The sequence below is a fragment of the Scardinius erythrophthalmus genome, assembly GCF_964197995.2.
Source record: "Scardinius erythrophthalmus genome assembly, chromosome: 15".
NCBI lineage: Eukaryota > Metazoa > Chordata > Actinopteri > Cypriniformes > Leuciscidae > Scardinius > Scardinius erythrophthalmus.
Window position 1 is genome coordinate 24,837,975 of NC_138235.1, and position 116,048 is coordinate 24,954,022.

The window sequence follows — 116,048 nt, forward strand, 5'->3', positions numbered from 1 at the left end:
TCAAATAAAGACATGAACAACATGGTTGGTGAGTGATGACAGAATTTTCCTTTCAAATCGATGTCTGGAAAGTTACAGCTTTGGTGTTCGGTTCAGACCACAGAACCCAAGTATTGATTTCAGCGCCCTCTGGAGGCCGCTTGAGGACCTATGTCACGTGTTAAAATTGATCTCTTCCTGTTTAATGCGCTTAACGACTGCGAGGAATGTGAATTGACACTTCTTTTGTCTGCCGAAATATGAGCGCGTAAGCCTACCACACAATATCCCTGACAGGAAACTTAACATATTAGAGTAGCAGTACTCATTTAATCTACAAAGTGGCATAAATGCTGCCATTTGGTTTATGCCCCCCTTTTTAAATATAAGAATCAAGAGTCTCCTGTAATGTGTTTGTAACGTGATATGACTCCATTCTTTAGACACGTCACGTGACTGGATTGAAATTGGGCTGAGTACGCCCTCTAGTGGATAACAATACAACTGACATCTGGTCACCCAATAAAATTGTATTTTATTTAATTAAAATCTTATTTAATTTAGCTATTTTGAATTGTATTTATTTTCATTTAACTTTTTTCATTTTTTAAAATTATATTATGTTTTATTCAATTTCATTTGATATTTTTTAATCTAACAATTTTTATCTTTTACATTTTATTTTATTTCAAAAAAATGTTTATTGATGTTTTGTTTTATCATCTTATTGCACAGCAGTGATGATGTAAAGCACTTTCATATATGTGTTTTTGGAAGGACCTGGTTCAGAATGTGCCTTTCAGGATTTTGTGTGGATGTTAGCACTGTGTAAACAGTGTTAATCCAACTTACTCACATTACATGTAGTCTTTGAAGACAGGTGTGTCAATATTGAATGAACAAGGGCTGCAGAGGAATTTGCTTTAGCTGTTTTCTCCCTGTACCACAGGAACTGCAGACAATAGTTTTCCACTCAAAAGAATACCAAATTGTTCTGCAACAAACAAACACGTGTCATTTGCTAACAAAAATACTATGCATTCACAAACACATTAAACCTCTATAGAAACATAAGAGATGAAACTCATGTTGCTGAATCAGACCGTTTAAAGCTGCTTGTGTAAACACTGATAATGGCTTCTCGGTCGACTAGACATTGAGCAAACAGAGTGGCGATGTGTGTACTCTGTGGTCAGTCATCATTTACCACTGCTCAGCACATCTCTATGTGGGAGGTTAAGGGAAACAGTCCTCCATTTTGAATGAGACGTTCTTACCGGAAGAAAAAAAGATGCACATGCACATTTACCCGCTTTCCATAAGGTTTAATATATTTATCTTTGTGTTATACTGTATATGTGGTATGATTTTGTTTATGTGCATATCTCTGTGCCACTCTGTGTGTTTACATTGAGTCTCAGCCAGGGAAAAGAAGATAGGACGTGCTTCACATGCTCTATGTCCCCGTGTGTGTCTGTGTGTGTGTGTGTGTGTTTGTGTGTCAGTGGGAGTGTGTGAATGTGTGACGTGAGTGTGTTTTTACTGGGTTATTTCCCTGGCTGGCTGATTTGATTTGATATTGGAGGGTTTGTGCTGTGTGAGCAGAGTGCTTGGGGGAGGATAGGGTTTGTAATGAGAAAGTGGTATGGGTCGGCTCTGTAAAACTGCTCCTGATGGGTCTCTTCAGCACATTTAATGAGGCCTGTGCTCCCTGCGTTCCCTAGACGACACGACTCCCTGCAAAACCCGGAGAGGAACCGATTCCTGCTGTGCCACAATCCTCCCTGCCTCACTGTCTCTCCGTGTGTATTACAGCCCTGGTCATCCGTATGTGCTGTGATGATGACTCTAGCTTTGGGGTGGAGGGGACATGGGCTTTATGTTTTTATGGTCGACATATAAGGCTGTTTCATTTAGATAGGCTATATAGATATATATGCTGGAGGAGATTCTGCTTGACTGTGTTCTCTCTGTATAAATAGAGGCAGTGAGGATTTTGGGCCTTTGGCTGAAGGCATATATTTGTTTTCAAACTTTTTAATGCCACAGACCCCCAATGATCTCCTGAATATGAAAGAAAATGTGTGTGTGTGTGTGTGTGTGTGTGTGTGTGTGTGTGTGTGTGTGTGTGTGTGTGTGTGTGTGTGTGTGTGTGTGTGTGTGTGTGTGTGTGTGTGTGTGTGTGTATAGTACTACTAATAATAATCAGGATATTTATTACATTATTAAAGGTAGGCTACACTATGCAACTTTTTATTAAAAATTAACTAAATTTAATTAATGAGTTAATATATCATCAATCCTTCATTAAAATCGTTTTATTTATAGTCTTACCCTGGTAATAAGTGTTCATATTATTATATTATGTTTTTCGGGGGAAATTGCGTATATACAAACCATAGACAGATACAAACCCACTACACATAGGTCACTCGCCCGCGCGTTTCTCGACGTCATATCCGTAAATAGAGAAAAGTTGCTCCAGCTGCTTTGGCGCATGTAGGCTATGTCACACATACACTCACCTAAAGGATTATTAGGAACACCTGTTAAATTTCTCATTAATGCAATTATCTAATCAACCAATCACATGGCAGTTGCTTCAATGCATTTAGGGCTGTGGTTCTGGTCAAGACAATCTCTTGAACTGAATGTCAGAATGGGAAAGAAAGCAATTTTGGGCGTGGCATGGTTGTTGGTGCCAGACAAGCCGGTCTGAGTATTTCACAATCTGCTCAGTTACTGGGATTTTCACGCACAACCATTTCTAGGGTTTACAAAGAATGGTGTGAAAAGGGGAAAACATCCAGTATGCGGCAGTCCTGTGGGCGAAAATGCCTTGTTGATGCTAGAGGTCAGAGGAGAATGGGCCGACTGATTCAAGCTGATAGAAGAGCAACTTTGACTCAAATAACCACTCGTTACAACCGAGGTATACAGCAAAGCATTTGTGAAGCCACAACACGCACAACCTTGAGGCAGATGGGCTACAACAGCAGAAGACCCCACCGGGTACCACTCATCTCCACTACAAATAGTAGAAAAAGAGGCTACAATTTGCACAAGCTCACCAAAATTGGACAGTTGAAGACTGGAAAAATGTTGCCTGGTCTGATGAGTCTCGATTTCTGTTGAGACATTCAGATGGTAGAGTCAGAATTTGGCGTAAACAGAATGAGAACATGGATCCATCATGCCTTGTTACCACTGTGCAGGCTGGTGGTGGTGGTGTAATGGTGTGGGGGATGTTTTCTTGGCACACTTTAGGCCCCTTAGTGCCAATTGGGCATCGTTTAAATGCCACGGCCTACCTGAGCATTGTTTCTGACCATGCCCATCCCTTTATGACCACCATGTACCCATCCTCTGATGGCTACTTCCAGCAGGATAATGCACCATGTCACAAAGCTTGAATCATTTCAAATTGGTTTTTCGAACATGACAATGAGTTCACTGTACTAAAATGGCCCCCACAGTCACCAGATCTCAACCCAATAAAGCATCTTTGGGATGTGGTGGAACGGGAGTTTCGTGCCCTGGATGTGCATCCCACAAATCTCCATCAACTGCAAGATGCTATCCTATCAATATGGGCCAACATTCTAAAGAATGCTTTCAGCACCTTGTTGAATCAATGCCACGTAGAATTAAGGCAGTTCTGAAGGCGAAAGGGGATCAAACACTGTATTAGTATGGTGTTCCTAATAATCCTTTAGGTGAGTGTATGTCACACACAACGAGCATGAATGGTTGACATTAGGGATGGGCAAATGAAGCCTCATGAAGCACTCCTGAGGCTTTCCCATGGGCTTTCCCCTAATTGTTCTGGTGTGGTGAAGATTCGAAGCATTAAGAGTATTGAAAACAGCGCCATCTTGTGGCAGGTCAAATTTACAGCAGCCAGCACCTTTGTTTTATCTATATTATCAGCCTCATCTAAATAAAAGCTTGACAACGCTAAGTGTTCAGTTTTCTGATAATATAATTCACATATTAAAGTGTGTTTCTGATAATATAATTCACATATTAAAGTGTGCCAATAAATTACATGTAACAATTATATTAATACTAATTATAACAATACCAACAGAGTTGCTTGATGCAAGTAAATGGTGGTCTAATTATTTTACAGTTTTGTTGCTGTTTTCATGGCAGAATATATGATCATGTAGCATAGGCTTATTTATAATTTTTTTTTTTTTTTTTGTAAATTGACTCAAACTTACAAAAACCGGTAGAGTAGTGGTCTGGATCATAGACTGTGGTCTGGATTCAAACATTCCAACATGCAAAGTGAAGCATTCACGTGACTGGAAAGAAAGCGAGGCGATCTTTTTTCTTTGATCACGTGTTTCTCTGAAAACCATACACACAAGGCACTAAGAAATTGCGCTGCGAACTTGAAGTTTCAGTGTATCTAACATCTCTAGTTGACATGAAGCACGCGAGAACCTTCGGGGAATCACTCGTTAAAAAAACGCTGAACAGAGGAGAGTCTGCTGGCAGGAAGCGAGCGCAACATTCACAGCTCAAAATAAAACGAGAATCAACATCGGCTGAGATAGCGAGAACTGGGTGATTTGAAATGTTTTAATGGCAAAGCAGAGATGGCGTTTTTATTACTCAATAGGTGAGTAAGATATTTTATTGAACAGAAAAATTGCCATATGCTGGCTTAGCTCTCTAACAGAGTTCTTTGTAAAGCATTATCTATTGTGAAGGCCAAGGGTCATTTCATTATGGGTTGTTGAAGAGCTGTGCTGGAATTTATTTTCAAGGAAGTACAGTGTCTGTTAATGGGTGTAACGTCTTCAGCTAGTATATCCTTTCCATCTAAACTGGTTGAATATCTTAAGCCTATAGTGAATGTTTTATAAGCAGTAGGATAATCTCTCTTCTTGAGAAAGAACCATGTTCATCTGCACAGACACACAGAGCCAAAGCACAACCAAAACAATGTTCTTCCACAAAATGCACGCAGTTTGGTTTTTAACCGCTAGAGGGCCAGAAGTTACATAGTCATCCAGTGTATTAACTATTATTGCTTTTGCTGTTGTTGTTTATATTATTATTATTGTTAATAATATCAATGATAATAATTTTAACTTTTATAATACTAATATATTTTTAAATTTAATATTGTTGCTGTACTAAAGCTAAAACTATTTAAAATATGGTCTGGAAGATATTTACTTTATAATGGGAGTTTTTTTTTCCGTAGTATTTCTATATTTTTTAAACATTTAAAATAACCATATTTGATTTTTATTTCTTACTGTTAAAATGGCTCTAAATCGAAAATTATTATGATTTTAATTTCCCGTCGCAAATAATGAAAAAAGTAGGCTATTAACTATCAAATATAGTAAATTACGTGAAACCATTACAGTTTGTTATTGTTTTTTTCACTGACCTGCCCAACAAATGAATTACACAATGTTGTAATATATTTGATAAGTAGTAGGCCTATTTCTAACATAATTCCCTATCTCAGCTGATTTAAATATAAACTAGCTGAATAATATTTTTTATGAGCTAGATCCTCTATTGGCCAGATTATTATTATTATTTTTTTTTTTGTGGAATTGTTGGCCATAGTTTAAAAAAACCTGAACTTAGGAAGTGGAAGATAAAATTTCAAAATTTAGTTTCCAATCGCCTTTGTTGATTATAGAAGTGAATGGAGCGTGAAATCAACTGTGTTTTGGATTTCATTTGTATACCTATACAGTTCTGTTTATATTATGAAAAAGAAAATGTTCATCTTTTCATAGCAACTTCCTTTCTCTCTCATAAAGTCGTTATTGCTGGTTTTGCATGTTCTGTACAGTAAGTAGGGAGCTGGTTTTGTTTGTCTGTTATGCCCGAGTACGACCACCAGAATGCAACATATCCAAAGAGTAGCAGAGGAAATATCTGTCAGAGGTGTTCACCCCACCTCACCTCACCTCAGAGACAACTTCTGTTGACCGCAAATGTGCTGCTGTCCTCATCTGCACTCTGACCTGCACTCACTCTCCACTTCCTCTTACTTTTCTTACCAAGAGTCTTGTGCAATTGGAGTATAATGTTGTCCCCAGTACTTATTACTTATTATTATCACTTTAGGCCTGGTTTAACAGACAGGGCTTAGATTAAACCTGGATTAGGCCTTAGTTTAATTAGGAAATCTAGGTAGCTTTAATCAATGTGCCTTAATAAAAAATATTACTGGTGTGCATCTTGAGACAAAACAATCGAACTGACTTAACATATTTTAAGATATCTCAGTTGCTTTCAGTTAAAACAGCTCAAACATGCATTTTAGTCTAGGACTAGGCTTAAGCCTGGTCTGTGAAACCGGGGGATAGTTTAATATATATATATATATATATATATATATATATATATATATATATATATATATATATATATATATATATATATATATATATTTTTTTTTTTTTTTTTTTTTTATGTGACCATTCAGGACACAGTTCTTTTTATTCCTAGTTTAATAAAAAATATATTTTTTAGTTATACAAATGTGATTTTTTTTTTTTTTTTTACATTTGTATGTCTGTATAAAGACTTGTTATTCTGTCAGTCAAAGCCCCAAAGGCCTTTCTTAACCATAAAATGACTTTAAACTTTTATCGCTAGGTGGTGCTAAAGATGCATGCAATGTCTCCCAGTCTACAAAGAGCTTCATCAATGTGACATCATTATGAATGACACACATCAGTGTCTAAATGATGCTGGCTCTCTTTTCTCTGATTACAACACTTAGTGTTCATTTAACTCATTACAGCTGATAATTTGCCAGACATCAGTACAGTAATGACGGTCCTTGACATTAATTGGTATGTTCATGCAGGAAATGGTTGTAGTAGTGCTGAGGTGAGGACCTTGTGAAGTGTGTTTCCTGGACTATACAATATCTAACAAGTGCAGTCCTTTGCCATATATCTACAAGATGACAAGCTGTTACCAGTTTGGTTCTGATATACAGTAGTGAACTTTTCTACTTACAACTGTTCAATCCATAGTGTTTCTCAAATTGGGGTCTGTGGAAAGTGCGGGAGACATACTCCTGTTTTCATGGGCATGATTCTTCAGGATTATGGGTAGTGTAGTGTTTTATTGTAAAATCCAAAATTTCTATCTATCTATCTATCTATCTATCTATCTATCTGATTAGTACTACTACTAATGATAAAAGTTCATTTTTTATTAAAGGTTAATTTACTCATCTTAATCAAAATACAAATTTAATTATTATATATTACTAATAATAATATTGTTAATACCCTATATCAGGGCTATTCAATTAGATTCATTCGAGGGCCGCATTATCAAATCGAAAAGTTGAGGTGGGCCGGTGGCTTGGTTTGGGGGTTTATCTTATTTATTGAAACATAACAGTTTCAATAAATAAGTTAAAGTAACCCTAAAGACGTGTGGTATTTACTTGGAAATGTGGTACCCAACAGTATGCAAATATATAAAACCATAATAAATAAAAACTTGATAATTTACAGCGGTGTACAACTATTTTCCTTGGAACAAATAAATTATTTATACAAACTTATAGCTGTTGGTGAGAAATAATAATTATTTTATTTATAAATTGTTATGCTTAAATGAAAATATTCTGACAGTGAGACTTAACCACAGGCTCCCACTGTATAAAAAATGCCTAAACACAAGTTAAAAACTAAGCACCTTTACAAAGAAACTGACATAATTATGACCGCCGCTAGCGTAGCTAGCGAAAGCGGTCATATAGGGATTGTCAAAGTTTTTTTTTTTTTTTTTTTTTCGTCACCTTACTGAATTTTTCGTCAACGATACCAGGGACACCGAAGCACCGGGGAACATGAAATTTGGTGGGCATGTAGCCCCACTAGACTTCTACGGAAAAATTTCGTTTGGTCCCCGGGGGCCACTCCCCCCCCGCGCTGGGCCCCCCCAAACCCCAAAAAATGCAGTTTTTCCTAAATAACTACCTGAACCGTGGCACCGAGGATGAAGAAATTTTTATGGTATGTTGGTCTACTAGACTTTTACGGAAAAATTTCGTTTGGTCCCCGGGGGCCACTTCCCCCCCCGCGCTGGGGCCCCCTTAAATTTTTCGTCAACGATACCAGGGACACCGAAACACCGGGGAACATGAAATTTGATGGGCATGTAGCCCCATTTGACTTCTAAGGAAAAATTTCGTTTGGGCCCCGGGGGCCACTCCCCCCCCGCGCTGGGCCCCCCCAAACCCCAAAAAATGCAGTTTTTCCTAAATAACTACCTGAACCGTGGCACCGAGGATGAAGAAATTTTTATGGTATGTTGGTCTACTAGACTTTTACGGAAAAATTTCGTTTGGTCCCCGGGGGCCACTTCCCCCCCCGCGCTGGGGCCCCCGTAAATTTTTCGTCAACGATACCAGGGACACCGAAGCACCGGGGAACATGAAATTTGGTGGGCATGTAGCCCCACTAGACTTCTACGGAAAAATTTCGTTTGGTCCCCGGGGGCCACTCCCCCCCCGCGCTGGGCCCCCCCAAACCCCCAAAAATTCAGTTTTTCCTAAATAACTACCTGAACCGTGGCACCGAGGATGAAGAAATTTTTATGGTATGTTGGTCTACTAGACTTTTACGGAAAAATTTCGTTTGGTCCCCGGAGGCCACTTCCCCCCCCGCGCTGGGGCCCCTGTAAATTTTTCGTCAACGATACCAGGGACACCGAAACACCGGGGAACATGAAATTTGGTGGGCATGTAGCCCCACTAGACTTCTACGGATTTATTTCGTTTGGTCCCCGGGGGCCACTCCCCCCCCCGCGCTGGGCCCCCCTTAACCCCAAAAAAATGCAGTTTTTCCTAAATAACTACCTGAACCGTGGCACCGAGGATGAAGAAATTTTTATGGTATGTTTGTCTACTAGACTTTTACAGAAAAATTTCGTTTGGTCCCCGGGGGCCACTCCCCCCCCCCCCCGCGCTGGGGCCCCCGTAAATTTTTCGTCAACGATACCAGGGACACCGAAGCACCGGGGAACATGAAATTTGGTGGGCATGTAGCCCCACTAGACTTCTACGGAAAAATTTCGTTTGGTCCCCGGGGGCCACTCCCCCCCCCCCGCGCTGCCCCCCCCCCAAAACCAAAAAAATGCAGTTTTTCCTAAATAACTACCTGAACCGTGGCACCGAGGATGAAGAAATTTTTATGGTATGTTGGTCTACTAGACTTTTACGGAAAAATTTCGTTTGGTCCCCGGAGGCCACTTCCCCCCCCGCGCTGGGGCCCCCGTAAATTTTTCGTCAACGATACCAGGGACACCGAAACACCGGGGAACATGAAATTTGGTGGGCATGTAGCCCCATTAGACTTCTACGGAAAAATTTCGTTTGGTCCCCGGGGGCCACTCCCCCCCCCCACGCTGGGCCCCCCTTAACCCAAAAAAATGCAGTTTTTCCTAAATAACTACCTGAACCGTGGCACCGAGGATGAAGAAATTTTTATGGTATGTTCGTCTACTAGACTTTTACGGAAAAATTTCGTTTGGTCCCCGGGGGCCACTCCCCCCCCCCGCGCTGGGGCCCCCATAAATTTTTCGTCAACGATACCAGGGACACCGAAGCACCGGGGAACATGAAATTTGGTGGGCATGTAGCCCCACTAGACTTCTACGGAAAAATTTCGTTTGGTCCCCGGGGGCCACTCCCCCCCCGCGCTGGGCCCCCCCAAAACCAAAAAAATGCAGTTTTTCCTAAATAACTACCTGAACCGTGGCACCGAGGATGAAGAAATTTTTATGGTATGTTGGTCTACTAGACTTTTACGGAAAATTTTTGTTTGGTCCCCGGGGGCCACTTCCCCCCCCCCCCCGCGCTGGGGCCCCCGTAAATTTTTCGTCAACGATACCAGGGACACCGAAGCACCGGGGAATATGAAATTTGGTGGGCATGTAGCCCCACTACACTTCTACGGAAAAATTTCGTTTGGTCCCCGGGGGCCACTCCCCCCCCGCGCCCCCCCAAACCCCAAAAAATTCAGTTTTTCCTAAATAACTACCTGAACCGTGGCACCGAGGATGAAGAAATTTTTATGGTATGTTGGTCTACTAGACTTTTATGGAAAAATTTCGTTTGGTCCCCGGGGGCCACTTCCCCCCCCCCTGCGCTGGGGCCCCCGTAAATTTTTCGTCAACGATACGAGGGACACCGAAACACCGGGGAACATGAAATTTGGTGAGCATGTAGCCCCACTAGACTTCTACGGAAAAATTTCGTTTGGTCCCCGGGGGCCACTACATCCCCCCCCCCCCGCGCTGGGCCCCCCCAAACCCAAAAAAATGCATTTGTTATTGCTTTGTAATTTGTAATTGTAAACATTTGTAATTGTTATGGTATGTTGCTCTTAAGGGCCCACATCAACCTAGCCCATAATCACTCATTTGTGATTTGCGCCCCTCCCATAAAAAATGAAAATGCAATATTATTCTGCTTTAATCGCCCCTATCTTCAGTGGAGATGTTCAGAACTGCACCATATTTCATGTGTATGATTAACTTGACATCCTCTGGGGGTATCCTCTGCTAAGTTTTGTAGAATTTCATCCATGGGGGGGTATAAAATAAATTCATTTATGTGCACATTTAGTGACTGTACACTCATCGGCCTGTAGATGGTGCTGTTGAGCGAAGGGTTGCTGGTTTAGGATGATACTGTCACACACACACATGCAGGAATACAAACAAACGCAAGCATGCACACACACTGACATCCACACGCACAGACACACACCCATACACACACATACAAATCCACATGCACAGACACACACACACAAACACACACGCGCACACATGTACGCACACATACATACACGCACAGACACACACACACACACACACAGACACACACATACACACACACACACACACACACACACACACACAGACAGACATGCACATACTATTACTTTTTTTAGGTATATACATAAACACGCAATACAGCCAAATTACTCCACATCATTTATTTTTGTGGAAAGCCAGTGCAGGCCTGAGCGGCGGTCATATTTTGTACCGCGATGCGGTACATCTAGTTTCATAACAAGCATTAAATATATATTCCTCTACCCACCTAATAAAACTAATACAATATAAATCACTATATTTACTATTATACTATATAATATTATAGTATATATTTACTATATTTATTTATTACTACATAGTATTCAATATAAATATTGCACATTTCTGCCCAACCATGGTAAATTACTACAGTAAATGTTTGTAAGGGTGATTAGGGGATTTAAAGTCTTCTAATTTCGTTCATGCCACAGTGTTTCTCCTGCTTTCCTCATCAGTCTTGTTGGGAATGTTGAGGCTGTTTCATCCGATTTAATAGGGCCTACTAATTAAATCATCGAGTGATTTGTGGTTTGTAACAGAAATGTTTCTGTCGAACTGAAACGCTTCCACTGGTTGTCGCAACGCTGTTTAATATTAGTGTGTCCGGGACCGGGAGTAAACGCAACTCCGCGCTGGGCCGTGTTTAAACAACTAGTGAAACAACTGAAAACATCGCTATTTGTTGTAACTGTACTGAACGAGAAACTGCTTCAGATGATTCAGTTACGGAGCGGTCCGAATGAATCCGAATAGTTTTAGACCGTTATGCAAGCGCGTTTAGAAAGAATCGAACCAAAAGAATGATTCATTCACGAATGATTGGTAGCCTATCGCTGGTTCAGTCGACATAAATTCGGGACAAATATAATAACTGCTGAAATATTCACACGTAAAACGTTTCTCAGGTCAATCGGAGCGAAAAGAGAAGGAGGGAGGTTGTGTCACGATCGCTTGTGAACAAAAAGGTGTGAGGACTCAAACGCTGGAGAAATCAAATATTTATTAACAAAAGACACTAAACACAAAACAAAACCCACGAGGGGGGAAAAACAGATCTAAATAAATACCATAACCATAACCGACTAGAATACTCAGGAGAATCACAGGGAACAGGAAACATTAAACAACGTACCGACACAGACTGCAAACAAGAGGGAACTAATAAAGGGAAACTAATCAGGAGGGAACAGGTGGATGAACTCAAACAATAATCAGATAACAAGGGGGAGGGATCAGACAATAACACGAGCACATGGCCCAAAATAACAAAACACCCATGTGCAGCACAAGACAGGACAGGCATGTGACATTACCCCCTCCCTACGGAACGGCTACCAGACGCTCCATAAGACCCGGACGACAGACCAGGGCGGGACGGGAGGGACAGACCAGGGCGGGACGGGAGAAACAAAATGTTTGTGACACCGGAGTGGCCCACAGGATTCGGGAGGCCAGGACGGAGCAGGCTGTGCCGACGGCCAGAGTGGAGACAACAGTTCATCTGGCGGCCAGGGCGGAGACCTCTCCTCGGGCGGCCAGGGCGGAGACGACCCTTCGGGTGGCCAGGGCGGAGACTCTCCCTCGGGCGGCCACGGCGGAGACGACCCTTCGGGTGGCCAGGGCGGAGACTCTCCCTCGGGCGGCCAGGGCGGAGACGACCCTTCGGGCGGCCAGGGCGGAGACCTCTCCTCGGGCGGCCAGGGCGGAGACGACCCTTCGGGTGGCCAGGGCGGAGACTTTCCCTCGGGCGGCCAGGGCGGAGACAATCCCTCGGGCGGCCACGGCGGAGACGACCCTTCGGGTGGCCAGGGCGGAGACTCTCCCTCGGGTGGCCAGGGCGGAGACGATCCTTCGGGCGGCCAAGGTACAGGAACCACCGACTCAGGAACAGACACCACCGGCTCAGGAACAGGAACAGACACCACCGGCTCAGGAACTGGAACAGACACCACCGGCTCAGGAACTGGAACAGACACCACCGGCTCAGGAACTGGAACAGACACCACCGGCTCAGGAACTGGAACAGACACCACCGGCTCAGGAACTGGAACTGGAACTGGCACCACCGGCTCAGGCACTGGAACTGGCACCACCAGCTCAGGCACTGGAACTGGCACCAACGGCTCAGGCACTGGAACCACTGACTCAGAAACAGGAACTGGCACCACTGGAACTGGCACCACCGGCTCAGGCACTGGAACTGGCACCAACGGCTCAGGCACTGGAACTGGCACCAACGGCTCAGGCACTGGAACTGGCACCACCGGCTCAGGCACTGGAACTGGCACCACCGGCTCAGGCACTGGAACTGGCACCACCGGCTCAGGCACTGGAACTGGCACCACCGGCTCAGGCACTGGAACTGGCACCACCGGCTCAGGCACTGGAACTGGCACCACCGGCTCAGGCACTGGAACTGGCACCACTGGCTCAGGCACTGGAACTGGCACCACCGGCTCAGGCACTGGAATTGGCACCACCGGCTCAGGCACTGGAACAGACATCACCGGCTCAGGCTCAGGAACAGACACCACCGGCTCAGGCTCAGGAACAGACACCACCTGCTCAGGCTCAGGAACAGACACCACCTGCTCAGGCTCAGGAACAGACACCACCGGCTCAGGCTCAGGAACAGACACCGGCTCGACGGCAGCCATCTTGTCAGGGGACACAGGCTCGGCAGGCGTGACGTGAACAGGCTCGGCGGCGGCCATCTTGTCCGAAGACACAGGCTCGGCAGGCGTGACGTGAACAGGCTCGGCGGCGACCATCTTGTCCGAAGACACAGGCTCGACAGGCGTGACGTGAACAGGCTCGGCGGCGGCCATCTTGTCCGAAGACACAGGCTCGGCAGGCGTGACGTGAACAGGCTCGGCATCGGCCATCTTGTCCGAAGACACAGGCTCAGCAGACGTGACGTGAACAGTCTCGGCGGCGGCCATCTTGTCCGAAGACACAGGCTCAGCAGACGTGACGTGAACAGTCTCGGCGGCGGCCATCTTGTCCGAAGACACAGGTTCGGCGTCGGCCATCTTGTCCGAAGACACAGGCTCAGGAACAGTCTCTGGCTGGGCAGACATGACGTGAACAGTCTCTGGCTGGGCAGACGTGACGTGAACAGTCTCTGGCTGGGCAGACGTGACGTGAACAGTCTCTGGCTGGGCAGACGTGACGGATCGCTGGGGTGGCGCAGGCAGTGCGAGCAGCTCGGGCGGGGCCGGCAGAGCAGGAAGCCTGGGCAGTGCGGGTAGAGCAGGACACCTGGGCGGCGCGGGCAGAGCAAGACGCCTGGGCGGCGCAGGCAAAGCAAGACGCTTGGGTGGTGCGGGCAGAGCAAGACGCCTGGGCGGTGCATCAAGGATGGCAGTCACCACCGGGATGGTCTCCATGTTAGGAGCCACCAGACTCGGGACCACCGGAACAGGGACCACCGGAACAGGGACCACCGGAACAGGGACCGAGGGAGCCTTTCTCCTCCTCCTGCGCCTTGGAGCCACCGGAACTGGGACCGCCGGAACTGGGACCGCCGGAACTGGGACCGCCGGACTCGGGACCGCCGGACTCGGGACCACCGGACCCGGGACTACACCCCTGGCAATTCTCCCCTGATGGCGAATAAGACCCTCTACCATCGCCACAAAACTGACCCGATCAAATGCTCTTCGGATCAGCCAGTCCATCGGTTCGTCAAGTGCATGATTGAATAAATCCTTAAGTGCCTCCTCGCCAAGGTTCAGCCCCTCAGCTGCACTACAGAACCTCTGGCTGAACTCTCTTACCTCCGTCCCCTGCTGACGGAGGGAGACTAGCTCATTAAATTGAAGAATCCGATCCCATTGCGGACAGGAGACTGGTTGCGCCTCTCTTCTCCGCTGAGTCCTCATTTGGTCGGTACGTTCTGTCACGATCGCTTGTGAACAAAAAGGTGTGAGGACTCAAACGCTGGAGAAATCAAATATTTATTAACAAAAGACACTAAACACAAAACAAAACCCACGAGGGGGGAAAAACAGATCTAAATAAATACCATAACCATAACCGACTAGAATACTCAGGAGAATCACAGGGAACAGGAAACATTAAACAACGTACCGACACAGACTGCAAACAAGAGGGAACTAATAAAGGGAAACTAATCAGGAGGGAACAGGTGGATGAACTCAAACAATAATCAGATAACAAGGGGGAGGGATCAGACAATAACACGAGCACATGGCCCAAAATAACAAAACACCCATGTGCAGCACAAGACAGGACAGGCATGTGACAGGTTGGTGCCGTCGGGCCGCATGGAGATGATTGGCGGGCCGCATGTGGCCCGCGGGCCGCCAATTGAATAGCCCTGCCCTATATATATATAATGAATAAATATTATTTATTTAGGACCACCTGCTCCTGCATTCAGAATTTATTTAACCCCTTGTTTGCATTGATTTCCAATGTCATTTTTGCAGCCTTTTCGTTCATTTTGGGTGATATCATGAAAGAAGTCTTTAACTCCAAAAATTGTGAAACGCTTTAATGCAACTCAATCACCCAAACATCATATCATTAGTAAATTGTTATTAAATGTGTTCTTCTGATGAGCATCGATGAATATTTGGACTGTAGGCTACTAAACTTTAAGTTGATATTGATGAACCTGGTCAACTCTGCAGATGATCTGATTTCCTGAAGTTTAGTGTTGAAGGCCTAATGAAGATGAGTAAAAAACACAGGAAGGGATGACAGAGGTCGGAAAATAAACGAGTGTTTTAGTTGGTGTGTGTGGGAAGGCTGGATAAATGAGGGCTGGAACACAGGTGTGGGGGTGTGATTAGGCTCTCAGGGCAAATTCTCTCTCTCTCGCTCTCTCTCTCGCTCTCTCTCTCTCTCTCTCTCTCTCTCTCTCTCTCTCTCTCTCTCTCTCTCTCTCTCTCTCTCTCTCTCTCTCTCTCTCTCTCTCTCTCTCGCTCGAACGGGCTCATGTTGTTCTTCTTCTTGCTTGTGGAAGTTGTGAGGGCACCCTCTGGATTGCCTCACTGCCGGAGCATGCCGGACCCTGTTATCCGGCTATCCATCTGTGCTATTGATTTTTCTTTTTTTCATCTTTCCCCTCCCTTGGCTGGTGTTTGAGCGTCGAGATAGGGAGCTGGAGGAGGCGGGGGGAGATCTGAGCATGTTTGCAGGGGATCGGGGGGGCTGAGGCTGGCAAGGTCTGCCTAGCCTGGACCAATCTCTCCGAGCAAATGTGTGTGTGTGTGTGTGTGCGTACAGGCCAATATATGTATCTATTCTCTTTCTCTCTCTCTGTTTCTTACTCCCTCTCCCTCAAGGGATCGCTTCCCCCCCCCCTCGCCTTTCAGAGGCGCCCACACCGCACACGCTCCTGGCGGCGCTTCCCTCCTCCCCCTCGCCCCTCGCTCTCTCCCGCCCGCCTGCCTGCCGTCTCCTCTCCCGGGGGGCATCAGCAGCGCTGCCGGCTCGCCCCGTGATTTGCAGAGATTTGTCTAAGTGAGAAGCAATTAGTGTGGAAGGCCATTAATGTATGTGCACTCTGGCCGACCTCCGGCTGGCTTGAGGAGAACCGGGGTGGTGTGACTGCAGGGCTCCGCGATCCTCACCCCTTCATTTCGTTGGCAGGAACATACCGAGACACCGGCGTTCCCCACTGCCACCTGACCGATTTGATTTCTATTCATGAGATAAACGCAGCATCTCATGCTCATAACTGTCATGTTTCTTTATGCATTTGCAGGGGTCTTTTTGTTTAAGCGTTGACTAATTGCTTTGTGCAGTTTTTAATGTGTGTGTTTCAGGTTTAGGCTACCTGGCACAGTAGTTGAAGGGTTTCCTGCAAGCCCCCACACACTTTCCATTGCAGATGATTATCAGCAGTTTGCAAAAGCATGGAAAAGCAGTAGGTGTGGACTGTGTTTGGGCCGTGGGAGGGTTCCCTCTGAGATTTGCCGTGGTGGGTTTGGGCCTGGGGCATTTTCTCAGAGGAGGCGGTGCTTGTTTCAGTGCAGTAGAATGAGGAATCATCGACAGTGCAAAAATAAAACAAAACAAAACAAATATTACAAAATATGAGATCAAATATTTTTTTCCTGAAATAGAACACTCCAATAGCGAAACCAAAATATAAAGCTTCAAAGGGAGTCTTTTGCCCACATTGAGCTCATTGTTTTCTAAGGTTCTAAGGTGTGGCATGAATGTGAAGGTGGTCAAATAAATACAGGTGAAAAGTCACATTAAAGGAGAGACAGTGCCTTCACATCATTCTGATTGGCTTATTAAACTAAAGTTTTCATTTAGCCAAAAACCGAATATAAGATTTTTTTAATTAAATGTAGTAGGTATATTGGCCAATCAAACTCTGAATGCTGTTCAGGGTGTTGTGTTCACAGGTGATAAACCAGTCATGATGGTTTACAAATTTTGCTACACTGTTGACATGTTTACCTGTTTTAGCTTATGTTGTGCGCACAAAATCAATGCTTACATGGTCAAAATGATGCATAGTCAGAGAAGCGTTAACTGTTTCCAGGCTCCAAAATGGTTCTGACCAAGTAAACTTTTTTTTTGCCTGTTACAGACAAATTTTCGACATGTCTAAATATTTATTAAATCACTTATGGTAACCAAAACTGTTTGGCTACCAACATTCTTCAAAATATATTTTGTGTTCTGAAGAAATTCATACGGGTTTGTAATGACATGAGCGTAATTCTTTTGGTGAACTATCCCTTCAAAACATGAAATGAAACTTAAAGGTGCTGTATGTAGGATCCAGCGGCCTCTAGCGGTGATGTTTCAGATTGCAACAACAGTGCTAGTGCGCGTGCTCAAACTCAAGAGCGCGAACTCACTACCGGCGGCCACACTTTTCAACACAACGGAGAAAGCATCACACAACATGCTGGAAACTCATGTAAACTCCGACTGCAACATTACCATAATAGGCTACTTTTATCAGCTTGACGTAGAACTAATGCTCCATGCTCGTACCATGATAACGTTACATTGACTGTATTTTGCCGACATGTGGTGTTATCTAGCATTATTTTACTAACTATTTGTGTATCTTTCACAATCAGCAATGTCAATATAAGGTCAATGAATGAAAACGAAAACGGTTAGTCAACTAGACTGGACAATTTCAGTGTAACAATAAGACAGTAAGTAATATTACTGTACTGAACATGTCTGGAAATGTGTATTATAAACAATATGATAGTAGTGGGATGAGTGACGTTAGACAGTAGATCTAGAACATAAAATAAAAGTTACATCCTAAAGCACCTGCTTTTTGTTATCATGGAACAGTCTTTTGTATTCATTTCATGTCTTATGTATGTTATATTTTACCTTGCTATTTCAAAACGGAGGTCTCTCCACAATTCAAACGCTCTGCCGATGTTGATCCGTGTTTTCGTCCTGAGTCGATCCGTTGACGTTTGGCCTGACGAGCTTCAGCAGATATATATATATATATATTTTTTTTTTTTGGAGTTTGTGTTGGAGTCTGTGTTGTGCTGGAGGCAGGTCGTTTTTTGGTGTTATCAGACTCCATGTCGTTAGCTGCAGTGCAGTTGCAATAGACTGTAGGCTCGGGAGCGCGCATGCACGTCACATCCGGTGGATTTCGCAGAAAATCCGACCCGGAGACATACAGCACCTTTAAATAAGCAGGTTTTTAGTGACCACCTTTATATCTGTGACTGTGATCTATGATTATTGTATTATTATATTTGAAGCAATGTAAAACAATGCATAAACTTAATGAGAGGTTTTGATTTACAGTATAGTTTGTAATAAACAATAGACTAAAAAATGCAGAGCTTTTCCTCTTCAATTCAGAAGCCCAGTTAGTCTGGTCTTGGTAACTTACCTTTGCAGCATTAGAGGCCTGAATAAATACAGAAATTACACACTTTCTATTATAACAGGTGAATTGAAGGCAGGCACTGTATCGGTGAGGAGCCGACAGCTCCTGGGTGGCTGGGCTGACGTGTTGGTTAATTAAAGATAGGGTAATTAGAGACAGTCCTTACAGCAGCTTTTAGGAGCTTGATAAGAGGCTAATCCTCTGAAGTAAGGCTGAGATCGAACTGTTCTCCATACGCTCAGCTGGAAGTACATTCTCTCCTCCAAAAGAGTAGGATTTAGAGAAATGGCACAGAGGCAGTCTTTACCAGCCTGAGCTAATATGAGGGCGGCTGGATCCTTTAAGGTTTACTCTGTATTGTTTGTCTGTGTTAACAAGAAGTTTTACACAAAATAATTATTCCTTTTTAAAAATATGTTCAAAATCATGTACGCTCACATGAGATTAAGACTCCAGTCATATCAGTATTAACTAAATGTAACTAATAAAATATTCTGATCGCCATAACTAGATTCGGCCAATATTCCAGTTTCTAGAAATGTAAATAAGACTAGTCAGAATGTTGGGTCATATTTGGAATATCCACTGTAACAGAACATTCTTTCTTTGACCATTTTCTGACTCTCATGTCATTCCAAACCTGTTTGACTGGCTTTTTTCTGTGTCTATATTGAAAGTCAATGGGATTCTGTGTTGTTGACTTGTGTTGTATGCAAGACACATTCTTTAAAATATATTACTTGGTGTTCTTCAAATGAAAAAGTCATACAGGTCTAGAATGACATGAGGATGAATAATGAATAAATAATGAGTGAACTAAAAGAAACATGATCTTTAAGTAAGAGTTTCATGACCTACTGGACATGTTTTAATTCATGGCACCCTTTCAGATTAAAGCCTTAACCAGAATATGGACCTTATTTGAAAAATGATGTGCATGTAAACATGGTCAGTGAGTTTTCAGTTAATGCCATAACAAGAAGCATTTTGTACCTCTAACACATGGGAGTCTGTGCCCATATGTTTGACTTGGGTCCATCTATAATTTAGTAGTGGCAGATGTCAATGTTAATCATTCATACATGTATGTTGTGTGCCAGTCTTTGTCACCATTTGTTGTTTTTCTGTCACCTACCTGCGGGGGCGCTCATCTGCCAATGACCCCAACTTTGACTCTACATCAAATGTAATTTGATTGGACACCCAGTAGGTTACTACAAAATAATGACTGTTAACATGAATTTAATTGTAATTTTACATCCTAATTGTTGCCCTAAAATTCAATTACAACTTTCCTCACCCCAAATCTGCTCTAGGACAGCTTATTTTCCACAAAAAGGCTAATTTTATTTGTTAAATCTGGGGTGAGGCTTCACTGTGAACTCAAACGCATAACCAGTAGTCTTTTTTTTCTCTTTTTTTGACAATTTTGTTTACACCACAAGTGGAAATACAACTTCATGGGTGAGCATAGGCCAAAGCAACACAATGTGGTGCCAGACCCATAATAACTTGTAATTGCCCTAGAGGTGTGTATCGCAGGTGGTTCTGCACCTCGCTGGGGTTTTAAATGCTGCTGTACCTGAAGTTGTTGGGAATGGTGGGGGATGAGACATTCCTCAGCATGCGGATAATGCCGACACTCCTCACCACCAGTCTGCCCCGGCACCAGCTATAAAGCAGCAGCCGCAACATGACACCTCCACTGCGAGAGAGATTTAATATAGTCCGCCACACACATGCATACACAGGAGAAACCAGAGATATAAGTATATGCTGCCAGCGTCTCGCAGTAAGAGCATCTGTGCGTGCCGTGCCTGGGCATGTTCACTCTTACATGTATCATTTAAGACAAGATATCATCGCTACAGCATGCACAGCACCAAATACACTACCGTTCCATATTTTGGGGTCTGTGATTAAAAAAAAAAATATTTTTTTTTGAAAGAAGACTTTCAAAGAAGACCAAGGCTGCATGTATCAACAAATAGAGTACCCATTACAAAAAGAGAAGGTTCAACCAGTGGATTCACTTTGGGGTCTAAGGGGAATAAAATATTGTATAACAAACGACCCTTTGAAGTAAGTCAGTTCACTCGGTGAACATCTGATCAATGCACCTTTGCAGTTTCTTTCTGTTTCTAGTAATGCTAGTGTATCTGTTGAAGTGGGAAAGGCTTGAAATGATAAAAAAAAGATAAATATTTTAATAAATAATAAATTAATTAATTAATTAAAGGTCCCGTATTATGCCCCTTTTCACAAGATGTAAAATAAGTCTCTGATGTCCCCAGAGTGTGTATGTGAAGTTTCAGCTCAAAATACCCAACAGATAATTTTTTACAGCATGTATAAATTGTAATTTTTTGGGGCTCAGAAAAACGCGCTGTTTTAGTGTGTGCCCTTTAAATGCAAATAAGCTGCTGCTGGACGACCCAGGGGGCGGAGCTTCATGAGCTCACGCACAGTCTCTCTGGACATTTTCATCTCACGGAATGATGATAATATCAGAAATTCTCAGTAACGGTGTTCATTTTATTATTGTCCGAGTCGGACAATAATGCCTACAGAGTCAGAGTCCTGTATAGAGATGGAACAGGTATAGTTTAGTAGTTTAATTACGGTTATTATAACGTATTTGTCATCTGCTTGTGTGTATCCATTATTTATTAATAGCCTACAAGTCTGCTGTCTGAATGATGATCAAACATATACTGATGAGTTTAATAAAGTTTATTGTACATCACACAAAAGATGAAGCGTCAGTTTTACTTCAGAAAATCACCGTAAGAGCTGAGTAAACACAGTAAGTTATTAGAAGTGTGCAAGTACATAAACGAATTTCGGTAGAGTTGAGGGAGCATTCCTGTGGGCGGAGGTTAGTCAAAAAACGGTTTTAATGACGTCATTAAAGAAGGAAGTAGAGGGATGTAGTCCAAACGGGCCGTTCGATGTAGGCGACTTCTGTTAAATAAAATATCTCGCTTGGCATTGAACTTTGAGCTTTATAATTTTACAGATATTATTTATACTCTAACAACAACATTACACACTAACTAAAGTTTGAAACATGGGATCACGAAGAACGGGACCTTTAAATATGTATTATTATTAATAATTAAATTACAATAACATATCTTACTGTGACAAATCTGAAAGCAATGCTATCTGATTCAATGTTCAGCACTTATGCAAGTATTTCCTGCATTAGTTTTTCTATGAGTGAACTGGTTCCTCCCTATACACGGTATCTGATTCTACAAAACATCTTATCAGACCATGAAGTGGCTAAATAAACATGATTAAAAGCATTTTAATGAATATGTATTCAGAGAATGCATTAAGCTGTGTCTCTCACACTGTGCTGAAGGTCAAGTGTGTGTGGAGCAGGATCTGCAGTGCTGTCCCAGCCAGTGAGGAGGTTAACTGATCCACTGAGGGGAGGAGAGCCGCCCTGCCACTCCGCACGATATTGACAGGTTAGAACCCGAGGGCTCCTGCAGGATATGAACATCGCTGGAGGGGGGTTACTACCTTTTGCCATTCCTGCGTGTGTGTGCGCATGTGTATTTTTCTGAGGAATAAGAGATAGAGAAGCAGCACCAAGGAAAGTAAGGCTTATGCTGTTAACTTGATGGTTGACACGTCATATTTAGGTTAGTAGATGTTAATGTGTTGGAGCAGAATGCGTGGCAGAGAGTAGTGGTACTACAGCCGGAGATCAGACAGAGCACTGGCTGCAGGTTGGGTGAGGATTGGTGCTACGAAGCTGGGGTTGACCTTTCCCTGACTACCCCACCAATCAATAACCCCAGCTTAAATTTTCATGGTTCCCTGTTTGGCTGTTTTCTGCCTTCTTTCTGGAGAAGGAGGAAAGCAAAAGTGCAGGGAGGCTTGATTTATTTTCATCATTGGAACTGATAATGGCAAAAACATGAACAAAAAACTATTTGTTGATGCTTGTACATCTGCTGTAACTTGTACTACAACAAAAAATGTTTTTGAAACAGTCTCTTGTTGCACTGGCACACAAAAGGTATATTTTTGTGTGAAACGTTTTAATAAACATTTTATATATATATATATATACCAATCTTATATATGGTATATATATATATATATATATATATATATATATATATATATATATATATATATATATATATATATATATATATATATATATACACTCACCTAAAGGATTATTAGGAAAACCTGTTCAATTTCTCATTAATGCAATTATCTAATCAACCAATCACATGTCAGTTGCTTCAATGCATTTAGGGGTGTGGTCCTGGTCAAGACAATCTCCTGAACTCCAAATTGAATGTCAGAATGGGAAAGAAAGGTGATTTAAGCAATTTTGAGCGTGGCTTGGTTGTTGGTGCCAGACGGGCCGGTCTGAACAATCTGCTCAGTTACTGGGATTTTCACGCACAACCATTTCTAGGGTTTACAAAAAATGGTGTGAAAAGGGAAAAACATCCAGTATGCGGCAGTCCTGTGGGAGAAAATGCCTTGTTGATGCTAGAGGTCAGAGGAGAATGGGCGGACTGATTCAAGCTGATAGAAGAGCAACTTTGACTCAAATAACCACTTGTTACAACCGAGGTATGCAGCAAAGCATTTGTGAAGCCACAACACGCACAACCTTGAGGCGGATGGGCTACAACAGCAGAAGACCCCACCGGGTACCACTCATCTCCACTACAAATAGGAAAAAGAGGCTACAATTTGCACAAGCTCACCAAAATTGGACAGTTGAAGACTGGAAAAATGTTGCCTGGTCTGATGAGTCTCGATTTCTGTTGAGACATTCAGATGGTAGAGTCAGAATTTGGCGTAAACAGAATGAGAACATGGATCCATCATGCCTTGTTACCACTGTGCAGGCTAGTGGTGGTGGTGTAATGGTGTGGGGGATGTTTTCTTAGCACACTTTAGGCCCCTTAGTGCCAATTGGGCATCGTTTAAATGCCACGGCCTACCTGAGCATTGTTTCTGACCATGTCCATCATTTATGACCACCATGTACCCATCCTCTGATGGCTACTTCCAGCAGGATAATGCACCATGTCACAAAGCTCGAATCATTTCAAATTGGTTTCTTGAACATGACAATGAGTTCACTGTACTAAAATGGCCCCCACAGTCACCAGATCTCAACCCAATAGGACATCTTTGGGATGTGGTGGAACGGGAGCTTCGTGCCCTGGATGTGCATCCCACAAATCTCTATCAACTGCAAGATGGTATCCTATCAATATGGGCCAACATTTCTAAAGAATGCTTTCAGCACCTTGTTGAATCAATGCCACGTAGAATTAAGGCAGTTCTGAAGGCGAAAGGGGGTCAAACACAGTATTAGTATGGTGTTCCTAATAATCCTTTAGGTGAGTGTATATCATAAATCTATATATCATAAATCTATATCTATATATGAAGAGTTCAGATGCAAAAGCCTCTAAGTGCCATCTGAAATTTTCCTCTAGAATGATAATTTTTATCAAGCTCGTATATTTACGTTCAATAATTTCACTTAAATGGCAATGCAAATTACCTATTAATTGTCATTTAAGTGAAATTACTTAACTTAAATATACAAGCTTTATAAAACTTATCATTCTAGAAGAAAATTTCAGATGGCACTTAGAGGCTTTTGCATCTGAACTCTTCATATACTTTTTCTTCCCTACGCTAACATATCCAAGGAGAAACGGCTCCTCCAACAAGAAGAAATATAGGGAGGAGCTTGATTTTGTCTATCGGGCATTGATTGGATCGTTGTGGTTTGCTATTACTCGCGCCAGTAAACACGTCATCAATTAAGAGAAGAGATGTTGCAACAAGAGTGAGGGGGAAGTTATTTTGATTAAACATTATGAGGGAACATGAATTTAAAAGAAAATGCACGGATAAATCATTTATAATAAGTACTGCAATATTCCATAAAAAATAAAAATTTTCCATTTTGATTTCATGGTGACTTTAAAATAGAAAAGTTATTTGAAATTGATATAATATTGCAGTACTACTGTTTTTTGTTTTGTTTTTTTTTTTACTGTTGTTTTGATCAAATAAATGCAGCCTTTTAAAAGAGTAAACTTAAAAAAAAAGACTTAAAAAAAATTCCTAACTGACTTTTGAACAGTAGTCTCCACCAGCAGGTGCTAACTCAGCCATGCTAAGATTTAAATGTTGTCTTTAGAAAGGTTTCTTTTGCTTTACACAACAACATCTTCATCTGAGGGAGTCTGTATAAGAGTGTGGATTGCTACTCAATTTGGATTAGGGTCACTCTATAAATTACGCTGATGAGATCAATCTGACAAATCTGTGCCAATATTCTGTAGTGTAAGCAGCATAGCAGAATCTATACCGGTTGATTCAAATGATAATACAATTTTTCTTATAAAATTGGTAAGTAGACATAATTGTGTTTATTGCAGTTTCTGGTTGCCAAGATGATGACATCATCACACGGGCCTCAGAAAAAACACGAGGGTCGTATGCGGCCCACGGAGTGCTTTTTGAATAGCGGTCTGTGGCAAATAAAATAAAAAATATTGATTGTGGAAATCATGTGGATCTGTGGGAGGAGTGGTCTGTGTGGCCATTGAGTCATTTCTGAGTGTTTGTATTCTTTGTTTTGTCCTTTACGATGTAGGTGTGGGTTGCAACCTGATTTTCCATGTACCGATGAAGATCTCTGTTTGTATGATAAAACGTCTGCTCGCTTGAGCCAGGCAGAAAACTGGCTCCTGAGCGATCAAAGCCGAGTGCAGCACATACATGGGGGCGTTTAGCGTCGCCACCGACGCAGGCAAGCCCTTCTGTGGTCGGCTCGTGTTCTATATCTACACTCCTGACATTTTCACTTTTACGCTCATCGCTCCTCCTCATTCTCACTTTCGTTACCCACAAGCCCCAGTCATGGTGCATGCATGTATGTGTGTGTGTATGCATGTTTTTGTGTCTGTAAATGCACCCACAGACTAGGGTTTCCCTCCAGAGTGTGTGTAGGTGCAGCGCACATTTTGCATTCCACGCCCCACGTTCTCGAGGGTCACACTTTTCCATTGCTTATCGCTCGGGTACCTCTTCGCACAGAAGCGTGATTGCACAATGACAACTGTAGTTGCAACATCCAGAGCAAATGCACTTGCATTCATATAAGAAGAGGGATATGACAAGTGGCTTCACATTCACTACTATTTAAACACATAATAAAAGCCATTTTACTTCAGTATAAAACATTTGAAATGCTCATAGTATGTAAAATGTATTGCCATAACATAAATGTAAGGAGATTCACTAATATATGTATATATTAAAAATGCAGCTATATTAAAAAATGTATACATATTTTTATATATAGACTATATATAATTTGATAGAAAATAAAATAAAATATGTAATAATAAAAAAGATGTAAAAATAAAATACATGTTTTTAATATAGGCTAGTTAATACATTTAATGAGAATTAACAAGATGAATCTTCACAGGTGGTTCAGGACTTCCACACACGTAGATAATATTGGAGTAACCATGCGTCTGTTTTTCTCCTTAATCTTCAGTGTGGCGTTTGACTTGTGAACCGTGGCCCAGGCGGGCAGGAAACGCGTCATGGTGCTAACTGGAACCAGATGTCAGAGGCTGTTGGGGATTCTCACAATGGAACATGCTCGTCAAAAGGAAACTTTTCTCTCCTCCTCTCTCTCTCTCGCTCTCTATTTCTTTTCTTTTTTTCTCTGCAAGCATCAAAGACCCTGCTTGTTTGGGTGCTGATTGATCACTAGAAGTTGACAGACGCTACCACATCTAGATTCAGCAGGAAGTAGAGAGATAAAGCAAGATGGGGTAAGGGAGAACCAAACCAGGAACAGACTGTTAAAGTACCTTAACTTTGTTAACTCGGAAACTAGGGAATGTGCCTGGCTCCTAATGGACCATGGGCACCAAGCACCTGACACTTGATTTTAATTATTTACTTGTATCATTTGTAGACACACCAGGCAGGAGAAGGTGAGAGGGGACAGCAGGAGAAATTCATCAGGCATGATTTATTATTTTTTAACAGGGACAGAGCAATCATTAAACTCATACCTGTACAAGTTCATCCAATCAAATATGCTATTTTAAAGTCTCCTAATTTTGTTTTGGAGGTCTCCTACAACAGGTTTTACATGCATCAAAGGTCAAAAAACAGTTTCATTTCCTCATAATATACATTGCACTGCACATCACCACATTTTTCACTGATACTCAAACAACTCGATGGATGAATCAGTCTCTGTAAATCCCTTCTTTCCGCAAGCTACTCTGCTCTGATTGGCCAGATGGCGCAGTCTGTTGTGAGGCCCAGTCTTACAGCACCTGTCAGAAACAAAAACGGCCATTACCATAATAACTTCAGCTCCATCCGGAGACTTCCTACAGCTCTGCGATTGTAAACACTGTAAGCTAAAGACAGTAACGAACAATGACATTGATTTTACCATATCAATCCGAGCGCGAAGATTAAATAACTAGTTATTCAACCCAAACCTCCATCACAAGGACGACTTGAGCAGGACATTTCTTTGTGATACACTTCTCAGTTTGAGGTACATTATGAGATGTTACAACTGTAATTTCTCACCATCAGTTTTAACAAGTGTATGTTCTTCAACATACCGATGTGTATTTCTAATTTATTGCGGTGAACTTGCGGGAACTATATCAATTAGGGATGGCGAAAACTAAAAATTTCTTGACCGACCACCGAGCCTCATTAGCCGGTTGAAACCGGTTAACCGATTAGTTTAAAATAAGCTACGCTATTTGAAATAACAGCCATTTCGAGTCACGCCTGCAATTTCGCAATTCTGTCGCATCTCTCTGCCGCTCTGCCTCCCGCTCACACACACACTGCCCCTGCACCACCCTTACACTCACGTCACTTTTTTGCGCAAATGCGGAATTCGCGCAAACGCGGCGCCGAGGAGCTTGTATCTAATCGGAGGACAAATGGCTCCTTAGTTTCGAAATGGTTTGGGTACAAGGTGATGCGTTGACAATAAAGGCGTTTGTCTAGCGTCAGAAGCTCATTTGAAACATTGCCGCAGCTCATTTAAGAAAATGACAGCTCCGAAGAGACGCCGCTTTAGTTTAGGTAACGTTAGTGCTAACAATAATAAAGAAAGATGATGATCATCATCATCACCTTATAAGTACAAACAGGCAAGTTATGAAAAATTGAGCGTGAGGGATTTGTTCACTTCACACAAAAAGATCTTGGAATGAGATGGCTAACTGTAGTAGCGTTTAGTCTACTGTCTATAATAGCCTAATTTAGAGATCACCTTTTTTTTTTTACCGACTACCGACAACTTTGATCGGTTAACGTTGATACGGTCAACAAACGGTCATCGGTTAACATCCCTAATATCAATAACTGCATATGTTAGCTGAGCACTAACGTGAATGACTGATGTAACAAACGTTTGTAAAACAAATCTTGCTCCATCCTCTATCTTTACTCAAAGTAGTAAGAACGACAGACAATCTGCATTAATAGACAGTTTTAGGTAATAGTGGCCCACAGCTGATCAGCAGAAGTATTTCAGTAAGACAGTAATAATGTGAGTTAGGCCGGAAACTTACACAATATAAAAATCTACGTATTACAATTATTATTGATGTTAACTATACTTACAGGTTGTGATTCTGAGGAGCAAGCTGGTCCAAATAAACTAGGTACTGACCCATCTTTCACGAGCAAGCGATTTGCGAATCCCACATTGAACTCCGAGATTTGAGAAGCAATACGCTCTATGCACGAACGCTGCTGACTTATTTCCGGTAGAATCTCAGCCAACGTATTTACTTCCGCATAGCGCGTTCTATAGCGAAGTGTACTAGCGGCAAAAATTTCATAAAATTTATTTTCTCCAATTCGCAAGTCGGGTTTCGCATGATATGATAGAATACTCACCCTCAAAGTTGTCGATGTAGCTCGAAATATATAATATAAAGCCCTTCTCTTTCTTACTCTTAGGTGTGACAGCTAACTCCCTCACAATATTGTTAACATCATTCACGTTAACCGGTGGAAGTTCTTGTAAACAGCGAGTGTAATTTGCCATTATCTCCACCAAATGCAAAAACGGCTTCCGATGCAGCACCGGATGTAACTGGGAACAAAACGCGGAAGCGATCTTGCATAGAGCCTATTGTCAGTAAAACGAGGTGTTTGAGGGCGGGTCAAGTTGTTCGCAGGCGGACAAAGTACAACATAGGCGGGCATTATGCAAATGTATATTATAGTGACGTATAACTGTAAAGTAGTGGGATTCGAATGAAAAACGAATCATTTCGTTTAGGCGGTTCAGAGTCGATTTTTTCTTTTGGGAGACAATAACTTTATTTATCATGCACTTTCGACTTTCCACTTACAACTTTGCAGAATGTTTACATTTACAAACAGCTATATAACACACTGCATGAATGGGAATATTTGAAAAACCATAATAAGGACACTTTAAGCATGTAATCATTATATTTAATAAATGATTTTGTGAGAGAGTGAAGAAACTAAATGTAGGGCTGTGGGCTATGCCAAACAACATTTTTAGGACCAAGCAGAAGCTTCTTCCAACCTGTCGATAGAATTCAGTTGACAGAATAACCTTATCAACCTGGCTTATGAATATTAATTAAGGAACGTAGAGTTTGTGTAATCGGCAAACGGTAATCCTAAAATGGCTACACCCACGCCTAATGCTTTTGCATCCTAATTAATATTCAAGACATGCGCTGATAAGGTTTATAGTTTGCCCCTCCCCCACTTTTGAGAGTGTTTCTGATTTTTAATGATAATTCAGTTTGCTCAACACTGCCATTTTCTTTTTGGTCATTTTTGGATGTTTCTACATATTCTTCCAGTTTTAATTTCTCTATCGCTTTCTCTCTCTGTGGGCCTGGCTAGTTGTGCAGTGAATTGGCCTCCTCTCAATGCCCCAAGGCATGGCCTGCCTCCACTCCGCCTGACTGCATGCACAGCCGAGCACAGGCATGCTGCCAACTGTGTCCTTGCTTTCAGCTTCTCCATGCTGCCAACCTCCCTTAGCTTCTCTAATGTCCTGCAATGCAGTTTCTCAGAATTAAGGCCACCAGGAAGCTTTGCATTTCAGTACAGCCATGATTAAATGTTGAGGCAATATGTAAAATTTAGACAAGAGGCAAGTTTTTATACAATATTACTATGGAATCTTAAATTACGCTAATCATTCAAGAATTTACCATGGTGACCATAGTTACCAACAAGATAGTATAGTTACTACATTTGTTAAAACATTAAAAACACTGAAAAATGTCTTTCCCACTAATACCAACTTTTATTTTTTTAATCACCTTTAAAAAAAATACATTTCAACTTTTTACAGATAGTAGCAAATCATGCTTCATGGCTGTGATATAAATAGCATGTTTGCCATTTAAAACGTCTTCTTCATTCGGGTTCGGACAGCGTGAGGGAGCACAATAATGACAGCATTTTAGCAGATTTCTTTTGGCCGTAAAGCAATTGTTTACATCGCGAGACCTGATATCACGCGAGACTTCCTGACGCGGCGGCTGGCGGCCCGCCGGCTCAAAGTTGCAAGTGCATATTTTCCGCTCAAGGGCACCAGGGGGGTGCGAAACGACCACCATTCAACCCGAAATAAGTAATATAACCATTCCAATGACTCCGAAGCTGTTCAGTTAAGGTAAAAAAAGTTACTTAGTTCACCTTTAAAGAGACGTTCATATTTTGTTCTAACTTCTTATGTAGAAATTGTAAACACAGGACATAAAATGTGATTTCATGGGGGTTTAATTATAATTTGGTGTTAGCCACCATCAAAAAAAAAAAAAAAAAAAAAAACCTTTTTGTATTATTTAAGGAAATCCAACATTATCTTTAATATAAACTGCAATAACTATTTGTATATTTTGTTGTAGAATGTGGTAATTATGTGTATTATATATATATATATATATATTATTTTTTTTAATATAATTTTTTATTATAAATATAACAAATATTTTTGTTTAATTTCTAAGGGTTTTCCTAAAGGATTATCAAAGGATATCAAAAAAAGTTTTTATAAACAGCAGTAACTATTTTGTTGTAATATGGTTCTGTATTTATTCATTTATAAAAACATTTATTTAAGTATTTTTTATATATTTCTTTTAAGGGCATTTCTAAAGACTCCTCTACTGTAAATAGAGCACTGCCCACTGACATTTGTGCATTGTGGGCGGTGTGTACAGCTTTACTGTATACTAGTTTTGGTCATCAAGTGGCTAACCCTATAGAGCTTTTTGAGGTGTTAAAAGTTCAGTGTGTATGAACTGTGCTCGCTCTAGCCCGTGACCTCTGTTTCCTCTGCCCAAGGCTGATCTGTGGGCCGCCTGCCCTGTGAACAGTCCCTGGTCCCTCTAGATCAATATTCATCTGCCTACCATGAGTTATGCTTGACCTGTAAGTGACCTTACCGTGTGTTGAAGCTGTATCGATTACATAGATGGTGCAGAACAGTATTTGTTGGCTGAGGTCAGTGTAACAATACATGTTTGTGTGGGTAAAAGTGCACTAATTCTGACTGGTGGAGTATAGTGAGTGTGCTTACCCACAGAACGCTGCATGTTATGGTGCTAAGCCAAACAACTGGGGAAAAAAATCTGTGTTTTTCTGGCAGTTCAACGACATTTATTAGGACCCGAGCACCAGTGATGTGAGCGGATGAGTGTTTTGTCATGTTTGTGTGTGTGCTGTAGGCCTCTCTAGTGTGGTGTGGTGATTTAGACTCGCCCTGTTTCCTGCTACAGGCTCATGGTGCGAGCTGCTGTCACCACTAATTGAACCCCGTAGGTGAAGTGAGGATGGAGGGAGGTAGTCGAAGGAAAGAAAAAGAGGGGGGAAAAGCTCGGTGAGGCTGTAGTGCCCCTGGGGTTTTGGTCCCTGCAAGCCTGATTCCCTTGGTCTAAATATCTGTCTTGATGCTCCGGGGCTTCCCTCCGTCTTATCTGCTGATAATTGGGTGCTGTAGCTACACAGCACACTTATGAAATATAGATTTCTTCTATATCTGTGCAAAAAGTGCACATGAAAACCTCCCGGAACTATTAGTCTGAGGTTAGAAAACAAGCGGCCCTGCATTATGCACTTTGCTTGCTCATAATTCTGCTTAACAGAAGGGCAAGATTGCTAAACCGAAACAATACAGACTTTATTGTAAAGTAGCGTCAGGGTTTTTTAAGTGGTACAATTAGCTCGTAGCCGATCCCACATTGTGTTCAGCTGTGTGTTCTTCCTGCATGGGCCCCTCCAGCCGAGATATTCCTCTGAGCCTCTCCGTAGACCTGGGAACTGAATCACCACTGGCTCTGTTCGAATTACAGTATGCCAATGTAATGTGCTGGTAAAGCAAACTCTCCAGAAGCCAACGTAGTTTGGCTACAAATGCTCCTGCATGACGCCAAACACTGTTAGTACAGTCATTGTACAAAAAAGTACAAATTATACACATCAATTTAAAGTTCTTTGAAAAAAGTGCAAAAAGTGAAAATTTCCTCTTTCCCTCCCACTTTTTATTCATATCATATCATATCATATCATATCATATCAAAGCATAGAGAAATTCCATACAATTTAAAGTGTCCCTATTATGCTTGTTCAGATATTACCTTTCATGTAGTGTGTTAAATAGCTGTTTTTGAATTTAAAATATCTGCAAAGTTTCAAAGATAAAAATTCATGATAAATGTTATTGTCTCCCAATAGAAAGAACCGATTCTGAACTGCCTGAAACGAGTCAACAGTAATTCCAGTACCTGCTCGAACCTACGTAGGTTTGTAACAAATTTGCATAAAGCTAGCCCATGGTTTTCATTGGCTGCCCTCAACAATGTCTACTATGACCCGCCCTCAACAACTCTGTAGTTGTAGCTGAGGCCTGGAAGAGTTTGGTTTGTGTTGTTTATATGTCGAGAAGACACTGTATTCTGCGCTGCAAAACCACATTGCGTGCACTTCCAAAGGATGAGGACTCGCGCTTGAAATGATACAGGAAAAGCAACATCGTTACTGTTCATATCACTGTGTATACAAATGTTGAGGAAGCCTCCGGAGCTGAATTTCATATATATGGAATTTATTATTTCGTTTCCGTCACCCGCTGTAGGTGATATACCAATCACAACAGACTGGGCCATCAGACCAATCAGAGCAACCTTTAAAATAGCATAATGGGGCAATTTACCATTTCAGCATTTTAAAAATTAAGAAAGTATTTAATGAGACTTGGCAAACAAAAAGTTTAAGGCTATTATATCTACACTAACATTGAAAAGTTTGGGGTCAGTAAGATTTCCACAAAAATATTAAGCAGCACAACGTTTTCAATATTGATAATAAGAAATGTTTCTTGATCACCAAATCAACATTGGTTCATGTGACACTGAAGACTGGAGTAATGGCTGCTTTCCCTTCACAGGAATAAATTACAATTAAAATTTTTTTACTTTTCCCGATGGTCTGGTGTTAAAAAAAAATTGCAATATATTGCAAAATCGAATCGCGATACTTGTAGAATCGCGATTCTTAAAAGAAATCGCAATACATATCGTATCGGCACCCAAGTATCGTGATAGTATCGAATTGGGAGATATAGGTGTATCGTCCCAGCCCTAGTATTTTTCATTGACATCACATTCAAGTTAATTTTATTGTGGCTCTTTTCTCATAAATCTACAACATTAGTCACCTTTGGGGATACGATGGCTCAGTAGCATCTGACACGCACACCGGGTTTAGCTTTTCTCCCTCTTCTTATTGGCCTACAGTTATTGTTTCATACTGTGATGTATAGATCTTACTGTGGATACTCTGAATACATTTTCTCAATTTCATTTTCTATGGACCACCAGGGCTTTGGTCAATATCAATTGCAATGCCTGGCTCCGGGCAGACAAATTCATTTCAATTACAATTACCATCGTCGCGACGTTGATTTATGGCGTTGTTTTCCTTCCAGCGCCTTCCCGCTCCCATTAATCACCACTTGCCTGGCCGTATGATCTGCAGTTCATCTACCTGCCAAGCGGGATTGCTCCGCCGAGCATTCCTCTGCCTCACCCCCGTCAGAGACCACAGGGAATATTAGTGTCCTTAATTCACACTCCATCTTTCCACATTTACTCTCAACAATGCTAACTTACAGGAATGCTAACGTGACGTGGTTCTTTGCTTCTCTCGTTACTCACTCAGTAGATCTTGTTGAACTCATTCTTAAAAATGAGTTAATGACATATAAGATGATAAAGTAAAGTAATCTTTTAAAAATCTAGTTTAAAACCTGTGTCAAGTTCTTAATATGTACTCTTTGTTTTCACGTTGGTTTCATATGGTTTTGAAAAACTTTTATACTATTTACAAAAGTGTAGGCTACATTTAAGACTCCAAAAATGTCACGTGGCTTGACCATCATTAAAAAATTCCTTACACCTTATGACCTTGAATACATGCGAGTCCACACATCCTAATTTTTACGTTTTGAATTATTATTTTTTATAAATATTACCACATGACATTTTACAATTGGATCTTATCTTGACAAAAAAAAAATTCTGATTATCAGATGTTTTAAGAGCCTTATTGACCTTGACATACAATCATGAGGATCTGCAAGTGTCCTTTCTATTATATAATTTCTGGTTTTATGTATGAATTGCATTTTTTAAATATCTATTTTTTAAATATGTTAATAAATAGCTCCAAAACAAATTCATTGTTATTGACACAAACAAAATGTATTGCTGCAAATGGTTGGTTGTTACATGTACATTCACTGTTACTATTCATTCACAAATGTCTCATTTCATGAGACACACACACAAAATTCCCATTCCCAATTCAACAGCCATCCAGTAAACAACCTCATTACATATATTTATGAGGTTTGGCCATTTTCGTTTCCTCATAAATATTGTATAGATCGTGTTATTTTAGAGACACAAGACTGAAAGTGTTCTGCGAAGTGCTACCCTCTCTCAATTCACCATTTGGTTACAATCAGTCTGGTAAAAGCTGTATCTATTTTGGATCGTCTGGAAATGTTAAAGACACTGTCTCTCGTTTTGTCAGTGCTTCCTCCTCTGTATTTCAGGGTGAGTCAGAGGCTCAGACGTCGTCTAAATATGTGAAAGGGTGCCATTCCAGGGCAAGCGTAGCTGGGCTGCCGCTGACATGACTGTGTTTGCACAGTTCAGATTTGTCCCCTTGGCTTGGCAGCTGCCGCCGGATCCTGCCGTGCTCTCCCGCGGTCATCTGTCTCAAACGTCACGTGAAGAGTGGAAAATACGTACACATTTGCCGGCACCCCGACAGTTTCCAGAAAAGGCTGTGATTCAGGCCTCCAATAAAACGAGATGCTGTGGTTCAGCCTGGACAGATTGAAAGTCTGTTTGGACAACATTTTGATTGTCCTGTTTTGGGTGTTGTGGGAAACGGAATGGGTTTCAACCAACACTGGAAACTACACATTAAAAGCGTAACTGGAGTAATTTGTCACAGGACAGATTTACTCCGGATAAAGTTATGAGAATCCTTAAAGGTTAATTCTAGCGTGCTAACGTTTGCCTATTTGCAGGCAGCAGAAAGAGAAGCTCATTCAATTTATGGTTACAAAGACCTTGGATCATCTTCCAAAATTAAGTTAAATGGTAAATACTCAAAAGAATGTCTTCCTGGAAGGAACTGTTAACTAACTTGCCAAACTGCCTCTTCTTTTCCGATATATTACTTCCTTGTCATCTTAAATCAACAAAATAGATTCCAGTGAACTTTTAGTTACGGACACCTGGCTTTTCTTAGTTTGGCTAAAGATGATGGAAATGTACAGTTGGATCAGGTGTCACCTGAGTGAGGGGTTTAGAAGTGAATAAGATATGTCTAAATCTGAGCTGAACGTCTCAAACAATGTTTGTCTTTCTATGTTATAAGGTAAAGATTATTATCCGGTATTTTAGGATGTTATGATCATGTCTCTTCATCCTTGATGATTGTCTCTCTCAGACTCCTCAGACAAAAAATAATGCAGGGTGAAATTATGCTTTATTTATATATTTATTTATTTGTATGTAATGCCTGATATAGATTAAATAGATTGCATTTATTAATAAGCGGATAAGCGGTAGAAGATGGATGGATGGATAGATTGCATTTATTAAAGGGTTATTAAATGATATCAATAAGCTGATAATTATTTTCATATTATTGCCAATAAAAGATAAATGGCAGATATTACAATTATATAATGTTTTGTCTAAATACATAAAAAATAAAGCCCACAGAAACTAATCAAGTGGTGTAAATGCTACAAATGTATCACAACATTATAATGTACAATATAAAAAGTGCACTTTACATATTTGTTAAATATGTTAAGTGTTATCAAATTATTAGTGTTTAAAGATTAACTAAGCATTGAAAAAATGAAGAAAATGCGCATTCACAATTAAATATTCAATACTGATCAATACCGATAAATAAATAAAAAAATCAATATAAACCAATATAGTACATAAGGAATAATTGACGACGGGCCGTTGAATTATTAGAAAAAATAATGCACACCCGAGGTGTTAATTATTTTTCAATAATTCAAGGGCCCGGCGTCAATTATTCCACTTATACTGTCGTTATGTATTTCACGACGTTTGTCATGTTTTTGTCCTTAAAAATCTCTTGTTGGACTAATTTCTTATGCATCTCATCCCATGCCTCCGTTGCTAATTCCAAAACGTCATTTTAGAGCTTGTAATGGAGGCTAGAGCCATTGATAGCAGACTAATGCAGTTATTAGAGAGAGAGAGAGAGAGAGATAGAGAGAGAGAGAGATTAGGCGTGTGTGAATTACTTGAGTTTGTGCGTCTCTGTGTTCGGCAGCAGTGTATCTACTGTAAGTTTATCTGCTTCAAGAACAGCGCCGTTATAACTTCGCTAGTGAGAAATGTCACGTAGCTTTTAAGTTGTTAAACTATTTTATTGATAAAATCGTCAGAGCATCGCTGACAACATGTTTCTGTGCAAGTGTGTGTCCGTACTGTATGTGTGTGTGTTTGACTGGGGAGAGAGAGCAGGAGAAAGAGAATATGTGCTTTTCTATAATAAAACGTAATTTTGTGGCAAAAAAAACCTGGAAATAATTTGTCGTTTTTATCCTGTTGTTTACTATATTTATTTGCTTGGTCGATGTCTCTGTGGGTTTTGGTTATTTTGCTGTTGTAAGCTGCAAAGACCTTTGAAATAACTGGAGTCATTTGGCGAAGTGATATGGAAATGAAAGCGTAAGCGTAAGTTCTACCAGAAAGACTCCACTGCCACGTCATTAATTTATAATCTTGCGCAGCCAATCACAGCTTGACATCAAATATAAAAAGACAGATCTTACCCTCCTATTTTGCTGCCTGTAGGTGTCATAGTGAAGTTCCCCTCCATCCTCCCCACCACCACCAGGATGGCTCCCGTCCACTCGTATGGGGGTAGGCCTCTATCATCAGGCAGGACCTACCAGTTAACTTCAAAACCTGGACGGGGCCTACGCCAAAGAACTTTGAGACTGAGCTTGTCGAGGGTTTACTTATTTATTTACAAAATAAAATTCATTCATACGAGAATCCTCCTGAGTCTTTTTGGTAGAACTGTACTTTAGCCATGCGTTTCCCTGAAAATTATTGGTCACCTTAGAATGTTTGTAAACCAATCAGATTCCACCATTCAACTGCCCCGTAGTATAGAGCTGGTAAGTCCCTTCCGCTAATCCCGCTGGACCTCTAGGTTGAAAAATCGTCAATGCAAGTGAATGGGAGAAAATAATTATTTTCTGGTCCCGTTTGAATTTTGCCATGAATGTGAACATGTTGTCTGAATTTTTTATATAACTTTTCGTGTAAAGAATGCTAGAATTTAGCGGGTAGAAGTTTGATACGGTTAGACTTTGTGTCAGAGCACTTTGTGGACTACAACTCATCGCTGCTTTCGACGCGTTTGAAACGTCACCACCACTCGCACACGGACACTAGCTCACGGATCCCGCTAAACATGGCTGTGTCTTTGGTGCACTTCACCGCCTTCTTTCAGGGAGAGGACAAAATCGTTGAGGTTGGTGAAAACCACGGGTAAGTCAACTTTATGGGGTGACGTCACATAGGCGACATGTAGTCTTTCTCGTTATGTCTTTTCCACAACTGCTAGCCGAAGAATCATACCATATACTGTCAAACTCGTAACATGAAAAGTTATATAAAAAATTCACAGACAACATATGTTCACATTCATGGCACAATTCAAACGGAAACAGAAAATAATTATTTTCTCCCATTCACTTGCATTGACGATTTTTCAACCTAGAGGTCCAGGGGGGTTTTACGGAAGGGGCGGGACTTACCAGCTCTATAAAGATATATAGTGCGTTTCTCAGTGATTTGTGCAGATTCTCTAACACATGGATCTGTGCTGTTCACGCAGGCAACTCAAGTTCAAATAAGTGACATTTCCTCATTTTGTGTCATTCTTTATATCTGCATCTATTAAAGCAGCCAAAAAAAGCAGACTGCCTCTTATGAGTGGAGTCTGGCGGGCAGCCGGCCTGTCTGTGAGAGATCCGTATGCAGCTCACTCAAGGCTGGATTGGTGTTTCTTCAGGAAGTGCAGCTTCTCCACAATGCTGGTCCAATGAAAGCAGAAGAGCGCTATCGATCGGGTTCTGGGGGGAGGATGACCTGCGGTGGAAGTGAGGCTGAGCTGCTGAAGAGTGCGAGGAGAACTGGAGGGGTTCTTAGGACCTCTAAGGGCAGATGAGGAGGGATTTGGGGGCATCAAACCCCCTCTTCTCTCTCTCTCTCTCTCTACCACTATAGTCTACTTCCACAGGGCTTCAGAGTGTGCAGTAGAGGGCTGCATTGGGATTGAGTCCCGCCGGGTCCCGCGGGACCCAACGCAAATCTCGCGGGAGCGGGCGGTTTGAACTTTGCTGCGGGCGGGAATGGGCGGCAAAAAAAAAAACACTGCGGGATCGGGAGGTAGCCTTGCAACATGATGGAGATGTCAATAATGGCGCTTTTCCACTACACAGTACCAGCTCGCCTCGGCTCGACTCGACTCGCCTTTGTTTGGTTTTCCACTGTGTAAAAGTTGTAACTGTATCTGCTTCCAGGTACTTTTTTTCGTACCACCTCCGGCGGGGTTCTGGGCAAGCTTAGGCGATACTAAAATGTGACGTGAAAACACGGCAGACTGCTGATTGTTCAGAGAGAAGCATCACTATTCACTGCGTCATCATTGCACGCGCAAGACAGAGTATCCTGAATAAAAAAACAGCAAAAACGAAAACAAAACCATCCAAAAACAGCACACTCGATTTCCTCCTTTATCCTGTATGTGTCCAGTAGGCTATGCCGCCCAGGGAAACGAAACAAACAACCCCATGAATCTCTTTAATAATAGCAATACAAATATGTGTTTTTTCCTGCGGGACGGGAGAAGACACAAACTCAATGCATCTCTATTATTGTGCGGGAATAAATTCTCAGAGTTTTGCGGGTGCGGGCGGGAGTGGACATACATATTGCGGGAGCGGGCGGGAGTGAAACACATACGTTGCGGGAGCGGGCGGTAATGGTCAGAAATTCGGCGGGCGCAGGCGGGAGCGGGATGAAGAAAACAGTCCCGCGCAGGGCTCTAGTGTGCAGTGTAGTGTTGCTGATGAGAACTGTTGGAGCGGAGCTTAGTGGCTGAAGGTCAGAGAAACCGCTGACTTTAAGGATGCTGTGCGCACATACTCAAAACACAGACTAGCTTGAACCCAAGTTGGGTAAAAGTCTTGAAATAGGAGTCACTTTATTTCACAAGTTCACAGGCAAGACTAGGTAAATGGTCCAAAATACGTGACGGACCATTGAGCATAAGCTAAACCGATTATCCAGAAGCGGGGCTAATGTTTGTTTTGATGAATTTCACCTCTCTTCACAGGTCAATGATACTGTCCTAGTTTTGTGAATTGTAACATAATGACTTAAATTCCCCAATCAAAAACATAACATATTTTGACATGTTCTTTTACATTTTAGAAGAATCTTTAAAGTTAGTATAGATGTTAGTTTACGTTTAAGACTATAAAGATTAGGGCTCACAGTTTTTGGACGTCAATGTACAATTAAGATAAATCGTAAAATCACTGTAAAAACAATTTAATTTTGAGAGCTTAAGATTACATTCATGCCAATTTTAATGTAAAAATAAAGGAAATTAACATGTATAATTAAATGCTGATTAATACTGCAATTCAATACTAATCAAGACCGATAAAAAACTCTAACATTGTCCAATGACTGATATAGTACTGTTATATTGTGCATCCCCTAGTTTGTGCAGATGCTCTAACACGTTGAGCATTGCATTAATATGATAGATATTCAGTTATGAAGTCACTATGTGTGATAGACCTTATGTCCAGACTCCAGACGTTAGGACTCTGTATTGTGGAGTCTGCTATTCCTCCATTACCCTCTTCAGCAATTTAATTAAAGAGGGAGAAGTGATTGAGTTGACTAGAAACCAAATTACCTCACTGTCATCTGTGTGGCAAGACCAAAACATCTCGTACACATTGTGAGTTAATGCACAGATTTACCTGCATTGCCCTTACTGATATAATAATTTCCCAATATCACGTAACTCTATGGAACATCTCTCCTGGCGTGACCAGCCTGTGGAGCCAATGTGCCCCGGGGGACAAATCGGCCTGGGCGGCGCGCTAATTGAAACGTGTCGGCGACTCATTGACGTCTTGGCTCTTGTTTCAGGGCTATTTCAAACCACAATGCTGATTGCTGGTTTCAGATCATGGAGGGAAAAATCAATATGGCCTGAGAGATCAGGAACTACTCTTTGCAGGTTTAACTCTTGCTGTATCCAGCATACAGATAGGCTAACCGGCAAAATAATAGTACTATCTGAACAATACAGAGACTTTTTAGTTCTTCATTCAAGAAATGTTTCCGTCCTGCAGAATATAAATCTTAAATATCATTATAAATCATCATGCAATTCTTTTGTGTGTTATATGAAACCACTTTTGAAACAGCAGATTTATCTTAAGTCTTATTCTACTGGTTATCTCAAAATAATCCTACACATTTCAGCTGTTGGTGTGGCCTAAACAAATGGCCTATAAATGCAATTTTGTGGAGGGCTAACTGTTAGCTTTCTTTGATGCCCTCCACATATTGTTGGACCTTTTGTAAAATGGATTGCAGATGAGATAAGGAATAATTTATGTTCCTTTCATAGCTTGCCATAAACAGTATGGCACTGTTGTCAATAACGCAAACTCTTTTTTTCTTTCTATTTACAGCATGATTATCATGGCAGGGATGTATTCAAGCTATGCAGCTGAATATTTGGCTATCACTGACAGAATCAAAGTCACGACATTATCTGTGAGTATTTACAGTTTAAATAAGTCACAAGTACAGACCATGTGCATAATGTGATGTCATGCATAGAGCAATGGTAGAATTAGACAATAATAGTCCTAGCATCCTTGAAAACAAAACTGGTGTTTACTATGTATATACAATGCCGTTCAATAGTCAGTAAGATATTTATATTTCAGCAAGGATCTATTAAATTGATTAAAAGTAACAGTAAAGACATTTATAATGCTATAAAAGATTTCTATGTAAAATTCTATTCAAAAAGCTTTTTCAGGATTCTTTGATAAATAGAAAGTTGAAAGGATCAGCATTTAATCACGATTTCCACAAAAATAAAACTGTTTTCAACATTGATCAAAATAAGAAATGCTTCTTGAGCAGAAAATCAACATATTAGAATGATTTATGAAGGATCTTGTGACACTGGACTGGAGGAATGATGCTAAAAATTCAGCTTTTTCATCCCAAGAATAAATTACATTTTAAAATAGTTATTTTAAATTGTAACAGACTTTTGTTACTGTTTTTACTGTATTTTTGATCAAATAAATACAGCGTAGGTGAGCTGAGCACATATTGACTTTTCAAAAATCTTACAGATCCCAATCTTTTGAACTGTAGTGTACGGATGCATATTTACTTTAGCCATAAGTAAAGGTAAAGTGTAGTGTTCAGGGAAGGAAAAGAGATGAGGTTTCGTTGCTTCTGATGGTGTTGACAGCTTTAGATACTGGGCTAAAATCAGTATCCTCCCTGGCCGCCCACCCACTCAGCTAGGAAATAAATCCCATGTGGTAGCTTGGGCTGCCGGCTGGGATCACAGACTGCCTCCATGGCTTCTAGATCTCCAGAGAGCAGCGGAGGGCGCCGGCACCACAGCACAAACCTGAGGAGACGCTCAGGGTTTTACATTACACAGCATCACTTTACCGGCGCTGCATGAGCTGGCAACTGTGATCCCGAAAGTCCCTCTGGAGAGTCCATTTAAAATCCAATAGAAGTTTTATGAGAACCTGTAGAAAAAGCAAATGAAGGAAAAAACATTATGCTACGGTATATACTATATAGTAGTTGACAGAATACTATTTTGACAGATGATATAACTTGGTATAATACTAATAATCTTATGTTAAAATGTGTATAACTAATAAAATGTGTAAATAATTAATCATAATAACTCACGTTCCACGTTTAGCTCTTATTTGTCTCAGTGGTACCCAGTTGTTTCAGACTTTATCCTGACACCTGTTGGCCTGGATGCATGAAATGTATTTAGTATAAAGTTTTCTCATCTCATTCTTGATTGATTGATTGATTGATTGATTGATTTGTAGTAGCTCAGCCAATTGCATGAAACATCTAGAGTGGGAAACCTGCTCCATGTAGAAAACTTCAAAAAAAAAAAAAAGTATTTAGTCTTCATCTCATGTAAACGTACATCATTTAATGATATTTCTCAAAAGCACTGTTCTTTCTTTATTTGTAAAACATTTTTAATGAGAATTACATTGAGTAAACCTTTAATTACTCTCACAGCATTTTTCACTGTTTTAATGGTGATGGGGAAGAGAGACGCTGTTTTTTCCCAATATGGGCAGTCCTATATATTTTTCTGCTCATGTCTGAAAGGCTGGCTCCAAGCATTAGGGGTGGGCTCTAGCTCTCTGATGGTTTTCCAGTGAGTATTTGTCAGGTCAGACTGTGCACCGCCCGGCGGTCTCCGCTCCTCTCCCCGGGTTATTTATTACCTCTCTCCCCCGCCGGCAGCGCTGTGGCTCCGGGGCCGCTGCCAACAACGGCGCGGAGGCGGGGACGACTGCAAGGGGGTTCTCTACATCCGACAGGATTCTGGGCATCGACATACACTGAGAGAATACGGAGAAAACAAAGTTATTGACGTGTATTACACTGAGGAATCGGTTTAATAATAAGCAGACCAACAGAAAAATCAGCATTTTACTAGAAGTAAAACAGCTTTAAATTAGTAAATAATTATAAATATTTTTTAGATATTCACATGTTCATGCTTTATTTAGTTTTTTGTTCATGTACCAAATGTCTACTGCATACTTAAGTTTCAAACAGTGTTAAGGTCAGATCTGCATTAAAGATGGCCCTACTGTGTGTATGTAGCCTATGTATGTATGTTGTCATTTATAAAATGTGAAATGATTTGAGGAAGTATTAAAAAAAATAGTCTTATAGCAATATTAAGGCCTCCTAAATATAACTTGGAGTTTATAGTTTGAAAAGCTAAAGAATAGATGAATGGAAAAGTTATTAATTACTTGTTTACCAATATTTGTAATATCAACTGGATAAACAACTCCCACCTTATTCATAACTATAGCTACTTTTGAGCATTGTTTACATATCAAGCATTGTTTACATATCACAATGCACAAAGGCCATAAACCTGAACAAAATAGTGTCACAATGATCATTTGTTGTTGAATATGTATTCATTTTACACTTTACTTTTTTCAGCTTCTACATTTTATTTATGTAGCTTTAATTTGACTCTGTAGTCATAAGCATGTGTGAGATTTTATGTAAACTTTATATAATAAAAAAACAGAAGTTGCTTGGTGCGTGTTGTGAAATGTGAAACCATTTCATGCACTGTGTGAGTGGGTGGCACTTTCATTTTGATGAGCAAGAGGAGGATGCCACAGGACTTGTTCTGCTGAACTGTCGATAATGTGGGGGCTGAAAGTTCAGGGGAAGCCGTCCTGAACCCAAACTGTGGGCAGATCCTATATAGGTTGTCATCTGTAAAGTTAGGGGAACCCCTCCTTCATAAATAGTGCACTGTGAGTCCCTCATGAGTCATCAGCGGTTATAATGAAGAAGAGAGTGGGGGTGGGGGTGAGGGGGCAGGGTATCCCCGTGGGGGATCCTCACACTTGGGGTTTCAGGGATCTCCTGAGGTCTCTGAGAACCTTTGACCTTTAGATTGTTTCCAGTTTTCTTGTGATATGTCTTTGTGCGTCTAAATAAAGTCTTAAGTCTCCCAGGCTATAGTCAAACAACAGTGTTTATGAAACACTTGGTGATTTGTAATCAAGCTTCTTTTATTCCAATAAGCTTTGTTTGTTTTCACGAAGACTGAGCAGATTTATCAGCAATAACAATAATGATGATCTTTTCCTTCAAATATTTAGGCAGTTTAAAATAAATAGAAATTACATTTTAAAATATGTTTTTATTATTATTGACCGTTTCTAACACTGAAACCAGGATCTGCTTGTGCAGCTCCGGACTGGACAGTACAGTATTCAACAACACCAAGAGAATCATTTTATTTGAGAGATTAGACTGGATTAAAAAAAAAAAATTCTTGTTTTTAACAGGTTGTTGCTGCTAAAGCATTCAGTGGCAGCTTTGTGACATTATTTATTTGTGTTAAATAACAAAGACTGCTACAGAATTTAACAGCCACCTGGACTGTATTCGAACAACACCTAGAGAATAATTTGATAGACTTGTACATATAAACTACTATCTATAACAATTAGGCCAAAAACAAATTAAATTTAAAAAAAAATTAAAAATAAAATTGTTGTAAATGTGTAAATTAACAGAAATGTTGTATGTAATAGTCAATAACTGTAAGATTAGTCTTTTTGATTTTTGTTTGTAATCTGATTATATATAATATAATGTATATTTATATATATATTCATAACTATAGCTACTTTTGAGCATTGTTTACATATCAAGCATTGTTTAGCCTACATATCACAATGCACAAAGGCCATAAACCTGGACAAAATAGTGTCACGATGATTATTAGATACTTTGTTGTTGAATATATTCATTTTAAACTTGACTTTTTTCAGCTTGTACATTTTAGTAAATAAATGGCAATGTTGGATGTAATAGCCAATAAAAGTAATTACTAGTCTTTTTGATATGTATATATCAACAATAAAAAAGTCCTTTTGATTTGTATATGTGTGTGTGTGTGTGTGTGTGTGTGTGTGTGTGTGTGTGTGTGTGTGTGTGTGTGTGTGTGTGTGTGTGTAAATTTAACAAAAATAAAGTGCCGCTGAAAGCTGAATCTATTAATCTCTCAAAGAAAATAGTATACTTCAGCTTCAGTGGCAGTTTATTTTTGTTAAATTTACATTAGAATAAAAATACACTGACTGTTCCAGCAGTACATTTTTTCAGCCACACCGTTACTTCTGTAACTTTGTCGATGTATTTTTTCTGTAGAGTTCTGGCAACCACTGCCTCAATTATTTTGCAACAAGGCCTGATGACTGAAAAGTTCAAGATTATATCAGATTAAAGACTCAAACTTGGCATTTCCATCAACTGTCACCAATAAAAACAAAATGTCACCCAGAGAAAAACAAGTTGACACACAAGACTGAAATAAAACGGTAAATAACATGCAAAACAACACTCAACAACATTAAAATTCTGTTTATTTTAAAATATATTGTATTTTTAAAGTAGGCTACTTTTTTTTACTGAACACTGCATGTTCAATAACCTACATTGATCTTTTTTTTGTTGCATATTAACATTCTTTTTCTTTGTATGTATAAGGCTATGGTAGCCTGTATTGTAGGCTATTTATAGTCAGCAAGTCGTCTTTTGGTTAATCAAAAAATCACCATAACAGATTAAAGGCAACCACATTACTGTCTGACAATGGAAAATAAAACCTAAATCAAATGATTTCTGTGAACTTTATGCAGTGACTGGAAACCGTGACGCAAACTCGGCCGTCGCGGACCCCCTTCGGTGCGCTCGCGCTGCCTCCGCTGTTTAAATGGGCCAAGTTTGAGAAGCGGCGGAGAGTGCAAATCTTGTTTGGTCTGGGTCTGTGAACTAAAGCGTGACTTCAGCGACGTATTAAGGGTTAAAAGAAAGAACGAGGGAGAGAGATAGAGAGAAAAAACCCACTAAAGTCCCATTAGCGCCAGGCATCATTTGCAATCGAAAAGGCGCGCATAGATAGCTTAATTATTTCTATCCTCGTCAGATATGAAAATGCTCCGAGCCAGTCTGGCTCACTACCCACTGTGCATGTACTACTGAACTTTTACGTGATCTGCACTACATACACACGCCTTATAATGCGTTAAAACATCGTAGGTGTATGGTGTCCTCATTACTTTCTGGACAAAAATAAACTTATCACTGGAGTTGATGCAGGAAATAAACACAGCGAAGTTGCCATAGTGATTATTTTAAAGGAAACGCGGGATAAACAATCATTAGGCATTGAGCACGCTCAGCGTTAATATCTGGCGGAGATGTCAGGCATTAGTCCGATTAGATGTGGTGGGCAGGAGCGCGGGGAGACCCGTCATGCGAGCAGTGCACTGAGGAGAAGAGTGAAGTGGTGAATGGCTGAACTTAAGCGCTCTGCTGTCAGCCAGCGACGCGGGAGTCGTGCGTAAACACACCGGTGCGCCTGGAACTCCACGAAGAGGGACACAAGTTGGGACGCATGAACTGCTAATCACACGTTACCGGCGCTCCGCTTCGGGTAACATGCCTGCCATCAAAAAGGAGAGACTGGATGGAGAAGACATGGCATTAGCCGCCTTCAACCAGCCCGAATACCTGGCCCCTTTAAATGCCACCGCTATCCCCGTGGTGACCCCTCATCCGCCGCCGTACGATCACATTTTCGCCCATCATCAGCGCGCGTACTTGGGCTTACGCGACACCGCGCTGCATCAGCAGCACCTTCACCACCACCCGGACGACTTCATGCTAGAGAGCTTCTCGTCTATCCCGGACTTTCAGCCGTTTTTCGACAACGGGGAGCCTTGTATCGAAGTGGAATGCGGGGAAAACAAAGCACTACTATACATTAACAAACTGTGCCAGGGCAGCAAAGGGCCCTCCATCAAATACCGGGCTGAGTGGCTCACCCCAAACGAGTTCCAGTTCGTGAGTGGAAGAGAGACAGCCAAAGACTGGAAACGGAGTATTAGGCACAAAGGTAAGTCAATGGCGTGTGCAGCCGAGTGGATATTACTTTTGGAATACGGGTTCATTTAGCCTCCATCGTGTTCTTGAATTAACAGAACCGCTTTTGGGGGGATAAAAATATGGGTTACTTAACAGTAACTACTTTATTGCACTGAGAAGAGCGCACTGTGCTTTGAGTCGAACGGCTTTGGATTCGCACTTTTGGGGAAAAAGGAGAAAGGTCTTTTTTACGCACGTGGATTAAACAGGTATTGAAGAAATAGATTTTTACTTGGATTTTAAAACTTTTCAAACTGAAGTGCATGTCTACATAAAGTAGAGTAGATCAGGATTATGACACCGTGGCACATTATCAAACAGTTATGGATTAAGCAACTTGTTTACTAAGATTTTAACCGGTAGACTTTTCTGAGGTATAACAAATCAGACTTAAAGATGTTATATGTGTAGTTACTCTGTACTGATATACCCGCTAATCTAAAGTGTTTTGTTTCGGTTTTTTTTTTCATTGTGTCGTAATAACATGTTTATTTGCATCCGTTCAGTTTGCCACGTTCATTTGTCATTTCTATTTAGCCTATTTTTCAGTGTTTCAACGCAATTTTTCTTTATCAGTTTGTGGTCGAAAAGTGCAATGAACTTAACTCTTTAGGTTATCACTGATTTTACTTAACTACTTTTAAGTCTGATATGAAGCTTTTCAGTTTTAATGGGTTGCTCCATTATAGTTTTTATTTTAGAATCATTGTCAATAAATTGTTCAGGTAGTGAAGTACATATTGAGTTTTTTTTTTTTTTTTTTTTTTTGATGTAAGTGCAGTACATCAGGATTAGGATACAGCGGCACATTATTATACTGTTCGCTTGTGTTTACAAAGATTTAAAGTAGAAAAACACCATATTTTGATATGTTACAGTATGTGCAATAACTTTGTGATGATGTACCTGCCCATCTGAAGTATTTTACATGGTTACTTGAGTTTATTTTCAGGTCTCCTTTCAGACAACAGTTTATTTTGGTTAACAGACTAATTTTATACATGTGCACTCTTGGTATCACTATTGGTCACTAAATAAAATGAATGTCTTTTTAAGACACTTTTGGGGCACAGTGATAGTGAGTCACAAATGAGCTTGACAGATGGATGGTATTTGATACAGTTTGACACAGTGATACGATGCAGGTCCATTTCTGAATGACGATTTAAAAAAATGATTTTGTCGAACGAACAAGTGAGTGAATTGTTTTGTACTCCATGCAGGCATATACATTTGCAGGAATCTAAAAGGTTACTGATTGGGGTTTTATTTTTTAGGGAAAAGTCTGAAGACACTTATGTCCAAAGGAATCTTACAGGTACATCCTCCAATCTGCGACTGCCCTGGCTGTAGAATTTCATCTCCTGTGGTAAGTTTGCAAATCAATTTGGTCTATTTTGGTTTTAATGTGTATTTTAAACATATTGATATAACTTGTTCTTATATATATATAAAGGTATAGTTCACTCAGAAATGAAAATTCTGTCTTTTATTCAGTCATGTTGTTCCATATCTGTATGACTTTCTCTCTTTTAAAAGGAGATGTTAGCAGCTCAGTCACCATTCACTTTCATTGCTTCATTTTTCCATACAGTGAAAGTCAGTGGTGACTGAGACTGTGCATAACGTCTAACAAGAGAGACTAAATGATAATAAAACTATCACTTTTGGATGAACTATCACTTTAAAGGTTTCATTAACATACAGGAAGACCAAGTTTGTACATTGTATGCTATCGCATATTGAAATGGTCCCGCATGCAAAGCATAAAGCAAACGTTATTCAGTGAAATGTTAAGCAGTGGATGACGCTGCTGCTGATGAATTAGCTTACACAGTTTGATGCATTTTTCTCTGAATTGCATTAGAGATGTTAAGGACAGTGACTTGCTGTTAGTGCTGTCACGGTTGTTTCTCAGAAAGTAAATAAAGACCCAGTACAAGGAAATGTGAAATGGTTGGAATTGATTGTTTTGGTTTGTTGGACTCCGAGCGGCAATGTAAGGTCACAGATTGTCTGTAGCATATGTTCGAGCAAAATATGCCACACGCTCCTTATTTCCACTTTTCTAGGATGCTTCATCGATCATGTAGACGACAAAACTAGTTCAGTGTTCATGAAGGTCAGAAAGAAATTGGGAGTAGTTGAAAGATTCATCTCTCTAGAAGGCATTTTTACAGATTTTTTCTTTTTTGCTCTGTTTCTGTGACATGGCAATGTCACGGACAGCGATCATATCTTGAAGTTAATCAGTAATATTAATAGCTGATGTATGGACTTTCATATCTCTTTATTCTCACTCCGTGATATCTCCCACCTCTGTTAGAACAATCAGCTTTGTGCATTGTGTGTGTGAGCGTGTGTGTGCATGCACCAAGCTGGCTAGTGATTGGCTGCTTGCAGTATTTGTCCACACAGGTGCTGTGTTTTATCTGAACTGAGCGCGTCTGTTGCCGCCTCTAACGGTTAATCTGGAGGGGAAGGGCGTAAGAAGCTTACTGAGCTACTGAACGTAGCTACCGGTGATTACTGAGGCTGCGGCACGCAAAGCGAAGGCGCTTCAGATAAGCTGGAGGTGTTTGAGTGATGCAGGTAAACTACTGAGGAGGGCCTGAGCCAGAGCCAGAGTCAGAGCCAGAGGAGATAAAAACTTAATGGCTTAGTTGTTTTGGGCCCTTATATTACCTCTCACTGAGGGCGTTAGAATCTCATGGAGGCTGATTTTGAAGATGAAGTCGAGTAGGCTTGTGACTGGCAATATCTGATTGTTGTCTTATCATTCCCCAAGTGGAAGGGTTCTATGGTGCTGTATCATCTGATAGTGTTCAGATGAATCAGACCCTGACTAAAATGGTCTTGCTTTTTAATTGGTTTAACCAGCTTCCATCTGATTGTTTTGAATCACACATATACTTCTTTTGAAGTTTGAACATTTACTTTTACTTTTACATTTTCTTTTAAGTGATGTGATTTCATCTGAAGATTTTTGGAAGATGACTGTTATACTTGATCTTTGGTGTGCACTATTTTTTGATACACCATGGATGTGATGAAGAACTGTCACAGTTATCTTCAAATCTGGTCACCCACTTTTGTATGCTGTTTGAGTAATATCCGGGGTTGCAGTTCATTCATTCATTTATTGTTGAAGTTGTTGAAATGTGCCATGTCGATTCATTCCTCATTTTGATGCTACTGCTTTTTGAAGATGTGGACATTCTGTGTATTTGGCCTCTCTTCTGTTTTTCAGAAGGTGAAATGTGCAAGTTTAGCACCAACAGTGGCAACAAACAGAATTGCAAAATTCTGTTTAGCAGCACCAAATTCATTTTGGTGCATTAGTGGTGCAAAAATTACACACTTCAGCTTATAAGGAAAAAGCTTTCCCAAACACTTTACTCGTCTGCCATCGGTCTGTCAAATAGGTAGCCATGCCCCAAACTCACCCCACTGGTTGGAGTCAATGCTGCTGTGTTGAATCGCTCAAATAAACAGAACAACATTAAAAGAACCAGAGCATTTACACTTTTCAGGGAAATCAAACTACAGATTGTGTAGTAGTTGGGAAATGAGAAAGTAGCCAAGACAACTCCTTCACTCTACAACCAGTCAAATAGTGACACAGTACATACACACTTTATCTTAAAACAGTCACTTTCACACATGATATAAATCTTCACACGTTAATGCTTTCATATGAAAGAAATACTAAATGTTGAGAGTACAATTAACACCTCTATATTAGTTTTGTTCACTCTCGCTTTTGAATGTGCACGCACTTTCCCTTTCACTCTACCCAAAGACTGTCAAGAACTCGTCATGTTTTCTAACAGCAGTTGGATTACTTCTAAAGTGCTCTCAAATGGTTGACCTGCTTATTATATCTTATGTTTCTCATGTTGTTGTTTTATTTCAACAAATAAGTACAGTAGTATATTGGTTTTTAGTGTCTTTACATACGTTTTTGAGATTGTCAACTATATGCTAACATGATGGCTTTTAGTTGACAGAAAAGAACAAGTTTTGTGAAGTGCATGCCTCATGCCATACATATATCAATGATTGATGACATGGCTGCTGTTGCACGCATCAACCAAATTTGCTCTCAATTCAGCTGTAAGCCCTGAAGATGGACAATCACTTTGGTTATAGAATACAGTCACTTTCATAACTGAACTGTGTATGAACCGTGTTTAGCACATGCGTGCTTCTGTTTGAAAGAAGCTTTTGTGAATTGGCATCCACAGCTCCCGCACGATTAAATGTAAAGACAAGAACATGTACAAAACAACAGGATCTGTCAAGCTTGATGCAAATGAATATGGCAACATGCTCTGTGCTGGCGTTCATGGTCTCTGAGAGGATGACAGTTTTCTTCATTACATTGTTTTATGACTGATCCTTTGAATCATGGTGGAGTCATTCTAAACAGCTCAGTTCCATTCATTACTTTAATTACTCGGTAACCGCATATTTAACCGTTTTTTTTCTACCCTCAATGGCCATATCAGAGGCAAGACCTGCACTGCGGTGAAAAGATTTCTCTTCAAGTTCATAAGTTCATCATAACAGTTAGCTTAGGTGCGATATGTAGGTCGTAGACCTTTGAGTTGTTGTGGTTTATTGTCCTCCTGCTAATAAATTATGTGTAGATATGTCCTAATGAAGTGTGCTCGCTGACATAGAACCATTGTTTGCATGTTTCTGTGCAGACGGATGGATGGTCACGTGTTGTTGTTGCTTTAAGAGACAGAGTCATTCAGTTGGCCTGGCTGTTGTCTCCCAGGAGAAATGTGCTTCCTTTCCCCTGTTTTGTCAGCGGAACTAGTGGATGCTGGCAGGAAATTACACTCCGCTCCGTCTCGTAAATATCTCTTAGAATCTGAGCTTCTCCCGGCTGCGTCCCGGGTCAAGAAAAAGTTGTCACTGGGGGGTTGGGAACAAGGCTGGTTAAAAAAACATGGAGGACGGTGATGTCGCAGTCTAAACCTTTCAGAGCTGGTTCTTCAAAGAGAACAATCTTAGCAGTTATTGATGCATTTATTGCACTCCTAGTACACAGCCTTCTGAGGCAAGAAGTACTGTAACTGAACATGAAAGGAATAGTCCACCCAAAATTTTTAATTATGTCATATTTAGGCCGCGTGTTCGCCAAAGCATTTTTAGGCAGCTGAAAACACTAGTCGCTCTGCAGAAAACGCCTAGCTGTGGGCGCTTGAGAGCGTTTTTGGTAGCACAACTTTTTTTTTTGTTGAGACGCTTTGCTTGCTATGATATGGAATATCCATGGAATGGTTACTAGTATCTAATTTCACCGATTGTTTTTTCTTTATTGTTTCTATATAAAAGTGTTATAAACATGGAAAATCCTATAGTTTTATGTGAAACTGAACAGACTGAAACAGACTGAAATTTAAGTCGTTATTCGTGGATAATCTTCCTGTCTGATGAGACTTGTATTGTATATTAACATTTTTGGAGCGTTGTACTGAAAAAAACTGCTTAAAGTCGAAATGAAACGAGAGTAGTGACAGACCTTTTCCTCTGCATTTTGACGTACAGTACATCTGAGTTTAACAGATTGTCGTAAAAGAAAAATTTAGGACAGGAACTTGGTTCTATGCATCGGTTGTTGATTGGATTGTGAGATGTGGCCTTTGCACTCAAACATGAATGCGTTGATTATGGAGGGATGGGGTTTAAGTGGACTAAATGATGGGAGAAGTTTGGCATACGTCTTTAAAGGGATAGTTCACTCAGAAATTTCAATTCTGTCATCATTTACTCACCCTCATGTCGTTTTTAATGAGTATGACATACATTCTTTTACGAACAACAAAAGAAGAAGATTTGAAGAATTTTGGTAACCGAACAGCTTTGGTTACCATTAGCTTCCATTGTATAGATGAAAAAATAAAAAACCAAACCATTTTTCAAAATTTCTTCTTTTGTGTTCCATAGAAGAGAAAAAGTCCTACAGGTTTAGAACAGCATGAGAGTGAGTAAATAATGACATGACTGTCCAGTTTAAGTGAACTATAACCCTTTATTTAAGTTTTGTTCTTCTATTCCAGATCTTCCACTCTACTGTTGGATGACGTGGTTAAAACGGCTTGTTTACGCAAGTAATTCAGGTGTCGACTGTGCGATTCAAATTCACTAGAGCTGCGTTAACAGCAGCATAATTAGACAGTGATATTTTTGCTGTGAAGCGTGTGGTATTAGGTGAGGTTTGTTAGCGTAGGCCAGCGCTCATTTGGCAGAGGGTTGCTGGAGGACTGGGTACAGGCAGGAATGGGGGCTGACGCCACACAGTCTCACAACAGCTCCCTCGCTGTGGGGGGTTAGACTCGATGTGTGCGCGTGTCTGTGCGCCGTACGAGGGTTTGTGTAGCGGTGTGTTTGTATCCCTCACATGGATCCGAGGCTATGCTGCTATGGCAACGGCAGGATCCCTCCTCAGGACAGCAGCGAGCAGCCAGGCAGTCTCTGCAGTGTGATGCATTCGTGAATTAAAGCAAATTAGAGCCCACTAGTAAACCGCACCAAACTCACAACAGGATTTTTCCGTTGATTTTTATTAGCCGTTTTTGCTTCAAATCGTGATTGTGCTGCCGCAGAGATGAGTGTTTTGAAGCTCACTAACCTCTTCCTCTAGTAACAAACAGGTGAGCATTTAACTAACTGAGTTTGTGCACATCTCAAACTGTCACATATTTTTCAGATCATTTGGAGATATTATTCAGGAAATGTTGTCACTAAGTCGGTTATAGGAAAACAGTGCAGGAAAGCTTTACAGGCAGGTGGGGGACGCCTGAATGTGTGTACTGGTATCAGAGCTGGGTGTGTAGATGTGGGTGTTGTTGGGAAAGGTACAGGGCTTATCTATCAGCTCATGCAGCTGATCATTACAAAGCCACTGCGGCTACATATGGACGCACTCCTCCAAATGTCAGTTTTTACATTCGACTGACCCAGTTCTTCTCTCAACTGTTGAAATACAGTTTGATGCCATCCCACATGGTTTTCATAGACAGTGCAATGCCATGCTAAACTTCATCTAAAACTTCTTTATATTATTGTATAATTATTTTTTCATTTATGTATTTATTGTAAATAATTTAAATAAATATTTTATAACTTAATTTTACACAACATTTGGTTACAGTCCTCAAATCTGAATGACCAATTTTCTGTCTTTGCAGCTGATCCTCCATTGGCATCATTTTGTGTTTTAGTCAGTGCATCAAAATTTGTTTAAATGATGTCTAAAATGTAAGTTACTCAATATTAACTTTGCATGCATTAAATTGCTAAAAACTAAAGACATTTATAATGTTACAAAACATGTTTTAAATCAATTTTAAGCATTGCTTAAGCATCACAACTGTTTACAACACTGATAATAAGAAATGTTTCTTGAGCAGCAAATCAGCATATCAGAATGATTTCTGACACTGAAGACTGGAGTAATGATGCTGAAAATTCAGCTTTGCATTACAGGAATAAATTACATGGTATATAAAAAAATAGAAAACAGTTATTACTATATTATTACTACTAATATAACAATATTACTGTTTACTGTATTTTTGATCAAATAAATACAGCCCTTGTGAGCATAAGAGACTGATTTCAAGTTGCTTTTAAATTGTACCATCTTACTGACCCCAAACTTTTGAACAATAGTGCATATATTAAATAATATATGATTTGTCAAAAAAAGATTAAATTTAAAAAAAAAAATATGACCGCTTACAACACAGATGACCACAGCTGCTAAAATAAATACTTTATTTTCACATAATATTATAATAATATTATATAATATAACATAATATTAAAATAATAAAAAATCATGTCCTGGTAGGGTCACCTACCTAAATATTAGAAAAGCAGTAAAGCTGGTCCGGAACAGAATATATGCTATATTGTTGTGTTTTTGTTCAGTTTATATGGTAAGCTTTGGCTTGCTTTATCTTAAATGTGGCCCATACATTTTTTTTCTCCACTTTTCAGTCATATATTCAGTTCCAGCTTCTACATTTTGGTCTCTTGGGAGTGTAAGTCAGTACCTATCCATAAAGGTCTCCCGTGGCTGTCTTTTTTTTTGAAGGGAGGGGGGATCCAGGCGCAGGCAGAGAAATCTTGGCACGCATGGCTGGACTGCCACTGACCTCCCCGCGTCGGTGAACGCTTCACTGGGCTGACACAGCCCGCTCACCCTATGGGTCGGGGGGAGGTGGGGTGGGGGGTGGGGGGCTGGGGGGGTGTTCTGGGTGAGGATGGTAAGCACACTGCCCTTCAGCTCTCTCTTACTCACCATGTACTTACTCCAATAAATAAGCTACATTGTAACACTGGCAACAAAATAAACCACTGTGCATTTGTGAAAACTTTATAATAAGGTGGCATTTGTTAATATTTGTAAATGCATTAGTTAACATGAACTGACAATGAGAAATATATTTTTAAAGCATTTTTTATTCTTTTCATCAATTGTTCATTGTTTTTTTCATGTTAGTTCACAGTGCACTAACTTTGTAGTAAAATTGTAGTAAATGTTGACTAATATTAATAAATGCTGTAGAAGTACTGTTCATTGTTATGTTAACTAATGTAATTAACTAATGTTAACAAATGAAACCTTATTGTAAAGTGTTAATTTGGGTTGGTGGAAGGAAGTTGTTTGGCATTGTTTTTCAACTATATACTTGAAAAAAGTTGATTAGATCTCGTCACGTGGATGTAACAGAACACTATGGCAAATTTATGGCAAGGCTCCCACAGAAGTGTGCATGTAAACTATTTAGCGTTTCTTTCTCTGTGTTAACGAATGTGCCAATAGATTTAAGTAGGCACATTAAACCCCGCCACACCGACCCACATGCCCCCACCCCCAGCTTGTGCCAAGTCTGCCCAGCATCCCGCCTCCACACTTACCCTCAGCGTGGTTGCGGCACACACACACACACACACACACACACACACACACACACACACACACACACACACACACACACACTCACACACACACACACACACACACACACACACACACACACACACACACACACACACAAACGCACACACACTCACTCACACACACACACACACACACACACACACACACACACACACACACACACACACACACACACACACACACACACACACACACACACACAAACGCACACACACTCACTCACTCACACACACACACACACACACACACGCACAGAGGTTAGAGCAGACAGACGCGTGACTCATTAGGCATTCGTACCCCGGGGACAGTGCTGGGGGAGAGCGCCACAGCTGCAGGAATGTCATGAGCTGCTACTGCTTTGTGCAAATGTGTGTGTGTGTGTGCGTGTGTGTGTGAGTGAGTGTACCTTAGAAGAAGGCCAGCGCACCTTTCAGAAAACACAGCATCAAGAAAGCGTCTTTCTGCTTTTCCATATCATCCTTACTGTCTGAGCCAACAATAAAAAATGTGAGGATGCCTTCAGAACTCAGAAGTAGACTGAAACACATTATACGGCAGATTATACACCGGATAGATCTGGTCCCGCCTGCTGACTCGTCACTACAGCGTTCTGGTTTAAAATGTACAATATGGTAACGGCTATGACGTGAAACACCTGTTCACTATATCACTGCTCTTCACCGTAGAGACCAACTATTAAACATAGTGTACTTGAAAGGGACCGAGTCTTATAGCAGTCATGAAGCTGTTTAAGAAAGTAATGTTTAATGAAAATTTGTTTCTGTTAACATTTTTTATTATTTAGTAGTAGCTCTCGAATCTTATTACGGTCACATTAGACTTTGAGCATGTGAAATTGGATGCAAACTGGGTGAGATGTCCCACTCTTGGCTTCTTTCTTTAATAATAATATTAAAAACAATACAAATAATAATAAGAACCTACACTTCCGTTCAAAAGTTTGGGGTTGGGAAGAGTTTGTGTTTTGAAAGAAGTTTCTTATGCTCACCAAGGCTGCATTTATTTGACAATAAAAACAGTAAAAAAGAAATATTGTAAAATATTATTACAAAAATAGTTATTTAAAATAACTGTTTTCTATTCTAATATATTTTAAAATGAAATTAATTCCTGTGATTGGAAAGCTGAATTTTCAGCATCATTACTCCAAGTCTTCAGTGTCACATGATCCTTCAGAAATCATTCTAATATGCTGATTTACTGCTCAAGAAACATTTCTTATTATGATCAATGTTGAAAACAGTTGTGCTGCTTAATATTTTTTGTGGAAACTGTACTACATTTTTTTCAGAGCTCTGTGATGAATAAAAAGTTCAAAAGAACAGAATTGATTTGAAATAGGCATCTTTTGTAACATTATAAATGACTTTACTTTCACTTTTGATCAATTCAATGCATCCTCGCTATAAAAGTATTAATTTATTTTAAAAAAATCTTAATGACTCCAAACTTTTGAACAGTAGTGTACATATCCATCATCTTCAACCAGGTCATATGTATGTGTGTGTGTGTGTGTGTGTGTGTTAATACAATCTTTGCTTGTTACAACCCAGCATAACTTTGAGCAAAGTTTTTGTCTGGCTTGTTATGGCTTACAGCTTTACTGTGCTGTAATTCTGCTGTTTTCTTACTCCCTGTTGTGAGGTCTTTTCTACGAGGATACAGTGAGAACTTCGAAGCGTCTCAGCTCTAGAGTTTTATGGGGCTTTAGACAGATACATCATCCAAGCTGATTACTCACTTCGAGTTTACATGTGTGGTTTTATATTTACGTGTGTGTGTTTTGTACAAATGTATATATAGCTTGTGTCATTGAAGGGCAGACTTTAAGTGTGGGAGGGTGTATTCATAGAAATGCTGCTTAGAGGAAATTCATATTCAATATTTTTTCCATGCCTGAGTGACAGAGTGTGTGTGAGGGTGTGAATGTGTGTGTATGTACATGTAGGCGGGAATTGAAGCCCAGGTTTTTTATGTTTTTGTTTTGAAGCACCCTCCCTGACTCCCTCTGTGCGGAAGTGTTACCGGAAATAGTGTGCAGCCGCCCCCGGTTCTGCGTCAGTTACGCTGAATAAAGCGAGGGGGCTGGACGGGGGCTTTCCGGGAGGACGTTGAGAAGGGTGGGGGTTGGAGAGGAGGAATGGGGGCAGGGAAGTGTGTTTGTGTGTGCGTGTCTCCGCTGAGGCCATGTGGGTAACAGCCGTCTCTCAACGCTAACTTTATCAGATAAAGCATCACTAGTGCTGGCGCACTTCATACGCGGCTTCCAGTGGCTGTTAACAGCTCCAAAACGCACTTGCCGTACGAATAGAATGTCACAAAAAAGCAGTGTTTGTTTGTGTGTTCTCGGTTCTGTGTTGATATCATTTCTCATGAGTTTATACAAGATTCGTCTCAGTTTAAACAACTTGGACATTTAAATAAACCTGTCACTTGATGTTGTGCTCAAACTAAATAGATCTAATTTTCTATGTTAAAATAGAACATATATAGACAAAAATCCGCTTCCTCTGCAAAAAGAGAGAGAGAGAAAAAAAGAAAAGACAGTCGCTCTGGAAAAAAGTGTGTTCATCTTGTTCATCCTCAGGGATGTTTTCATCTTTTTCAGCTTTTTTCCCCTCTTCTTTTTAATGTATGCCACTTGAGAGAATCCAGAGGGGCTGCACCTGTTTGCCTCTTGGCTAGTCTCTCCACCTCCTGCCCCGGCCTGCCACTCACGCCTCGGCTCCTGTGGGATGCTCTGCATATGTGTATGTGCACGCGTGCAAGCTTTGGGTGTGGAGGAAGGATAGCTGCAGGGCTCGGCAAAGTTTGACAGAGCCTGAGATGCAAGCATGCTCTCACACACACACATACACACCACCCATTCACACAAACAGACTTTTCAGTTGAAGTTTTTCAAAGCCGTATTCATTTTTCTGGATCTGTGAACAACAGTCCTATAGGGGAGATTGGGGTAAGCTGTGCCACTTTTTACTTTTTTTTGCTATGAACTGAAATGAGAAGAAAGTGTCTATAAGATATAGCCAAATAAAGACACCCCATAGCCATAATTTTAGGGAAAAGTGCTTCTTTTTTTGAGGAGGCACTGCCTCCCTAGCCTGGTAATACTTCGTAGAGAGAGTCTGGAGTAATAGAAAAATAGAAAACGTTTTCTTTACCGCCTGGGGGCGCTAGTCTGAAGCTTAAAATCATTGGTTACCCGTAAGCCAATCACATAACGTTTGGTTATGGCGTGTGTTATGCGCATGCTCAGCCGCATCTAACTTCCACTGTAAACACATGTATGATGCAAAAACAAAACCATCGAGTGAAATACCGGAGTGAACATGGCTGTGAACGACTTTTGCAGATTATGTGAAGTAAATCTACGCATCCACAGTACAATCAGCGTCTACGTCACGGCTCTCAGCCCGCCCTCTGTTCGTTGATTGGCCAGCTGTTTTCAGGCCGGAGGAAAACGGAAAGCTATGACGCGGTCTCAGACTGAATACAGAAGCGAAATGAAATTGAGCGGAAGTACGAAGTCTGACGTAGTCAGGCTACTGCCTCCCTTGCCTCCTCGGATGAAACATCCCTGGTTTGCATATATATATATATATGTCACGATCGCTAGCGGAGAAATTGGTGGATCCAAACGCAGCAACATGGTAATCAGGGCAATCCAACTCGTCGTCATCCATGCAAAGGTCAAAATCAAAGTAATTAGAATCGTAGTCATCCATGCCAGGGTCGAAATCCATTTAATCAGTCCAATAAACAATAACACAAAACAAGCAAGAACAACAACAAGAACAGACTTGAAAATAGACCTTAGCATTGACGAGTGACATACAATAATGACTCCGTGACAAGAACTAACACAACAGGGTATTTATGCACAGACACTAACAACATAAATGGGAACAGCTGGGTGTAATGAACAGACAAGGATCATGGGGAATGTAGTGCAAGAGTGTGCTGGACACCGTGAGGAAGGAGGACATCTAGTGGTGACCCAAGGAACATAAACCAGACACTGTGACATGACCCCCCCTCTACGGAGCGGCTACCAGACGCTCCAAGACATAGAAACAAACAAAACAAGAGTCCAGGCGGGAGGTGGAACGGTGGAGGATCAGGGGGAGGGATGGGGGGCCAGGTCCATGGAGGGGAACAGAAGCAGGGGGTGACAGTTCATCTGGCGGCCAGGACGGGGACGACAGTCCATCGGGCGGCCAGGGCGGAGCAGAGAGTCCATCGGGCGGCCAGGGCGGAGCAGAGGGTCCATCGGGCGGCCAGGACGGAGACTTTCCTTCAGGCGGCCAAGGCAGAGCAGACCATTCATCGGGCGGCCAGGGCGGAGTAGATCGTCCATCGGGCGGCCAGGGTGGAGACTTTCCCTCGGGCGGCCACGGCGGTGAAGACCCCTCGGGCGGCCACGGCGGTGAAGACCCCTCGGGCGGCCACGGCACAGGAACTGGAACAGACACCAATGGCTCAGGGACTGGAACTGGCACCAACGGCTCAGGCACTGGAACTGGCACTGGAACTGGTACCACCGGCTCAGGCACTGGAACTGGCACCACTGGCTCAGGCACTCGAACTGGCACCACAGGCTCAGGATCAGGAACAGACACAGACACAGACACAAACACAGACACAGACCCAAACACAAACACAGGCTCAGGCTCAGGCTCAGGAACAGACACAGACACAAACACAGACACAAACACAGACACAAACACAGACACAGGAACAGGCTCAGGAACAGACACAGGCTCAGGAACAGACACAGGCTCAGGAACAGACACAGGCTCAGGAACAGACACAGGCTCAGGAACAGACACAGGCTCAGGAACAGACACAGGCTCAGGAACAGACACAGGCTCAGGAACAGACACAGGCTCAGGAACAGACACAGGCTCAGGAACAGACACAGGCTCAGGAACAGACACTGGCTCAGGAACAGACACTGGCTCAGGAACAGACACTGGCTCAGGAACAGACACTGGCTCAGGAACAGACACTGGCTCAGGAACAGACACCGGCTCAGGAACAGACACTGGCTCCGGCTCAGGAACAGACACTGGCTCCGGCTCAGGAACAGACACTGGCTCCGGCTCAGGAACAGACACTGGCTCCGGCTCAGGAACAGACACTGGCTCCGGCTCAGGAACAGACACTGGCTCCGGCTCAGGAACAGACACTGGCTCCGGCTCAGGAACAGACACTGGCTCCGGCTCAGGAACAGACACTGGCTCCGGCTCAGGAACAGACACTGGCTCCGGCTCAGGAACAGACACTGGCTCCGGCTCAGGAACAGACACTGGCTCCGGCTCAGGAACAGACACTGGCTCCGGCTCAGGAACAGACACTGGCTCCGGCTCAGGAACAGACACTGGCTCCGGCTCAGGAACAGACACTGGCTCCGGCTCAGGAACAGACACTGGCTCCGGCTCAGGAACAGACACTGGCTCCGGCTCAGGAACAGACACTGGCTCCGGCTCAGGAACAGACATTGGCTCCGGCTCAGGAACAGACAATACCGGCTCAAGAACGGACACAGGCTCAGGGACAGCCACAGGCACAGGCTTAGGAACAGACTCAGGCACAGACACCACCGGCTCAGGTTCAGGAACAGACACAGGCTCGACGGCGGCCATCTTGTCAGGGAACACAGGCTCGGCAGACGTGGCGTGAACACTCTCGGCGGCGGCCATCTTGTCTAAAGATACAGGCTTGGCAGACGTGACCTGAACACTCTCGGCGGCGGCCATCTTGTCTGAAGACACAGGCTCGGCAGACGTGATGTGAACACTCTCAGCGGCTGTCATCTTGTCTGAAGACACAGGCTCGGCAGGCGTGACGTGACCAGGCTCGGCGGCGGCCATCTTGTCCGAAGACACAGGCTCGGCATACGTGACGTGATCAGTCTCTGGCTGGGCAGACGTGACGTGAACAGTCTCCGGCTGGGCAGACGTGACGTGAACAGTCTCTGGCTGGGCAGACGTGATGGATCGCTGGGGTGGTGCAGGCAGTGCGAGCAGGATCACTGGAACAGGGACCACCGGAACAGGGACCACCGGAACAGGTGGGACCACCGGAACTGGGACCACCGGAACAGTCACGGAGGGAGTCTTCCTCCTCCTCCTTCGTCCCTTCTGGCGAGGTGCAGGTTCAGGACGGGACAGGACCAGCGGCGAAGGGTGTTCTGGTCTGTGTATCACTGACCCATGGTCAAAGGAAGACCGAAGTAGAGACTGAGTCCGGGACTCACCTCTACTACTTCCTCCTCTGCGAGCTCCACGGGTCCCCGAAAACCGGGCCAGACGCTCTCCTCTAAACAACTCTCCGTCATTGGACGAAAAGTCCTTGGGAAACCTGAGCGTTATGGCCTCCTCCCTTTGACGGGCCACAAACGCAAAAGCCTGTAGAAGGTTCATGCTGCTGGATCCACTTGAGGACGGAGTCATTCTGTCACGATCGCTAGCGGAGAAATTGGTGGATCCAAACGCAGCAACATGGTAATCAGGGCAATCCAACTCGTCGTCATCCATGCAAAGGTCAAAATCAAAGTAATTAGAATCGTAGTCATCCATGCCAGGGTCGAAATCCATTTAATCAGTCCAATAAACAATAACACAAAACAAGCAAGAACAACAACAAGAACAGACTTGAAAATAGACCTTAGCATTGACGAGTGACATACAATAATGACTCCGTGACAAGAACTAACACAACAGGGTATTTATGCACAGACACTAACAACATAAATGGGAACAGCTGGGTGTAATGAACAGACAAGGATCATGGGGAATGTAGTGCAAGAGTGTGCTGGACACCGTGAGGAAGGAGGACATCTAGTGGTGACCCAAGGAACATAAACCAGACACTGTGACAATATAGGAATGTACATAGGAATAAGAAAGGAATGTACATAGGCTCAATCTTGGCAGACTAAATCTGCTACGCTACTGCATGAATGAAGACTACTGCCGAAGCATGCACATAAATACAGTGAATAGAATGCAAACTGCTGCAAGGAAAGAAGGGATCAGATCTAGGCAGGTGGAGCTGGGGAAGGAGGAAGGCTAGAACAATTCCCATGCCATGCTGAGTGCAGCAAGTTAGGTATGACAATAAGGGTGTACTCACTAGGCATGGTTGCCTTGTACCGTTCCTTGGCGTGGTTAGTGATCATCACACTATATGCATCCGCACCCGCACCCGAGCCCAACTGAACCGTGCACTGGCCCACCTCTTCCAAGCGGGCCAGGCAGCGGTTAAACAAACCGCGCCCAGGTACGGTACGGAGCGATCACACTAGTCCAACGAACCAGACTTTTGGGGTCAAACGTGTTCGGGCACGGATCAGATTGCCTAGTGTGAGTACACCCTAAAATGTTCTTTTACATAAGTTTTATGTCAGTTTTTAGTTATTTTCCCATGTGCCCCTCTCAGTCATAAGCAGCATGATGGGCGTTGAATACATATATGATCACATGGCAAAAATGTTGTGCTTTACTTAGATTATTGGGTGACATATTGTACCCCTCTCTTACATACTATTTTTGCAACCATCCCTCTTTTTTCCTTTCTTTTTCCTTTTCCTTTTCTTCTTCTTCTTCTTCTTCTTCTTTTCCTTTTCCCTTCAAATCCACTCTCTCCTTTTCTGTTCGCTCATGGATAGCAATAGAGGCACAGAAATCTGCACTGACCCCTTCAGGTCACATTAAAGGTCGCCCAGCTTCACACACTAAACCCTGAGGGCCTCTCATCCCCTTCATCCTTCGCTGTCTTTAGATGTCTGATGCGGATAGAGGGAAAAGGAAGAGAAGGAATCACTATCACGTCCCATTCACTCACCCATCCTCCATTACTAGTCTCATGGATCAATGGTCTCTCCCTCTGCATGGATCTCTCTGACTGAGTTTTGCTGTTATTTAGGGAGTTCAGCATGTTGTGCATTTCCACCCTTTATTCAGTCATTACTTCTTCATGATTTGTGACCTGTGTTTCATGATTCATAACCTGTGAGACTGATCTGTGTAGGTCATATGACAGCGGGAGAAATTGGAGTGACTGTTTGCTGGAATTTAGTGTAAAAACGAACTTTTAATTGTCATTCTTTACAACTGCATAATATAAGAAGGTGTTAATATCGAGTGGTTTAGCTTAGTGGTTAGATAAATGACTCAAGGACCAAAAGGTTGCACAAGGAGTGATTCCTTGAACTATCACCATTGTGTAATTTATCCCAGATTGCTTTAGATAAAAATGTCAGCGATCGTTTTTGATGCCATCAATCCTGGATCCCTTAAATGTGATCCCCATTATTGATTTTTAATATTATATTCATAATATTATATTCAAATATATTATATTATATATTATATATTATAATTTAGGATTAAACATTAATAATTTGGTCCTTATTTATTTATTTATTTATTTATTTATTTATTTATTTATTTATTTATTTACTTTTGCTGATTCAAAAGCCCTGTGCTAAATGATAAAATAGAGTAGTGTATTTGCTGAGGTAAATTATGAATTCACATTGCTTTATGTCTATGTGTGCACCAAAAACTGTAGCTTTTTATGAATCAGTTTAACTGAAACTGATTCATAATGCAAATCCAAAAATAAAAAATGAATACAACAGTAATACATTCAAAATGTGATTTATCAGCCTAAAGAGAATTGGAAGTGTGACGGATCGGGAACATTAGCCATTTCTCTGTACTGCAGTTCGAGCCAGTAAAATCAGAGAAGGCTGTTCCCAGAGTCTCAGTCTGTCTGTCCCCTCTGTGCTCCTGCAGAACCGTGGGCGACTGGCAGAGAAACGCACCATCCCCTTGCCGCCAACACGGGTGCCCAAAAAGGAGCTGGCCTCCGTTTTCAGCAGTGACGACAGCGAGGGCAGCGAACGGGCCAGTGGAGATCATGCAGACATCAAACAGGAAGAGCTGCATTACACTATCATGAGAAAGAGGTGAGAATTTGTGTGTGTGTGTGTGTGTGTGTGTGAGAGCGTGGGTGGGCAAAAAGTAGAGTGCCAATCCCAGAGCCAGGGATTGATACATCAACCATGATCTGCCGGAAAGGGGTTAGACATATCAGACATCAGTATACCACCAAAGAGCTTTAAAGAACCCTTAGGTCTTTACCCTCATAGCCCCCTATTTTGACACACACATACCCTCTAACACACACAAATTCACTCATTTACTCTTTTGGCAGATACTACAGACACACAGGATGTGCCAACTCTAAATACCCATGCTTGGGAGCCTACAGGATACATGCACAGAAATAAACATGAGGTCTTCTCATGAACCATATGAAAAGTGATATTGTTGATGAGGTATTTGCAGTCATGTGGCAACTTTCTTAATGCCATAGAGCTCAAAATGGTTCGAGAGCTTTCACCCAATGCTTTTCCTGATGCGTGTTAAAGTTACATTTCTCACCTTTAATATTTCAGTATGTGCCCTAACCACATGCATAATTATATTTTGGTCATAGCACTTGCTAAAGAATGTGGGAAGCAAGAGAGCCCCAACAGCTAAAGGGCTGTTCAGATCAAGGACAAAAACTTTAACTATAAAGTTTTAACAATAGTTGTAATTCTATGAGAAGTGCAGTCTTCTCATAGTAACAACAGAGGAACAATATCATTGGAATCACTTTCAGAATATTTTTTTTATAGCTGATGAACAATAAAAACATTGACAGCCAATCAAAATCCATTCACCTTTAAAGAGCTACAGTAGTGCATTTAAAGGGGCAGATGACATAACTGCAACGCATGCTCATTGGTTTGGAGCCTAATATAGTTATTGCTATAGTAATCTTTATAGTTAGCGTTTCTGGTTTGAAATTACCATGCTGTGTACCACAGCATTTTATGTCAGGGTTATTGCGCATGTGCTATGGTAGGACCATGCAAGGATTTTTGGTTAGTACCTGAAAGTACTATTTAAATGTTGTAATGATCATTGAGTACCATGGTATATAAAAGTACCTGTACTTTTTTGTTTGTGATGCCATGCCATTTATGCTATAACAATCTGGCTAGAGCAGTTAAATATTGATAAGCTAGATAAATGTTTTGAAAGAAGCATAGAAAAGATTAAATCTAGTGAACTACCACTAGTGAGTTACTCCACTTACTCCAAACTTAAATATTGGGTCAAATTATCTTTTTTTAATTACACTAAGCATGTTTATTGATACTTTTTAGTGTTAAGTTTTTTTATTGAGGCCATTGCAATACATTCTGGGATTGTGGTCTCTGTGAAGTATTAATGTAATGGTGCTTTAGAATTTGGCCTAAATGAAGCAGCAGTTCATTTTTGGAACAGTCATAATTTCTGCTTTCCACAAAAAATAAAATTCATCCAGTGATGTGCTACAAGTTCCACATCTCCGTCTTCAATCAGTGCGAGGGAATTCAGTGTTCATTAAATCTTCATGAGCTGTGTTTGGCCTCCCTCCTCCTTGGCACACAAGCCTGAAGAAGCTTATGAGCCTGCGGTCAGTGCAGCAGTGAGCTAAGAGCAGTGGCTAAAGCGAACGTTTTTTCCGCCAGTGGTTTCGCTCTGCCTAAATGCATTACAGGTGATAACTAGCCAGCAGATGTCAGCCCTGGCAGGTGAGTCTGGGGAACCACATTTTTGTCAGACCATCTCTGCTTGTGAAAAGCCCGGCCTTGAGGTTCTGATCTATTATTAAGTTTCCTTTAATCACTAGAGCATGCCTTTCAAAGCTAGCTGTTGCTTTGAGACTGCAGGCTTTCTGGCTTTCGGGGGTCTTTAGGTGATTTTTCACTCATGTTTTTGAATAGAAGTGTCAGCAGCAGTTTCGATGGTGTTTGCAGTGAGATTTTGTGTTGGCGGTGTATGTTGCGCTATGCTGGATTTTTAAATCTCTAGGAAGCTTTAGTGCTTCTAATGAGAGGAGTAAGAGAAGACAATATTCCATTTTTCTCATTAGCCACTTGGCTCTTGCTAAAAATGTCTTGGTTAGCCCTAGCTCCTGTCAGGTTTTCTTAGAGCAACCGCCAATGCGTATAGCGATAATTTGACTTATTTAGTTGCCGTAATAGTTGTAGCTGTGCAGTTACATACTTTTTTTTGCTACAGTAAATGGCGAATGAATTCCAATGGTTGAGTCAGTTGAGTGTAAGAGGCTTGGGTTTATGCCCATTGGTGTTAAGCGGTACATTTGGGTCATTACACAGCACTGTTAGGATATCATTCTCAAGATAGCCTATACGAATGTATGAGGACGTGCCCTCTTCCAGCATAGGCAGGTCATAGCTGAATCAGTCCTTTTTGTTGAGCCCTACAAGCTAACACAGGATTCTAGCTAGCTGTCATATTCATTAAAAACATCATTGGCCAAAACTGAGTGATGTGAGGGTGCTTATACTGTGCTGTGCATTGAAAACAGCACGTGTTTAAGCGTAACTTGAATTTGATTTTGTTGTGGAATAAAGAAGGGCTTCGAGTTCTTACCTTGGAGCGGATCAGCCCTGAATGCCCAGGTACAAATATAAGCCCTCATCTGCAAGAGTTTCTTGGTCACTTCCTTCGCTCAACCCCGAGCCGCTGGCACCTAGCAGCCACTTACCCTGTGACATCGAGGACGGCACAGGAACCAGAACCGGCCAGCTAAACTCATTACAGTGATCTCCCCCAAACACTTCAGACGCCCGCGTGTGAAGATGCTAATGAATTTAAAGAACACTTATGACTAATATCTAGGGCTTTTACCCTGTTAAAGGCGGCGGACTGCAAGGAGCCACGTCTCTCCTCTGTTCCGGGGCCGCTCACCTCACCCCTACTTTACTCAGATGAGGATCTGACCGAAAGAGATAATGGGATGTTCAATCTATGAAATTCAATTTCCATTGATCTGGACTGGGTAAGTGAGTTGTGGAGGGGTCTTAACAAATTGGATTTAGTCAATGGATGGTGAAGGATGGGGAATTCTTTTTTGCGTTTGATCGTATTTACGCCTCATCATTTGCAGTTTATATTAGTGTTGTGGTAGTGTGCATAGCGTTTCTTCAGTCCAAATGTATCTGCTTATATATAGTGGAGTCCCAAACACAAGATATTTTTCTAATTTAATGCAATTTTTTCATTGCAAACTATATTATCATCTTTGAATTAAAAGTAGCATTTAATTTCAGAATGCATTCGTATTTGTTTTTCACTTTTGCTTTAATGACTGCAGCACTTTAACTGCATACACTCCACAAGTTTGTCAAACTTGATGATCATGTTCTCTAGCATGATTTGCGACGAACCTCTTGAGCTTCAATGGAAGAAGAACATCTCACCATCTGTACAAAGTAGTTCACATGATCAGTGTCACAAATTTATTTGGATTGGTGACGTATATTTTTTATTTTATGTCAATGTTTCTTTGTTTAAATTTTTTTAAATCCTAAAACTTTCTGTTTATTTCCAGGTTTAAATAAGATTTTCCCAGATTTTCTCTGTGGACTCAGACTTATGGACCCCACTGTACTTTAACATTCTGCGTTAAGGTATTTTAAACCAAAAATTGTGCAATTTCACATGAGGCTGACGAATATACATTTCTGCAATTGTGCGCAGTCAGTTTTCAAGGGATTTCCAGCCACTGCCGTGAGAAAAGCTGGTACACTTTGACACCTTAAAGAAGACTCCCTATATCTTTTAACCAGATTAATGTTAATGCCCAGCAGGTTTATAGGTGATTAGTCCTCATTCCTCCTGTATCCTGCAGGGATATAGACCTTTCTTTCTTCAAAAACAGCCTGCTTAGCCTGAAGTGTAGCGCCTTTGCTTGGTCTTTTATATTCCTTTATCTTAGTGATTTCGCATGTGGAGGTTGAGGGTCTTCGGGTCATGATGCACTAGAATATCTGTATAAATACTGTACTGAATAACAGAATAACAGGCTTGGTTTTATAATCTTTGAAATTTAAGTAAATCAACCGATAAAGACAAAGTCATGCATCGACTGGCATCCTATCTGAAAACGATCACTTTCGCGATATGCTTTAGCAATACAACTTGCAGGAATGAGATGTTTGTCATAGTATTAGTCTTCAAGGTCATGCCAATCATTTTCTGAAGCCTACCTGTGCACAGTCAGGTGTGTCAACACCAGGGCTTTGAGAAGTGCTGACTGCTTGTCTGGGTAATTACTGAGTAACCATCATGGATTATATAAGATAGTATACTTACTCAGAGGACAACCTGCTAAGAAAAGCCTCCAAAAAACATTGCCCATCCCATATGATCTATTGTAATATTTCTAATGTAATTATAAAGCCAATTTCTTCTCTTGTGTTCTACTACCTGGCATTTAACTGCTGATTTACTTTGGATACTCTCATGATTTTTGTTCATTTTTTTCTTATTTACAACCTATGGAAAAAAACTAAGTGCAGAAACATAAGTGGATTAGATGAAGGAGGGGAGGAGGAGGCAGGTTGATTCCAGAATGGTGGACCCTCCCCTTGAGCACGAGGGACAGGGAAAGGAAATAAATCAGACAACTGTTGCACCTGTCTGGATAGAAATTCTGTCTGTCCTCCCCTGGGTTTCTGCGGCCTCTTCAGAGAAGGGCCTGACCTGTCTGTGTTTAGCATTAGAAGCGTTTGTCCAGCAAGGCTTGCCGTCCTCTTCCCTGGTGGCTGTCTGGACCTGAATGTAAGCATTTGGCTATCCAGAAGTGGAAATCAGCTGGTCCAAACCTCAGGACTGAAGCCAACCCAAACCGCCGTCTTTAGCGCACTGTAACTGGCCAGGCTCTTAAAATGCTGGTATGTACAGTCAAGGGCATTTTCATCTGACGCTTAAACTGTTTTTTTATTTTTTTTAATTATAGCAATATTGTTGAGTGTCTCGACACTAGTGTTTTGGTATTTTTGGAAATTGTATTCTGTTGTACAGTACAACAGACAAAATTTCAGACCCACATGTTATACGTTTACAAGGAATGGCTAGTAGCCTGGTTGTGAATAATTTTCCTTTAAAGGTTTTTTTGCCCTGGCAAAGACATTCAGCTGATGATTAGGTTTTTTTTTTTGTTTTTTTTTAACAAAAGGGCTATTTTTTTGGTTGGTTGGTTTTAGTACGCTCACACAGGTTTAATAGAATCGTTCATATTCAGTCATTTGTGTGGTCCACCAGAGGAAATGATGGCTACTCAAAAGTTTACTTTAAATGATGTGACCATGTGCTCCATTCATTCATCTGTTTTGTTAAGGCATTTCTCTGTACAGTTCTGGAGCGTTGCACGACACACTGCTGGGAAGGGGACGTGATGCTGTAGGATTCCTGGAAAGAACCTTCTCTTAAGGCAATAATTAGTGGTTGGGTTCCAGTTCTGGAACTTTTAGAATGTCCAGGGCTCTTCCCAAGGAACAGTTGTAAGCTTAACGTTCTACAGTTTACTATTTACAGGAAAACTAGTGCTGTTTAAAACCCTGTTGTTAGAAATAGACAAATGTATCCCGCTACATACGGTACAACAACTGTTTTGTTGATTTATATCCGCAACCTCTAAATTCATAGGGCTGGAATTAAGGCCAAATCCAATTTTTTAGCACAAGAACATGCATCACAAAATGTGTCTCAGTGAATTTGTTTACACAACTTTTTACTTTTTTTAATCTATATTCATATTTCCTTAACTCATTGCTATCATTCAAGTAATCTTAGAATAATTTACAGAATTCACATAGACTCTTTTCCCTTAGACTTTGAATACTTTTGGCGTGAAATATATTTGGTGTCTTCATAAGAGTTTGGGTGAACCAAGCTTTTGTTTGCAGTTCCGCTAATTCTGCAAATGTTTTCAGTCATCCAGGTCATTGTAGGATATTAAAACCATAAAACTGCTTTGAATGTTACTGTAGACCTCTGTAGACTGTGTTATAAGATATTCAATATATTTACGTTCTTAGGAAATGATCACGCATCCCTACTCACTACGTTTCCCTTGCCTGTCAAGCGAGAGTAAGTAGTTAAAGCAGTGAAGATGTTTTAATCAGGTGTTGTTTTCCTGTTAGCATCTCCTTTGATTGGTTTTGCTTCAGCCACATCAGTTAATCAATGTCATTAATGTCACATCTACAGAGGGCAGCTAGCTGTCTTTAAAAAGACGTTGCACCCCATCTCAGAGCTCTTTTAGGCTTTTTCCATTGTTTACTTTTCAAATTATCCAACACTGCAATGTTCAATGTGGCGAAATAATGTTTCGTTCCACTTCTACTTTTCTGGGTTCCCGCATGCTTATCGACCTCCCATCAGCTTTTATAAGGCAGGAACAACAGGAAAGCTCAGGAGAACGCACTGCACTCTCATTTATTTATGTATCTGTTTCGATATTTATTTATTGCTCTCCTCGCTAGCTGAGGCCCGGCTGCTTGGTCTGAATGTGAGCAGAATAACAACAGATGTGTTTTTTTTTGTAGTAAAAAAAACAACAAAAAAACAGAGAGAAATATTGATTCCCTCCTTCCCCATTCTAGCATTGCATTTTTTTTAAACTGTACTGGTTTCACTGGACAAGGAATGACTGTTCAGAACAATTGTTTGGGAAAAGTAACCACAAAATTTAAAATTTTCAATTTTGTAGCATGTTCGGCTCCTTTTTTTCTCACAGCGCTAGTTCATAGTGCAAACTGTCTGTCACTTTCTGTGAAAGGAGGGATCCTCTCCACATGCCTTGCCACTTTCTGCTTGGCACTGCTTTGTGTGTGTGTGTGTCAGGGTGAGACTATCATCGCTGTGTTCAGTAACGGTGTAAGCCCTGGCGTCAGGATGCCCAGTCTGCCAACTCTCTGTGTGACCTCTATATCTGGCGCCAGCTCTCGTCTCCCGTGTCACTGCAGGGGCGCTTGCGCTGGCGCTATTTCCCTCCCTGACACTCCTGCTGCCATGAGGAACACCACGTCTGTCCAATGGCCTTCTGCGCTGCCTTAAACTCAAGTCAGTTCTTGAATACCTGCCATTCATCAGATGCCTTTCATCCAGATGTTGCCCCTGTCATATTTGAATACCCAGTCATTTGTGAACAAACCAAGCATTTTCTTAGAGGAACAGTTCACTCACAAATGAAAACTGTGTCATCATTTTCTCACCGTCATGTTGTTCCAAACCTGTATGACTTTGTTTCTTCCCTGGAACAATTTAAAGAATGCTTTTACTTTTCAATTGCAGTTACACTAGGACTAGAGCTTTCAAGCTTAAAGAAAACATTTAGTCCACTTGATATTTACTAAATGTCTGTAATCTGTATCACTGATTAGTGAGCAAATAATACTTTGGAGATGCATCTGTTCTATTAATCTGTTCAGTTCACAAAACTCCTTGAATGATTCATTCACTGATCCGGTTCTTGAATGAGTGATTCGGTTGTAGCGGGTCTTGAGCAAAGCTCACTGGAGGGGAAGATTATCAGTGAATAATTTTCATTTTTGAGTGAACTATTCCTTTAAACCCCTTGCACAGCTACCCAAAGCAGGACTTTATCCCTTTAGCAGCATTTGAATCTCAGTTCAGAGTTAAGCAAAGCTTTGTGCAGGTGTGCTGCTGGTTTTCTCCAAATTCAACCGCAAACCCTACTCCTAGGCCTAGTGCTCCTATATCAGACGCACGTCAAGAACAGATGGAAGTGCTTTCAGCTCTGCATGAGAGTGCTGTGGTGAGGAAATGTGTCTGCTACCAGCAACAACACAGTTGATGCAAAAAAACATATCTTTCTGGCATCGGAAAGATGTTTTGCTGTTTGTTGCGGTGTCACGGATTTTCATTTTGTTTTAAAGCACTGACTCTGAAACTGCATTGAATGCCTCTGATTTTTTTTGGCACCTTCCAAATATGGTATTTTACTCAAAAACCCTCTTCCATAACATTCGCTTTTCTCATGCACCAGCCACTGGGTGTGAGCAATCTTTCTGAAATTGTATATCATGGTAATGGTACATTTTAAAGTTTAGCTGGAAATTCAGCTAAATAAATGCTAGACATTAAAAAAACACATACAATAGTAATTTTGAATGTAAAAGTATTTAATGAATTTAATACTTTACAAAATAAAAGTAATGCATATTTAAAATATGATTAGAAGAGTATCACTGTACATTAGTTCAATTCTATGTTAATGCTTATTAAGTTAAGTCACAACATTGCTTGGCAACCATAAACAACATTGCGTGGCTTTTATGTCAAAACATACTTTAAATTGTGTCACAGACATATTGCGGTGTAACAGTATAGTATATTTTCTACTGGTTGACTGTAGCCGACCAGCCGACCTTTTTTTTTTTTTTTTTTACATAACTGCTAAATCGGTCACAACATTCAGATTTGTCAACATTTTTTGCAGAACTATAGTTTGCTTATGTTCAGTAGATCCTTTTATAGTTGTTGCATATACTGTACATGGATTACATATTATTAAAATATACTATATTATTAAAATGTACTTTTTGTCCTAGTTTACAATCTTTTCATGTAGGTTTTACGGTCTCACAATTCTTTGTTATTTTTAAGCCTTTTTAACTAAGTAGAGTCATCAGGCCCCATTTGCTGCAGTTTTTTATTTTAAATCGTCTTGCCCAGTGCGTCCTCTCACAGTGGGTCATATCTGGGTCAAAGTGTCTGTGCGGTTGACGGGAAAGGTATTGACCAGTTTAGGTGGAGATTATGCTGATCGTCTTCACTGCGCGATAAGCCGCAGCTCATGTCCTAAGCGGAGTTGTCAGGTCCGCCCTGTGCTCCCCTGTGTGGTATCGCTGACTCAGGCGGCCGGGTTTTAGATCCAGCCCTGACGCAGATTATGACCTTGGCCGACAGTCGTGGGAGGCCTCATTAGCGGCACACACCGGGACAGCCCAGAAAAAGTGCGCTAATTAACCTGCTAACAATGTCCTTGCTTAGTGAGCTCACTGCAGAGCCTCCGTCCGAGGATAATAGCCTTCCTTAGCTGCCAGAGCAGGAGCTGGAAGATGGAGCTGTTGTTTGGACTGATGCCCTGTTAAGGGGATGGATGGGGGAACTTGGATGACCTATAGAGAACGGCAGAGTTGTTTCCTAGATAAAGGTTAAATGGATGTTTGCGCTACACAGAGTAGCATAGTTTCACGCAAGCTTTTAATATTTTATCGCTGTTGCCAAATTAGAATAGACAAACATGAAATTTTGAATAATATTTAAATCTAAACGCTATTTAAAAAGTGTTGTACTAGAGTTTAAGTCGTTTGGGTGTTTTCTATGGTGTAACTTATATAGATGTAGCATATTGTGTGAAATCACTTTGTAGGGAATTTGTTTCTTGTATCAATTTATTTCAGTCTCATGTATCTTTTTATTAATCTGGGAGTTTGCCAGCCTCAAATGAAATATGATTTTTTGGATCATAGATTTTTATTCTTGTAAATGTACAAGAGTGATTGTGCTTTTGCTGTATTGTGTACTGTAAGCTTTATATTTATGTATAATATGTATATAATTATATATATATATATATAGTATTTAATAGTATTAATAGTATTTGAATAGTATTTTATTGAAATTGTATTTTTAAATGACAGTATTTCTATATTAGAAAAAAAGGTTAATATTTATTTATATAATAATATTTTGTTCCACTTCTATATGTATATATGTATGTATTGTTTTAAATTAAATAGTATTTTTTAATTTAAGAATTATTCATTTTATGTTTAATATTTTTATGTATGTATTATTTGTAATAATTATTTGTCCAACATGATTTTTTAAATAATTTTTTATAATTTGCATTTAACAATGCTTATTTAACTCATGACATTACAATATTGTCAGAACGTAAGATAAAATCCTAATTTGTCCAGCAATATATAGCTCAGTGAATGCTGTCATTATGTATAAGTATTGTGTATCTGATCTTGTGTCGTACAGTTGACCAATGGCATTTCTGTCAGCCTTTTGGGTTCTCGGAATGACAAGTGAATTTGCAGCCCAGTTCGGTCATGGAGAATAAATTCCTGTACGTGCTGTGTTGTTTGTAGCTGAACTGAAAGCGTGGCAGGCTGACATTACTGAAGCCCAGCCTGTAATCTACGGACTGTAAAACTAGCATTTGGACTGCCACACACAGCAGGGCTATGCTCATGCTCAAGCATTTGGACTGCCCTGTGACAGCCCGTAAAAATGTCCCTCAGAACTCTGTTGATATTAGTGCGCCCCACAGACTGCCAGGCACTGTGAGATATGCATCTGATATTTGCTAAATTCTAATCGGGTATTTGAAATCATTATGCGTTATAATGCGATCACAGCTGTAATCAGATTGCATTAAAATACCTCAGTGACACACTTCTTCTATCACTCTCTATAGAGACAACATGGCCCAAGCAGGTCTAAAAAGGGTTAATGAAGGATGAGTGAGGAAAGGATGAGAGTGGGAAGGAGGGAGGAAGGGAGGTTGAAGGAATGGCTTTGTCCAGTCCTAATCTGTAAGTTCAGTCAGTTGGCCTTGAAGAGACGACCCGAGAGAGGAAGACAAGTGTGCGGCGTGGACGCCGGTACTGGCCTGAGATCAGTTTATCAGTCTGCGAAGAGCTTTTTTCATGTTTAATGTGTGTGTACATGATTCATGTGTAGAAACATTATTATAAAAGACAATAAAATGTAGCATTGTAAAAAAAAGAAAGAAAAAAAGTATATTTAAAGGGTGAATATGACTCATGAATAAACAATTATATAATATAATAAAATATTATTTTAAAATAAAATATAGTTTTTTTTCCGAATTTACCTCATATTTTCCATTCACATTGTTTTAATATGTTCCTCTGACCTGATTAAAACCCATTTAACAGATATTGTTTTTAAATATTAGTTAAATATTAGTAAGATGATATCATTGATTCTTTTTGGGGTCAATTTTATTCTGGCATAAACTTTGAAATATATAATAAAACCATTCCACATAGCATATATGACCTCATATGGTGTGTATAACAAATCAGATAATATTTTTCATAGAGAAAGTCTGGGGTCTCTCAATCTAAGCATTCATCAAGTTTCTTCACCTGTCCAAAACAGCTGACAAGATCAGTTCTCTGGTTGCAGTCAAACAATACAAGGCTGCGTATAAGGCCTTTTGACACCGGGGCATAAATACTTTCTTAAATATCTCCAGAATATCTCCATACTGTACAGATTTTATTATCCATTGTAATTTCTAAATCCACACGTACATATTGAATGCTAAAACCAGCCCCTTTTATTTGCCACTTATCGGGTTCCTTTATGAAATGGCAGATCTCTAGAGATTACACTGATCCCCCGCGCCTCCAGAGACCCAAACGATTTCAGCAGAGCGATCATAAAAAGCATAATCACCTGGTTTTAAGCTCATAAACTGCTTATGAGTTGAATGTGTTGATTAGAACATCTTAAGGTTGAAGATGAGTCTGGATGAAACTCAAAATTGCTTGACACAGGAATCTGTCAGCGCTCATTATACGCTTAAAATCCAAAAGACAATGAATGCAGAAGCGAAGCAAAAGAGCCAAAGGCAGAGAGCGTTTCAGCTTCAAGGGACCAGACCGGAGTGCAGCAGGTCGGCCGTGTTTGATTCAGTCGAGGTTGTTTGTGGTGGATTTACATTTGGTTTACTGTTTACTTTATGCTGTTGTATCATTCTTCTTGTGTTCAATTGGTAAAGTTGATCATTCCAGTTTCATAAAAAGATTTTTCAAAGATTTATTTTTTAGTACTAATATGCTAAATGTGTGAGTGTGCTGTTTCTGTGCATTATGAGCCTGAGATTAGGAATCTCTAGAGATATTTACCCTCCCTCTAACTTCTTGTTATCTCTCTCCTTTTCTTTCTCCTTCCCCCTCTTTACTTTTTCAGTCGTGACAGTGACCTCTCAACGATCATCTCCAACCTGCACCACACCCGACAGCACGGCATGCCCGAGGGCCAGCCCTGCTCCGACCTCAGCCTCGCCTCCGCACACTCAGGTAGGACACGCCTAGAGACAGCACACCTGAGACACACTTACACATAATCGGAGATTAATGTTCTGGGATGTTATTATCCATGTGTTTATGGCCCTTATGAAGTGAATACATACTTATGGGGCAAAAGCAGATCCATTGACATTAGTAGGAAGTGGTCTGGATGAAAGCAGTTGAAAAATGCTTTTATGATTATGATACACACTCAAATCTGTGAAATGTGCAGTATCTGACCTATAGTCTTGGATAATTGTAATTGTTTCTATGGCTCTCTCTGTCTAAATTATTCTGTTTTATTGCAGTTTTTTTTTTTACAGAGTTTATCCTTTGATTGATGTAGAACAATTACACTGACTGCGTGTTAGTATTTTAATTCGGTTTAATTTGCATGATTGAGGGCTGTAAGCTCATTACTCGCTCCATTGTGACCATCTTCATTCCATTACTTAATGCTCTTGTCTTCGCCTCTCTTAGCACACAACTTAAACCACCGTTAAAACTACTCTCAGTAAATAGCTTTATTTGCCATTAATCTCGGACCAAACAGAAGGACTACCGGACATACTTTGTGTTAATCTCATTGGTCATCTGAACCCCATGTGGTCACTCTAGGGTTAAGTCATTTTGATCAGTCTGGTTTTTGAGTTATGGTTTAATGTATTGTTTGAAGATTTATGTTGCATTTTAATTTATTTTTTTTTTTTTTTTTTTACTATTTGAATGTAATTTATTTTAATAACAATAACTTAATGTATTTTCTACATTTTATTTAATTATATTTTATATTTTTAGTTTTAATTACAGTTTATATTACAAGTCTGAACCACATGGTCACCCATGGGCTAAGTAATTTTGACCTATCTTGTTTTACAGTTATGGTTATAACTGTAAAACAATATATATATATATATATACACACATTTATTTGCAATATTTTTTAAATGTTTTTTAATCAATTATCTAAATTTTTATATTTATTTATTTATCATGTTATTTATTGTATTAAATATTTAAATAATACTTATTTCATAACAAGTCTGCAAATGACTATTACCAACGAAAAGTGTTTACAGTTATACAGCTTAGAAATATTCTAATTGCACTAAAAAGTTTTATTTATTTATAGAAATTGTTATTGAAATAAATTGTATTTCTTTAGGTTGTTGTTAATACTGCAGAGTTGAGTCATACTATGGAGGATCCTATTATTGGTTTGTGGACAAATGGCCATATGTGAATATATGTGGCTAAATCCTATTACAGAGGCATTGGCCCAGCATAAAACAGTCCCAGTCCTGATATAATAGCTCCGAAGGTGGATCAAATCACCTTTACTGGACTGAAGGTTTATACTAGTCCAGAGATCTAAGGGTTGGGCTAAAAACAAGACTAGTATAATCTCCCATAACTTCAATGGAAGATGCTCAATTAATCTTAATCTTAATTGAAGAAGACACAAAGTAATAAGAGAGGAAGCCACCTGCAGTGTGGCTGATGACCAAAATCTGTCAGTTTGAGCATTTAAAAGAGGTTTAACGGGTTTAAGCAGCTAGACTCATGTCTGTAAACAAGTCCAATCCGATCACCCAGCGCATCTAATTCTGTCTGCCAGTGAAATTAGAGAGCCTCCGTCTCTGGGCCAGGTTAAGGGTCGAACGGATAGAACAGACCCATTTGGACATGCGTTTTTCTTTTTGCATGATCAGAATGATGCACATTTATCAAATTTTGCATTTCACCACATGATTTTGCAAAATAAAGCATGTTGGTTGTACCAGTATGTTAAAGATTGGCCTTAAATAAGCTTAAATCATCGCAGACGTAAGTGTCCGTTTTTCCATGTTCAGCTGTGAGACTCCAGCAGCTTTCTTTTCTCCGTCACACAGTCTCTTTTACTTCCTTTCAAGTCTGACTTCTTCTGTGGGTATGTGGTTGAGCGAGAGAGAGAAGAAAAGGTTGGAAAAGAGCAGAACAAATGAATGAGCAGAGCGTCGTATGGTATCAAGGGAGGGTGGACTGCAGTGTGGAGTCGCGAGACAGGCGGAGGAAGAGGAAGCCGACTGCCGCGTTGGGGTTGCTTTGCACCGGAGAGGCCCGTTAATTAAATCTGAGGGACAGACATGAGAGCTGACCCAGGCGTCAGCCGCAGCCAGTCAGCGACGGAGGAGAGGCGGCTCCTGCTCCCCCACCCTCACCCCCTCCGTCCGGCCGGCCGGCCTGCTGGCCCCAGCGAGGGATGGGGGGAGGGCAGGGCGCCGGCAGCTCGTCTGGCTCTCTGTGTAGACTCCTAAACGTGGCTTTGCGGTCAGACCAGAGACTCTTAATAGGCGTATAAGGTGTTTTTGCTTTTTTTCCCCTCCCTCTCTGCCGCTCTCATGCTTTCCTAAAGGCAGACAAGAGCGTCTGCGGGAGTCTGTTGTGTATCTGGACCAGTGCGTAGACGTAGATTCCCTGAATTTGTATGTTATAATCTTAATCTTCTCTCTGAAGACGCAGCATTTGCATGTTTATACCGCAATTGAAGTGTCCAGTCACTGATGTTTATCTTTTTTCCTCCTACAAATCTAGTCTACTTATCCTGTGCATGAACATTATTGCACCGAAGTGTGGGCCTTAACCGACTTATTTACTGTAAATCACTTGGGATATAACAGTCTAACAAATACAAAAAATACACACGTATATTATGTAAAAATATGAAATAAAAATTACTTTAGTATTACGCTGATTTCTGATATCCTGATTTGGTGTTCAAGAAACATTTATTATTATTATCAATGTTGAAAACAATCAGTGTCTGTTTTTGCTGCTTAATATTTTTGTGGAAACCATGATATTCTACCATTCAAAAGTTTGGGGGGCAAGTTTTTTTTTATTTTTTTTTTTATACTTGATAAACTCTAATGCTATTCTTTTGAACTTTCTATTCATCAAAGTATCCTTCAAAAATATAAATCCCGGTTCCCACAGGAATTTTAAGCAGCACAACTGTTTTCAACATTGATGATACAAAGAAATGTTTCTTTATCACCAAATCAGCATTTTAGTGATTTAATGATTTCTGAAGGATCATGTTACTGAAGATTGGAGTAATGATGCTGAAAGTTCAGCTTTGACATCACAGGAAGAAATTCGGCTTCATTTTACAATATATTAAAATAGAAAACAGTTATTTTAAATTTTAATAATATTTCTCAATAGTATGTGTGTGTGCTTATATATATTTATTTAATATAAAATATTGAATAAAACATATACAAATATAATATAAAATTATATTATATTTATTTTTCTAAATAAAATATAATAAAACAAAATATAGCAAAATATGTTTTAAATAACTATACATTTTAATTGGAATTATATGTGTGAAAAAACAGCTTTACATTATGTTCCACTTGAGTTAAAAAAAGTATATTTCAAATAGTAAAGCAAATTTAATGAAACTTGAAAGTTCCAGCTCAAAATTTTGATTGGATGAGCTACATTAGAAGCCGTGGTAATGTGCTGAATCAATTTAACATCAATTGCGAAAAGTCACATGTAGAGTGAAAGTTCTAGAGTCTAATAATCCCTTAAATAACTTTATCTAGACTTGTTTTGAATACAATCAACTCAGAATTTTCATATTTTTCCATGATTTTTCATCTCTCTTATTCTGTAAAGCAGTCTGGCCTAGTAATGCTACCGGTGCTGGCATAATTATACTTTTTTTTTTTTTTTTACCTTTTATATCTCTGTTGATTTTCTGCCTGTTCTCTAGCTGCCTTTTCTGCATCTTCCTGCATTTTCCTCAACCACCTTTTGTCTCCCCGTCTTTATTTTTCCCTCAATTGCTGCATTTTTTTTTGCCCTGTTCTGTTGTTTCCTCGTTCTCTTTCCCATGATTTTGATCTCTCTCTTTTTTCTTTGCTCGTTTCCCTCCCTCATTTTCTGTCTCTCTCTCTTTCTGTCTGTCTCTCCCCTAAGGCTCTCAGTGGGGGAGCAGCAGTAGAGGAGGACGGTTCTGAATCCTCTGGGCTGGCGGAAGCGCCGTGCTGCTCCCCCCCCCCCCATAGCCAATCAATGCCATCCTTTCAGTTCTGGCCGAGCCCCGCAAACAGGGGGATCAATAAGTTATTAGCACCATTCTGTCAGCTGTAATGTGGAGATTGATTGGAGGTTGGGGCTCCGCCGCGCCGCCCGCCACTTCCCCTGCCTGATAAAGATGACAGATTAAGGGAATAAGAAAAGGGAATTAAGGAGTGTGGCCTGTCCAACTTGTCAGTAGCTGGAGAGAGACGGAAGGAGCAATGGGTGAAGGAGGAGAAAACCAAGAGCCTCCCTCTCTCCCTCTCATTTAGTCGTTTTGCTATTTCTCCATTCATCTAGCCTTCTCTTTTCTCCTCTCCTCCCTTTATTAAAGTTCTGCCGTTGTTTTGGCCCAGCTCTGCACCGCTCTGGCTGGAGTTTAAAGGAATTAGCAGCAGTGCTGGCGACAGGAGCCGTTCCGTGAGTTGGGAAACATGGCTGAAGCACGAGGCAGCTCCGAGCCTCACTGTTTGGTGTTAAATGTGAGCATCACAGCTTTAAGAGGCAACATTTAATTGGTATTAAAGGCTTTCCGCCTTAAAATCTCTGACCCTGAGGCAGACAGGCGCTGCTGAAACCCTGCCTCTCCCTTGAGCGCACTGAAAAACAGAGAGAGCGCAGTATTCTTGCTGCTGCTGTGGATTTTTGAAGCTCTTTGAATCTTTTTTTTTTTTTGCATTTATTTTTCGAATGAGCACTTAATTTCAGAGTAGAGAAGTATATCAAGTGTGAATAGCATATTTTTACTAAAAAAGTTAGAATAAAAAGACTAAAGTTTAATTTGGAAATCTGTGTACTAGCATACTATTACTCTTTCTGCCTTATGAGTAGTATGCCAATTTGTTATTCCAAATTCAGCTTAAAGCTATGTGTGGAAAAGCAACAGAAAATGCAGTGCTTTCAACTTGACCCTCTGTTTCGAGTGAAACATTTTACCCAAAATTGTGTCAAAAATGCAAAATTACCTACAGTATTATTACTCTGACTATTGCTGGATTAGATGCACAACCTACTCAAGTCATATGACAAAAGGGAAGCAAAAATATTTTAAATGTAACATTTTTAATATGCATACTATATTTTATGTCATGCAGTGTAGACAGCTACTATAAAATACTATAAAGTAATCAGTAGTATTCCGAATGAAGTATATACTCTGCACTATGCACTGAGTATGCTAGTATAAAGTATATACTAGCACTAACTATGCTAGTAGCTGAAGAGATAAATATAAACTAGCTTCTTCATAAACTGCCAAAAAAAGAAAAAAAAGAAGCTATGAGTGAGTTAGTGTCGCTTCCCGCCTCCAGTTCCTCCTTGCAGAATAACGGCTTCCTCCTCATGGTCCCGAACTCTCTTCTTTGGTTGAGCTCCTTACTTCAGCTAGAGACCAGAGTGCTAAGAGCGGTCCAGAGCCAGGTTTCCTCTCCGCCTGAGACGACGTCATGGGCACACTGCCCTGCTCAAACTTTTCCCCTCTCACTTACGAAAGCATTTCTACTGCAAATCACTGTGTCCCGCACTGTCAAATCACATCATGAAGTTTAAAGGTTTTAAAAGTTGTGTTTAATCACTTGGGGAGGTTTGATTCGGAGGACAGAGTGCTGTGTGAGTTTGAGCTGTAGGTCTGAGTGACAGTTCAGGACTGTTGATTGAGAGATGGAGATGGAGGTTAAGATGGAGAGGAACTGGACTCAGCCCAGGGCTTTGGGAGTCTTGGCAGGCAGGAGGTTGCCTGATAAGACACGATGGACCTTGGAGAACAGGCTGGGTTGGAGATAGCAGCACTAGGGTGGCTGAGCCCTGTGGGAAAGACACCGCTAAGAGATTAGGGTCAAAGAGAGACATACAGGGAGGAAGAGAGAGCAGATCAACATAGCTGGTACAGAAACCAGAGGGTCCTGTGGTTTGTATTAAGTGTTTCCCAACCATTTTTGTCTGGGTACCTTCACAACTCCTTTTGTAAGTACTCTTTTATCTACACCAAATCAGAAATGTGCTCCTTTTAACCAATATTATATCATAAACATATTTTACTGAAGTTTTTGCATATTGCTTTTGAGCTCTTTTGGCTCAAAAGCCAAAGAGACAGGAGCAGCCAATTGCTATAGTCTTACACTTATGCAGTGATCGTATCAGTTCTACGTGAAGATAGAGAGCGGAAAATAATTGAATACGCCAAGGGAGATTCTTCACCTCAAAGGCCGACTAAGGGAGAAGTGGAGTGAGAGACAGACGGAGGGAGTGTTGTTGTTGTCTTTGGGCGGAGGTTAGGAAAGGATATGGGGGCCCATTAGAGAGGCCCCTTTTTCTCTTTGGAGTGGGATAGACAGCCTTCCCCCCTGATGAGAAGACATCAAACAGCGTCATTAGTAAAGCTCGCTCCCCACAAAGAATCCCAGACCGAGCTCTGCCACTCCAAAAGCCCTTTCAAGCGCAGGCTTGCTTTTCTTTCCCGCTCTGTGTCTCTCTCCAGTACTCTTATCTGAGAGAGGGATGAACAGTACGCTTGGTGTCGAGAGGCAGGGGTGTGAGAGAGTAGTTTGTACTTTTGTGTCGGACATATACTGAGGTGCAGCCTCTCTCGGTTTTGTTGCCATGTAAGAATCTCCCCCTTCACTCTTCTTTGATGTGTAGGGCTTTATTCATGGATTACATGTAAGGGTCATCTGTAATAGTGGCTTCCTTTAAAGACCCCGTGAAATAAAAATGAGAGTGTTGTGGGTTTTTAGTTTATATCTGTTAGCTATGAGGCTAATGCTACTACACTCCTTAACCAGGGCTGCCAACTCTCACGCATTGAGCGTGAGACTCACGCAATTGACACTTTTCACACGCTCTCACGCCACACATCCATTTTCTCACGCACAGAAAAATTGCGGAGCAAAGAGGTAACCTACTTTTAATATTAAACAAATTCTCAGTTCTTAGATTTCGTCAATTTTATTACGAAATTCAGACAAAAATACATTTTGGCGCTTGTAAATGTGACAAGATCATCTGTTACTTTTTTATTTAAAGATGCAGTACAACTTACCGAAAGTATACATAATATCGACCAATTAGTGTTTTTCAACCACGGAAAGAGGTCAATATAACAGCAGGAGAACAATTATGTCACATAACATTACATTTACCACAGGAAAGCCATTTAATGACCATAGCATGTTAACTGAATAGAAAAAAATAGCTAGAGAGGAGATTTTGCTGAGCACTATATTACATATTTATTATATTTTTACTTATGTCATTAAATAATTGTTATTATAACAAAAACTGCATTATATTTAATTTAATTTGTTATTTGTAACCTTTAATAGTACCAGCAGATTGGGCCCTCTATGTTTACAGCATTAGGTGAGATTATTTTTTTAAATAAAATTTAAAATAAACATGTATCCAAATTAGTCAATATTGAATCAAAATCGGAATCAAATCACAAGAATGGAATTGAGATCTTGAAATTTTTGTCAAGCAATAATAAAAACTGTATCCTACCAGTCATTGTACAATGTAAACATTGTAACATGTTGTCACTAAACTTCATAAAATTCTATTTAGTTACCAAATGTTTTGACAATCACAATTACATACACCCCCCAAAAAAATCTCACTCCAAGCTAAACTCAAAAGTTGGCAGCCCTGCCTTAACTTTAACAAAATATTTCCACATTTAAAATTTACAGACTTTCTCCTCCAGGAAAATGGAGTGAAGGTATTGTTGACATCATCCTGCACTATGCAGATTTTTCTCCAATCAAAGAATAGAATGAAAATGTTCCACACCTAATAGAGTGCAACAGTGTCTGTCCACTTTTTTAGCTTTGGTTCCAGAAGTCCCCCCCCCCCCCATTTTTAAAAAGTCTTCTTGTGTTTTAAGCCATGAACCAAACCAACCAGCTACAAGCTAAATCACAACATTACAAACTTTGATTTGATCATATAGAAACAACATATTGTAGTTTTTTGAGAGATTCTTCACCTCAAAGCGCGACAAATATTTAAGGTGTTTGAGAGCGTAGGGAGACTCTATTGGCGCTTTTCCACTGCATGGTACGGCTCGGCTCGGCGCTGCACGGCACGGCTCGGCTCGGCTCGCTTTGCTTTTCCACTGTGTGGTACGATTCGGCTCGGCAAGGCTCGGCTCGCTTTGGCTCGGTTTGATTTTCCACTGCAGTTTAGTATCGCTTCAAAGTGGGTGGGATTATAGACTGCTCGTTAAAGTTGCTGAAAAACCTTTTCATTCCGTACCTTCATTGGCGTGGGAAGTGCTAAAGAGTTTTTTTTTTTTTTTGGTTTAATTTGCATGATTCCATTTTCTGATTGGTGGAGATCTCTTGCAAAATCAAGGAGAATGTAGTTTTTACCAGGAATTCTGCTGTTAAACATGATTATTTAAAAATATAGTTAAAATAATGCAGACTGATGGCTTCATCAAAAGCATGTACCATCGATTAACAACCTCGTAGCTCACAGTAGGTCTGTCTTTAAAGATTTACAAGTTAAAAATCAATTCCCCAATGGATAAAATGAATAAGATATTACTTCCGTAACCCAACTGTTGCACTTTATACCAACTGCAACAAATCATATTGGCTATTTAAAAAGAAATAAGACTATGTCAATATGTTGCATTCAAATTGTCTGTTTCAATAGGAAATACGTCAGCAAAAGAAAGAAAACTGCACTTGTCAAGCAATATTATGAGGTCTTTAAAATGATGCACCCACAGGGCACCATAAATGTTTTTAAAATAACTTTTTATGATATCTATTGACAATAAAACACAATAAATACAATAAACCTTCAAATACAAGCAACATGCATAATCTATTTGTCTCAATTTATTGCAAAATCCTATTATATAAAGAATCAGACAGCAACAAAAGACAAAAGGAAGAGCATAACTCTGTGGCTTTGACTTTTTTACTTCATGTGGCGCATGAGGGCAGAGAGAGAGAGAGAGAGAGAGAGAGAGAGCGAGAGAGAGAGAGAGAGAGAGAGAGAGAGAGAGAGAGAGAGGGAGAGGAGAGTGCAATGACAAACGGTCTCTTCCTTCCTGCATGCATGCACCACCATGCTCTCAGCAGCACCCCTCCCAGCATGATTAGCAGGATATTGATTTGAGATGTGTTTGGGGGGAGGAGGGTGCTGTAATCGTACACTAGACACCAGCGGCTCACTAGAGCGCTGCATTAGGCTTGTGCAGACAGCCTCCACTTTTCTAGAGAGAGAGAGATAAAGAGAAAAGGGGGAGGGAGAGAAAGAGTGATAGAAAGGAAGGAAGAGATTAGCAAAAGGTGTGAGCTCTATATTCACTGAAAACGGAGAGTGAGAGTGAGTGAAAAAAGCAAAAAGGCATAATAGCACGACAACAGGAGTTTGATAGAAGCCAAGACCGCTTACTTTTTTCCATTTTTTTTTCTCTCGCTTGTCTTTTCATTTCTTGTCATTTTACTCCGTATTAGGCCGGTGTGAAGACCAAGAGCGTTTATATGCACAGATAGAGAGATAGATAGTCGAGACAAGAAACAACGGTAGAGAGCGAGGGTGAGTGCAAAAGAGAGGGAGCGTGTTTGTTCGAGATAGGAGAAAGAGAGAGAGCGGGTGAAAGAATCTCTCGTTTGGCTGAGTAAGAACCAGATCTGTCATTCACTCTGGCGCAGGGCCCTCTCATCTCGTCGTATCTTTAGTCGCTCTCACAGCTCCATCATGTATGCAGGTACAGAGCCAGGTGGTTAGCTGCATGCCAAGGGGTTTAGGGGCCGTCTGACCGCATCTGAACCCCCCTAACCTCTTTCTCTATCTTTTTTTTCCACAGATGACATTCTAGGCAAGAGGAGAGCCTACTCCCCCAACAGCAGCAGCGAGTGCCCATCTGACAGCAAGAAGTCCCGCAGCGTGTCACCTAAAGGTAGGGGCCCCTCTCGTGCATGTGTGTGCATGTGCGTATGTGTGCTGGAGATGAAAATGCGCCACAATCAGGGCTGTTTAACCTTAGTGCGTAAGATGGAGTAGGTGGGAATTGATGGGGCGAGATTGAGCGAGAGTGTAGAGAAGGGGTGGACAGATAGTAAGAGGAGGGAGGAGAGAACAATGCTCAGTGGAAGAAAGACATCTCCTCCCCCCTCCTGTTAACTTTTTGCTCACACTCTGTGTGGCGGGTTCACAAGTGCAACGTTGCTAATTCATGTGATATAAATAGAGAGTTCGGTTCCGAAAAGTTAAGTGAAATGTTAATTGCAAATTGAGAAATTTACGTAAATCTAAATATCTTAACACTTCAGTGGAAGAAAGAACTGTCTGTACAAAGAGTTACATGATCAGTGTCACAAATTTGATTGATTAGTGACCTAGAATACCTGAAATATTGATTAACATTTAGAATATTGATTTCTTTATTTCAAAATTATAAAACTTCTAAAATGTATTCTCATAAATGTATTTCCAAATTGAAATTAGATTTTGAATCCCAGACTTTCAATGTGTTCTCAGACTTTCAGCCATTTATAGCAGAATCTAGGATTCTCTCTTTTTCCTTTATTTCCTGCCTTTCTCACTAACACAACTCCATGATTGGGTGCCGACGCTCAGAAAGGGAGAGTTTTTAGTGTTGAGCGAGTGTTGTAGGAGTTGAAAATCAATAAAGTAAGAGTGTTGCTGAAGCTGGATTCACTGTTTTGCATGAATGTGTGCTGGATCATTGAGGCTCTCGACACAGTCATTAACCAAACACACTCACCTTCGCCTAGAGCTGCTAAAAGAGTCTCTTGTGGTCGTAGGGTCAAAGCAGCAGGGATCTAGATCTAGTAGAAGTGAATGGGATAAGTTCTGTATGAACTGTATGGTTTGATTACTAATAGTGCTTGTAAAGACAACACAGGATCTGATTTGAAGTTGTGACACTCTGAAAGTTGTGACACGCTGAAAATTAGGTTATTAATGTTGAAGTCATTGAGTTTAGCTCCACACCTAAACAAGCTAATCAATTGCTTCAGGATTACTAGAAAGCTACTGGAGTTTTTATTAGGGTTGGAACTAAACTCTGCAGGACAGTGGCCCTCCAGGACCGAAGTTGCCCATCCCTTCTCTATTGTAACACAGGCTCTCACAGGTTCTTCTTTGGGGTGGTGTCCCGCATCCATACTGACAACCATCATGACTCAACTAGGTATTTAAAAAAGGCTCAAATCCAAGAAGTACAGTTTAGGATTATTCTAATATATTTTGCAGTGGTCTGTTGGAGAGAAAATGAGCAAGTGAGTGAGGGACACAGTAGGGAGAATTGGGTGATGTTTGACTTCCTCCTCCTGCTAGGAAAAGAAATTGTGGTTTCTTTTTCCTTTCATGAATATGTGTTTGAGTCTGTGCGATAAGCCCATGGTTTTGAGGTTACTGTGTTTTTGGACGTCATTTGTACATGTAATGTCACTTTTTTGTTCATTTGGGTGACGTAATCAAATCTAAAATGTAACTCAAAATCAATATCTTCATGCTAACATTTAAATCTTAAGATTTAGCTAAAATGCAGATCGGTGAGGCTCCTGGGTATTGTCAACAGGCTGAGCTAATGAGGTGTAACAGAGTAACAGGCAGGCAGCAGAAACATCAGGCAGACTCAGTGACACCAAGTCAAATATAATCAAGCATCTAGCAGGAAGAGTTGAACAGACAGTAATCTGGATCTGTTCCTCAGACCAGTTAGGTGACCGGTCCTCAAATATACATAACATTATTGTAACATATTTTTAGGTTAATTTGTTAATAATGTTTGTTTGTTTTGTTTAACCCCCCCCCCCCCCCACAAGTTTTTAGCAAGACATTTACATATATCTGCGACAGTGAAATCTGTAATCATTGTTCTAAATACTGTATATAAGAACCTATTTTGTCATTATGCAAATCCAATTTTACCTTTTCTTACCCATTCTTTAGTTTCACCTTTGGTGTGCGCACTGGTGGTATCAACACTATGTGCTTACCAATTGTGACAAAGCTTTAAAAAAATACTATGCAAATCACAGCCAATCAGAGGATATTTTATCTGACAGTATTTTGGGCCAGTGAGATTTTACTGTGAGTTCCCCAGAATGCATATTAACTAGAAGATGTTTCCCCACTTTTTGTGATATCTGGTTAGGGCACAGTGTTTTTGATAACCTTGTAGCTAATAGCTATATATTTCAATAATGCTATACAAATAACTCATACTCTCATGTATGTTATAAAAAGTTCAATATGCTAAAACAATTCTCATAGAAGTGACATTCTGAAATACAAATAATAATGATGGTCATTATTCAATTCAATATTATATGTTCTGTATTCTAATGATAAAGTTTTCACATAACTGCATCTAGTATGTGACATCTGTATATATGTGTCGCAACACATTCCACACCCAATAATCAGTGGTCTGAGATCTCTTGTGTTAAGATAGCATTTTATTTTGAGGCATTACCTGCTCACTCGTCACCATGTAGCCAATCAGCACGGCTGCTGCAGTGAGAATGATAAATGGGTGTTATGTGTGTTTTAGTCCTGTGAATTACAGTTGGCTTGCGTCGGTCACCCACTGTGGATTAGCATGGCTTTGGAATGCCGCTGATCTAATGTCTTGTGTCTGCTTGTCTGTGATCCATCACCACACCCAAACAACATAGCATGTTGCATGTGTATGCTTTTGTGTGCACATGTGTGTGTAGTTTGAGTGCATAGCAGCTGTTGTGTCTAAGGTCCTACCTCCCAACACACACACACACACACACACACACACACACACACACACACACACACACACACACACACACACACACACACACACACACACACACACACACACACACACACACACACACACACACAGCTGGAGGGTAGTACTGATCTCAGTGCAGCAGGTAATGACTAAAGCAGACAGAAAAGCTGCAAAGGCTGGATTTAACACAAACTGTCCACTGACACATACCACTTTTTTCACCTCAGATCCAGACCGCTATGTCTCATGTTATGTGTGCCTTTCATTAATTGAATGAATGTTTTCTTAATTGAGAATGCTGTATATATATATTCAGCATTATTCTGCATGGATGCGTTAAATTGATAAAAAAAGTGATAGTAATAACTTTTATAATATTACAAAAGTTTTCTATTTCAAATAAATGCTTTATATAAACTTTCTATTCATCAAATCATCCTGAAAAAAATCATATTCAAGTATCATGTTTCCACAAAAATATTTAGCAGCTCCACTGTTTTCCTCATTGATAATAATAAGAAATGTTTCTTGATCACCAAATCAGCATAAAAATGATATCCGAGGGATCATGTGACTGAATATTCAGCAGCCATAATAATATTTCATATTATAACTGTTTTTATTGTATTTTTTTAAACCAGTTTTGATACTATATATATATCTATATGCCCCCCCCCCCCACACACACATACACGATCACACACACATACAGCAGAACTGTTCATACTCACAATGCCTCAAAACATCATCCACATGAGCACGTTCACACACACACACACACACCTGAAGCCTCTCGGGTGGATTATCTGGCGCTTGGCAGAACACACTCCCCCCAGTCCCCTGCGCTGGGCTGCATTGCTTCTGTTCGCCTGCCCGGGGCCAAGATCCTGTTTCAATGAGGAGGGTAAAATATCCCCCCTTCCACCACTCTTCCTCCTCCCCATCACTCCCCCAAGAGTCTCTCCCCATGCACTGGCTTGAGTTACTGCCGCCCAGCGTATCGAGGAGAACCACACATAGGCTTCTCCTTCACTCAAACATTCAAACATCTCACATACGATCACATAGTTTGGAACAGCTGATTAAATTTAGCTTCTTTTCATCCCACAGAGAACTCTCACACTCCTGCGCTGGAGCCAGGCAGTCACATGACCCCCGAGGAGCACTACAGGCGCATGATGTCAGCTCTGAACGAGCATGGCTCTTATGAGGAGCAGCAGCAGCGCCTGTATCAGTTGGCGAACAACATGGGCGTCCCAAGTCACGGTGAGTGTGCGTCACCTGTGTATGTGTGTGTGTGAGCTTGTCTCTATATCCGCTCTAATTACCCATGTAGTCTTATTCCTGGATACCACACAAACAGCTAGAGCTTGACTGCAGAGATTACTGACAATTCTATTTGCGGTCTCAGCCCACCCAACGGTAGGATGTCAGAGTGGGTGATCTGTGACTACTGCCACACACAGTAGTAAATAACACTGCCATTGGGCCCTGAGGTCGACTGGATCGATTTGGCCCTTTGATTGGCTGCAAGCCAACCCTCTAAATTACCAACACCATGAAAACGGCTCCTTTGCTCTTTTTTTTCTCATGCCTTTTCAAATTTACAATCACTGACGAGGTACCAGGGTGAACGGATGTGGATTTCTAAGATTTGTAAACCGAAATTTAGTGTGCATCATTTTGTTTTATTTGTTTGGTTACGTCTTAACTGCGCTTTAGAGCCTTGTTGATGTTTTTCTCTGAGAAACCGTTAATTGCCTCCAGCTTTTATGACCTTTTTTCGGTAGCATAAATTTAATCAATCTCACATTCTTGCTAAATCTGAGAGCATACGACTTTAAATTTTATTTGATCAGTAATGATTCTTAATTACTGCTTGCAATTCCAAAGGGGGGGGTGGGGGGTGGCGCTATAAAGGGTTTAATTGCCCCTCTCATACATCTGTAAGAAATTAGTGCCACTATATGTGCCGTTCGTGTCTAGGATTTTATGACAGAGGTGCTGCACTCTCCTGTCACCTTAATCTAAAAGTTCCTCTGTTTTTCTACACGTTGTGGACAAATTCACACACAATTCCCTTCCCGATTCCATCAATTCTTCTCTCCTTGCTTTCACTTTCCGAGCTCAACTTCCTTCTGTTCTCCATCTCTACTCCTCTCATCCACCGCAACCACCTAAAAAAGGTGTGGTTATTTGTAGAAAGGAGTCTGAATCCGAGAAGAAAAGGCAGGGCGTTTACCCGTCTGTGGGAAATCCAGTGAGAGAAAGCAGCCGTGTGATTTGCGGGGTCACCGTCGGTCCCTCCCCTAGATATCTGGAAAAATGTCAGGTGTATGGTTTCATAATGGTTGCCATTGAAAACAGACTCACCAGGCCAAGACGCTGTTCCTCCCCTGAGGAATGCGAGCGTGCTGGCTTGCCCCTGCATGCTGAGCTCATAAGCCTACGATAAGGCCGTGCCAGTCAACCACTGCCAACATGCCTGGCTGCCAAGACTTTGATGAGTGAGATACCCATTCTCACCTTTTCACCTAATTGTCTACTGTATACATTCATGTTTCTTCAGTCTCTTCAGTTATTCGTTCACCCAAAATGTAAATTCCGTCATCACTTACTCACCCACATGTCGTTCCAGATCTTTATGATGCAAAATAGAAATACTGTGTGTGTACTGATCATTTTTTTCATACACTTACAATGAACAGGATCTGAGGTTTCAAAGTTTCATTCAAGTACTTCAAGGCAAAAATGTAAGTCATTTGCGCGGTTGTGCTTTGGGTGACCTGAGATTGAGTCCCTGCTCGCAGAACTTTCCTAATCCCGTCCCCCATCTCTTTCCTACTTTGTTTCATTTCTTGACTATACTATCCTATCTCAATAAAGACAAAAGGCAAAATTTGGTTCTCGGGTTCAACTCACTGACAGAATCTGGTCACAGCTGTTAACAGCTCACTGAGGGGAAGATTATCAGTAAATATTGACTTCAATTTTGGTGATTTCTTAGTTGTCTGGCTTAAAAAATCATTGAATATATTGTACACGTCTATCATGATGGTTTTATGGTGCATTTGCGTCTTTTTTAAATCAGAACAACCATTTTTTTGTAACTGCACTCCCCATTTATTGCAGTTCATTTTTTTCTCCTTTTGTTGGAACTGTACATCAATGATGACAATGTTTTAAAAATTATTTTTATATAATTTAAAGCTTTTATATGTTTTAACCTTCAGTCATTTTTTTAGGGCCAGAGCACCGATGGTGTGAGGACCCTCTTGGAATTGCTCCGTTTATTAATTTTTAGATTTGCACTTGTGACAAATTTGGTTCTTTTAGCTGGCTGTCTGTCCCAAACATTCCCTTTCCAATCCTTCATATTTTACTCGTTTTCCCCCCTTTGTCCTCAAGTCGGTTTTAATTTATTTTCTTGTTTTTTTTGGTTTTGTTGTTTCTTCAGCGCCATAGCTCACACTGAGCTGCTTTTGACTTTTCTGGAGTGAGTTTTCAGAGAAACCTCTCTGGCGCAGGGAAGCGTCAACCCCAGCTGTGTTTCTGTGTGTTTTCTCCTCTCTTCTTTACCTCCATGTGCCTCCATCTCCCTGCTCTCTCCTTTGAGATGCCTTCTTTCTATCTGGCTCCTTTCCTTTCTTCATATCTCTGCACCTTCCTTATGGCTTCGTCTTTATACCCCTCGACTCACCCCACCCCCTCGTGTGTGCCTCTGAAGTGTGTCGGGAAGTGTTGATGCAGTGCTGGGTTCTATACAGTAGGCTCCAAAGACCCCTTGACATAGGCAGAGAGTAGGGCCAGGCCCTTCTGACCATTCCCCCCCAGACAAACGCACACACTCCCCAAGAACTCTCTACACACAGCCCTGCTTTTATATTCTCTCTTTCTTTTCTCCCTCGTTCATTCTCTCCTGGATCCCCGCAGAGCATCCTTTCATGTGTTTGAAGTGGAGGCCCTGAAATGAAAGGCCACGAAGGAAGCACGGATAGGTTTGTGTGAGTGTGTGCATTTGAAGGGGTGTGTGTGTGTCGGGGGGGTGGGGGTATGGGTATATACTGATACGGTGTTGTGCATCTTTAGCTTTGGCTCTGATAAGGTTGCTATAGGTCCTTGTTGTGGCCATTCAAATTGATGGGGCCCATGTTTGGATTTTGGGGTGGATTTTGAATGCAGAATATCTCTTTGATAATTAAACTGGTTGATATCTATCTGTTTTTGTGTGTATATATATATATATATATATATATATATATATATATATATATATATATATATATATATAATATACACTTTTTATACACATTTTATACACATTGGCTACCATTGGAAAGTTTGAGGTCAGTAAGAGAAAAAGGCAATGGGCTGCTCTCAGTTGCCTTTAGATCTGTCGTCCCCCTGAAAGAATTCCCGATGAGTGCTGTGTCTGTCAGCTGCTTCTGGCAATACAGAAGCTCTCAAAGCTTGCCAGTGCTTTGCCACAGGAGCTCTTTGTGTATGTGGGGCAGAGGAAACCAGATCTCGATAGGTAAAGATTTCACAGTAACTGACTCAGATGATGCAAATTTGGGGTGTGACAGAGGGCGCAGAGTGAATGTGAGTGGGAGATGGTTGCATGAGGATGAGTGTCAGGATGTCACTGTTTGGATGAGTGGTGTGCTTGTACATGCAGCCCCTGGTGACCCTGTGCTAACTCTGTTGCAGGTTAAAGGGAATAATTCATCGCTGGGCAACCGAGGAAAGGGGCTTCCGAGGGACTTTTGAGTTTTAGTGGATTTTGGGGCTGTTTTACCATGCTGGAAAGCTTATAGGTGTGTGTATTGGAAAATGGTTGCAGCAGCAGCTGGTTATTAGAAGGTTTGTTGCCAGACCGAGATGGTCTAAGAGCATCAATGATGTGCTGGGTACCAGCTACCATTTTCCAAAACACATCAACATGCTTTAGACAGATTTTTCCAGCTGGTAATAATGTGTGTGGACAGACTACTAATTATTTTGATCATCTGGAATGAGTGTGTGACCAAATGACAGGCATTTCTGCTTTTCCTTGAAAGTAGATTCTTCTGTTTTTTTTTTTTTTTCTTTTCATTCTCTTTTATTCCCTCTCACGGGCTGTTGGAGGTTTGTCCGCTGTCAGTCTGGGCCCCCGCGGGGCAGTGCAATAAACAGATCAATACAACGGGCCTGTGCACATTAATATCTGTCGTGGTGCCTCCGACCCGATCACTCAGACCCACACGCCAGCCTCGGAAATGGCCGCCAGCTCCCGAGGGAACCGTCTAATTAAAAAAGGGCCAGAGGAGAGAGGGAGCGAGAGAGGAGAGAGAGAGAGAGGAAGAGAGGGAGGCATGCAGGATGGATTTTCTATTTAACACTCTTTCATTAGAGAGTGCGCTTCCTGTTGTGACCCTGTTAGTTTGGTAATGTTGGGAGATGGGTCTGGGATGGTCTAACATCGCAGATTCAGGAGGGAGACCAGCAGCTCAATTACATTTCAGTTTACATGTCATCTCAAACAGTTCAAAGGGATAGATCACCCAAAAATGAAAATTCTGTCATCATTTACTCACCCTCGAGTCGTTCTGCTGAGCGCAAAGGAAGATATTTTAAAGAATGTTTATTACCAACAACAATTGGGCACCATTGACTTCCATTACTTTTTCCATACTATGGAAGTCAATGGTGCCCCACAACTGTTTGGGTACCCATATTTTTCAAAATATCTTCTTTCGTGTTCAGCAGAAGAAAGAAATTCATGCAGGTTTGGAACAACTTGAGGGCAAGTAAATGATGACAGAATTTTCATTTTTGGGTGAACTATCCCTTTAAGTCATAATTATTCTTATGTAGTTTGTTTTAATTTATTGACTTTTGTTAATGGTGTTTGTTAAGGATTAGCTCTATGAATTAACTCCTAATCTTAAGTATTAAATTTAAGCATGTTTATTGGACATGAATGATACATGAATCGAGTGGCTTGTCAAGGTGTGGAATTACTTTTATAAGCAACCAAACTCATTATTTTTGCTTGGTGAATGATAAATAACAACAACAAAAAAATCCATACATAGATTTGCCACCAAGAACACCTTAAAAAACCCACAACACCCTAGAAATGTGTCAGTGGTCCAACATCACGATTTTTTTTTAAATAATATTGATACTATAATGTGCTTGTGCAACCAGTGAGAAATTGTTGTAATGTATTATTATGGATATTTTCCATATTATAATTTTTTCACTGTTAGGGGTCTGCAAGCGGTTGCTGGTGGTAAAAAAAAATACCAAATGATTACTACTGTTTCTTTCTGCTTCCTAAAGACTTGTCAGAAATCGTCTCAGGTTACGACTGTAACCATAGTTCCCTGAGAAGGGAACGAGACGATGCGTCAATGACGCTTTGGGAACGCTCCTGCGTGATTGCGTCTGAAGCACCTATGTCAACTAGTCCAATGGCGAGAGTGGGCGTCACGGGCGGGTGACGTGACGACCAGGAAAGGATAAAGGACATCCGGTTTAGAACCGCGCTAGCTTCGAAAAGGGCCGAAGCAAGTCGATCACAGGGATGTAGTAAGTATGGCAAAGTGACGCATCGTCTCGTTCCCTTCTCAGGGAACTATGGTTACAGTCGTAACCTGAGACGTTCCCTTTCGAGGGAACTCGCGATGCGTCAATGACGCTTTGGGAACGAGAATGCCCAACACGCCATACGAACCAGAACCTGTCTGTGTGAATACTGCACAACTAAGACAAGAGAACTGGAGAACCTGGGGAAGCACCCAGGTCGAAGTTGCAAAACCTTACGAATGTGAGCGGAGAGGACCAGCCTGCCGCATACCACACCCTACAGGGATATCTACATATATATAATAAGGCTTCTAAGCCGCCATACTCCTGTCCTGGTCTAAAATCACCACGGAGGAAACAACCAAAGGTCCCCCCCTTTCTCCCCCTCCTCAGGGAAATACCACCAAAAGGGACATGTAGGCACTAAGGCTGCCACGTACACCTTCAGTGTGGAAGGGGATAACCCTGTGGAAAAACAAGCAAGCAGTAACTCCAGCACTGTACCAATCGGGCAGTAACTGGGCCCGAGACCCGCAATATGAAGTGAAAACCCATCACTAAATACATAAAGTTTCCTCGTGGAGAGAGCTCTGGAGTGAAGTATGGTCTCCACAACCTCAGTTGAGAGACCAAGTCAATGAGTTTGGCCCCCTCAGAGGCCAAACCCACAGGTTCCATATATCTGGGCTGGGGTGAAGGGTCACCCCTCCCACTTAAAAACAAAGGTCCCTCCTGACTGGAATCTCCAAGGGAGAGCCATCGAGTAGAGACACCGGGTCTGAGAACCAATTAGACCGGCCAGTACGGTTCTACAAATAGTAGACTTATTCCGTCCCGGCGGACCTTCTCCAGAACTCCTTGGAGCAGAATAATCGGGGAGAGATGTACAGACGTAGCCTCGGCCATGTCCATACCACAACGTCCAGCCCCAAGGGAGCTGGGTGTGTGAGGGAGAACCAAAGTGGACCATGCGTCGTATCCTGAGACGTGAACAGATCCACTTGTGCCTGGCCATAAACCCCCCAAAATGTGCTCCACCACCTTGGTGTGGAGCCTCCATTCCCCGGGCCTCAGCCCCTGCCTCAACAGGATGTCTGCTCCTACATATTTATGTAAGAGACCACTGACGTGTTGTCTGTAAGGACAAGCACATGATGGTCCCTCAGGTCTGGGAGGAATGTCTCAACGCATTGAAGACTGCCATCATCTCCAGGTAATTTATGTGCCAAAAAGATGATGACTCCTCCACAGGCCCTGAGATGAGTGGCCTCCCAATACCGCTCCCCAGCCGGTGAGGGAAGCATCTGTCGAGATAGCAACTCGATGGCAAAGAGCTCCCAACACCGGAACCTGGGAAAGGAACCAGTATTTCCTCCATATAACCAAGGCGCGGAGACACTGCCACGTGATCTTGATCGTACGAAGTGGGTTTCCCCTCGGGGAGAACCCTCTGGTTCTGAGCCACCACTGCGAGAGTCTCATATACAGTAGGCCAAAGGGTAACACATTGGACGCTGCTGCCATGAGGCCCAACAGTTTCTTAAACTGTTTCACAATACGTGACTGCTCACGTGAGACAGGAACCAATAATTCCTCCATATAACCAAGGCGCGGAGAAACCGCCGCGTGATCTTGATCGTACGAAGTGGGTTTCCCCTCGGGGAGAACCCCCTGGTTCTGAGCCACCACTGCGAGAGTCTCATATACAGTAGGCCAAAGGGTATCACATTGGACGCTGCTGCTTGAGGCTCAACAGTTTCTCGAACTGTTTCACAATGCGTGACTGCTCATGTGAGATAGGAACCAGTATTCCTCCATATAACCAAGGCGCGGAGACACTGCCGCGTGATCTTGATCATACAAAGTGGGTTTCCCCTCGGGGAGAACCCTCTGGTTCTGAGCCACCACTGCGAGAGTCTCATGTACAGTAGGCCAAAGGGTATCACATTGGACGCTGCTGCCATGAGGCCCAACAGTTTCTCGAACTGTTTCACAGTGCGTGGCTGGCCTAGCTTCAACTCTTTTGTGGTTGCGAGGATAACAGCTACACGAACGGGCAAAGTATGGCTCGCATCGTGACTGAATCCCATACCACACCAAGGAAAGTGGTTCTCTGTAGTGGAGAAAGCACACTCTTCTTGGCATTGAGTCTCACCCCAATTTCTTCATCTGAGCGAGGACGACATCTCGATGCCGAACTGCTAACTGCTCCGATTCCGCCAGAATCAGTCAGTCATCGATGTAGTTCAGAATGCGTAGCCCTGCAGCCTGGCGGGGCCAGAGCTGCATCTACGCACTTCGTGAACGTGCAGGGTGATAGAGTTAGACCGAATGGAAGCACCCGATAATGGTATTCTTTGCCCCCAAAAGAAAACCTCAGGAATTTCCTTTGTTGAGGGAAGATGGAAGTAAGCGCCTTTTAAATCTATTGTGACTATCCAGTCCTCGGATCTGAAAAAAGTCACAATCTGTTTGAGTGTGAGCATAATGAACTTGAGTTTCATGACTGCACGATACAACAGACGAAGATCTAAAAATGGGAACGCAGCACCCCATCCTTTTATGGAACAATAAAGTAGCAGCTGTAAAACCCCGATTCTCTGTCGGGAGAGTACACCTGCTCTATAGCTCCCTTCGCTAATAGAGACTCTACTTCTTGCTCCATTACCAGAGCCTGCTCGGGATGTACTAACGCGAGTAGCACCCCGTTGTAACGAGGTGGAGGAAAACTAAACTGTATTCTGTAACCTCTCTCTATTATCTGCAGGACCCATGGAGATATATTCGGCAGATTCTTCCACTCTGTCAGAAAATCTACTAAGGGTACCAGTCTCTCGAGACTGGCCTCTGGTGTTATTGTAACAGCCACTTCGGTGACCTGAAGCATTCTGGCAGGAAACAACCGAACTGACTCTTTTTGAACCCCCTCAGAGGGTGCGAGTTTGACACAGTGTCGTGGTGACACTGAGCCATGTGCTCGCTGGAAACCGCTGCGCCCCGAGACCAAGGGTGCGGGGTTGGCAGAACGGCCTCCTGAGGGCACCGAGGTGGGGCGGGCACCGTATAATGAGGTGTACACCGCTCCACCCCGGTCGGGGTTGCCCTCAGAGGTCTGACACCAGTGGCATCAGGACCTTGGCTGAAAACCTTTTTCACAGAAAAACAGTCCTCAGATCCATCTTCTGCTTTAAAGGCTTCTGTTGAGAATGCCATTCTGGTCCCCAATCTTTCTGAGGGGGAGCACAGGAAATGACACTCTGTCTGTACAATGAGTTTGTTAATGGCTAGAGCTGCTCCGCCCAGCAGCCCCAATTGCAAAGTTATAAACTCTAAACTCATTGTCCACAGAAGATTGAGATGTAGAATCTTCAATTCCCTTAACTCGATGCTCAGCACATTCATCTCCTCGGAGGTGGACAACTGTAGCACCAAACTATACCATTTAATTCCTCAAAATTAAATATAGAAAAAGATCAACCAGACAAGTTAACACGGTCTGGATGAATTACTGAACATATACATGAATCTAACTAATGAAAGTCAGATAAGCACATTTTAAATGCAGCCCACTTATTTAATTCCTCAGAATTAAACAGCAAAAAAATCAACCAGACAATTTAATATAGTCTAGATGAAAGGCTGAATATATATTTATATATAGGCTTATATATATAAAATAGTTTCAACATGCAATAAAAGAATCATAAATTCATAGCTTGCAATACACAATTTTATTTATTTATTTTTTAATAAATGCATTGCATTTGCATAACCACTGGACTCTTATTGCAGTCTTTTTTTAAATAAACAGTAGCATGGGGAAACTCTTGATAGTGAACACACGTCGGAAATGTTCATGAATGAACGTAGCCAGTCCACTATTATTGTTATAGCAGACCCCGTAATCTACGCGCTGCCTCAGCACCCGCGAGATCCGAGCCAAAAAATCTTTATTGACTTTCTTCCCTCGAGAAAAAAACCATCGGGAGCAGAGCTAAACTCTCGATAGTGCAAAAATTACACGTCGGGAATTTATGAATGAACACTGTCAGCCTCCTTATTTTACTAGAGCTGACCGTGCACGCTCCACTCCCAAACAAACAACACATGAATCGCGTGTGTCCCCACTCGTAATGAAGCGAGGGCGGGGAGGAACACACAATCCAAAGTTGTTTGCTCCCCATACTCCTGTCTAGATATATATATATATAATATGCTTGTGGTTGTGGACATGTATCGATGCTCAGCACTCTACCTCCTCAGAGATAGACTGCTGAAACACCGGGCTCTCTAACCAGGACGGAAGAAGCCGCGGCGCGTGCTTCCGATCGCAGAGAGAGAGCGCTGGATCCCCCGGATAAAGCCAGAGAAAAGGCGGAGCCCGTCTCTAACCTCTCCACGAGATCTATTTGCGAACCCACAAAACCAACTTCTGTGCTGCCTCGGCAACACGGTGTCGGTATTGCGAGGAACGCGAGCCTGAACACCCTCCTCAAAGAGTGACAAGCGGGAACGGAGCGAGTACGATAGTAACTCGCAATGCTCGTAGTCAGCACCCTCGAGCGCTGACAGAACATGCTCCGTTTCAAACAAACAACACATACACCGTGTGTATCCCCACCCGTAAAGACAGAGGGCAAGGAAGAACACACGATCTAAGGTTGTTTTGTTCGCCATAATATTTATGCTTGTGACAGACAACAATAAATAAGACAGACAGTATAACACAGAGCGCTTGCTGAGGCACAGAAGCTAGCGCGGTTCTAAACCGGATGTCCTTTATCCTTTCCTGGTCGTCACGTCACCCGCCCGTGACGCCCACTCTCGCCATTGGACTAGTTGACATAGGTGCTTCAGACGCAATCACGCAGGAGCGTTCCCAAAGCGTCATTGACGCATCGCGAGTTCCCTCGAAAGGGAACATAAGATTTATTAATCATTTATTTTATCCTATTGACAGTCCTCATTTTATTTTTCTTAAGGTTTATTGGTTTTAATGATGGGTAGAAAAAAAATGTTTTTATTAATAAACAATATGCTTCATCTGCACTTACACTCATATTTGTCCCATAATGCTCAGCGATTCATTGGGAGCCCCATGTTGAACAGCGAAGAAGTGACTGCAGTAGATCACCTGTGTTTTTCTTTAACTGATTAAAAGTAATCATTTGTGAGGAGGAGTGTGAAGTCTTGCCTGTGTGGCATATAACATATTCTGGGACTCTTGGACTAAATCTTACTGTGTTGGTTCAGAGCTAGACTGACAGATTTGACACTGACAACACAGACCGGACGAGTTTCTCGAATTTAACTGGTCTGTTCATTCCATTCACAGAGCTGCTGCGTGTGCGTCAGGAAGCCATGGCTGCCGTTAGAAACGCGGGAGGAATGGAAGCCCACGTCCCCTCTGCAGGCAGCTCCTCCAGCCAGCGGCGCAAACAGGGCCTTCCCCAGCACAGAGACGCACAGTTCCCTGAGCGGTAATACACATACATAACATCATACTTTCTGGATTATCTCTTATGCACACTTGTTCAGCACACTTTAATCTAAATTGTTAGATTTTAGACTAAATGTATGTTAAGTCTTTCACATTAGTCTCTCCACCTCTCGCTCTGTGATGGGCAAACGTATTACAGCCTGACGTGGCGTCCATACCAGACAAGATGCGACAAGCAATCTATCACTATCACAACTAATAAGAGGATATTTGATGTTTACTGTACAATTATGTGGCAAAGGTTTTGGGCTAATGAGATTTCACTGTTCTTCCAACAAAATATCCTATCTCATGGTGTCATCTCTTAGGGAAAAAAAAGATTTTCCACAAAAGAGTTCACTTTAGTAAGTGGCATCTGGTTAGGACAGTGGCTGAAACCACACATATGCTTTCTTGACTCTATGTTGTCGTTTAAAAGTGGATGAGCTGTATATGTGCATGTGAGTGTGCGTTTGGTTGATAAATGCCCTCTGCTGAGTGGAAACCTCTGAGGCGCACTTTAAGAACACGGATACAGGAAAAAATGCTAAGCTTTAAAATAACATGAATATTTTACATTAATAATGAAGCCAACATCCGACTCTAATGAATACTGCATGCGTGTTGGAGTGGGTGACTGCCTGCCGAAGAGAAAAGAGGGAAAAATTAAATTATGCACCAAAGTAACGGAAGAGTGAAAAGGGAGGGAAAAATGGAAGTTGGCGTTAAGGCCACGGAAAGAATAGAAAATCCACTTAATGGGATGTGCCAGTGGGTATGATCTCAGCGATGACCTCTTCGCAACCCTGTTCGATTTGATCTTGTCAGGAGGCATTTATAGGGCTCAGGACCGAACGGGTCGCTAGGACAACACACGCCGTTCTCCTTCCTGCAATGCCCCCCCCACCGAATTGCTCTCCTCCTCCCTCTCTCCTCATCTCAGCAAGGCCACTGTGCTCGCGGCGCTCCCCTCCGCCTCCAAACAAAGCCCAGGCAGCGGGAGTAGGCAGGTAATTGCTTGTCGATTATTTATGTGGCGCGGGAAGCTGGAGGATCGATAATGGGCCAGCGAGGCGAGGCGGTTGGGAGGAAGTGAATTGGGAGGGGTCACCCAGCGTGGGTGGGGGAACTCTGTTCGGTTCCTGGCCCAGCGCAGCATCATGTCAGGAGCTCAGCGTGCAGCTTTGACCAGCCAGCCGCCGCAGCTCCGCCAGCTCACGGTAATTAGCCACACAGGACCGCTGATGTTAACGAGGCCTGCACACTTCCTAGGTTGTGGGTGAAAGGAGGGAGGGAGGAAAGTGTTTTTTCTCGCTCCTACACACTCATTTTTGTTCATTGGTTCTTTAACCCTTTGTTTAACCGTTTAGTTAGAGCTCAGAAAATTTTAAAACTGTTTAAATGCACATTTATGGGTTAAATAAGCCAAAATAACAATTCTGTCATCATTTACTCACCCTCATGTTGATACAAACACATTCTTTTGTGGAACACATAAGGGGAAATTGTTTTCTTTTTTCCATGCAGTTACAATGAACTGGGACCAAAGATTTCAAGCTTCAAAAATCATATAACGCACAATAAACGTATTATAAAAGTGGTCTATATGACTTGGCACGTTCTTAAGAGTTCATGAGAATGAATCATTTGATTTGATTCACAAAATTCACAAAAAGTCTGAATGATTCATTCACGGAGAAACACTTTTGGATTCTTAATTGGGGGTTTTATGTCCCATTTGAAGCTTTAAAGCTTCAGTCTCATTAAAATTGTACGTAAAAGAGTGACCAGTGCAGTCTTTCAGATTTCTCCATTTGTTCTCCACGTCATTTGTGAATATGACAGTGGAAAAATGATGACAGAATACTGGCCTGTATGTTTGGGTGGGCTATAAGCTTTTAGCACAGATTGTGTGACATTGCCAACCCCTCTAAAGTATCGACAGAGAGTCCGCCAGGCTAAAACAGTGCGCCGGAAGCCATTCCTCAAGCTCACCTTTCTATCGACTCTCCATAATTGATTATCTGACGCCCATTAGTGGCTATTGTTAAAAACAAATCATTACCAAGATCAATAGTCCTGCAGCCATGGCTGGCCATTTGTCTGGGTTTAAATGGCAGATTGCATTTAGGGAATCTGCAAGGCAAATCCTAATGTGTTTGGCATGTGGGGCAGCACAAGCAACAAACAGTGGTCTGGGGTGGGGGGCGTTGGGTGAGCAAGAGCCTTATGCATTTTAATGTGCTTCCTGTGCAAATGTGTTCCCGCCTCGAGTCAAGGCGAGGCGGGCACGGTGTGGCGAGCGGCTAATCCCCCGCGCTCCTCTCATTAAGGGCCATCCTGTCAGCTCTGCTCCACTTTTCTCTCTCTCTCTCTTTTTCTCGTCTGGCCAGTTGGGTGCTTTGCCTCTGCCTTCACACACACACACACACACACACACACACACACACACACACACACACACACACACACACACAAACGCACACACACACACACACACACACACACACACACACACACACACACACACACACACACACACACACACACACACACACACACACACACACACAGACAACACTCCACACTGCCGTTGCTTTCAGGCAGGGAGCGACGCCGCTGCCACTCTGACAGGTCGTCACACATGAGCGAACACAAGTGGCGTCTACTTGCCCTACCGCTAGCTAGGTTGCAAGAGAGCTAGGGAGATCGACAGATAGAGAAAAGGAGAGATGGGGCAGGGTGGAGGAACGGAGGCAGTCCTCAAAAGATGTAGCGGTAATTAAGCCTGTAAACTGAACTGCAGTCAGTGAAACAATAAATGTGAAATTTTTTTAAAGCTGCCTCGTGCAACTTTTTTAAATGTTGAAATACTTTTATCTCTATTTAAAGGGATAGTTCACTCAAAAATGAAAATAATCATCATTTACTCTCATGTCTTTCTAAACCTATGACCTTTTTTTTTTTTTTTTTATCTGTAAAACACAAAAGATGTTCTGCATGTTTCAGTTGCTTTTGTCCATACAATTAAAGTCAAGGAATTAGATCCCAATTACTTTCATTGTATGGATTAAAAAAACATTGAAAATTGTATATTTCTTCTTGTGTGACACAATGTTCATATCTCTTTAAAGCACAGAGAAAACTAACATGCCAACTGGAAAACCTGTTTGGAAATATTCATTATTTTTGCAATTTCGTCTGGTGTAGCTAGTGGAGCACTAATTACACAATGCAGCTTTAAAATTTTTACATTTCGAGTATCTTGTGAGAATACACGTTAAAACAGACTCATAATCCCTGCCCTCCAACATATCGCCCTGTTTTTTTCTTGTTCTCTTTCAACCCCATTTTTCTTTTTCTGTCGGCCAAAGACCCAGAGTGAAATGGTTAACGCTTGCCTCATTCCAAAATTGCTTCCTATAAAAGGAGAAGCACGTCTGCCGGGCACGTCTCCCCATGATTACAGCTAATTACTATCGAGCGGACGCCTCGCGGCCCCAGTCATGCAGCTTTAATTGACCGTTATTCATCTGTGGGCCGCGCAGGGCGGCGCAGAGTTTGGCAGGCCTGGCCAGCGCCGCCCGGGCTAATTGTGAGGCCTGAGGGATTAGGCCAGGTGATTACACACTTCACAGTGTAATTACATAAGCATGGCTGGGCTGCCGGCCCGACTCCCGGCCCCAAGGTCACGCGCTGCCTTCTTCCAGATTAATTGGAGCTGCCACAGAAGTGCGAGGCACCGGCGGAAAGCGGTTATACGATTAGCATTAACATTTCAACAGCCGCCCAATCGATCGATGAATTCCCCCCTTTGTGTCTCTCCACACCTTCCCCAACCCCTCTATTTACACACATGCTTGTTCCGCTTGTACCTGTGTTTTTCGATTTCTTCTTTGTTTTTGCTCAAGGAAGACATGCAAGGGCTATTTAGCTGAGAAATTGCGTAAAACCTAAGTAGAGCATAGCAAAATATGGCTTCTTCCCTCATTTCAGATGGGTTTTTTTGTTTTCCATCCCTTCTGTTTGGATGTTTATGTGTTTGTGTTGCACTGCATTGCTCAGTCTCTCTCCCCCTGGAGCAAGCGTTGCTCAGTCACAAGTACAAAGCAACCGCGCTGTTCTTTCGCTTGCTTTAGGTGTGTTGGGTTTCATTTATATTTATGCATGTGTGAGCGTGTGTGTTGGGGGGCTCAGTGAAGAGTTGCAGTAAATGGAGGGGCTTGCATTGGCAGAGGAGCAGTAAAAAGCTTTAAAAAGACACCGCAGGATTTGCCTGGATTTCAACACCTCGTCACTAGTATACTTCTTCATATTTTTCCTCTCCCTCCTTTTCTCTACTTACCCCTCCTCTCGTTTTCCTTCTTCCCTGCCAGGGCTCTATAAAGGCGGCTGCAGTATTGTATATGAACAGCCTGTGTTCTCCACCTGTACAAAAGGAGAAAAATTTAATTGAGGCTGCGCGACACGCCATCCTTTTATTGGCTGAATACGGTGGAGGGAGACAGGAAGAGGAGGGGGATGTGTGCGTGTGTGTTGGGGTGGAAGAGGAAGAACTGTGTTAATTAGTGGGTGCTTCAGCCTGTAGCCCGGGCGAGGCTGGGGGGCCGCCCCAGCTGTCGGAGTATGACATGCTCTTATTGTGCATTCAGGCCTCATTACCAGAGTGGCAGGGCCACAGAGCGCAGCAGAGCAAGAGGGAGGGAGCGAGGAGATGATGGAGGTTGTGGTGGTGGGGTTGGGTGGGGTGGGGTGGGGGGGCAAGGATACAAACAGTGCCGCTGTCCACAGCGTGACAGGACTGATGAGGGGCTATGGTCGCTCGTGTGCACCGGAGGGAGCGATAAAAATAACCGATGGAAGAGAACGCAGCATTACCATAACACCACACAGCTATATTGTATTCGACTTTGGAAACCTGTATTGTAAGGATACCACCACACAGAAGTGACAGATTGTTGACAACCTGTTCATTACCATAGCACCGTACAACTGTACCAGACTCCTTAAAAAACCTGAATCATTACCACAACGGCACACAGCCATATCAGACTGTTGGAAATCTATAGTTAGCTTTCCAAAACACAGCCATAACAGACTGCTGAAAATCTGTATCATTACCATAATGCTGAACAACTGAACCAGACTGTTGATGAACCTGTATCATTACCGTACCACCACACAGTCATATCAGACTGTTACAAGCCCCCCTTTTTTAATACCATAACACCACACAATTAAGAAAGTGCATGTATTGTGTAAGTATAAGTCAAACATGACATATTTACAGACCCCAAGACAGACTCTATTGATACATGGTCTTCATACATGGTTTAGTCTTATTGAGAATGATACATGTGTGTACGTTATTCCAAAAAAAAAAAAAAAAATCATAATCTGTTTATATTTTGTACATACAAATTTTCTTTTTGAATATCCCGTTTATGAAAAATGTATCCTGTAATATAAAATAAAATGGGTTATAAATGTTGTTTTGTATTGACTTCAGGCAGGTTGTGAAAGACTTGTATACAGTAGAAAAACAGTAGCAGTTTGTTAATGATGGTGTTTTTTTTGTGCACAGAGACATATCGCACCCTCCATTGCTGTCCCCACAGAATGCTCCTCACATTGCTCTGGGGCCTCACCTGCGTCCCCCGTTCCTGGGCATGCCTTCTGCCCTCTGCCAAGCCCCAGGTGAGCATTACCTCTACCAGATGTTACACACACATACACTCACTTTTACTCCAAACTCATTTAACCTGGGAGTTTTTTTGATGTGGTATTGGTTATATATACAGTTATATATACAATAGCATTTATTTTAAATTAATATAGCACAAGTGGGCTTTTCAAACAAAAGGTTAGGTTTGAAATTCAACAATAGATCAACATTAAGGCAAAATTATTTGGACACTTTCTGATGCTCAAACATAGGTGTAACATCCATAGTTAATGTGATGAACTACACCTGTGTTACTCTGCTAGGACACCTGTGTGAACTTGAGGAGAACTGACTTCATACATCCACTTAAAATTACCTTGAGATCAGTTGGTTTAAAAAAAATCCTCAAAGAGGAAAGATCTATTATCATTTATTTTGGGGCCACTGTATATATCACTATGTTGAATGTGTATAATCTGAACACTTGATGTATATTGTATACAAACAGATGTATACCTTATTTATTTTTTAATGATAGCTGTAAAATGGGATGAATATGTTTCCCTTCCCTGTAAAATTGATGTTCTCTTGCTGTTGTTCTGTAGGTTATGGTTTCCTGCAGCCTGCTCAGGCAGAGATGTTCGCTCGTCAACAGGAGATCCTTCGTAAACAGAACCTTGCTAGGTAATGTTATAGAGATGCACAGATAGATGTCTCAATCAACTACTACTTGATGTTTGAGCAACTGTTTGTACATACCAAAAGATAGATTTAATTGATGATGCACACAAACATTGTGGGGAATTTTATATTATGTAAGTTACAATCTTTTTTCTCAGGAAATGTTGATTTCCATGTTGCAGTGTGCCTTTCTGATTGTGGAATGTTCCTCCAGGTTGGAAATGTCTGCTGAGTTGTTGAGACAGAAGGAGTTAGAGAACCTCCACAGGCAGCGACTGCTGGCGGACCCACTGGGCCTGCATCCTGGGCTTCCTGCAGAACACCCTGCCTTGCGCAGCCTGCACGAAATCCCAGAGGGCCATCCACTCCGAGAGGAGCTCAATCGCCGCAATGCCATGCTGGTTTTGCGGCACAACAACACCCCATTACTCTCCCTCAACCACCAGGGGGCAGCAGTAGGCACTTCCTCTAAAGACCTCAGCAACAGGAAGAGCTTGAGGAAAGGAGGACCACTCCGAGGGGACCAACAAGGGGGTTTGTCTGAGGCTAAAGAGATGCTCAGTGAGGGTTGTGCACGGGATGGAGAAACAGAGGGACAAGATGAAGACATGAAAGACTCTGAGATTGATGCAGAGGTTGGGGAAGACAGGCCTGAGAGGCTTTCCAAAGTGGACGGACATAGTCTCGGTTCGGAGGTGTGTCAAGGCAAGGATGTGACCAAGTCTAGCGAAACAGTGAAAGAGCTGGGGGAGGGGTCAGGACGGCTCAGTGCCCCTTGTAGCTCCATTGGGCAAGAGTCACCGACCCACCACCTCTTCACATCAGGACTGAGCAAGAGTGAGGCCAAATACCTGCCACCAGGAATCCCACCCTTAACCACTTTGCCTGGACAAACGCTGCCCTTTACCTTTCCATACACCAGCCCTTACTTTCACACCGGTGAGTTCACAGCTGTTTAAAATTCAGATAACAAAACCTAACATTGACATTGAATGAGAGATATGGTATCTTATGCTACGTTCAGACTGCAGGTAAATGTGGACCAAATCCGATGGATTTAGATGTTTTTTTTTCAATTCCGATTTTTGCCACTTCCATATGAGGTACTAAATCTGATACAGGTCAAATGTTTTGCAATGCGACCACAGTCTGAACAGTCATATCGGAATTCATGTGACTTTTACGTCACTCTAGAGCAACAATTGTCACAATTCTGCGCTCATGGGAGTCACTTCAAAGATTTTACATACCTGAAGTTATCAAGATAGTTGCGAAAGGTAGTCAGTGAAGGACAGTGATGTGTCAGAACTCATAAGTATTACAGTGACAGCTCATTCAAGCAAAACACGAGGGCTCGTATCATAAATGTTTAAAAATTATTTTTTTCTTTTTATATATTGCCTGCACATAAATTCACTGGCTTCCGCGGCAGATCACACTATAAATAAACGAGTAATCATTTACTTTAATGTTCTCCGAGTTTATTTCCGTATGACAGCGTGCTGTGTGATGTCTTTTTATCATTCTTTTGCACATGCTGGTTAGTTCAGGACCATGATCTGTTCGCACTGGAATCTGATATTGGCCACATTTAAAACAACAATGTGAACAGCTATACATCTGAGCAATAAATCGGAATTGAGCACTAAGGCTTGCAGTGTGAAAGTAGCCATGGAGACATGCATTTCCATATTCCAAAATTCCAAAGCACTCCTCATTTAAAACGAACATACAGAGCACTAGTGTTGGTGACATCATATGCCTGCTCCTCAACTATAAAAATCTGGAGTTCACATAGTATTCCTTGTCCTCAAAGAGACAGAAAGAGTGAGCAAGAGAGTTAGAGAGAAACTGAGAAATTGAGCCCAGAGTGCAAGCAAGCCCAGAGCAAGTTTTAATGGAAAATGAGTCTCCTAATGAGGAAGTGACCAATTCAGAGAGAGACTGAGCTAATCTACCTCAGGCATTCTAGCAAATACTGAGCATGCAACATACAAAAAGATTTTGTATACAAAAATGCACTAGTATACTAACATACAAACAAGTCTCATCTTACCAATGATATGATGAGACAGAGAGAAAAAAAATTATAGTTTAAAAAAACTAAAAAAAAAACTAAAATTCTGTTATTGCTCACTGCCATAATGAATTATTTACAATAATATGCAGGTTTCTCTTGTCTCTATAAATGTAAGTGTATGGGAATCGCAGCTATCAAGCTCCAACCCAGACAGCAACATAGCGCCTGCCCAGATCCGGCCCACATCTGGGCCGTTTGGAATCCACGTGTACCAGATGTGGGCAGGATCTTGGCTGGCACTATTTTGCTGTCTGGAAAAAAATTAAAATAATAATAATACTATAAAATACCATGAAAAGTCAGGAACTTAAATGTACTTTCACTGGTAAATTTTGGAGCTTGACAGCCACAATTATCATCCACTTTTGTTGTATGGGAAAGAGTATTCCAAAAAAAAAAAAAAGGAAATATTCGTAGACATGAAATATTCGTATCCACATTACAATGAAGCAAACAAGGTTTAACCCCACATTAATATCGAGGTAAAGACGAGTTTAACAAGCTTAAGAGTTTCTCCCCGTCTAACTGAATGAGTGCAGAGCAACCTCAGCCATCTGAAATGCATTACCTGCTCCAGCTGAGAGACCTCCCCCAGGAAGGGGCCCTGCCGCTGACCTTTACTAAACTCTGTAATAGGCAGGGTCAATAACAGAGCGGTGTGTAGGTGCAAGTGAGTGTGTAAGGGGACAGGGGGCCTTCTGTCTCTAATGATTTCTGCTTCCTCTCGGCCCGGCGGGCTCACAGGCGCAATGGGAGGTCTTTTTGTGGACGGAGAAGAGGCGGGAGCAGTCGAGGACATCAGCAAGTGGAGTGTGGAGGAGGTGTGCAGCTTCATCAGCAGCCTAGCAGGCTGTGGGGAGTACACACAGGTGAGGACAAGAGCAGGAGCAGAGCGTTGGATACCTCCTCTCCTGCCCCTGCCTTTAACAGGGGCTACTGGAGACATACAGTACAGCACAGAAGGAAGATCACGTGCTGCAATTTGTAGACAAGAACATTAGACCAGAATAGCTTGATTTAGTTGTTTCTTGAGTGTTCTTTAAAAAGTTAGAAGGCCGCTCTGCGCTGCTCTTATCTTTCTCACTCACAGCTCTGTCTCACACATCTCACCACACCGAATGTCATTCTGTCGCATGCACAACGCATCAACAAAACCCCACCGTTGACCACAGCGCACCACATTTCACTGCAGATGCCGAGTATGCATGAGCTTCCCCGTGGAATGAGTCACGTGAATTGTGTGCATGTTGAGTGAAATGGTCAATGTTCATCAACGTCAGCTGAAGCTAGGTCATCTATTACAGGTCTTCAGAGAGCAGGCCATTGATGGCGAGACTCTGCCACTGCTAACTGAGGACCACTTGCTCAACAACATGGGATTGAAACTGGGGCCTGCCCTCAAGATCCGCTCTCAGGTAAAGAGAAGACCTGCTGTACCAGGGGTGTCAAATCCTGCTCCTGGAGGGCCAACATCCTGCAGAGTTTTATGCAGACCTTACTCCAACACACCTGCCTGTAATTATTTCAGGAGTTTACACGTACATGAAATCAAATATAGTAATTTGTGCGTATTTGCCGTTCTGTCTGGGGGAGGGCTCAGAGCTCGGGATTTGGCCCGAACCCAGAGTTCTCCCCCTCCTTGACTGGGATAGAAACCAGCCAAGAGTGAGGCGATGGGGTGGTGGAGGGATGCTGTGAAACTGTCGCAGGACAGAGGTGAGAGACGGTTATAACGGCTTCCTCTTGCGCTCCTCCCGAACTTTGTTAAATAAAACTTCATTAAGTATTCTTGAGACCTTGATTACTTGATTCAGGTATTTAAATGGGGTTATAGCTAAACTCTGCAGGAAGGAGATAGCTCTCCATGTCAAGAAGCTGCAATAATAGTGGACAGATAAACAATAGGGAAAGGGTGGGCAACTCTGTCCCAACTGTCCTGCAGAATTTCTTTGGATCAGGGTTGGAACTCTGCATTACAGTGGACTTAGAGGGCCATAGAGCAAGGGTGCACTATCCTGCTTCTGGAGGGCCAACTTCCTGAGTTTAGGTCTAATCCCAATAAAACTTACTTGTACAAGCTAATCAAGGTCTTCAGGATCACTTAAAACTTCTGATCCGGTGTGTTGGAAAGGGATGGATCGAAACTTTGCAGGAAAGTTTCTCTTCAGGAGCAGGAGTGCATACTGCTCCTGAAGAGCGGGCTACAAAGGGGGCTACAAAGATGGTCCATAATAAATGAACATATCATAACTTCTGACCAGAAGATATTTGTAATTTTTATAGATTTTTTTTTAATGATCTTGCCCAGGGCCCCACAAACCTAAAGATAGGCCCAGTTTTTTGTCTCGTTTCATCATGTATTATCACATTTCTTCGTTCATTATTCTGAGCAGACATGAACACAATCATCTTGTATTACTGTTACTGTACATCCTTATGCACTTCCTGTTGGGTGTATGGTGTGAGAAATAACGCTGGCATGTGGCTGCTTTCCTCAGGTGGCGCGACGTATTGGCAGAATATTCTACATGACCAGCTTCCCGCTGGCCCTCCCGCTGCCGCCATCTGTTCTACGCCCCACAGACAGAGACCCCCTGCCCGCCGAGACCCGTCCTCTTTCTACCGGCAGCACTTCCTCCCCATTCAGCGTGCCCCCTCCCGCCTGCCGCGCCTCCCCTAAACAGGAGAACGGAAACCCCTCCTCAGCGGGAGCCTACGACTCCACTAAACCTCCCTCGTAGAATTGGCCATTAAAACTCTTGACTGCTTCTCCATATGGCAGAGGCAGTGCTTCAGGGAGGAGGTAAAGACGGAAAGAGGGCATGAAGGGGGCCCTCTTTGAACTATTCTTTCCTTCCTCTTACCCCCTCTACCCCCCTCCCGAAATAAAAAGCAAACTTGAGGACCTTTATGCAGAGGCACTTAATCTTTTTAGGAAAAGTGTGGAGAAATGTGCAGAAAGAAGAGAGACACTGAAGAAATGATGCGGGCTGAAACAGCTCCACCCTTCGCGGCGGCTGAGAGGAAGCCAAAATCCAAAGATGTGCAAATAGGGACTTGGGGACGAGACAGGAAGGGTTAGAGTGTGCGAGAGATGAACGTGAGCAGACAGCTGCTCCTAAACAGCATGCCAGAAGGAAGAGAAACGCATCCAGCAAGCGCACAAGGTACACATGCAAAATTCTTTTGTGTCAGACTTTGTAGGAAAGGATAATTCCCTGCAATGAACTCTTGTGGTAACCAACATTCTCGGGGAGCGGTAAACTTAGAGAAAGACACTTTTTTTTTCTTGCGTTTACGCCACCTCCTCCTCCAACTTCCAGCCGTTTTTAAACTCTCTGGAGTTGGTTTAGCTTCGAAAGACTAAATCCTCCAAAGAGGATTAAATATAAGAACAGGATGGAACTCATTTGCAGACTTGACCAGTGCAACTATGCATTCCACAGTCCAAAACCAAAGATGGATGGATGTGGAATTTTCAAACGAGATCTAGTGTTGATCTCTCCGGTGATGAAACAAGGTACACATACAGGGCCATACTGAAGGAAGAGAAACTCAAAAAGAAAGATGTGTAAAGCACTTAAGACTTCCTGTGACCAAAAGCCATCAGCCAAAGCAATGGCCCACCCTCTCACCCGACAAACATCTGGGCCCGTTTTAGTTTCACGACCCTGCGAAAAAGGGCATTAGGAAAGGATGTACGTCCATCCCTATGCCAGTCCATAGATGGATTAATGCCATTGTAAGGTCACAATTACTGCTGTGGGAAAGACATGTTATCCTGAATTGTATAGAAACATGCTCAAGATGAGAATATACTGAAGATGAAATAAGTGGTACGTTTTGTTAAATGTAGTTGCACGAGTTAAAAATCTTCTTTATTACTGAACAAAATGTGACTGGGTGACTCGGTGTTACTTTTGTTCTTCTTTTTCTGTTTGCTGTGTATTCCAGTTGTAATAATCATGAGCCCCAATCTTAAATGCCACTTCAGTATATAAATGAGGAAAAAAATATTTATAGAAATTTGTTTGCTGTAGTTAGAGCAACGAGATATTAAATTGTCCTTAAATTGATCCCAAAGAACAATACTTTTCTCTTTGTTGCAGGGAAATGGACGGCACAAAGCTCTTTATGCAAATCTTTGAAATTGTTTTTTCTTTTTAAATATGTAAGCAATTAATTAAAAATCGTCACTAGATTTCCCATCAATGTTTTTGTCTTCATCCTATTTTTCTATTCTCCGCTGGGTGAAATAAATCCTATTGAAAACTTAAAGATGCTTGTTTCTCTTTTTTTTCTCTCCGAGTGATGTTTATTTCCAGACTCCTCCACAGTCATGCAGGGAGTGGCGGCCCCAGTGGATGGCAGTGGATGGTAAATCCCCTGGTTAGGGGAGTGTGAGTGTGTGTGTGTGTGTGTGTGTGTGTAGGGTTCAGGTCAACAACAGCTGTCAGAGCGTCAGGTTCAGTCACAGGCCAGGGCCCCTGTGGTCCCCGCCTAACCCAAAGAACAAATGACTCTCAGGGACGTCCACCATCCGCCTCTTAAAAAATCTTTTTACTGCAACCGTGACTGTCAGCACCAGGTGCTGCTTGTGATACTGTGTGCTTGAGTGATAGAGGAGTAAACCTGTTACCCAGACTCATGCAAACATGAGCGCTGCTGCTCTAGTGAAAACTGAATGAAGCCCAGCTAAAGTTTAGTCATGGTGGCCTGAATTTAACGTTGCCTGACGTTCTGAACAGCACCTTAAAGGGGTGGTATAATGCCCCTTTTTACAAGATGTAAAATAAGTCTCTGATGTCCCCAGTTTGAGTCTGAGTGTGTATGTGAAGTTTTAGCTCAAAATACCCCACAGATATTTTTTTTATTGCACGTTAAAATTGTCAATTTTGAGGGTGAGCAAAAACGTATTGGTTTTTTTTGTCCCTTTAAATGCAAATGAGCTGATGCTCCCAGCACAGCTTGCAGATATGCACTAACATGTCAGAAACTGTTCTTCCTTTTATGTTCAAACCAAAGTCGGACAATGATGGAGAGATTAAAGAAGAAGTGACAACATGTAGAATGCAACAGGACGTTTCTAAATGGTCCTTCTAATTCACCTTAGAAGACTTGGAATATAGCATGTCATATCGTCAACTTTTATCATCACGTTAGGTTTAAAACTAGCCTTAAACTAGTCATCAGTGCATAATCTACCTCACCCGACTGAACTGTTTAAAGCTGCTACCAGCTGAAAGTTAACTACTCAAGAACTAGATCCAATTCCTAAACTAATCACTCACAAACTGGATAAGACAACTCTTTGAATTGCACTCACAAAATGATTTAATAAATAATCTAAATAAGGATGATTTTAATTTTTTTTGGTTGCACTATTCTAGTAGGTAACTTTTCTTTTAACCAATTTCCTACAGCACTACTAGACCTGCATGGAGTTCTGGCTG

The 116,048-nt window shown here is 41.6% G+C and overlaps 1 protein-coding gene across 3 annotated transcripts; it reads left to right on the forward strand.

Annotated features, from left to right (window-relative positions):
- The first annotated feature begins 46,086 nt into the window (after positions 1-46,086).
- samd11 (sterile alpha motif domain containing 11) lies at positions 46,087-114,871 on the forward strand. Of its 3 annotated transcripts, none has more exons than XM_081386046.1 (13): positions 46,087-47,245; positions 48,552-48,643; positions 65,086-65,258; positions 77,185-77,294; positions 87,184-87,276; positions 91,228-91,383; positions 102,026-102,170; positions 107,754-107,866; positions 108,440-108,518; positions 108,730-109,454; positions 111,340-111,464; positions 111,900-112,010; positions 113,094-114,871. In XM_081386046.1, exons 1-13 carry the CDS (start codon positions 46,789-46,791, stop codon positions 113,334-113,336), a joined length of 2,622 nt encoding a protein of 873 aa, XP_081242172.1. In that variant the 5' UTR covers positions 46,087-46,788; the 3' UTR covers positions 113,337-114,871. The 3 variants fall into 3 exon arrangements, with proteins under 3 accessions (XP_081242172.1, XP_081242173.1, XP_081242174.1); XM_081386047.1 differs by having other exon boundaries at positions 46,611-47,245; positions 111,340-111,416; positions 113,094-114,870; XM_081386048.1 differs by lacking the exon at positions 46,087-47,245 and adding an exon at positions 47,402-47,483.
- Positions 114,872-116,048: the final 1,177 nt, after the last annotated feature.

Excerpts from the sequence above, each read along its gene's own strand:
- samd11 (XM_081386046.1), top strand. The coding sequence starts at position 46,789 with ATGCCTGCCATCAAAAAGGAGAGACTGGATGGAGAAGACATGGCATTA. Across the intron at positions 77,295-87,183 it reads CCTCGCCTCCGCACACTCAG|ATGACATTCTAGGCAAGAGG; the intron begins GTAGGACACGCC and ends TTTTTTCCACAG. Across the intron at positions 112,011-113,093 it reads CCCTCAAGATCCGCTCTCAG|GTGGCGCGACGTATTGGCAG; the intron begins GTAAAGAGAAGA and ends TGCTTTCCTCAG.